The 144,179-nt window shown below is 45.5% G+C and overlaps 1 protein-coding gene across 1 annotated transcript; it reads right to left on the reverse strand.

The window, feature by feature from the left end:
- Nucleotides 1–60,343: 60,343 nt before the first annotated feature.
- GYPC (glycophorin C (Gerbich blood group)) lies at nucleotides 60,344–104,395 on the reverse strand. Its single transcript, XM_061199154.1, has 3 exons — nucleotides 104,168–104,395; nucleotides 63,183–63,233; nucleotides 60,344–61,091 (listed from the first exon to the last, which is right to left on the reverse strand). Exons 1-3 carry the CDS (start codon nucleotides 104,208–104,210, stop codon nucleotides 60,895–60,897), a joined length of 291 nt encoding a protein of 96 aa, XP_061055137.1. The 5' UTR covers nucleotides 104,211–104,395; the 3' UTR covers nucleotides 60,344–60,894.
- Between the last annotated feature and the right edge of the window lie 39,784 nt (nucleotides 104,396–144,179).

Consider the following 144,179-nt stretch of genomic DNA (forward strand, 5'->3'; position numbering starts at 1 on the left):
CAGAAATGTCTGGTGTTGACTCCTGCCTCTGTCACTGACTAGCTGTGGGGCCCTGAGCAAGTCACACAACTGTCCCAAGTCTACTTCCTCATGATGAAGCCCAATAGCATTCAGCTGTTGAAAGGAGTTAAATGAAATTGTGTGTACAGTGGGCCTGGTGAAGGACCTAGCACATGGTGAGTGGGCAATAAATGGCCGCTGTCAGTCATGTTGTAAATGCTTTTTGCAGATGGTGACCCAGAAGGTGAGAAGGGCTTCAAGTTAAAATCACAGGTGTGCAAGTGGTCAAAGCTGCTCTCATAAAGGCCATGCACCAAAATCCAGGCGTTTGAGCTTGGAAAGGCTCTGAAGTTCTCCTTCAAAGCCCAGTCCTTCCTACTTTACACCAAGTCCTAAGAAGTTTCTATTTCTTTCATCCCCAGTTCACAACTGATTAGTAGAAGGCATGATGATGGTGGTGGAGGTCATTATGGGGAGGGGTTTGCCACCCACAGACATTCAGACAACAGTGGGCAACTTTAGCTGAGGGTCAGAAAAAAGGAAACAGCCAAAAAAAAAAAAAAAGAAAACCCCTATGCCCAAGGGCACGGCCATGCCTCCGCTCCTTTGAATATACTCAGCACATCCACATTGGCTGGAGCAGGAAATCTTAAAATGCTGCTGCAGCCCCTTGGCCTCAGGGCATCCCTGGGCTGGCTGTTTGTCTGCCTCAGTGGTTCTCCCAGTGTTTTTGCCCATCAGACTCCATCTTACATCCCACCTGCATTTCCCCACAATCTTGTGTTGTACCAGGCTCTGAATTCACGTTCCTTTTGTACAACACTTTGGGGTTTGCCCTTCAGCTCTACTCACCATAAGTAAGAATCTCCTGGTGCAACCCTACCTCTAGGCTTCCCTGGTTCTCCAGGTAGGGCCAGCTACCAGACAGCCTGCTGAAAAAAGCAACCGTCAGTCATCCCTTTAGCGGATCAAGGGTGCCCCTCACTGGCCCCCCCAAATGTCCAGGAAGAGCACAGCACCATTGTGGTAACCCAGAAAGATGATCCCTAGTCACAACGATGTGTGAAGTTGTGTGTAGGATGCCAAAAGGCAGGGTGGTGTGGGGATATTTCCACCCACAAAAGTAAAAGAGAGAAGAAGTTTTGAATCATCAAGAAATCATTTTTTATTATTTGGCTTCTACTTGGCCATATTTTACTTTACAGAAGGTATTATGATCTCCATTTGCAATAGTAGAACCTGTGGACTTCTTAAGGGTCTGGGACATGCAGGATGTCACAGAGCTGGTCCTCGTGGCTGGAGCCCAGAGCTGGCCCCCAGTCCAGGAAACCATACTGCTGAGCAGAGCCGTCCTCTGACCTGGATCACACTCTGAGTGTGTGTGCACGTGTGTGTATGTGAGGCAGCCGGTCGTTGGGAGTCCCAGTGCTGCAGGGTCCTAGGAACCCAAAGGAGCAAGACCTGGATATCCCAGGAGATGCAACAGAAGATGACAGATGAACACAGGACTGGGGAGGGGTTGGTAAGAAGTCCTTTACGAGCATCAACCCTAGGGCACAGTCTGGGAGGAGACAAGCTGTAAAATACAGAAGCCCAAGGCTCAGTCATTAACCGTATTCAATACCCACTGGCCAAAGGTGAAGTGCATTTTCAGAGAGGTGAACAAGTTCATCAAAGGAGTGGAGTTTTGCTCTGGTGTATCAGAGGGGACACCGTGTCAGTATAAACAGCACTGGCTGGAGGAGATGGGAAGAATTACAAAGGTAGGTGAGCCTTCCCAGGGGCCCCACTCCTAGGAAGCCTCCAGGCATTTGCTGCCTGTGCCCTCTTCAGGCACAGATGCTCTGCTTTTCCACTGTGAGTGGTGTTTGGTGTTACCTGTACTCAGCATGTCTCTGTTACTGAAATACCCACAGCCCAGAGCCAGCACACTCATATGAGGGGGCGCTCCAGCTGGGGTTGGGGCCCCAGACTTTGTATTTTTTGAGGCGACCAGTGAAAAATGGATGGATTGAAAGGATTTCCAACTCTTAATTTTGCCAAATTAAGACTTTTTAAAAAGTTAACTATTTCACATTCTTTTCCCATTTAGATTATTACAGAATATTAAGTAGAGTTCCCCGTGCTATACAGTAGGTCCTTATTTGAAAAAGAATAGATATATGTATATGTATAAGTGAATCACTTTGCTGTACATCTGAAACTAACACAACATTGTAACTCAACTATACTCCAATATAAAATAAAATTTTTAAAAAATTGCCTATTACTAACTATAGCTAATCATTTCTCCAAGGGCATTTTGACACTAAGAGAAAGAAAATAATATTTCAAAATAAAGGACAATCTTTTATGTTAACTAAATAGGCTACATTTATGATATTTTCTTTCTTCCTTTTTTCTCATTTCTCCAAGGGTCAATGGATAGTTCACCATGAAACAGGACAGCTAAGAGGACTTCGGGCTGTCCCAGATTCAAACCCCTAGCCTCAGAGAATGTACCTTCACTGGGCACAGTACTTTCACTGTACTTTACTTCTCTGAGTGCAATAGTCAGGATTCTCCAGAGAAACAGAACCAAAAGTATGTGTGTGTGTGTGTGTGTGTGTGTGTGTGTGTGTGTATTCCAAAGGAAATCGGCTGGCAGAATTCCCTCTTGCTTGGAATTTCGTCTTTGTTCTCTTATGCCCTTCAGCTGATTCACCTGCATTATGGAGGGCAATCTGTGTTACTCAAAATCCACCAATTAAAATGTTAATCACAACCAAAAAACACCTTCACAGAAACACCTAGAATAATGTTTGACCAAATGTCTGTGCACCGTGGCCTAGCTGAGTTGACACATAGCATTAAGCGTCACACTGAGCTCAGTTTTCCTGACTTAAAAGTAAAAATAATAACCCTTTCCATGTAAATTGGTTAAAAGGACTTCATAAAGGCTGCGCCAGAAAGCCTGCCTAGCTTCAGAGGCCTGGCTACATGAGCTGTCCTTCCTCCAGGCTCCGCAGACCCCTGCAGACAGTCAGTGGACCCTAAGCTCCCGAGGATTCTAAGCTCTGAGCTCTTTCTTCCTTCTGATCAACCCTCCAGGGTTTGGCCCCAGGGGCCTCCACAAGGTCTGTTCTTGACTCTTCACAACTCTCCTGTGCTGCGTGACTGGCCTACCTCCCTCGTCCAATGATGCTTATCTTTGCAGCCAGGGTCCAGCACAGACCCTGACACCCAGTACGTATGTGTAGAATGACTTGAGACCTGGATGAATGAGGGGATTTTAGGTGGAATTTTGCTCCTCCATCAGCTGCTTTTGAAAAGCTAGACTTCCTTTGCACCAGCCTCTTTCTTCCTTCTCCTGACCTCACAGTGGGACTTGTGTTCTGTATTCTGAGCAATCACACTTGCCTCTCCCAGGCCCCATCCCACTGGGTCCCACGGAAGCCTCTGTCACTTAAAGGCACCAGGTATATTCCCTGTTTACCTTCTGTAGCACCTCCCAACTTCAGGAGTCCTGTCCAACCCTGCAGAGATGCTAAGGTCCATCTATATGGGGTGCTGTCACTCCTTGGTGCCTCACGGACACACAGCATCCTGATTCATCTTGGAGATCTACCCCCTGCTCCCCAGACCCTCCAGGCACCTCTTCATGATCCAAGATGACCGCTTTGTGTTGGCCAATAACTTGGTTTCCTGCTTTGCTGGGACTTCTGCTTTCTGGCTAGTTTCTCCTGCTGGCACCATAAACTTTCTCACTACCTTCACCAAGTGTTTACAACTCACTGGGAAGATGGAGAGATGATATCACGTCTCTCAATCTCTCTCTTAGGACCCTAAATGTCAGTGAGTGCTTACTGTCTTTTCTCCCTCCCCTCCAACTCGGAACAAGCAATTTAAGGCAATCCCCATGCCCTCCCACCCCACCTGAGCCCTTACTGTCTTGCTGAGCATGATGTGATGAAAAAGAATAGGATAAAGCAAGTTCTCTGGGACTTTGGATGAATTACTTCACCTCTTCGAGCCCCAGAATCCTTGTCTTCCATCCCTACTATGTAGTGGAATCACTGCTAGGAATACATGAGTCACTGGACATTCAGGTGCCTGGCACAGGGCTTGGCACAGAGAAGAGGTACAAGGAAAGACAGTTCCCATCACTAACCATGCCTCCAAAAATGCTTAGTGCCCCTTCCATCCTGCCCCCACTGGTGTGGAAATGAACCTTGGTGCCCAGTTCATGTGCATCTTACCCCCTACCTGCCATACAGGCTGAGCATGGGACGGAGCTGCCCTCCTTCTCCCAAAGCGGGGCAAGGTTGGGATGGGATTGTGGTGGTGTGGAGAACAATGGTCTTGTCTTTCCCTCGGGAGTGGTGTTGGTGGAAGGATGCCGGCCCGGCGCCCGGCCCCCACCCCTGCTCCTCTGCTCACTGCAGCCGCTGCCCACCCTCCTGATTCCTCTAGCATACTGAGGTGGGACCTTGCTCCCTTGGGGTGAGTTTAGCCTTTGCAGCGGCCTCTCATGACTCACACATGCAACCCTTCCCAAAGGTGGCCTGGTTTTACCCTGTAAACCTCCCAAACCAGCTCTGTTCTTCCAAACCAGCTCTGTTCTTCCACGTGAGGTTCTGTGCTGCTGGCTGAGGTGCGTATTGGCGATGACTCCCCTGGTGGCCATTCGGCTCTGACCTCGTGGCCCAGCAGCAGCTGGCCAGTGGTGGGCAGAGGACTGCACAGAGGACCACCACATCCCTGCCCACCCCCAATGTTCCCATCGTGCACTTTTATTGAGCTATTAAGACTACATTATGAAAGACAACTAATTAGAGGAGAGACAGCCTTGAACAGGGAAAAAATAGAGACAGCCAGAGAGGCAGAGCCAACTTGATTTTGATTATTTAGTCAGTGGTGGAAAGAAAAAAGTGTGCAGTTAAGCATTTACTGGACATTAGGGGCTCACCATTAGAGCTTCTGCTTCAAGCGGAGAGTGTGCTGCAGGCTTTGGGGTATATTAATGCCATCTGCAGAGAAGGCCTGGAGTGCTGGTGGAGAATGGCTACTAGGCCCTCAGAGCCAACAGCCCAAGTCCACCTCATTTCCATGGATGGGAAAATGAGGTCCAGAAGGGGGCGGGGCCCAATGGCTCTGCCTCTGGGGAATCCCACCTTGTCACTGTAGCTTTTGTGCACAGCAGTTGTAAAGCGTATCACATGCAATTGCATTACTTGTCTGCAAGTCTGTGACAGCTTGTGTCCTGGGCGCCCAGCACTTGGCCTGCCATCTAGTAGACCCCCGCTCAGTAGCCATCTTTAAGTTGACAAAGACCATCTTGAGATGGCTGATTGACTTTTGTATCTCCATTTCTTGACTGGCAGCTCTCGGAGGCAGGGACTGAATCATATTCACCCCAATGTTCCAGCCTGGCACATGATTGGGATCCAATAAATTGCTCTTATTATAATGTCTCCATGGCTCTTGTGGGGAGAGAAGACTGAATCCCGCCAGCTATGGAGTAGTCAACCCACAGGTGTGAACTGTTCACATGGAGGCTGGAGGAGCCCGAGGCTCCCTGGGCATCAAGGAGCAGACTGAGATGCAGCTTTTCTGGCAAAACACATGGCAGTTCCCATCTGGGAGTGGGGTGCAAGCTGACACCTGCTAGGGTGGGATGGAGCTCTCATGTTTTTGTTTTTTAATGGAAGTATAGTTGATTTACAATATTATATTAGTTTCAGGTATACAACATAGTGATTCATATTTTTTTATAGATTATACTCAATTTGTAGTTATTATAAAATACTGGTTATGTTCCTTATGCTCTACATTATCTCTTTGTATCTTATTTACTTTATATTTAGTAGTCTGTACCTCTTAATCCCCTTCCTCTCTCTTGCTTTTCCCCCCACAGCTCTCCCCACTGGTAACCACTAGGTTGTTCTCTGTTTCTGTTTTATTTGTTCATTTGTTTTAGTTTATAGTTCCACAGACAAGTGAAAACATACAGTATTTGTCCTTCTCTGTATGACTCACTTCACTAGGCATAATACCCTCCAGGTCCATCCATATTGCTGCAGGTGGCATTACTTCATTCTTCTTCTTCTTTTTTTTAATCGAGGAGTAATATTCCATTGTACACATATACCACATCTTCTTTATCCATTCATTTGTTGATAGACCTTAGATTGCTTGCATATCTTGGTTATTGTAAATAGTGCTGCTAAAAATACCGGGGTACATGTATCTTTTCAAAAATAGGGTTTCTGTTTTCTTCAGCTATATACCCAGAAGTGGAATTGCTAAATCATATAATAGTTTTATTTTTAGTTTTTTGAGGAACCTCCATACTCTTTTCATAGTGGCTGCACCAGTTTGCATTCCCACCAACAGAGTACTAGGGTTCCCTTTTCTCCACATCCTCACCAACATTTGTTATTTGTTGTCTTTCTGACAAGACCATTCTGACAGGTGTGAGGTAATAGTTCATTGTGGTTTTGATTTGCATTGCCTCATGTTTAGTGATGTTGAGTATCTATTCCTGTGCTTGTTTTCTATCTGTATGTCTGCTTTGGAAAAATGTCTTCTGCCCATGTTTTGATTGGGTTGTTTTTTTCATATTGAGTTGTATGAACTCTTTCTATATTTTGGATATTAACCTTTTATCAGACATACCATTTCCAAATATTTTCTCCCATTCAGTAGGTTTTTTCGTTTTGTCAATGGTTTCCTTCACTGTGCAAAAGCTTTTAATTTTACCTAGGTCTCATTTGTTTATTTTTACCTTTATTTTCCTTGCCTGAGGAGACAGATCAAAAAAAAAAATCACTAAGACTTATCTCAAAGGTTGTACTGCCTATGTTTTCTTCTGGGAGTTTTATGGTTTCCAGTCTTACATTTACATCTTTAATCCTTTTTGAGGTTACTTTTGTATGTGGTGTGAGATAATTTTCTAATTTCATTCTTTTACATGTAGCTGTCCAGTTTTCCAAGCACCAATTATTGAAGAGATTACCTTTTCCCCACTGCATATTTCTGACTCCTTTTTCATAGATTAATTGACCATATGTGCCATGGGTTTATTTCTGGGTTCTCTGTTCTGTTCCATTTATCTATGTGTCTGTTTTTGTGCCAGTTACCATACTGTTTTGATTACTCTAGCATTGTGGTATAATCTGAAGTCAGGGAACATGATTCCTCCAGCTCTGTTCTTCTTTCTCAGGATTAATTTGGCTATATGGGGTCTTTTGTGATTCCATACAAATTTTAGGATTATTTGTTCTAGTTCTGTGAAAAATGTCATGGGTATTTTGGTAGGGATTGCATTGAATCTGTAGGTTGCTTTAGGTAGTATGGCCATTTTAACAATATTAATTCTACCAATCCAAGAGAATGGGGTATCTTTCTATTTCCTTGTATCATCTTCAGTTTCCTTCACCAATGCCTTGTTGTTTTCAGAACATAGGTCTTTAACCTCCTTGGTCAACTTTATTCCTAGGTATTTTATTCTTTTTGATGCAACTGTAAATGGGATTGTTTTCTTGCTTTCTCTTTCTGATAGTTCATTATTTTTGTGTATAGAAAATCAAGAGATTTTTGTATTTAGTCTTGTATCCTACAACTTAACTGAATTCGTTTATTAGTTCTAACAGTTTTTTGGTGGAGACTTTAAGGTTTTCTGTATATAGAAAACCCCACGTTACCTGCAAATAGTAACAGTTTTACTTCTTCTCTTTCCATTTGGATGCCTTTTATTTCTTTTTCTTGTCTGATTGCTGTGGCTTGGACTACTAATACTATATTAAATAGAAATGGCAAGAGTGGGCATTTTTGTCTTGTTCCTGATTTTAGAGGAAAAGCTTTCAGCTTTTCACTATTGAGTATGAAGTTAGCTATAGGTTTGTCATTAATGGGCTTTAGTATGTTGAGATATGTTCCCTCTATACCAACTTTATTGAGAGTTTTTATCACGAATGGATACTTTGTCAAATGCTTTTTCTACATCTATTGAGATGATCATGTGATTTTTATCCTTTGTTTTGTTAATGTGGTGTATCACATTGATTGATTTGTGAATATTGAACCATCCTTGCAACTCTGGAATAAATTCCCCTTGATCATGGTGTATGATCTTTTTTGTATATTGCTGAATTTGTTTTGCTAATATTTTGTTGAGGAATTTTGCATCTATATTCACCAGAGATATTGGCCTGCAGTTTCTTTTTTTATTGTCTTTGTCTGGTTTTGGTGTCAGGGTAGTGGTAGCCTTGTAGAATAAATTTGGAAGTGTTCCATCCTCTTTAATTTTTTTGGAGTATCTTGAGAAGTATAGGTAATAGTTATTCTTTGTATGTTTGGTAGAATTTCCTATGAAGCTGACTGGACCTCAACTTTTGTTTGTTGCAAGTTTTTTGATTACTTATTCAAAGGAGGAAAAGTTGATGTCAGGCTATAAAGCAGCAAAGGATAGGCTAACTCTGTTATTTGGTGGCAATGCTTCTGGTAATATGAAGCTGAAGCTTCTCTTAGTTTACCATTCAGAGAACGCAAGAGCCCTTAAACACGTAGCCAAGGACTCTCTTCCTGTTGTGTGGAAGAGTAACCCCAAAGCCTGGGTTACACAGGCCATTTTCCAGGACTGGTTTTTCCACCACTTTATCCCGGAGGTAGAGAAATATTGCTTGGAGAAGAACATCCCATTCAACATTCTTTTGCTGCTTGACAATGGTCTGTGACACCCCCCATTCATGGACGGCTTTCATACCTACGTCAGAGTAGTGCATCTGTCACCGAATACTATGTCACTCATCCAACCTATGGACCAGGGAGTTACAGCTACTTTCAAGAAATATTATTTACTTCACACTTTTTGTCAGGCAGTAAAGGCAAGTGATGAATCAGGAACAAGCCTGTGACAATTTTGGAAGGACTATAACATCTACAAGGCCATAAAAAACATTGACTTCGCTTGGTGTGAGTTTACGGCTGTCACCATGAATGGGGTTTGGAAGAACTTTTGCCTGCAGTTTGTTCATGATTTTTGTGGATTTGAGAAGGTGGATGAGGAGTCCAAAGAGGTCTTCAGCAACTCAGAGGCCCTCAGCAAGAAGCTGGATCTAGATCTGCAAGAGGACGACTTCATTGAACTCCTTGCCGTGCAACACCAGGAGCTTACTAATGAAGACCTGACGGATTTGGAGGCTTAGAGAAAGGACGAAGAGGGACAAGAGGAAGAAGAAGTAACTGAAGAACCAAAGAGATTCACAACACAGGAAATGGCAAGGGGATTTTCTTTATTTGAGGAGGCACTGTTAGTTTTTGAGGCACAGGACCCAAACATAGAACGATACACAAAGGTTGCAGCAGCTGTTCAGAGTGCAATCCAGTGCTACTGTGTCGTCTATGATGAGAAAAAAAAGAGCTACTACCCAGACATCATTGGATCATTTCTTCAAGAGGGTAGATAGAATTGAATCCAGCAAGGAACCAGAACCTGTGCCATCAGCGTCAGGCGTGAGTGAAATTGCAGCTTGCCCTCTGTCTCCTATTGCTGATGACCCTTCAGCTCTACCATCTCCCACCTCCTCTCGCTCCTTCAGTCAGTAACTCTTCTTGCCTGTTCACTTGATTCCAGCCCCTGTATGCCAGCAGTTGTACTGTACTACCACACTTTCCAAGGTACTATACTGTAAGATTAAAAATGTTCTCTTTATTATTATTATATTTCTCTTTATTATTACTTTGTGTTTGTTTGTTTCTTACATATTATTTGTGTGAAAAGTATTATAAACCTATTACAGTACAGTACTATATAGCTGATTGTGTTAGTTGGGTACCTAGGCTAATGTTGTTGGATTTACGAACAAATTGGACTTAAGGACAGGCTCTCAGAAAGGAACTCATTTGTATGTAGGGGACTTACTGTAGAGTAGTCTTGGTTGTAGATGTTTCCCTTTCAGGACTTGAATCTATCATGCCACTCCTTTCTGGCCTGCAATATTTCTGCAGAAAATCAGCTGATAGCCTTATGGGCTTGTATATGACTCTTTGTTTTTCTCTTGCTGCCTTTAGAATTCTCCCTTTAACTTTTGCCACTTGAATTATATGTCTTGCTGTGGGACTCTTGGGTTCATCTTGTTTGGGATCTTTTGTGTTTTCTGTACCTGAGAATCTGTTTCCTTCTTCAGACTTAGGAAATTTTCAGCCATAATTTCATCGAATACATTTTTACCCCTTTCTCTCTCTCTCCACCTTCTGGGACCCCTATAATGTGAATATTAGTACACCTGATGTTGTCCCAGTGGTCCCTTAAACTATCCTTACTTTTTAAAATTTGTTTTTGTTTTTGTTTTCATTGTTCTAAATGGGCAGTTTCCATTATTCTATCTTCCAGATCACTTATGCATTTTTCTGTACCATTTAATCTGCTGTTAATTCCTTCTAGTGTATTTTTCATTTTAGTTATTATATTCTTCATCTCTGTTTTTTAAATTATTCTCTAGTGCTTTATTAAAATTGTCACTGTGTTCATCTATTCTTTTCCCCAGTTCAGTTAGCATTCTTCTTCTTCTTATTACTTTGAGCTCCTTATCAGGTTAATTTTTTATCTCTGTTTTGCTAGGGATTTTTTTTTTCAGGTTTGTTTTCTTGTTCTTTCATTTGAAACGTATTCTTCTGTCTTATTTTGTTTAACTCTCCCTGTCTCTATGAAATCAGGTGAAACAGTTACCTAGCCTGGTCTTGCATGTGTGTCCTTGTGTGGGAGCATCCCTGTGCAATCTGCACGTGACCAGTGGCTTTGAAGGGAGAGCTGGGTCTGAAGTGGGCACAGCCTGTATCTTCCCTTGGGGTGTGCTGGTAGTCACTACCTTGGTGGGAGGTAAGGCTGGAGTTAGAGGGGCTAGAGCCAGATGCAGGTTGCAGCTGGGCTTCTGCTATGCTCAACGGCCGTGATTACCCTATCGGGGGTGGGGTCAGGGCCCAAGGCATTGCGGCAGGAGCCCTGAGGGAGTTGATTTTCTGCTGGGTGTGATGGCAGTCTCTGCCTTGCTTTGGGTTATGGCCAGGGCCTGAGGGCTTGGGGCTGCACTTCTGCGTTGGTTTCACTTTTTTAGTTGGTGTGTGTGCCTTGGTTAGAGGCTGGGTCAGGGCTGGAGAGGTTGGGGCCACACTCTTGAGCTGGTTTCACTCCTGCCAGTGATGTCAGTCTCTGCGCCGGAGCTAGTTTCCTTCCTCCCAGAGGTGGGCAGGGACATGTGCACTGGCGATGGCTGTCTCCACCCTGGTCAGAGGCTGGGGTCCAAGCTGGCTCTGTTCCCTCCAAATGGGCACACTCTCATTGGCAATGGCAGCCTTCGCCCTAGTGGAGAGCAGCTCTGGAGCTAGAGGGGCTGGAACAGGAGCCTGGTATGGGCTGGGGGGTGCACTGGGGTGATCCTGGCAAGCCAGCCAGAGCCCCAGGCAGTTTTCCATCTGCTGCCTCCATGCCGTGACTGGGAGTGAGCAAGTCTATGTGTGTGCTCTTCAAGAGCTGAGTCTCGGTTTCTTACACGTTCTTTTCAAACCAGCTAAGGAGCTTATCTTCCCAGTGTTAACCCCTGGGCTGGGGTGCCTTATATGTGGCTCAAACCCCTCACTCTCCAGGGAGGATCCCAGCACCAGTGGTACCCTCTCCTCTTCTGGGTCCCTCACCAGGGGTATGCTTCTCCTCCCTTCCTACCAGCTTTCATGTGGATCTTTATATATAGGCTTGGTTGTAGAAGAGTTGTCTTGCTAATTTTCATGTTGATTTCAGCGAGAGTTATTTTACATGTAGTTGTATTTTTGATGTGTTTGTGACGGGGTGGTGAGCTCATCTTCCTCCTCCTCCACCACCTTGATTTCTCTGGAGCACTCCTATTTCAAGCCCACAACCCAGCGTGCCACCGCCACTGTGATGCTTATTTGAAAACTCAATACAGTTAAGTCCCCTACGTACGAACGTGTTCTAGTCCAAGAGTGCATTTGTAAGTCCAACAAAGTTAGCCTAGGTACCCAACTAACACAATTGGCTATATAGTACTGTACTGTAATAGGTTTATAATACTTTTCACACAAATAATATGTAAGAAACAAACACAAAAAATAAAGAAAATATTTTTAATCTTACAGTATCTTGAAAAGTACAAGAGTACAGTACAACAGCTGGCATACAGGGGCTGGCACTGGGTAAACAGGCAAGAAGAGTTACTGACTGGAGGAGGGAGAGGAGGTGGGAGATGGTAGAGCTGAAGGGTCATCAGCAATAGGAGACGGAGGGCAAGCTGCAATTTCACTCACGCCTGACATTGATGGAATGCACATTCGCCCCTTTGAAAGTTTGCAACTTGAAGGTTCATATTCAGGGGACTTACTATAGTGTCTTTTTCTAGATGCAGTGGCAGCTGATGGCTAAGCAGGCCACAACACCCTGCTTGTTCCATGTGTGTCTGAATTAGGCATTTCCCCCAGGGATGTCAGTTTTGAATTCTATTTGACCAAACTGAGTCCCCTGGGATGCTAGCTTGGTGGCATCCCCAGTCTTTTTTCACCTTTCTTCTCCCAGGAAGGGTCAGTCTAGGACACTTTTTTTGGACCCAGCTTCTCCTGGAATCCATAATGGATGGCTCATAGGAAGAGAATGAGGCAGCTCACAGGAGCTCCTAGATTATAACTTCTCCTGCCCCTCGACTCTGAAATTGTGATAATGGCTACCTAGATGCTGTGCTTGTATTCACATATCTAAATCTGTTATTTTAGAAGTGAAGAAACCCAGGAACAGAGATGTTGTGTAACTTACCCAAAGTCACACAGCTAGTAAGGGGCAGGGTTGGGTCTGGCTTGAGAGACCAGAGTCTTAACCAGCATCCGTCCTGCCCCATGCTTGTCCCCTGCTGGCAAAATGCCTTGTCAGTCTTCCATTTTTCTTGGGAGGGAAAGTTTAGAAGGCAAGTCCTTCCTGGGGTGGGCTGTCCGACTCTTCCTTCCCGGCTCCTCCATCACCCTCCCAGCTCTCATAGTGCAGGCACTGTGTCCAGGCCCCCCAGGTTCTCTGCTAATGGGCTCTGTGTGTGTTTCTGCCCACCCTGGGGTTGGGGTGGGGGTGGAGGGTTTGGGGCAGCAGTCGAGGATACAGGCATGATTTTGAACATTGCGAGTTCTACGAAAGGTCTCCCCATTGACAGTCTCTGTACTTTTTCACAGATGTCCTGCGGTTCCCCTCTCTGGCTCCTCTTCATCCTGTTGAATCCCGTGGCTCTCAAGGGAAAGAAAACCCTTTACTCAAGAAACTCACCTTAGATCCTTTGTAGAACAAAGCTTTTCTGGCCCTAATGGAAAAAGGGAAGCAAAACCAGCACCCAGGGCAAGGGTTTCTTATTAGCCATGCACTTAATGGGACCTGTTTAGAATCACGCACTGTTTCCAATGTCTGCATTTTCAGAAGTGCCCCCTCCAGATGCCAGTGTATGCTGGGCTTCTAGAACTGGTCCATGCCAGCCACTTTCACTGAGGGTCTGGGCCGTGTGTGTCTTCTGGGCTTCTCAGATGGGTGGGGCTCTGGGGCAGGAGAGTAAACCCTGTTTTGCAGAAGAAAAGATGAGGCAGGAAGGATAGCTGAGGCCAGGGCTGGGCCAGGATGGGAGGATCTGGTGACAGCTGAGGACCCCTCAGCTCCTAGCTCTCTAAGACATGATCTCATCCAACTGACAACACCCTGTTCTGGAAGTGAGAAAAATATTCCTCAGAGAGGTTTAGCAGCTCTCCCAAGGTGGTTTGGCCAGTGAGGAACAGTCTTTCTGACTCCACGGCCAGATGTTCAGGGCTTTGCACGCCAGCTATATCCCGGTGGGTGTTGGCTTTCTCTCCCTGGAGAGTTTTGCTTTTCTCTTCACTGGTGAAAGGTTTTGTATGTGAATTCAAAGAACAAAGTGAGTGTCAGAGGAAGAGGATATTTTCTCTGGAAAAGTCAGAAAACCCCAGCTTGGAGTCAGCAACCAAGAGCTGTCAGTTCTGACAAGACAGTGGCCAAGATTTCCCCTCCGTAGTCCCAGGACCCAGGAGAGGCTTGGCAACGTTACAGGAATAAATGATGGAGAGAACCAATGGCTCTCTCCACCTCTGCTGCTCCTTCCTGCTCCTCAGCCTCATGCCTGCTTTGGGAAAGAAAACAGCACCAGCAGTGACAATAGAGGCGCACACACACACACACACACATGCAGGCATGCACACACATACGCACACAAGCACACGCACATGTGTGCACAAACACACACACACACGCACACAGTGCACACACACAGTTGTACACATATGTACACACATTCTTGCACACACATGTGCACACAGACATGCACACACATACTTTACAGGACATGGAGGATCTTGTGGTTTGGAAACAAAAGAGGAGGAACTGGGAATATCTCAGTGGAGTAGACCCTGAATGCTTGACCTCCAGGAGTTGGTCACCCTTGGTTCCCATCAGACGTTGCTTCTTCCGTAAGCTCATCTTGTGCCCCTAAATATAAGATCCATGAGAGCAGAGACCGCTATTCACTGCTGCATCCATGTGGCCCAGGAGAGGGCTTGACATCATGTGGCATTTTTAGAAAACAAATGTTTTTTTCACTGACCATAGCTGTCTGCAGGGACCTTGTGTGGGAACCAGGACCTGGGGACCGGGTGTCGGGGCTACAGGGTTCTCCTGAGATGAGCTGGCAGAGAGCTGAGATGAGCTATTCGGGCGCACAGAGGCTGCCTCAAGCTCAGAAGCACAAGGGTGGGCAGAACAGAACGGGGTGGCTGCCAGTGGGCCCGGCGGGTTGATGCCCAGGAGGATGGAGAGATTGGAGCAGGGCATGAGGTGTCAGGGGTGGGGGTGAGGTGGGTGTCACCCTCCTGCTGCCCACCCACACCCCCCACTCCTCTCCTCATGCCCCCACCCTTGTTGAATGTACCCAAGGTTTGCAACCCCTTCCTCTTTCTCCTGAACTCTTTGGGCTGCTGGTGGGATGCCTTCCCCCCATTAGAGGTGGGAGAAGCCAGGGAGTTGACCCAGTTCAGCCCCCCTTGAATCCACTGCACTGTAGAGACACTGCCTCCTACCTCCCAACCTCTTCAGCTTTACTTGTTTGCCGGATTTTTTTTGCACCTTATAGTGGAAAATTTTTAAACATTTACAAAAATAGAGAGAAAGTATAATGAACGCCCTATGCCCATCAACGATTTTTTTCATGATTCTTGATATTTGCCAACACTGTTTCATGTCTTTCACATTTTTCCTGGATGGTTGTAAAGCAGACCCCAGACATTAAGTCATTTCACTTGTAAACATGTGAATATGCATCTTTTATTGATAAAGACATTTTCTTTTTAAACATAAGGTCTGTAACCCTACCCTCATCTGGCTGGGAAAGTCTCTTCAAAGCTGGCCACCAACAATCCCTTCTGTTTCTACCCCATTCCTCAGGAGTGTGAAGGCTGGTCCCCATCCCTCGAATCTTGGCCAGGCTTGTGACCTGCTTTAACCAATATAACGTGATGGAAGGGACACCACGTAATGTCCAAACCCAGGTTAACAGGCCTTGTAGTCTCTGCGTTTTCCTTCTTGGGACCCAGTTGCCATGTAGGAAATCTTGGTCTGGAATATAAAGGCTGAGATTCCATGAACAGAGGGAGCCAGATGTCTACAAGAGCCCCAGCCACCTCCGCAGAGGCATCAGACATGTGGATGAAGTCTTCTGGAATGTTCCTGCCCACCTGGGCTCCCAGCTGAGTGGAGCCACATGAATGACCCCAGCCAGCACCACACTCAGTGAAGAACCCCTCAGGTAAGCCAAGCTTCACTTTGCAGAATACATGGTTATCCTGCTTGAAGCTCGACAGTTAGGGTGCGTGGCCCAGCCCCTGATGTGAGCTGCTCACAGCAGCCCCTTCTTTGCTAAGGGAGGGATTCTAAGCTGTGGGGAGGCCATGGTGAGGAGGTAGCAGGACAGGGTCTGGAGAGTGTGAATCTCCCTGGGAGGGATCCCAGGGAGTCCTGACTGGGCCAGGCTGGCTCTGGCTCCTGCAGAGTAGCTGCAGGGTCCTTGCAGCCTGGCCTCCAGGGATGCCTCTGCCAGCACTGGCTGAGTGCTCTTGGGCTGACCACTTCACTACTGTCAATCATAGTTACCTCATCTCCAAAACTGATGAAACACGGCTTGAGTCCTGGGGCTGCAATGAAGATGAGACAAGGACACAGATGGGGGTGTGGCAGTTCCTACCCTGAGTAACCTTTCCATGCTGTGACCTTCTAGGGAGCTGGGATCCAGGAGCCCAACAAACCAGCTGAGATGTGACTTGTGTTCTTACTGAGTCCAAGCTCACTCTACTTGCTGCAGGACAGGTCAGTAAATTGGGAGATGAGGTGTTGAAGCAAGGAATAATGATTTTATTCAGAAAGATGGCAGACGGAGAAGATGGCAGACTAGTGTCCCCAAAAACCATCTTATTGGAGTCTGGATGCCAGTTTCTCTTATAGAACAGAGAGGGAGAGGTGGTGAGGAAGTAAAGTAAAAGGCCATTAGTCTTGTAAGATATCTCCTTTCTTGGCCCGCATGAGGGAGGGGATGTGTTAATTTCTTCTTTTCTGCAGCCATTCATAGGTCGGCAGGGTTCCCTGTGACAGGGGATGTATGCTTACAGCTATAGACAGCATCCTTTTAGTGATTATAATAACAAAAGCAACAAAAAGCAAAGGTTAAAGTAAAAGAAACAGATCCAACATGGAGTCAGATTTCCCTCTTCCCTGTTACAATTCCCCACTGTCAATGTCCATTCCACACCTTGTGGGGAAAAGGGACGATGACCACTCTTGGCTACTTCCTGCTGTGTAGGGGCAATGAGGGGTGATCGTGGAATGGAACTGATCAGCCTTGGGCAGGGGATAATTCTTAGAATTGTTAATGCAAGTTCATGTGCTGGACAGTGAGGCCAAACAAACTGAAACGTCAGAGTTCGGAGCAGAGAAAGGTTTATTGCAAGACCATGCAAGGATACAAAGTGGCTCATGCCTTAAAAAGCCTTGAGCTCCCTGAAGGGTTTCAGCAAAGCATTTTTAAAAGCCAGGTTGAGGGGGTGATCAGATCGTGCACAGTTCTCTGATTGGCTGATGGTAAGGCAGCAGAGTGGTGTCACAGGGGTTAACTTTATCAGTCTTTAGGCTCCAGGAAGCCTGGGGTTATGTGCTCCTGGTCATCAAGTAGTTAACATCTTCCATTTGGTGAGGGGTTTTCACATCTGCAAAACAACTCAGGAAATTTGCATCAAATACTATTATCTATGTACTTCAGAGAGCAGCTAAAGCAGGGGACATGGGGGAAGGTCTGTCCCAGGAAGGCCCCATAGGGTCCTGCTCAGTTACAGAATTTTTAGTAAATAGTACAGCTCTCAATTATTTGAACCTGATGCTCTGTTGTTCAGTAGAACAGGATTAAACAAGTAGATTGACCCATCCTTCTCCAGCTGTAAAGAAATTGCAGTCTCAACACTTACCTTTTTGAAGAGCAACCTTAAGTCTTCTAAAGGTTCACAAACCCACTGCTCTCCAAGCCTCTCAGGAGTTGGGTCATTTTAGAAGATGGTGGTGCAGCTTTAATCCAAGTGTGATGAATCCAAGGCTTTATCCCAGCCAAATGGACAGATGAATGCATGGTGAGTAATACCACGTGTGGTCCTGTCCACCTTGCAGTCAGCTGGTGCCCAGGCCTTTGTTCTCTCCAGGTTTTCAGGAGGACTTGATCTCCGGGTCAGAAAGGATGTAGGGTTACTTCAGTTGGATAGGCAGATCTGCTGTAAGCAAACTCATGAACAGAGGTTAGCATAGTGCCTGAAGCTTTAACATAATTAGCAACAGCTAGGCCTTTCAGAGCATTTACAGATTCCCCTGTCCGGGAAGACACCTGGAATGGCCTGTCATACAATATTTCAAAGGGGCTTAATTTAAGCCTGCTTCTGGGAGCCACTCTGATCCATAGCAGGGCAACTGGCAACGCCTTATCCCAAGTTAAATTAGCTTCTTGCCATGTTTTAACAATGCTCCTTTTCAATGTATGGTTCATTTTCTCACTTTTTCCTGTTGATTGTGGTCTCCAGGATGAATGTGACTTCTAGTCAATTTGCAGCACTTTACACACTTTTGGGGTTATGCTAGAGACAGAAGCAGGTCCATTATCACTCTGAAGGGTGTTAGGTAGTCCAAACTGGGGAATAATTTCCTTAAGGAGGACTTTAACCAGTTTGGAGGCTTTTTCTCTTTGTGTGGGATATGCTTCCACCCATCCTGAAAAAGTGTCCACACACACCAGCAGGTATCTGAAGTTTCCTGCAACTCGAGGCATTTGAGTAAAGTATATTTGCCAGTCCTCGGTGGGGCAGGTCCCTTTGTGCTGGGTCCCCATCTGGGGAGGTCTGACAGCAGTTTTGGGGTTATTTTTAGCACAAATCATGCAATTCCGTGTGACTCACTGGATGGTCTTTTGTAGGTGAGGTCCAAGTATATACTTTTGAATCCATTACAGGCATCTCTCCCGTAATGTGTACTGTCATGAATGTGCTTCAACACAGTGTCCAAGAGGAGCCTCAGGAATCAAAACAGTTCCTTGTGAATTACATTTCCAGCCAAGTGAGTTATGGTCAAGAGTGAAACCCCACTCTTTGGTCCTCTCCTTGTCCTTTTCTGAATACACTGGCTGATATTTTGACAAGTCGATCTGTGGGAGAAGTGACCCAATCATGGCTTGTTAATCACCTTCCTTTGCTGCTTTCTTTGCAGCTTGGTCAGCTAATCAATTGCCTTTTATTATATGAGTCTCGCCCTTCTGGTGGCCTGGGCAGTGCATTACAGCCATTTGTGAGGGCTTATGGACTGCTTCTAAGAGTGACAGGATTTCAGAAGCATGTGTTATGTCTTTATTGTTTGAAGTGAGAAGCCCCATTTCTTTCCAGATCACCCCCTGAGCATGCACCAAAGAGAATGCATAGTGGGAATCTGTGTATATATTTACTCACTTCCCTTTAGCAAGGAGCAGGGCTCTTGTCAGAGCAATGATTTCTGCCTTCTGAGCTGAGCTCCCTGCGGGCAGGGCTTTTGTTTCAACGATCCTTTTAAGTGTTACCACTGCGTACCCGGCATGTCGCCTACCTTGGTCCATGAAGCTGCTTCCATCGGTGAACAATTACATATCTGGCTCAGCCAAGGGTTGGTCCATTTTGTCCGGTCTGCTAGAATACAGTAGCTCGATGATGTATAGGAGTCAGGCTCTGAGGATTGTGCAGCATCAATCGGGAGCAATGTGGCTGGATTTAGGGCTGAGGTGACTTGAAGTCTTATGCTGGGATTGTCCAGGAGAATGGCATGGTACTTTCCCATTCTCCAGGAAGTCAGCTGATAGCCCCCTTTCCGTTCCAGCAAAGAAAGGACACGGTGAGGAACATACACAGTGTTCACAGTGGTGGTTTGCCCCAGGGTAAACTTCTCACCTTCCTGAAGTATATCCCAAGTAGCTGCTACAGCTCGAAGGCAAGGAGGCCACCCCTTAACAGTCTGTTATAGTTGTTTTTTGTTTTTTTAAAAGTTTTATTTATTTATTTATTTATTTATTTATTTATTTATTTATTTATTTATTTATGGCTGTGTTGGGTCTTCGTTTCTGTGCGAGGGCTTTCTCTAATTGTGGCAAGTGGGGGCCACTCTTCATCGCGGTGCGTGGGCCTCTCACCATCGCGGCCTCTCTTGTTGCGGAGCACAGGCTCCAGACGCGCAGGCTCGGTAATTGTGGCTCACGGGCCTAGCTGTTCTACGGCATGTGGGATCTTCCCAGACCAGAGCTCGAACCCGTGTCCCCTGCATTGGCACGCAGATTCTCAACCACTGCGCCACCAGGGAAGCCCTGTTATAGTTGTTTCGAGAAGTAGGCAGTGGGTGGAGGGATATTCCCCAGAGTTTGAATTAACACCCCAAGGCTTATGCCTTGTCTCTCATGGACATACACTTTGAAAGGTTTCTTTAAGTCCGGTAGTCCCAAAGCCAGAGAAGAGACTAACTTCTTTTTTATTGTTTCAAAGGCTGTTTGGCACTCTAGCCTGCAATTGCCTGCTTTCTGTCAGGCAAAAGATCCCGCTATCCTTGGGAGAGGACAAAGCCCAGATAAAAGATTTGCTGTTTGCATATCTGGGTCTTTTTCTGGGGACATTATATCCACAATTAGCTAAATAATTCAGGGTTCTGATGATATTTTGTAGACATTTATCATATGTAGGGCTCGCTACGAGCAAGTCATCCACATAGTGGAGCAAGAGTCCTTCATCCAATATTAAGTTTTTAAGGTCTTTAGCCAACATCTCCCCAAACAAGGTGAGGGAATACTTTTTTTTAATTTTTAAAATTTTTTATTTAGCATCTTTATTGGAGTATAATTGTTTTACAATTTTGTGTTAGTTTCTGCTGTATAAAAAAGTGAATAAGCTATATGTATACATATATATATCCCCATATTCCCTCCCTCTTGTGTCTCCCTCCCACTCTCCCTAACCCACCCCTCTAGGTGGTCACAAAGCACCAAGCTGACCTCTCTGTTCTATGCAGCTGCTTCCCACTAGCTATCTATTTTACATTTGGTAGTGTATATATGTCCATGCCACTCTCTCACTTCGTCCCAGCTTACCCTTCCCCCTCCCTGTGTCCTCAAGCCCATTCTCTACTTCTGCATCTTTATTACTGTCCTGTCCCTGTCCTGCTCCTAGGTTCATTAGAACCTTTTTTTTTTTTTTTCAGATTCCATATATATGTGTTAGCATACGATATTTGTTTTCCTCTTTCTGACTTACTTCACTCTGTATGACAGACTCTAGATCCATCCACCTCACTACCAATAGTTCAATTTCATTTTTTTTATGGCTGAGTAATATTCCATTGTATATATGTGCCACATCTTCTTTATACATTCATCTGCTGATGGACCCTTAGGTTTCTTCCATGTCCTGGCTATTGTAAATAGTGCTGCAATGAACATTGGGGTGCATGTATCATTTTGAATTATGGTTTTCTCAGGGTATATGCCCAGCAGTGAGATTGCTGGGTCATATGGTAGTTCTATTTTTAGTTTTTTAAGGAACCTTCATACTGTTCTCCTTAGTGGCTGTATGAGTTTACATTCCCACCAATACTGCAAGAGGGTTCCCTTTTCTCTACACCCTCTCCAGCATTTATTGTTTGTAGATTTCTTGATGATGGCCATTCTGACCAGTGTGTGGTGATACCTCATTGTAGTTTTGACTTGCATTTCCCTAATGATTAGTGATGTTGACCATCCTTTCATGTGGTTGTTGGCAATCCATATATCTTCTTTGGAGAAATGTCTATTTAGCTCTTCTGCCCATTTTTGGATTGGGTTATTTGTGTTTTTGATATTGAACTGCATGAGCTGCTTGTGTATTTTGGAGATTAATCTGTTGTCAGTTGCTTCATTTGCAAATATTTTCTCCAATTCTGAGGGTTGTCTTTTCATCTTGTTTATGGTTTCCTTTGTTGTGCAACAGCCTTTAAGTTTAATTAGATCCCATTTATTTATTTTTGTTTTTATTTCCATTTCTCTAGGAGGTGGGTCAAACAGGATCTTGCTGTGATTTATGTCAAAGAGTGTTCTTCCTATGTTTTCCTCTAAGAGTTTTAGAATATCTGGCTTTACATTTAGGTCTTTAATCCATTTTGAGTGTATTTTTGTGTATGGTGTTAGGAAGTGTGCACACTTCATTCTATTACATGTAGCTGTCCAGTTTTCCCAGCACCACTTATTGAAGAGGCTGTCTTTTCTCCATTGTATATTTTTGCCTCCTTTATCAAAGATAAGGTGACCATATGTACATGGGTTTATCTCTGGGCTTTCTACCTTGTTCCATTGATCTGTATTTCTGTTTTTCTGCCAGTACCATACTGTCTTGATTACTGTAGCTTTGTAATATAGTCTGAAGTCCAGGAGCCTGATTCCTCCAGCTCCAGTTTTCTTTCTCAAGATTGCTGTAGCTATTCAGGGTCTTTTGTGTTTCCACACAAATTGTGAAATATTTTGTTCTAGTTCTGTGAAAAATGCCATTGGTAGTTTGATAGGGATTGAACTGAATCTGTAGATTGCTTTGTGTAGTATAGTCATTTTCACAATGTTGATTCGTCCAATCCAAGAACATGGTATATCTCTCCATCTATTTGTATCATCTTTAATTTCTTTCATCAGTGTCTTATAGTTTTCTGCATACAGGTCTTTTGTCTCCCTAGGTAGGTTTATTCCTAGGTATTTTATTCTTTTTGTTGCAGTGGTAAATGGGAGTGTCTACTTAATTTCTCTTTCAAATTTTTCATCATTAGTGCATAAGAATGCAAGAGACTTCTGTGCGTTAATTTTGTATCCTGCTACTTTACCAAATTCATTGATTAGCTCTAGTAGTTTTCTGGTAGCATCTTTAGGATTCTCTATGTATAGTATCATGTCATCTGCAAACAGTGACAGGCTTACTTCTTCTTTTCCAATTTGGATTACTTTTATTTCCTTTTCTTCTCTGATTGCTGTGGCTAAAACTTCCAAAACTATGTTGAATAATAGTGGTGAGAGTGGGCAACCTTGTCTTGTTCCTGATCTTAATGGAAATGGTTTCAGTTTTTCACCATTGAGGACGATGTTGGCTGTGGGTTTGTCATATATGGCCTTTATTATGTTGAGGTAAGTTTCTTCTATGCCTACTTTCTGGAGAGTTTTTATCATAAATCAGTGTTGAATTTTGTTGAAAGATTTCTCTGCATCTATTGAGATGATCATATGGTTTTTCTCCTTCAATTTGTTAATATGGTGTATCACATTGATTGATTTGTATATATTGAAGAATTCTTGCATTCCTGGGATAAACCCCACTTGATCATGATGTATGATCCTTTTAATGTGCTGTTGGATTCTGTTTGCTAGTATTTTGTTGAGGATTTTTGCATCTATGTTCATCAGTGATATTGGCCTGTAGTTTTCTTTTTTTGTGACATCTTTTTCTGGTTTTGGTATGAGCGTGATGGTGGCCTCGTCAAATGAGTTTGGGAGTGTTCCTCCCTCTGCTATATTTTGGAAGAGTTTGAGAAGGATAGGTGTTAGCTCTTCTCTAAATGTTTGATAGAATTCGCCTCTGAAGCCATCTGGTCCTGGGCTTTTGTTTGTTGGAAGATTTTTAATCACAGTTTCAATTTCATTACTTGTGATTGGTCTGTTCATATTTTCTATTTCTTCCTGGTTCAGTCTTGGAAGGTTATACCTTTCTAAGAATTTGTCCATTTCTTCCAGGTTGTCCATTTTATTGGCATAGAGTTGCTTGTAGTAGTCTCTTAGGATGCTTTGTATTTCTGCGGTGTTTGTTGTAACTTCTCCTTTTTCATTTCTAATTTTACTGATTTGAGTCCTCTCCCTTTTTCTTGATGAGTCTGGCTAATGGTTTATCAGTTTTGTTTATCTTCTCAAAGAACCAGCTTTTGGCTATATTGATCTTTGCTATCGTTTCCTTCATTTCTTTTTCATTTATTTCTGATCTGATCTCTATGATTTCTTTCCTTCTGCTAACTTTGGGTTTTTTTGTTCTTCTTTCTCTAATTGCTTTAGGTGTAAGTTTAGGTTGTTTATTTGGGATGTTTCTTGTTTCTTAAGGTAGGATTGTATTGCTATTAACTTCCCTCTTAGAACTGCTTTTGCTGCATCCCATAGGTTTTGGGTCATCGTGTTTTCATTGTCATTTGTTTCTAGGTATTTTTTGATTTCCTCTTTGATTTCTTCAGTGATCTCTTCGTTATTAAGTAGTGTATTGTTTAGCCTCCATGTGTTTCTATTTTTTACAGATTTTTTCCTGTAATTGATGTCTTGTCTCATAGCGTTGTGGTCAGAAAAGATACTTGATATGATTTCAATTTTCTTAAATTTACCAAGGCTTGATTTGTGACCTAAAATATGATCTATCCTGGAGAATATTGCATGAGCACTTGAGAAGAAAGTGTATGCTGTTGTTTTTGGACAGAATGTCCTATAAATACCAGTTAAGTCTATCTTGTCTAATGTGTCATTTAAAGCTTGTGTTTCCTTATTTAGTTTCATTTTGGATGAGCTGTCCATTTGTGAATGTGGGTATTAAATTCCCCTACTATTATTGTGTTACTGTCGATTTCCCTTTTATGGCTGTTAGCATTTGCCTTGTGTATTGAGGTGCTCCTATGTTGGGTGCATAAATATTTACAATTTTTATATCTTTTTGGATTGATTCTTTGATCAGTATGTGGTGTCCTTCTTTGTCTCTCCTAACATTCTTTATTTTAAAGTTTATTTTATCTGATGTGAGTATTGCTACTCCAGCTTTCTTTTGATTTCCATTTGCATGGAATATCTTTTTCCATCCCCTCACTGTCAGTCTGTATATGTCTCTATTTCAGGAGTGGGTCTCTTGTAGACAGCATATATATGGGTCTTGTTTTTGCATCCATTCAGCCAGTCTATGTCTTTTGGTTGGAGCATTTAATCCATTTACATTTAAGGTAATTATCGATATGTATGTTCCTATTACCATTTTCTTAATTGTTTTGGGTTTGTTATTGTAGGTTTTTTCCTTCTCCTGTGTTTCCTGCGTAGAGAATTTCCTTTAGCATTTGTTGTAAAGCTGGTTTGGTGGTGCTGAATTCTCTTTCTCTTAACTTTTGCTTGTCTGTAATGTTTTTAATTTCTCTGTCGAATCTGAATGAGATCCTTGCAGGGTAGAGTAATCTTTTTTGCAGGTTTTTTCCTTTCATCACTTTAAATATGTCTTGCCACTCGCTTCTGGCTTGCAGTGTTTCTGCTGAAAGATCAGCTGTTCACCTTATGGGGATTCCCTTGTATGATATTTGTTGCTTTTCCATTGTTGCTTTTAATATTTTTTCTTTGTATTTAATTTTTGATAGTGTGATTAATATGTGTCTTGGCATGTTTCTCCTTGGATTTATCCTTCATGGGACTCTCTGTGTTTACTAGACTTGATTGACTATTGCCTTTCCCATGTTAGGGATTTTTTGAACTATAATCTCTTCAAATATTTTCTCAGATCCTTTCTTTTTCTTTTCTTCTTCTGCGACCCCTATAATTCAAATGTTGGTGCATTTAATGTTGTCCCAGATGTCTCTGAGACTGTCCTTAATTCTTTTCATTCTTTTTTCTTTATTCTGCTCTGTGGTTGTTATTTCCACTATTTTATTTCCAGGTCACTTATCCGTTCTTCACCTCAGTTGTTCTGCCATTGATTCCTTCTAGTGAATTTTTAATTTCATTTATTGCTTTGTTCATCATTGTTTGCTCTTTAGTTCTTCTAAGTCCTTGTTAAACGTTTCTTGTATTTTCTCCATTCTATTTCCAAGATTTTGGATCATCTTTACTATCATTACTCTGAATTCTTTCTCAGGTAGCGTGCCTATTTCCTCTTCATTTGTTTGGTCTGGTGGGTTTTTACCTTGCTCCTTCATCTGCTGCTTAGTTCTCTGTCTTCTCATTTTGCTTAACTTACTGTGTTTGGGGTCTCCTTTGCACAAGCTACAGATTCATAGTTCCCGGTTTTTTTTGGCGTCTGCCCCCAGTGGGTAAGTTTGGTTCAGTGGCTTTTGTAGGCTTCCTGGTGGAGGGGCTGATGCCTGTGTTCTGGTGGGTGGGGCTGGATACTGTCTTTCTGGTGGGCAGGGCCGTGTCCAGTAATGTGTTTTGGGGTGTCTGTGACCTTATTATGATTTTAGGCAGCCTCTCTGCTAATGCGTGGGGTTGTGTTCCTGTCTTGCTAGTTGTTTGGCATGGGTCATACAGCACTGGAGCTTGCTGGCCGTTGGGTGGAGCTGGGTCTTATTGTTGAGACAGAGATCTCTGGGAGAGCTCTCGCTGATTGATATTACCTGGAACCGGGAGGTCTCTGCTTGTCTAATGTCGTGAACTTGGCTCTCTCACTTCAGAGGCTCAGGCCTTACACCAGGCCAGAGCATCAAGACCCTGTCAGCCACACGGCTCCGAAGAAAAGGGAGAAAAAAATAAAGAAATAAAAAAAAAAAATAAATTTAAAAAATTATTTAAAAAATAATAATAATAAAAAAGAGAGCAACGAAACCCATAAACAAATCCACAAATGATCACAAGCTCTAAAAACTATACTAAGGTAAGCATAAAAAGCAGAAACAAATCAGTCACAGGTGGTAAACCCCAAGTCCACCGTGTCAATTTTGGGATGATTCGTTGTCTATTCAAGTATTCCACAGTTGCAGAGTACACCAAGTTGATTGTGGGGATTTAATCCGCTGCTCCTGAGGCTGCTGGGAGAGATTTCCCTTTCTCTTCTTTGTTCGCACAGCTCCTGGGGTTCAGCTTTGGTTTTGGCTCCACCTCTGCATGTAGGTCACCCTCAGGCATCTTTTCCTGCCTAGACAGGACAGGGTTAAAGCATCAGCTTATTAGCTGGCTCTGGCTCACTTATGCGGGGGTGGGGGGGGAGAGAGGCGGTGGGGTGAGAGGGGAATGGTAGTTATAATTGGAATTCAGGCGAGTGTGTGGCGGCAGAGCCCGGCATGATGTTGCAACAGCCTGAGGTGCACCATGTGTTCTCCCAGGGAACTTGTCCCTGGATCATGGGACCCTGGCAGTGGTGGGTTGTACAGGCTCCCGTGGGGTGTGGATAATGACCTGTGCTTGCACACAGGATTCTTGGTGGCTGCAGCAGCAGCGTTAGCGTTTCATGCCCGTCTCTGGGATCCAAGCTGATAGCCGTGGCTCACGCCTGTCTTTGGAGATGTTTAGACAGTGCTCTGTCTTCTGTGGGCAGACAAGGAAGGAATACCCTCCCCTCGTGCATCCCGAAACAACGGTCTTTTGCTTCTTAGGCAGGTCCAGACTTTTTCCTGGACTCTGTCCCAGCTAGATGTGCTGCACTAGCCCCCTTCAGGCTGTGTTCATTCAGCCAACTCCAGTCCTCTCCTGGGATCTGAACTCCAAAGCCCGAGCCTCAGCTCCCAGCCCCCACCTGCCCCGGCGGGTGAGCAGACAAGCCTCTCAAGATGGTGAGTGCTGGTTGGCACTGATCCTCTGTGTGGGAATCTCTCTGCTTTGCCCTCTGCACCTCTGTTGCTGCACTCTCCTCTGTGGCTCTGAAGTTTCCCCCCTGCCACCCCCCACCGTCTCCGCCAGTGAAGGGGCTTCCTAGTGTGTGGAAACTTTTCCTCCTTCACAGCTCCCTCCCAGAGGTGCAGGTCCCTTCCCTATTCTTTTGTCTCTATTTTTTCTTTTTTCTTTTGCCCTACCCAGGTACGTGGAGAGTTTCTTGCCTTTTGGGAAGTCTGAAGTCTTATGCCAGCGTTCATTAGGTGTTCTGTAGGAATTGTTCCACATGTAGATGTATTTTTGATGTATTTGTGGGGAGGAAGGCGATCTCCACATCTTACTCCTCTGCCACCTTGAAGGTCCCTGCTCAAAGTAGGGGAATCCTTAAATCCTTGAGGCAGGACTGTCCAACAATACTGTTGGGCTACCTGTGTTTTTGGGTCCTATCATTCAAAAGCAAAAGTTTGCTGTGATTGTCTGCAGTAGGAATGCAGAAAAAAACATCTTTCAAGTCCAGGACTAAGAACCAGCCATATGTTCCCAGAATAGTTGTGAGCAGAGTGTGTGGATTAGGCACCACAGGGTATAAGTCTTGGATTACTTCATTAATAGCCCTCAAATGTTGGACAAAGTTATACTGTGCTGTTTGACTTTTTGACTGGGAGGATAGGGTTTTTATACGAGGACCTGCAAGGTTTAATCAGTCCTGTTTTCAAAAACTTCTACAGAATTGGCTGAATTCCCTTGCGGGTCTCTTGCCTCAGAGGATATTGTTTTAGATTAGCTGTCCCATGGGATTTGTATTGGTCTTGCATTTTTGGCCCTCCCTGGAGTGCTGTCAGCCCACACTTCTTGCCTTACCTTTTTGTAGACCTCAGGGGGAAAGATCTCTGTCTCCTTTTCTAGGGTTTCCATGAGTGCCATTTGTAGGTTTAAAGCATGCTCCAGTGGGACCCTGATGTCAAGCTGTTCTGGTGAAAATGTTACTTGAGCATTTAATTTACAAAGGAGATCTTATCCCAAAAGGGGGATTGGACACTCTGGCATATATAAGAAGCTATGTTTCAGGGTGAGGTCCCCTAGTTGGCATTCTAGAGATTGTAAGAATGAACGGTTTTGTACTTCTCCAGAAACTCTGGTGCCCAGACTGAGATGTTTTCTGTGCCACCTTGGTTTTTACCAGAGAACATCTGGCACCCGTATCTATTAGAAAGTCAGTCAATTTGTTCCCCACTGTCAAAGTTACCCAGGGCTCCTGTGGGGAAATTAGAGTCCCCGGCCCTCTTCATTCATTATCAGAGTGTTCCTCTCTTTCTACCACATGAGAGGCTTCTGTCTTTCTTCTATTATTCTCCTTGCTATTCTTTAGTGTAGGGCAATCTTTTTTCCAGTGACCTTCCTCCTTGCAGTAAGCACGTTTTTCCTTCCTCAATGGTTGCTTACCTTTCTTTAGGTTACTTGCCTTCTGGGAATTCAATGTTGCTGCCTGAAAAGCTGCCTTCTTTTTTGCATCTTCTTGCTTCTGTCATTGTTCCCTGTTGTTGAATACTTTAAAAGTAACATCTACTAATTGAGAAAGATTCATTTCAAATACACCATATAACTTCTGTAATTTTCTCCTTATATCTAGGGCTCTTTGCCCAAAGAAGGTCATATTTACCATTCTTATGTTCTCAGGGGTCTCAGCGTCTGCATCCATGTAGCATCTATAAACTTGATAAATCCTTTCTAGAAACTCTGATGGATTCTCAGTTGGTTTTTGTTTTATCTCCTGAATTTTGTTTAAGCTCTTTTGTTTATGTACCCCCTTTTGAAGACTCACTAAGACACATCCCTTATAATGTTTTAGAAGTGGAATGCCCCCATTATTAGGAACCCAGTTAGGCTCAGCAATAGGGACTGCCAGATTTGTTTCTGGAGTTTCATTTGCATCCACTAAATGGAGCTGGTGTGCTTCCTCTCTAGCCTTGTCAATGTCCATCCTCCTTTCATTCCCAGTAAGCATTATATTCATAGGAGTGTGAATGTCTGCCCAAGCGGGATGGTGACTGGTAAATATAGAAGTGAAAAGTTCAGTCATATGGAGTGGGTCCTCTTGGTAAGCAGGATTATGGTTTTTCCAGTTAAGCAAATCTGAAGTCAAGAATGGATTGTGCATCCACAGGAACCCAGCTGGCTGGCCATTCACATTAAGGCCTCCTACAGGATATCAGCACAAGGGAAATTGCCCTGCTGTGGAAGTGACTCCCAGTCCAAATTTGGCGTCCTCTTGGGTCTTAGATGGTGATACCAAATCAGGTCCCTGTGCTCTGGGGGTTAACATAGAAACTTCTATTTGATCCCCATGTGTAGGGGAAACAGGAGGCAGTGAAAGGAGTGAACATGTTGGTGGCATGGAGGGGGGCAGTTGGAATAACTGCTGGTACAGCCTGCTCAGCCAATGGGGGAGCTGGATAAGCTGGAAGGGGGGTTAGGTTTTGAAATAACATGTCCCCACTCTCATTTTCTCCCTCTTCCCCTTGAAGAACAGGTTCCCCTTGGGTTTCCTTTCAGACCACTGTACCATAAGGTGGCAGCCCCCTGACTTTGTTTCCACCTGATTCAATAGCATATGTGCTTCAACATATGGAATCTCATATCTTTTCCCTGCTCTTCTGCAAAACACTTCTAATTGAGAGATTATATAATAATCCAGTGAGCCATTCAGGGGCCATCACTCTTCTGATCCTAACATATATTGGGTCCACACCCTATTACAATACTATACCATGTCTTTCTTAGTCATAGGCTCATAGCTATGTTTTGCCCATTTACCTAATATAAGACCCAAAGGGCTCTCTTTCAGGATAGATGGAGTATTTCCCATTTTTATAAGTTTGATAACACCAAAGCACAAAAGACGCAAACAAATTCCAGCACAAACAAATTCCAACATCGATGCACACAGAACCAAAGCGAGTTTGGACTCAGTAACAAATATGTTTCTGGTGTGCACACCAGAGCGACTTACTCTCCAAAATCAAGTCTGTCAACTTGTAGAAGTTTGCTGGTTCCTTGCTTCAACTGCCAAGCACTGGGGCAGCCAGTGCTGCTTCAGGGAATTTTGAAGGGAAGATCCTCAGGACAAATGGTCCCAGCAGCTGCTAAAACCTTGCCCCCAAATTCCCTGACCAGGGCCGTCTAGCCAAGAGCAGAAAGGCTCCTGGCTGGCTCGCCAAATGTTTAACCGAGTCTAAGCTCGCTCTGCTCGCTGCATGACAGGCCAATAAATCAGGAGACGAGGTGTTGAGGCAAAGAATAAAGACTTTCTTTGGAAAGGCAGCAGGCTGAGAAGATGGCGGACTAGTGTCCTAAAAAACCATCTTCTCTGTCTGCTGGCTTTCTGAATAAAGTCATTATTCCTTGCCCCAACACCTTGTCTCATGATTAATTGGCTTGTTGTGTGGTGAGCAGAGTGAGTTTGGACTCGGTAACAGTGTGTCCTCTATGTAATGACTTTTGAAATTGAAACGAGACTTATCTCTATCCCCTCCATATCTGTGTATGTATTTTATTAAAAGGCATTCTCTGTTCCTCTATTACTTTCATTAATTGGCCTTTTCCCCCTGGTCAGGTCACACAACATCCACTGCTCCTAGGGGGCCCCTTGTCATGACTGCTGCTGGGCAGGAAAATGGACATCACCCAGCACGCCCTGCCCCCAGGGGCCCCTCCTTGGAGGGAGGAGGAGGAGAAATGTACACTGTGGGGAGCCCAATTTTGGCCTAGAAGGAATCCCACTTCCCCACTGCCTGAAGCTGGAGCCAAGGACACCCAGGTGGTCTCTACATGATATTTATACCAACACACCAACCACAAGAGAACTAGAAAGGCCTTCTAGTTGGGTCTCCTGCTGCCCTTTAATTTTACTCAGATAAGATCAGCCTTCCCCTGCTGAGCTCATTCATTCCCTTTCTTGTCACTTGCAGGCAATAGTAACCCCTCTGGTCACTTAAGTACAAAGTCTGTAATCAGTAATTAAAAATATCTGGTTCATTATACGACCCCACACTTCAGAATGAAAACTCAGCATCCTCCCTGCCTCCCCAGGCTCTCTGTGCTCTCCCCATCACTAAATCCCCCCATTAACTTTCAACTTCTTAAAAAATGGGGGTGAGATGCTCATGACTCATGTAACTGGTTCTCAGATATTTCCTGGGACCAGTTGCAGTGTGGTGGTCTATCTTACCATCACTAGGCTGCTGGTTTTTACATAACTTGGCAATTCAGACAGACTACCCAGTTCACATCTGCTGCACACACTGCTTCTGAACACTATCCCATGGTATTCTTCCCCCTTCCCTTTGGGGGTCTGAGTTCCTGGTAGGGACAAGAGTCCACTCAGGCCCTGGCTGCTGGGGTTGGACAATGGTGGAACACAGAATCAGATGTGGCTCCATAATCCAGCAGTGAGATCTGAGTCCTGGCTCTCCCTGAGTGGTTTGTCTGGCTCTGGCTGAGCTGCTTAAGCTCCAACTCTTTCAGTTTTCATCTGTACAATGGGCATAGTGCTACTTGGTGGGACTGTTGTAAGTAGTCATCAGAGACTTAGCCCGGGGCTGGCAGGCAGTGAGCCCTGTTGACTGGAAAAAAAAAAAAATGCACAGCCTGAAAGTTGAGAATTATGTTTTATTTGGTGGACAAAACTGAGGACTTAAGCCCAGGATGCAGACTCTCAGATAGCTCTTAGGGACTGTTCTGAAGAGGTAAGGGAGGAGCCAGGATATATAGAAGTTTTGCAACAAAGACCAGGTGGCCGGAACTTCAAAAGATTACTGTAAACTAAAGAAAACCAGACGTCTCAAGTTAAGGAATTTAGTGCTTTTCTATGTATGGGAAGATGCAAGAATCAGGGCTCACTAAAATCATTCCTTTCACCTCACCTATCTGGGGCCAGTATCCTGTGCTTCTCATCCTGAATCACCTCAGGGTACACAGTTGGGGGGTGGCTGCAGAGGCTGACTGCTAGATGGCGGGCATCCTGTTCCATCCTGAGTTCTCTCAGGGCTCACTGATGGCTTGATGGATGCAACATCCTTTGTTTACTGATATGACAGCAACACTTTTTCATTGATAGCCCCCTTCACTGTTAGTGTTGTTATCACCATGCCCGGAGGCACCACCCCTATTTCTCTGAACAGCTCCTTGGAAAATCAGAGTGCAAGTTGCTGATTGGTGCTGACCAGAGACCCCATCCCTGGCCATTCCCTGTTGATTTTGCCAGCCTGGAATAGGCCACCTTCATCCATGCACAGAGGGTCTTGGAGGTCTTTGGGTAAGCGTCATGATGGGGGGGGGGTGGATGTTCAGGAGCTTGTTGCAGGCTCTTCAGTCAGTACCTTCAGTTAAATGAGTACCTGCCTTGGCTGCTTCTTTCCCTACCAGAGCCCTACCCGGTTATGGCCCCTCCAGTTCAGTGGCAGCCTTTCTGCCCTCAGGATAAGAAGCAGTTAATCTGACCTAGTCCTGCTGCAGCCCTGAGCCAGGAGGACATGGAGAGGTTTCCATGGGGACCCCCAAGGCCCATGCAAGCTGCACTTGCCTCCTTACTCAGGCTTCCTCCTAGCAGCTAGGAACTTGACTGCAGTTGCTGCCCCTTGTCATCAAAAAAGAAAAAAATGCAACACTCAGTTTTGCTAAGGTGTGAAGGTTGTGACATGTTAATATCTGGTCAAAAAGGTCTCAAATTCCTAAAAGTGAAACCCCACAACCCAGATTGGGACTTGAACCCACTGTCTTTTAATTGAGATCACACACCTGGTCTCAGGACTTAATGAAGCTCAGGTTCTTTTGTGTCTGTACAGAGAAAGAATTCAGTGAGAGACAAAATGATAGAAGTAGAAGTAGATTTATTTAGAGAGATACACATTCCACAGACAGAATGTGGTCCAGCTCAGAAGACGAGACGGCCCCAGGGCATGGGTTTGTCTAGGAAAGTGAGAGCAGCCAAGGGAGAACCACACTCCACAGACAGAGTGTGGACCATCTCAGAAGGCTAGAGGCACCGAAATATGGGGTGGTTAGTTTTTATGAGTTGGGTAACTTTATAAGCTAATGAGTGACAGGATTATTCCAACTATTTCAGGGAAGGGGCAGGGATTTCCAGGAGTAGGCCACCATCCCACTTTTTGACCATTTATGGTCTGCCTCGGAACTGTCATGGCAACTGTGAGTATGTCATTTAGATGTTAATGTATTACAATAAGTATATAATGAGGCTCAAGGTAGACTAGAAGTTGAATCTTTCGCCATCTTAGACCTAGTTTTTTCTAACCAGTTTATGCCATATCCTCAAGGGCTATGTCATTCTTTTAAAGGTTGTGCCCTGCCCCCTTCCCTCCTGTTTCAAAAGGGCTAGGAGACCAGTCAACTGGAGCCAGAGTGTGGGCCTGCCCTCCCTCCCTCCTTTCTTCCTCTCTTTCCCCTCAAACCTACATAGCATGTCAAGTCTCCAGCAGCCTCTGTATTAATCTATGGGGATTTAAAAGTGAATAAAAACATGTCCCTGCCCTTACATTGTGGGAGACAGACATTTATCTGAACAACAGTCTTCTGAATAATAACGCAGAATGCCTATAGTGGTAGAGTAATTCTCAGTCCTCTGGCAGCACAAAGGCAGGAGTGAGGTGATTTGGGTTGGCCAGGGAAGTTTTCAGGGTGGGAAGGAGCTCCTGCGGGTGTCATAGGAAGAGCAGGTGTCAGGCATGTGGGCCCAGAGAACTGTGATTCCTGGTAGAGGATCCAGCCACACAAAGGCAGTCCCAGGCTCATATCTGTGGTATCAGGTGTTATTATGGTTGGCTTGGAAACCCTAATCCTTCACGACTCATCCCCAGGCTGCCTTTGTGTGAAGTTTCCTGTGATTTCCCTCGAGGCCCCAGAGTACCAGTGCACACATCATGCACAGAATGGAACAAAACCGGAGCTCCCAGGGGAGGTGGCCACTTCCTGTTGACCTCCGAGTTCTCAGCCCACACAGAATGCATTTCCACACGTGGTAGGTTTGCCCTGTAGGGTCAGATTACAGTGAGATCCAATAAGGAGCTCAAGTTTGGGCTTTTTCTTGCGGGAAATAGGGAGTTGCTATAGGAGATTATGTGCAAAAGGGATGTAAGCAGAGAGGGCAGGGGGTCCCTGGAGAAAGAGAACCAAGTATGGCTTCCTTGACATAAGAGAAGCCATTTTGGCCTGAGCCATTTTGGGATCTAAGCCTGGAAACAACATTTGTCCTTGAACAGGTCTCAGTAATCAGTGGTCTTAAGGAAAGTGAGGGAATGAAGGAACAAAGGAAAAGCAGTCAAGAAACAATAGTTCAATGATAAAACAGAGTCCTAGTTCCTCCTCAAGGGATATACATCACAATCTGATACAGTCTTTGAGTTCTGCAGGAACCAAGGTCCCCACCCAGGTGGAGGATGGAAAGATGATGTTGACCCTCCTAACTTCAGTCAACTAAAGCTTAGACTCTGTCGACCTTTGTCCCACTTCTATGCTGAATTCTCCTCTGCTCAAGCCCCTTCATGAACATGCATGTACCCTTAGCTTAAAAGGTCCCCAATTGTACTGTTTGGGGAGACACTGCTTTGGGAAAGATCCCCAGTGCTCTCCTTACTTGCTGCAAGTAATAAATGCTTCCTTCTGATCTTTGGCTTGGCTGTGTCTTTTGGCTCAACACCCACCAAAAGGTTACCCAGTTTTTGGGTTAACAGGGACATTGTCAGATTTTATGTTACAGTGATTTTTTTGGGGGGGGCACATTATGCTGGAGGCTTGGGTCGCTGGGCTGGCTCTTACCTCCTGCTCTGATCTGACACTTCGTGTCCTGAGCCTTTGTGATGGGCAGGAAGGGACAAGTGAGGGATTGGGCCTCATCTCAGGGAGGGAGGAACAGGGAACAAAGGCCAGGAGGATGGATCTGAAGACACATATTAAAAAAAAAAACTCTCAGGATGCTTTGGGCTGAAAGCAAAGAAGCTCCAGCTGCAAATGGCTTTAAGAAGAAGGACTTGTACCATATGCTGAGGCAGAAGCACAGCCACGCGTGGTCTCAGAGTTTGTGCTCTGGCTCCAGACATCCTCGGAGACCCAGGCATATTCCATCGTTCCCCTCAGTCATCCTCTCCCCACCAGGGATGTTTCCCCAGTGGTTGTGTTAGGGGAACCACTGACTGAAACCACCCATCCTGGCCAGGCCCAATAGTAACCTCTTGCAAGAGCTCTCTTACAACAGGAGGTCCTGGTAAGGAATGTGGAACTAACAAGCTACCACCAACCACAAGAATTCGGCAAAGGTCAAAAGGAGAGAGGAGATGCCAGTCCATACATCCTACCAACCTACCAGAATCCTCCTGGCTGGAATCCATCTCAGCTGAATGATGCGTGTGCCACCAGGAAGGAGCCTGAGTCAGCATGATTGGCCAGAGACAACGCAGAAACTAACTCCATTACCATAAAACCTGAGACTGTGAGCCATGTGGCAGAGCAGTTCTCCTGGATTCCCTTACCCTCCTGCTCTCCACCTGGGCTCCCCTTCCCAATAAAGTCTCTTGCTTGGTCAGCACATGTGTCTCCTCGGACAATTCATTTCCGAGTGTTAGACAGAAGCCCACTCTTGGACCCTGGAAGGGGTCCCCCTTCCTGCAACAGTTGAGGGAAGACAGCAGAAGAGAGGGCGCCTTCTCAGCCACTCTTTATAGTAGAGAAAACCTCCTTCCCCAGGAGGCCCCAGCAGAAGTCCCAACATGTTGTCATTGGCCAAGTCTGGCTCCAGCGCCCAGAACTCCGCAGGCAACGTGGGAAGGTGTGGTGTGCCATTCTCCGCCACTGGAGCCAAGTGGGCTGTACATGTGGAGAGCAAGGCGGAGAGGGGTGGCCCTCAGTCACATCCCACACACCAGCGATCCTGCAGGGTTCATTTCTGTGTCTCCCCATTGGGATTCACAATGAAATTCTCACAACAATGGGGAGGACCCTTTTAAAGGAATAGGGGTGCCGAGGAGTCAGCATCCTCCATCACAGCTACACTCCGTGGGTCTCCGGAACAAACCACTGAGTGTCCGGTCCACTGAGACAGAGAAGGCTGCTGATCCTATGGGAGGAAGAAAGGGGGACCCCAGGGTGCTTCCCTGGGATCGTGAGTGAATCAGGGGCTTAATCAGCCATGAGGCAACATTCTCAAGTGGCAGTGCTGAGCCATTAGGCACAACTAATAGCTGCCTGTTTTTGAGAGATGCTAGGAGCCAGGCAGTGAGGGAGTTCTTTGCATGCATTACCGCTAATCCTGATCGTGCACACGTTACCCCTACACCTGACTTGCCAATAAGGACTAAAGGTTTCCTGTCACCTGTTGACCATCAGCCCCTTCTCTGTTCTCTCTAGCCACCACCCCCAGTCTCTCCATGTGACTGAATTTGCACAGGTGCCTGATTTCTCAGGAGGGAGTTGCTCTTATTTTAGGCTCTCCCTGGTCTAGGAGCTCAGCCTGGAGCTGCACAGGTATCCTTGCTGGTGTTTTGCTTTGTTTTTCACTGTTGTTGGTGTTTTCTGTGGGCGTTCGGGTGGTCTTTAGCAGCCAGCCCAGTGCCCGTGGAGTACGGGCCCCCTTATGTGAGGAAGGGGAGGGTGTTAGAACTGCAGTCACTCTGTGGGGGTGCTGTTGAGAATCCCCAGAGGCCAACCTGGCCACCTCTTGTCCCCTTTCTCTGGCATGTGGCCTTGTCTGTTGGTCACCTTTGTTGCCCTCTGGGCACTCTGACCACCGCCCTGACAATTCCCTCCCTGAGCATGGACACAGGCCCCTCCCTTGTGTCCCCAAAGCACAACTAATGCCATGCTGGGGCAGCTTACAAGACTCCTCTGAGGCTTGGGCGTGGCCTGGGAGATGACACACAGAGGAGGGGAGGGGCAAGCTGAGTCTCAGGCACATGCGCAGAATATCTAAGGAAGAACCTCGTTGGGTCCCGCATGGACTAATGGGGGATGAGGTTGAAAGGGAGAGTTGCTTTTTGGTGTAAACTTTCTGAATTTTGCACTTAAAAATTTCAACCATGCATATATATTCCTTTTTCCAGCTCAATCAGTTAAACAACCAATAAACAAACAGGCACTACTGTGTCCAGAAGCCCTTCCCAGGGGTCTTCTTCTATGTCAGCCTGCGACCCTGAGATCCCCTGCTGAGTCTCCAGGGCACCAGCACAATGTCAGGAAGAAAAGCCACAGCACCCTGTCTAGACCTCCTGCCCTGCCTCCTCTCATACATGTCCTGGGTGTCCCCTAAGATGTTTTTGACCCCTGGGCAGATGGCCTCTTACACAGCTATGCAGTATACCTCTCATTGGTTCATCTCTTCTTTTCTAGGAGAGAATTTAGGCTTTATGGGAAAACTGAAAGTTCCACTGAAAAGTCTGCTTCTGTTTGGAGAGGCCCAGTGGCCAAAAGCCAACTGAGAAAGTGCTGGCAGCCCCAAGACTGCAGTTTTTTACATTTCACATGGGGTCCTGGAGCTGAGGGACCCGGGAGGTCTCAGAGTGTAGCCAGCGCACTGTACTGATGAAGACATTGAGGGTCACAGGGAAGATAGGGCTGGAACTTGAATTCCACTCCCCTCCCCACCAGAAAACCCTGGTGGCCCTGTCATGGGCGGGGCTCTGGGCCCTGACATCCCCTGCGCTCTGGTTCCACCTCCAGGCTCCCCTCCGGGGCCGTGTAACTGAGCCTGGAGTGGGCTCCAGGGCGGAGTATTTCCGGGGTGGGTGGGAAGGGATGAGAGATAACCTCTGACCTGGGCAGAGGTTTGACAACTGGAAGGTACTGCATGCAGCCCTGCAGACCTTCCCCACAGGGAAGCTGTGGCGGCGTTTGCGGTGGGTGCCAGCTTTGAGGGGGCAGAAGCAGGAGCTCTTTGAGGTGGGAGCCGGCCGGCCCTACAGGCTCGTCCGCAGCAGCTCTCAGACGGAGGCTGCAGGTCTGCAAGAAACCAGGTTCAGCCAGGGAGTGTGGAAGGCACCCCGGCGGTGCTTGCTGAGGCTGAAACAGCGCACAGTCAGGCATGGGTCCAGGTGACAGTCTGAGAGTCAAGAGTGCTGAGCACCGGGTCTGCATCCTGCCATGTCTTCCCTCTGCTGCCTTTCCGGCCTTTCCATGTTTCTTCAGGGCAGTGCTTCTTAATTATGGGTGATGTCAGAATCACTAGTGGGGTTATTTTCCCCAAAATTGACCTGCCAAAGCCCACTTCAGGGATTCTGATGCTGGAGTCTGAGGTGACAATTTTGAAATTCCCCCTGGGTAATTCAGGTGAATGAGCCCATGGTCCTCAAACTCTGCCTCTTTCACACCAGGGGGGCGGGGTGGGGGAAGGGGGCAGGTCTGAGTGGGCAGAGCACTGGCTCAGGGCTCAGGATGTGAATCTCCACCTTTGTCCCCTTATCTCTGCCTGGAGTGCCAGCTGCTCTCAAGGTCCTACCTGAGCCTGTGCAGTTCACCTGGAACACACTCTGTTCATTTCCGTGTTCACCCCTTTGCTGCCAACATTCTTTCAGCTGCAAAGTCTGATGCTCTTCATCCTTAGGAAACCTCCCTGCTAACTTCCCTCCAACCCCCTGACTTCCTACCACATTCACAAACTACACCCATGGGAGAACATTCACTACGCCCGCTTCACAGTTTAAAGTCAGGAGGCTCTTGCCTCTTATTAGGTCCTGTTTCCATTTCCTAGAACATCTAGCTAAGGGTTATACTTATTGAGCAAATGAAATAAGAAGAAATGAATGTCCATGGGAATGAAATGTAGGTAGAAAGAACAAATGAATCAAGAATGAATAAGTGATTGCAGGCTCTCCCCCACCTCTGCTGAAAATAGTCCAAACCTGGTCACTCTCTCATATTCTTTCCCAAACCTCTTCCCTCTTCGTAAGGTGGTTGAGGTTGGGGATGTCTTAATTTTTTTTTTAAATTTTATTTTATTATTGAAGTATAGTTGATTTACAATGTTGTGTTAGTTTCTGTCATACAGCAAAGTGATTCAGTTATATATATATATATATATTCTTTTCATGTTCTTTTCCATTGTAAGTTATTACAAGATATTGAATATATTTCCCTCTGCTATACAGTAGGTCCTTGATGTTTATCTATTTTATATATGGTAGTGTGCATCTGTTAGTCCCAAACTCCTAATTTATCCCTTCCCCCATCTTTCCCTTTTGGTAACTATGAATTTGTTTTCTATGTCTGTGAGCCTCTTTCTGTTTTGTAAATAAGTTCATTTGTATCATTTTTTAGATTCCACGTATAAGTGATATCATATGATATTTGTCTTTCTCTGTCTGACTTACTTCACTTATGATAATCTCTAGGTCCATCCATGTTGCTGCAAATGACATTGTTTCATTCTTTTTTACGACTGAGAAATATTCCATTATATATATATATATATATATATATATATATATATATATATATATATATATCACATCTTCTTTATCCATTCATCTGTTGATGGACATTTAGGTTGCTTCCATGTCTTGGCTGTTGTAAGTAGTGCTGCTATGAACATTGGGATGCTTTTGGAATTAGAGTTTTTTCTGGATATATGCCTAGGAGTGGTATTGCTGGATCATATGGTAGCTCTATTTTTAGTATTTTAAGGAACCTCCATACTGTTTTCCATAGTGGTGGCACCAATTTACATTCCCACCAACAGTGTAGGAGGGTTACCTTTTCTTCACACCCATTTCACCATTTGTTATTAGTAGACTTTTTGATGATGATTATTTTGACTGGTGTGAAGTGGTACCTCACTGTAGTTTTAATTTGCATTTCTCTGATAATTAGCAATGTTGAGCATCTCTTCACATACCTATTGGCCATCTGTATGTCTTCTTTGGAGAAATGTCTATTTAGGTCTTCTGCCCATTTTTTTTTATTGGGTTGTTTGTTTTTCCTTACTGAGTTGTATGAGCTGTTTGTATATTTTGGAAATTAATCCCTTGTCTGTTGCATTATTTGCAAATATTTTCTCCCAGTACGTAGGTTGTCTTTCTGTTTTGTTTATGGTTTCCTTTGTTGTGCAAACTTACAAGTGTGATTAGGTCCCATTTGCTTATTTTCATTTTTATTTCTATCGCCTTGGGAGACTGACCTAAGAAAACATTGCTATGATTTATGTCAGAGAATGTTTTACCTATGTTCTCTTCTAGGAGCTTTATGGTGTCATGTCTTATATTCAAGTTTTTAAGCCATTTGAGTTTATTGTTGGGTATGGTGTGAGGGTGTGTTCTAACTTTATTGATTTACATGTGACTGTCCAACTTTCCCGACACCACTTGCCGAAAAGACTGTCTTTTCTCCATTGTATATTCTGGTGTTCTTTGTCAAAGATTAATTGACCCTGGGTGTGGGGGGTGGCTTAATTTGATTTGATTTGATCTGCTTAGTACTTACTGACTGAATCTAACCAGCTCAGATAGGCCCCTTGAAGCCCCCCATTTGATCATGTTTGCCCCCTTCTGTTTCTCAGCTGTTGGCCTCGTTATATATCTGGGCATCTTCTGCTCTTAGGGCATTTGGGGTGACATTCTCAGGCCTGAGATTCCACCAGCAGATTGCCAACCTCTTCTGCTTGCTTATTCCGGCCGGCTGTTACCAGTGCTGGCTGAGCTATTTATACTTTGTTGGTCAGCTGCCTTGGAACAATGCACAGTGAGCAGTTTCATCGCTTGGCTGACTTCTCTATACTCTGTGTGACGGAAGGAAGCTGGAGAGGAGGTGGGGTGGATGCAGCCCCAGAGTTGGCACCCAGATCTGTAATGCTGCAGATTGTCCAGTGCCGCACTATCTGGAAAGTCATAGGTTTTTCACACCTAAATGCTGTGTATTCCTTGACCAATACATCCTGAGTCTTTTCAAGTGTACTAAAGGATTGAAGTGGTCACCAAACGCCTTGGAATTGGGGATACTGCTAGGTTACCTCAACGGGGTAGTGACAGGTAGAAACCTGTGGGAGAGAACCAGGTGGCTCTTTCAGCTCAAAGACCTGAGGTTAGATGCAAGAGTCCAAATGTGATGCCATCACCTTTATCCCTTCCATCCCCATCCCCACTGCCTCTCTGCTGCCATCAGACACCACGATCACCACTATCTGAACCCATCCTAACCCCAAGACTCCCACCATCACCACTGCCACCACCATCATGAATACCCCCTCCCAACCCCAAGACTTCCACCATCACCACTGCCACCACCACCATCAACACCCCGTCCCAATCCCAAGACTCCCGCTATCACCACTGCCACCGCCATCATCAACATCCCATCCCAATCCCAAGACTCCCTCCAACACCACTGCCACCACCAACACTCCAACCCAACCCCAATACTCCCACTATCACTATTGCTTCCACCAACATCAATACCCCGTCCCAACTCCAAGAGTCCCACCATCACCATTGCCACCACCATCATCAATACCCCTTTCCAACCCCAAGACTCCCGCCATCACCACTGTCACCACCATCATCAATACCCCCTCCCAGCCCCAAGCTGGGCAAGTCACCACCTTGCCATCATCAGCAGCAGCAACACCCCCTCCAATACCAAGGCTATTGCCACTACCATAACCATCAGCAGCCCTGCCCCCACCTCAACCCCAAGACTATATCATCACCAGAGAAAACCTCTCTCTGCATTTCCTATTTTTCAAATGTCTTCAGCTCAAAATATTCAATATGCCAAAGGGGCATCTTTTGGGGTGGCACGTTCTGAAACTCCTTCAAGGACATAAGAGTGAGACCCTCATAATAGGATGAGTACCCTTATAGGACACCCTCATCCTCTCTAGCTCTCTTGCTCTCTCTCCACTGGGGGATTAACGCCAGAGACCTGGGGTTTGGGTTCTCTAACTGGCAGCACTGACCCTCGAAACTGACATCTTTGGCTTGCTTTGCTAACTCAGTGCTGCTTTGGAGCAAACGTGGTATTATTGGCTGCTGTGCTAATGATCCCTTTGTGGAGGTGACATCAGCAGCTTCTAAGAATACAGGACTTGGAGGAACCGTATCTGACAGTGATGAGTGCTTTGATTGACCAATCTCTGGTGAGGTCTTGTCCACCTTTGCTGGAGCAAAGCCCAGGCTTTCATTCAATCCCAGTTTCCTGGGGTCAATCTCAACATTGAATGGGAAGAGACGCTGTTTCTTGGTCACACATCAAGACTGCAGCTCCTCACCCAGACCTCTGGGTCCTGGTAATGTGCCCCCAGCAGGTTGGTGTCCCAGGGCCTTCCACGTGCCTGGAAAAGGCAAAGGCTGAGGGAGGTGGTGAATGCTGGGACCCGAGCTCCCCAGTTTCTGGGGGAAGAATTCCATGCAGGTTCAGGGCACCCTGGGGAGGGGTAACCTTGTGAGGCTGAGGTTGGGACTCTGCAAACCCCATTTCTGCTTAGCCGGCTACTCCTTGTTAGGATCTGTCCATCTTGGGCACTGCAGTGCAACTGCGTGGCTGGAGGGGGAGAAGGGGCTGCCTCCTTATCTCCTGTGGTCTCCCGGTTCCTGGGAGCATCACTCGGCAATGCTTCTTTGCCAGAGTGGCGACAGTTCCCTCCTGTGGCAGCAGCCACAGCCAGTTTGCAGTTTCCACCCCTTTCAGAACCACCCTAGTCTTGCCTTCAGATTCTACAGCACCATGGAGAGCGGCACCCTCCTTAGGTCCCTGGCAGGAGCCCTCCGGTGGTCTCAGAGACCCCAGCACCAATGGCCAAGATTAGGAAGTCCCGATAAAGATCAAGATGTATGGAAAAGGCATTTTTTATTTCCTCAAAAGTCCAGCTTTTCTCAAACAAGTGCAAAGTTAGTTCTGTCATAAATTAGGTTTCTTGTATGTGTGGGTCTGTTACTTGGTTCCCTCTCCTTTCCATTTGTCTTTTCCCCTCCTCCTGTACCAATACCTCATGGCCTAATTACTGGAGATATAGAATAATTTTTAGTATCCTATGATCAGTTAAGTCTTCTCGCCTAATTTTGCTTCTTCAGGACTATCTTGGTTATTCTTACTCTTTCCACTTCTATGCAAATATTATTGATAGAAACAAATATTAGAAACAAATCAAGTTACACAACCACAAACCCAACAGAACACAACAACAACAACAACAAAACACACATCTCAACCACTTCTGTGTTTTGATTGGAGTGCGTCAAAGACATACATCACTGAGGTTTTTAAATGTCTTTTAATTAAGTTTCTAATTTTGTCCATAGAGGTCATCTACTTCCTCTCTTAGATTTATTCCTATGGACTTCACATTCTCAAGACAATTTTCAATGATACTTGTAAAAGTAAACTTTTTAAACATTTGCTGTTAGTATAAAGAAATGCAATTTTAGGAACTGACCTTTAATTCAGTAATCTTGCTAAACTCTCTTATTAATGCAATGATTCATCTGTAAATTCTTTGGGTTTTCTGTATTATCAGTCATGTTGTCTGCAAGTAATGACTGTTTTGGTTCTTCTTGTCCAATGTTGACAACATTTTCCCCCTTGCCTTTCTCTGCCCTCTGGTACCTCCAGTACTATGTTCAGTGTAGGTGATGATAGTGAGCCTTTCTCTTTCTAATCTTAAGGAAACACTGTTACAAGTTCACATTATCAGGTTGAGTAAATTTCCTTCTATTTCTACCTTGCTAAGAGTTTTTATAATGAATACATGCTAAATTTTATCAAATGCTTTTTCTGCATCTTATAGATAAGCCTATGACTTTTTTTCCTTTGATCTGAATGGATGGCTTTCATTTGTTGACTTTTTAAAGTGTTAAATGAACCTCACACTCCTAGAATAAACCCAATGTGGTCATGATAGATAAGCTTTCATATGTTTTGCTGAATTTAGTTTGCTAATATGTTTTTAGGAATTTCTTACATCTACATTCATGAAAAACAGATTGTCTGTAATTTAATTTTCATATACTTCTGTGGTTGGATTCTGGTATCTGGTTTACACCAGCCTCATAAAATGAGTCTACTGCCTTTTCTCTGGAAGAGTCAATAAATTTAGGATTGTGTATCTCTTGGATACTTGGTGTAGCTCTGGTGGTGTCTCTGTGGGAAGGTTTTAACTGTCGGTTGGGTTTCTGTAATTGTTGTAAGACCACTCAGATTTTCTGTTTTCCTTTTTTCCTCGGTATTGGTAAGTTACATTTTTATGATTTTGCACATTTCATACAAGTTTTTAACTTTATTGGTACAATGTTGCTCATAATGTCCTTGCATTGCCTTTTTAATACCTGCAGCATTTAAAGTTATGTTTTCTATTTTACTCCTAAATTACTTATTCATGCCTTTTCTCATGTTTTTCTTGATTACTTTTGCCTGACGTTTTAAAATTGACCTTTTCAAAAGAACCAGTTTTTGACATTATTTTTCTCTCTATTGTATGTGCTTATTTTTCATTAATTTTTGCTTTTGCCTTTGTATACTCTTCTTTCCACCCTCTTTGGGTATATTTTATTGTTCTTTCAAGTCTGGTGCTTGGTTCATTAAATTATACTTTCTTGTTCCTAATATTAATATTTACTATTTTATCTCTATGTCAAATTAACATTTCATTACATTTTGATATACAGCCTTTTATTATCTTTCAGTTTTAAATGTTTTCTAATATTCATACGATTTCATCTTTGACAGGCGTTATTCAGAAGTATGTTGTTGAATTTACATGTTTGTTATTGATTTCTAACTTAATTACGTTGTGGCCACAGAATGTAGTTTGTAAGATACCAGGATACCAATCATTTAAAAGCAACTGAGATTTTTTCTCCCTCTTTTTTTTGTGTCTTAATATGTGGACAATTTTTGTAAATATACCATGTGCACTTGAAGAAAATGTGCATTTCTCAACTGTTGAATGCTATGAATATTAATTGATTATCTATCTGTCAACTATCTATCATCTCCCTCCACCTACCTACCTAGTTACCTATAACTATCCATCTATCTGTCTATCTATCCATCTATCTGTCTATCTATCTATCTATCTATCTATCTATCTATCTATCTATCTATCTATATTTATCATCTTCTATCTAATCTCTGTTATATCAAGATTGGTGTGTTTTTCAAATCTTTTATACCTCTGTTTTATTAAAAATTTTGTTGCTTATTTAATCTTGCTATTCCCAAAACAGTTGTGTCAATATCTCCTAAAATATTGGGTTGGCCAAAAAGTTTGTTTGGGTTTTTCTGTAAGAATGAACATTTTGGCCAACCCAGTAATTCTGGATTTGTCTATTTCTCCTTGCAGTTCTATTATTGCTTTATATATTTTGAAACTGTATTTTTAGATGCATTCAAGTTTATAAGTGCTGTAGTAGTTTTGGGGGGAATCAATATTTGCATGACTTATTTTTTACTGTTTTACTTTTATCCTCTCTGTCAATATGTTTTAGACTTGTTTCTTGTAAACAACATCCGTTTTACTTTTCTATTTTGACAATATGTTCTTTTAAATGGAGAATGTAATAAATTACATTTATTATAGTTCTGATATAGGGTTTTTTTTTTTTTTTTTGACCATGTAGTTTGTGGGATCTTAGTACCCTGACCAAGGATTGAACCTGTGCCCTCAGCAGTCCTAACCACTGGACCACCAGGGAAGTCCCTATATTTCTGATACAATTGAATTGATTTCCAATAACCTACTTTGTACTTTCTGTCTGATCTTCTCTATGTTTATTTTTCTTGCTTTCTTTTGAATTGACTGAATAATTTTCTCACTTCATTTTTGCCTCTAATTTGTATAATAGAGGCAAAAATAATGTAGAATTTATACATTTTTTCTGTTATTTTACTACTATTTGTGTTTAACTTACCAAAATCAAAATTTAATTAATATTATTGTCATTTTCCTAAACAATACAAAACCCAAGTATATTTTAATTTTAACTCTCCTTTCTAAATATGGTGTTGATGTCCATTATTTCAGTTTTACTCTACTTCTAAGCACATAAGACATTATTATTATTGTTTTATAAATTTAGCTTTTGTTTAGATTTACTTATATATTTACCACATTTTTTGCTTATCATTTCATCTTGCATCTTACACTTTCCATTTGGATTCTTTCCTCTGCCTGATGTATTTTAAAATTTCCTTTAGTGAGAGTTTCCTGTTTGTCTGAAAATTTCTTTCTTTATGTTCTTGAAAGATAGTTTTGATAAGTATATAACTCCAGGTTGACACTTTTCTCTTTCTCATTGAAAATATTATTTCTTTTTTCAAATGGTTTCTTTCTTTTTTCTGTTGAGAAGTTTTTTTTGTCAAAATAATTCTTCATACTTTTAAATTTAATCTATGTTTTCTCTCTCATTGCTTCTGTTTGTCTTCACTGTTAGCAATTTGACTACGATGTGCCTAGGTGTGGGTTCTTTGTATTTATCCTCCTTGGGAATCTTTAGTATTCTTGTACTCTGAAGATTGGTGCCTTTTACTGATTCTGGAAAATTCCCACCTACCTATTGCCTCTTTCCATTTCTCTTCTCCCCTTTTAGAAATCTGATGAAATGTACATTAGATCTCCTTACTCAATCCTCCATTTATCTTTTGTCTCTTGATTTCTCTTTCCATCTTTTTGTTTCTATTTGTCACTTCCTGGATAATTTTTGCTCAGCACATTGTAGATAATTCATTGCCATCTGACTTCCTTTGCTGCTGTTAAGAAGTCAACCACTAGCCCAGTTGTTATCCCTTTGGAGTCAATCTCTCCTTTCTCTGATTTTTCTGTGGTTTTGCTAGGATATGTCAAAATGTGAACTTAATTTTGCTCATGCTTCATGGCGCTCAGAGGGCCAGTGTTCTCCAAAAGTCTTGCTTTCTGAACTCTGGGTCTCCCTTCCCAGGTGAATACCTTTACTTTCTCTTACCTAGCCAGAGCTATTTCCTAGCAAACAAGCCAGTCCCTCTCTGAATCTCTGATTTTTTTCTGACACCACAGAAATGTCTTCCTTGCTTTCTCCCTTTTGTGCTTTATCTCTTATTACCATATGTTTAGAATAGGTTATGCATCTAAAGAGGGAAATTGTACCATCTCAACTGGAGCCATTACTTCTAAAATTATCTATCTAAAAGTATATAAAAATGATATTAAAAATAAAATAAATGAGCTTTCCTATGCTTTGTGAGCTTGGGGCCTGGATTTTCCTTGTCACCTAATCTGAGAAAGGGATGCAGGCTCATGTGCTGTAGGTGTTTTTGTGTTGGTGGGTGCTAAAGTATTAGTAGGTGAGTGTTAAGGAATTACCCAGGGAGATAAGGTGATATACCCAGGGAAGGTATTTGCATGCTGTTAACTCCTTTTCCAGAGATAGTGTATTCTTCTCAATTAGAGACTTTATAAAGTGGTGGGGATTGGCCTGAGGAGGGGGATGATTTTATCTAGTCCATCTCCCCAAATCAGATTAGGCCCATCCCTGCTCAGAATTCTCAAGCGAGTCCCATTGGTGGCAGAGTGAAAAGCACCCTTCATAGCTTGATACTCAAGGCTATTAGTGAGGTTTCTCCTTGCATTCTCCAGGACCCTGGGCATGCCACACCCATTTATGTCTGCTCACCCATCTCTATCTGAAATTTCTTTTTGTTAATTCAGTTAACCAGTAACTCAGTAATTCCTACTTATCTTTTCAGACTGACAAGCAGAATTCTTCCTCCAAGAAGCTTTACTTGACCAACCCGTCTCTTCCTTTCCACCCACGCCACCTTTTCTTTCCCTTTCCTTCTATTTTCTCTTCCTCATCCCACTGGACATGTATGGAAACATCCTGTGGTCCTCTCTCTCTATTTAGCAATATGTTTTGCTTTTGGGTTCCTTTCTGTCAATGTCTCTGTCTGTGTGACCTGCTTGAGAGCAGACCGTCGTCTCTGTAGACCCAGTGTACACACAGGGCCAGGCACATAGGAGGTTCTCTGCACATGCTCTGTGACTTGGAATGAAGGCCATTCTCCTACCATGGTGGCAGGTGGCACTCTGCCCTCTCAGAGCCGCACAGGTCCTGCTTTGCCAAGGCCAATGAACAAAGCTCTCTGACTTGCCTCCTGGGCAATACCATCCCTCAGGGTTTCCCGCTACCCTGAGAACTGAGTGTCTGCATCTAGGTAGGATGTTTCTGGAAGGCAGTACCTTCCCCTCCTCCTTTGCCTCCTCCCATACAAACACCCCTGGGAAAGCAGGGAAACTCTAAAGGAAAAGATGCCTTATGGTGTCTGAGAATGTACTTGCCTGGCCTCTGAGAGTTTACTTGGGAAGTCACTTACGTCAGTCGGAATAAATACCAGCTCAGCAGATAGGAAGGCTGACGTGGCTGCCTTGGGGTGCAGATGAGCTCACTCACCTCATGTTAGACAGGGAAGGTCTCTGGGTACTCTTAGAGCAATTCTCCTGCAAGCCCCAAAATTCCCAGGTTCCCAGAAACTCACTGGAGCTCTTCAATAACAGATCATCAGTTTCTAAAAAACTGTGCAGTGCATGGGCTGAAGCCTGGGTTCCAATCCTGGCTCTGCCACATTATGCTATGCAATCTGGATGAGGTTCCTCATGTGTCTCTGTCTCAGTTTCCTCATCCATAAAGTGGAGAGAAAATAAAACACTTACCTCAAAGGATCGTTGTGAGCATTCAGTGAGTGAATAGGTAATACCTAGTATGTAGTAAGTGCTCATAAACTTAGAAATAGTCGTCACTCACCTTCAGTGCATTGTGTTGTATCAGACAAGCCTTTATCCCAGCTCTCTCGGTCTCCCCACCTGTTCAGTGAGAAACTGGGCTGTGTGACCTCTCATGCTTCTAGCAGCTGGAACTCCCGGTTGTCTCCCATCTCATCAGTCCACACCCAGGTAGCGTCCAAATATGGGTGGTATGTCTTTCAGGCAATGCCGCTGGGCATAGGACTAAATCACTTTCGCCTGGTCTTGATTATAGTTTGGGTGATACTCATGTACCGTTTCTCTGCTTGGTTCTAAAGACCCCTCCTGGGTAGACAATCTTCACTGGGGGAATTCACACAGAGATTCACAGGGAGGGCTCAGCGGGAGGGGTGGGCTGTTAAATACCCTGCATCTATGAAAATGCCACTTCTTGGATGAAGTTCACTTAATTTATGCTGCTTTTTTTTCTGATTATATATTTTTGGTAGAAGACTTGGAAAGTTTATGTGATAGGAGGGAAATATCCAAAAACAGTGATTCCTACCTATTACTGTCTGTGAAGAAGCTCTGCTTCAGAAGCCGAGGTCCTTGCAGAGCTCCGGGATGGAGGGAGATGTCTGGTGTGCAGACTCCCAAGGACCGTATGGGCCTGGCAGTACTGCATGTGGCCCCTTTGACAGCAGGTAGACAGCAAGTGGAGGGGCCCATCCTGAGGGCAAAGAGACAAGAGGCCACAGTGAAGATCCACATTCCAAAGGGAGAGGCGTCTCAGAAGAGCTTCCTTGAGTCCTTTGGAAACTTCTCTCAGTGGTCTTAACCCTGAGCAGTTACTGTTAATATGCAGGTGAGTTTTCCCATCTTTTCTGTGCCTTTTTAGTGTGTTTGTGTTTGCACTGGGTATGTTGTGTATTTTAATGTTTTTCACGTAATGTTACATCACGAACATTTCCCCAACTTATTAAACATTCTCTGCAACACCATTTTATTGCTGCAGAATATCTAATTGCAAGTCTGCATCATAATTATCTTAACATTCCCCTAATGATAAACACTTAAACTGTTCTATTTTTTCCTTACTGTAAATAGAGCTATTATGGACCTTTTTAAACTGAAATCTTGGCCTGTATTTCAGGGTATTTTCTCAGAACAGACTTTTAGAGGTAGAGTTTCTGGGACAAAGAATGTGAACGTTTACAAGATTCTTGGTGCACTGCCAAAGGCACTGCCAGAGAAGTGATGGGCAGGTCTGCACTCACCAGCGTGTGCCCATTGGACGCTTAGTGGCTTTGGGTAAGCTTCTTTTAGATAATCTCTGTCTTAATTAATAAGATAAAATGTGATATATATGCATATATATGTAAACGTGTGTGTATATTATGTATACCTTTGATTAGTAATGCAGGTGCACATTTTTTTTCCCTCTTACAATCATTTTTTAATGGCAGGTGATTAATAGTGGGTAGAATAAACAAGTTAGAGAGCTTACTTTTCCTTCCCTGCGGGGTAGCTGCTGTTAGCTGCCAAGAATTCCAACTCAGCTTGGCTGTTTAAACTCTCCAGCTTGTTTTTTTTTTTTTAATCAAACTTGTCTGTAGGGGGAAAATCCCTCCATATAAGCAATCAAAAATAACTTTGTGATGGCACATTTCAACAGGCTGTTGACAGGGGTGAAAAGACCATGGTAGAGGTTTTCTCTTCATCCTGAGCATCTCCATGTCCCAGGGCACTGGCTCATTCTAACAGTTTCATCAAGAAGGAATGGTAGGACTCTTCATTCCCTTTTAACTAATGAGGAAATCAAGGCTCCAAAAGGGGAGCCTCCTGAATCTCCTCCATGTCATCTCCCAGGGACCAGCTCCTCTTCTTCAGTTAGTAACAATCAACTGAAAGACCCCACGGGTCCCTTCCATTGTCAGACCATGGCTGGATGTAGGGTGCGGGGGAGGGTGGGGAAGCCCAGCCTGGCTTCAGTGGGAGAGTGTCATCCTCAACTGGCAATGCCTGCCAGGGACACAGGGATGGGAGGACTTTCACAAGTACCCAGTGCCGCCTAGATGCCCAGTACCAACCAGGTGCCCAGTGCCACCCAGGTGCCCAGTAGTTGCCCAGGTGCCCAGGGCCGCCCAGGTGCTGATATTTACAACATAGGTGGAGCCTACCCCTCTGGTGTCTCTAGGATCCCATTTCTTCTTCTAAAAGAGAAATTAGAAGGTTGGACATAAGTACCCTTATTGGTTTCTGTGACCTTATCTGGACCATGTCCGGTCATTTTGCCTGACTTCAAGCACAGCCTCTTTTCTGTATCCTAGTCCTATGTGGCCAGGATGGTGTTCTGAACTGAGAAGGGTGTAAGAGCTGAGCCTTTGCAAATTAATGAAATGAGAGACATCTCCCTTCTGTGCCCTGTTGTCTCCACCCTGTCCTCCACTACACAAATATACCTCATCACCTTGTGCTGCTTTCCTGCCTCCAGGCTCTGGTGCCCTGAGTCCTCCACACAGGGAAGAGGGGACGTGTACAGCCTCGCTTTCCCCTGTTTCCCCCATGCCAGCAAGGATGTGTGTGGCAGAGAGCTTTGCAATGTTTCTTCCTAAAGAATAAAAGTTGAATTATGGCATTTCTGACTTCCTTGGGGTTGAAAGTTTGGGTAGAAGGCCTTCCGTGGGCATCTCCAATGCTGTATAGACAGGCTTTAAGAGGTAACCCTTCTGGATCCTTTGTTTTTGTTTCCCCTCTGGGGTTCTAGCCAGGTATCTTTTGTCCCAGCGGAATTGCAAACATGTCTTTAGGAAGCTGAAGACCTTGGTTCATTCTGTGCAGATTTTAGTGACAAAGGTGGATGAAGAGTCTTCATCCATAAACCCAACACATCTCTTTTGAATTTTTGTTCTGGGGTCCACAGTGTTCTGTACACGTGGCAACCTACAAAGCAACGCAGAGCCAGGTAGATTCATAGTTGTGTCCAAAAAGGATTTTGCTTCCATCCTGAGGGATCTGTTATAAGGTGCTTCTCCTTATTCAAGCCTCAACAATTTCTAGGCCATCTTTCTCCCCACAGTACACCTCTAATTCACCTCAACATTGGCCACCAAAGTGACTTGCAAACCAGACCATATCCACACCCTGTTCCCTCCTGTAAGTACCTCCGAGGGCTTTCCACCACCTTTGGGGTAATAACCAGGCTCCACAGTACGGCAGCCAGGCCCCTCATTACCTGGTTCTTTGCAGTCTCTGGGTCCAGCCTCATCCCTGGTCACTTCCACACATGCCTCATGTTCCAAAAATAACAGCTCACTTGAAGTTTCTGGAACTCACCTCTATTTCTCTGCATCTTTCATCCCTGCATTTGGCTGACTCCTTCAGAACCAGGCTCAGAAGTCCTCCTTCAAGAATCCTTCTCTCAGGGACTTCCCTGATGGTCCAGTGGTTAGGACTCTGAGCTTCCACTGCAGGGGGCATGGGTTCAATCCCTTTTGGGGAACTAAGATCATGCAAGCTGCGTGGTGAGCCAAAAAAAAAAAAAAGAATCCTTCTCTGAACTCCCACAGGCCTTTTATTTTCTAATTAAAGTATAGTTGATTTACAATGTTTTGTTAGTTTCAGGTGTACAGCGAAGTGATTTAGTTATATATATATATATATATATATATTCTTTTTCAGATATTCTTCCCTTATAGGTTATTACAAGATACTGAATATAGTTCCCTGTGCTATACAGTAGGTCCTTGCTGTTTATCTATTTTATATATAGTAGTGTGTATATGTTAATCCCAAACTCCTAATTTATCCCATCCCCCCTTTCCCCTTTGGTAACCAGAAGTTTGTTTTCTAGGTCTGTGGGTTTATTTCTTTTGCTAGCCTTCCACTGTGGACCCTTCACAACTTGAACCGATTCAACACGTTTCCTGTGGTGGTGGGTGTCCTCCAGAGCAGTGGAGTCCTGATAGCCTCTAAATCTCTGGCTTTGTGCCTGCAGCGTAGTATAAACTCAGAGAACATTTGTGGAATGAATGAAGGTGTTTCACTCCCTGGACGGTGGGGTCTGGGTGCTCACCATCATTTTGTCCTGACATCTCCACTTGTCACCCTTAGAAGAAAATATCTGATGAACAACAGCTGTGCACTAAATGGTCCTTCCCTGGATGACGGTGTGTTTGCCTCTGAGGCATCGAAGCGGCCCACAGGGTGCATTATCTTGACAGGGTGAATGCAGAACTCTTCCCTAAGTCCTTTCTGACTTAGAGAGAAAAAGAAGAATTCCAGCTAGTTGAAAAATAAGAGTTGGCTGAAGTGTTTGGCTTGAAGTTAGAGACGGGGAGGTCTGTATATCTTAAGCATCCTTGGAGATCTATCATGTTGGCAAGAGAGACCTCTCCATCACAGGACGACCTCAGAAATAGAAGCTGGCAAATTCCATCCAAGCTCATTGCCAGGGCTCTGGATTTATGAATTCACCCATGAACTAAGACTTCCCACAGTGTCGATTTGTGATAGCAAAACAGCAAAAACAATCACACCCGCAGCCATCTTCCTCATACACTAGCAAAGAGGGACAGAAAAGTCTTCTACTTTAAACTCCCTCATGTGTCTCAGGAAGCAGAAGATGCTTTCTGGGAATTCCCTGGTGGTCTGGTGGTTGGGACTCCATCATGCTTTCACTGCTGTGGCCCGGGTTTGATCCCTGGTGGGGGAACTAAGATCCCACCAGCCACGCAGCACGGCCTGGGGGGGGGGGGGGAAAAGAAGCGGAAGTTGCTTTCTGATTTGCTGCTGAGAAGGCAGCGGTCCAGCGGTTATTTAGCTCGTTGCTAGGGGGTCATGGACGCGCACATTTATTCAACAGGGGTTTACTGAGCGCCCTCAGTCCCAGACACGGGGTTAGGCAGTGCTTACCATGTTGAGAGGCAGTTCTCCATGGGTCTCTCTCATTCCTCACATCGTGTCAGTGAGGCACAGGCTGTCCTTTGTTCTGGACCATCTTTGCAAGGATGTTTGTGGAACAAGTGGCCTTGGAGGATGGAGACAGTGCTTCCCTCCAGAGCGGAGGGTGGGCGGAGGGTGGGCGTGCTTACTGCCCATTATAATGGACTCAGCTTCTCCTAACCCAGCACTTGCTTCCGGAACTTAACCCACTCATGTGGACATGCAGCCACCTGGGACCATTCACATTGCCACGTGGGATTTGGGGACAAAGAGAACTGATGAAAAGATGCTGGTATTCATGTCCCGGTTGTGCCATGAGTGATGAAGCCCTCAGTCTCTGAACAAGGACTCCTGTGCCTTCTGTCCACACCCCTGGAAGTGTTACAGCCTGACCTGTTAACTCGAAAGCAGGTAAAATCTCAGCGCCTTCACCGTTCCCGACAAGCTTATTGCCTTATTGAATTTTATATTCAAAACACTGTAAAATTAAAATATTTTTATCTTCACTTTGTTCTTTTGAACTGGAACAGAGAAGTTAAGTAACTCTTCCTGGGTGGCAGAGCGACTTTGTGTCACAGCGGAGATTTTTGTTCAACTCTCTCTGATTCCAGAACCACTCTCTCTCCATAACATGTGGAGCTGTTACACTGCAAACATTAAAGTGCCTGTAGGTTCACTGTGGCCCTGGGCCAGTTAAAATCCTGTTGGTCCCTTAAAGCATCCCTGTTGCCATCATGATAAAAAATACTCAGCGAGGAACGGCAAACAGTTGAGCAACCTCTCCTCCAAAGGAACATAAACAAGATAAAATCATCATGAGTTCCTTCCATTGCAGAAAAAGTTCTCCTCTAATATTTACATAACAATTGGCTCGAAGCCCTGACCTACTGCCCTTTCTTCTGGTGAGAGGATGAGATCCATTTCCCACCGGGCAGGGCAGGATGGGTTGAGTCATGTGAAATTCAGACTAAACAACAGAGTAGCTGGAGTGAAGGGTGTGCTCAGGGTGACAGACGTCTCGGCCCCTGGGCCGCGTCCAGACGTTGATATGCCCTTAGAACCCTTGTACATTTCCACGGTGCATTGCCACATCTTTATGATGGAGACTGACCTGTTCCTTCAGTGGCTCCTTGTTGCCCATGGGACAAAGGCCACGGTCCATCTCTGGTCTACTGTACAACTGACCCAAGCCTTGCTTTCTCTCTGAAGCCTTTCCTAAGTCCATGCCATCCCCCAGGTGGAACTGGCCCCTCCCCACTTGGTGTCCACATTATCTGTATCATTTCTCTTACAGCATCAGTAACACTTTTCCATGTACACTTATGTGCTTATCTCCTCCACAAAGCCACGCACCCTTAGAGTCAGGGCCTGTTATATTCGGCTATGTCACCCTCACACTTAGATAGGTACCTGTTCGTGGGTTGCAGCTAAACACTCTGACACATACAGACATATATGATCCATCTGTTTCTGGGTCTGAAATGTCATCATGAAATATGCTTATTTTTGAATTGAATACTTTTTAAAAGCACAGATCATCCAATAAGGGCGGGTATGAATGACATGATGTCATCTAGTTGGTCATTTTCCTCTTAAGAGTGACCTGGGTGGCAAACTTCGGGGGTGCTTGAGGTGTGGGTGAGGTAGGATGGACCTGAAAACACTTACTGTCTCTATCTTGCTAATCATCCTGCCCAGGGCCAGCTCGCATGGCTTTGAGCTGCCTCTGTCCTTGGCCAGTCCTCAGTGGGAATGGGGATGCTGGCACAGGAGCCCAGGCCATGGCTGGCCGGGCCTGCTGGACGGCAGAGAGCTGGCCTGGGTGCCCTGGCCCCCTGGCATCTCTGAGTCCTGCTGCCGCCTGCTTTGCTCCCAGGAAGAACTCCCGCTGATTCACCTCAGCCTGTGGAGGGCAGGAGGCTCCCTTCCCCAGTCTACTGGCCAGACAGGCCTGCGTTCAGATGCTCCCATGGCCTTTAGAAGCTGTGTGACCTCCAGCAAGTCCTTCCATCTTTCTGAGCCTCAGCTTCTACAGGTTTAAAGGGAGGATACGGCGGCCCTCCTGTGAGGTTATGGTGAGGATGAAGGAGGACCATGTGCAAAGAAGCTGGGGTTCACATAGAGTGTCCCCTCTTCTTCCAGCCCTCCTCCCTTCCATCATGCCTCTCTTCCTTTCCCCTCCACTTCCCTCCTTCTTCCTGAACAGCCCCTGGGGACCTGGGGTGTGCATACTTGCTCTTATTTGTCCCGATTATCATCTGTTGCAGGCCCGCTGCATGGAAGCTCCAGTGCATCGTTGGGGCATGGATCAAAGATAAAGTAAGCATTCTCCCTGCCCAGTGGGAACATTATTTATTTGCACACCCGTGTGTAATTGTTGCTGCATGCACGTGTCCGTGTCCATTCTCTCACTAAGATGCTCTGCTCCTTGGTATGGCAGCCTCGCCTATGCAGTCAGCCTGTGACCTCTCCCTCCTGGGTGGCGTCTGCACTGAGCCTCCTTGGCCAACCCAGCCTTGCAGCTTCCACGTCACTGAAACAGGAGGGAAGGGGGCAGGGCACAACCTCTAAAAGAATGACATAGCCCTTGAGGACACGACATAAACTGGTTAGAACCAATGAGGTCCAAGATGGCAGAAGATTTGACTTCCAGTGGACCTTGAGCCTCACTATAAGCTCATTGTAATACATTAGCTAAATGACACATCCACAGGAGCCATGACAGTTCTGATGCCGACCATAAAAGGCCAAAAAGTGGGTGGTGGCCCAGTTCCTGAAAATCTCCGCCCCTTCTCCAAAATAGTTGGAATAATCCTCCCACTCATTAGCCTATGAAATTACCCAGCTCATAAAAACTAACCACCCCATATTTTGGGGCCTCTCGCCTTCTGAGATGGCCCACATTCTGTATGCATAATGTATATCTCTCTAAATAAATCTACTTCTTACCTATCATTTTGCCTCTCACTGAATTCTTTCTGTGATGAGACATAAAGAACCTGAGCTTCATTAAGTCCTGAGACCAGGTGTGTGATTTCAATGAAAAGACAGTGGGTGTAAGTCCCAATCTGAGCGGTGCAGTTTCATCACTGCTGCATCTTATTCTGGCTGGGCCTGGGACCCGGTGGGCTGGGGAGCAGGCTGTGCTTCCATAAAGTTTTCCAGGACACTGGGTAGGCCAGGGGGATGAGGCTGAGGGGAGGGGAGGGAAGAAGTGAGGTGCCAGGGAGCGCAGCTCCTGTGGGCCAGTTCTCAGACTGCAGTCAGTACAGACGGACGTGGGGCTGTGGCGGGAGGGAGGGAGGGGTGACCAGTATTCCTCTTCCCACACGGGCACCAGCCCTCAGGGAGGCCCAGGGCCTCATCTTCTCCCTGGAGCCTTTTTAAAGGAAGGCACTTCTGAAACTGAGCAGGACCCTGTGGGGCACCTGGGCATGGAAGCCTTTCTGTGTCCCCCATTTCTTGATTGTAGGGAATGGACTCCAGCCTCCATGACCTTCCCTGAGTTCCAGTGGGCAGGTTCAAACAGTTGCTAATCCAGGAAGGGAGGGGATGCAGAGACAAGGGAGGAACAGTCAAGAAACAACAGTGCAGCCTTGGGGCAGGGTCCTGGTTCCGCCTCATGGGATGCACATAACAATATCTTTGAGCTCTTCTGCAGAACTAAAACCCCCAACAAATGGAAGATGTTAACAACTTGATGAAGCATTCTTCATTCCAGAGAGAAGGTCACAGTTCGATATCCTTGAGAACCACAGAAGCTCATCAGGAGACCACCTGAGGCCAGATGAAAGGAGTACAGGTTCTGCACTCACCCTGATCCTTATCAGCAGCCCCGGCCTTGAACCATTGCTATAAAACTCCTCACCAAATCCTGCCCACCCCCCCAGGTTGGGGCACACAAGTTTTGAGGGCACGAGCCCTCTGTGTCCCCCCCTCTGCCTGGCAAAGCAATAAAGCGATTCTTTTCTACTTCACCCAAAACTCTGTCTCCGAGATTTGATTTGGCACCGGTGCACAGAGGCCGAGTTTCCAGCATCACTTCTGTGTGTGGGCTCTGTGTGTCCCTCTGTGCCCACAGCACAGTGATCTGTGTCCAAACTCCTTGCAGACGAGGCCATGTGCACACATATTCTCAAAAACCTAAAGTGACGTCACAACAGAAAGGAATGTCAGAAGTCATTTAGTGTTTCCTAAGTGTGGGGAACTCTTGGCCCACAGCTGGCAACAGGTATTCTGGGTAGAAATGGGGTCTCTGGCCAAATACATTTGGGTAGCGCTGCCTGACTCTCCTTGCCCTGCCATAACACACACTGGGATACCGGAGATGCTGACGAGACTTGGCATTAGTTTAACTTCCCTTAATAGGCCATTTTCCAAACTTATTTGCACATGGAACACCCTTTTGGTTTGGACTGTTTATCGCCACTTTGCCAAGCTGGTGTTCTATAGCATTTTGGGACATGGATACAACCAAACCTTTTATTTTATAGATGAGAAAGTGGAGGGCCAGCAAGCTTGGTCCCCTCACCCCCACCCCAGGGAAAGGCCTCAGCTTCTGACCATGTCTCTTCCATCTCTGCTTCTTTCCTTCCCTCTGCTTCTCTCCCTGTGACTTCCGGCTCCCTTAGTTGGCGGCCATCCCTGCCTGAGCTTGGATCCCATTAGTCCTCTAAGGAGAGTCATAGGAGACCTTTTTGCTGCCTCCTTGTATAGATGGCTCAGCCTCAAGAAACCTGAGCCCTGAGAAGTTCCTGGTCGCCTGGGCTGCAGTCTTTAATCTTGGAACTGCTGGTCTCCAGGTGAGGGATTGCTGAGCTGCTGGGAGTCTTAGAAAGACTCTCATGCAAGAGGATGGTTAGTAAGTTCACTTTAACTCATGGCTACTCTTGAGGAAGCATTTAAAAGTGATGCACTGAGGAAATTTCATTGACTGATACATACCCACTATACATCCAGCACCAGTTACTGACATCCGAAGACAATTAGTGCCAAGCACACGACACATTTGTTCCTGCCATCAACCCTGGGAGTTGGCCAGGGAGGTCAAACGAGTTGCCCAAGATTCCAGGACCAGGACAGGGGGAGCCAGGGCCCAAACCCAGGGAGCAGGGCCCTGCAGTCTGCACTCCAGCCTCTGGGAGCCATTATCACTAATGTTATCATGGGAAGGATGGGGTGATGCTGTGATTCATAAGAAATATATATTTGGTCATTCAGTTGACCAAAATACATTTCTCATATATATTTATTTGGTCTTTGTCCACTGTTCCTGGCTCACAGCTTCCAAAACCCTTGGAATTTCCTAAGTGCTGAGAGTGATAAAGGTGTCTTTTGTTATTTGAATGAGGTGATTTTTGGAAGCCCCTAAGGTTGGGGGCTGGTTGTCAGGGGAACCAACCACCTGACTAGAGGTTTGTAACTTTCAGTCTCACTCCCTTGATTTCCAGGCGGGAGTAGGGCTGGAGGTTGATGGTCAATCATCATTGACCAGTGATTTAGTTAATTATGATTATGTAATGAAGCCTCCATAAAAACCCAAAAGGACAGCTTTTTGGCCCTTTTTCAGAGAGCTTCTTGTTGGGGGAGCCAGAATGTTTCTGTGCCACTGTGCTGGGGCCCTGTTCAGGTCCTCGCCCTACGCTATCGTTACCTGGTTGTAGATTCCTAACGTTTAATAACCTTACATATATATATATATTTTTAATTGAAGTATAGTTGACTTAAAATGTTGTGTTAATTTCTGTTGTACAGCAAAGTGACTCAGTTACACACATATATTCTTTTCCTCAGTTACACACACACATGCTTTTTTGTATGCTTTTACGTTATGGTTTATTGCAGGATACTGAATATAGTTCCCTGTGCTATACAGTAGGACCTTGTTGTTTACCCATTGTATACGTACTAGTCTGCAGTTTGGGGTTCAATAACTTTTGATTATAAATGGGTAATCTGTGAGTAAACTGGTTTTCCTGAGTTCTGCAAGCCCTTCTAGCAAATCAATCGAACCCCCGGAGGGGGTTGTTGGAACCTCCAGTTTGTAGCTGGGGGGTCTGTCACTGACGTCTGTGGTGAGGGTGGTCCTGTAGGACTGAGCCCTCTACCTGTGGAATCTGATTCTGTCTCCGGGGAGACAGTGTCAGCATTGAGTTGAACTGCTTGTTGCTGTAGGGAAGCCTCCTCCGCACATTAGAATTGGGCTTGGGAACACTTTTCCTATGGGGTTCACTCGTATTTTTAACAGGTCCATTCTTTCTAATACCAGGCATTTGGGAACCAATGCTTCAGCTAGTGCTCTGGGGGCTGGGGCAACCTATTTCTAGAGGGACACTGCACTCGTGCATTTGTTTCCTGAAGCTGTGCCCAGGTGGGGAAGACGCATGCTGGTCACTGGGCCCTCCCTCTCTCCCTCCCTGGTGGGGCCCAGGAGCCATCTGTACAGACTGTGTTCTCTGACAACTGCCCCGTGGAGCCCGAAGTGGCCATCCCAGTATCAGCTGGCGGAGTCGATCAGAGAACACAAAATTGCACGGATAACAAGTAAGCCCTGGGCAGCCTTTATCTTTCCCTAAACAATCACAGTCATGTCATTCGACTCTGAATGCTCCATTACGTTTCGGATTTATTTCCAATCATTCAGAGCTGCATCCATGGGAGACAAAGGTGCCTTTGAGCTCCGGCACCTGCTGTTCCCCCCAAATGTCAAGGGCTGACATTTGATGTCTTTATCCGCAGTCGGCGTGATGATGACTCACCCCTTGCTCCCCAGCTCCTAGGCCCACAGCCCCATTCACACCCAGCGAGGACTTCCATGCCCCGCACGCAGGTGGCAACGTGCAGGGCCCAGGAGGAGCCGACCTCCTCCCTCTCTTCCCTCTGGCAGAGCTTGCCTGGGTCCCCGGGAGAGGCCTCTCCAGCTGGGTTCCTCCTTCACTCCCTCCCCCACTGGGCGGCACCCAGTGTCCCAGGCGAGGTGCGTGTCTTGGGGTGCGGGGGGGCGCTCGCGGGCTGCCTGGTACTGCAGGTGGGGGGGTGGGGCTTTCTCTCCTGGACGGGGAGGCGCTGGGGGGAGGTGAGTCCTGGTAAAGTCTTTCAGATAAAGTACTCCTTTCTGCTGCTGTCACTGTTGTCCTGGAGGGACGGGTCGTCCTGCAGGGCCGCGTCGGCGCTCTCGGCAAACTCCGTGCCCTTGGCCTCGTTGGTGTGGTACGTGCCCTTGTGCCGGTACATGTAGTGCAGCATGAGGAGGAGGAGGCAGACCAGCACGAAGGCCACGGCCGCAATCACGCCTGCAGGAGGGGAAGCACAGGGCTCTGTGTTGGGGGGAGAGGCCGGGCTGGGATGGAGGAGGACGCAGGCAGGACCCACAGGTTGTGCTGGGACAGACACACTGCTGGACAGACACCAAGTCCAGACAGGCTGGCTCCTTCCTGCCTCACTCTTGCCCTGCCCAGGGCACTTGCCCCTCACCTGTGCCCATCTAAGCTACCCCTGACCTCCCCTCTCCCTCCGTTCAGCATCCTCAGACTCAGGCTGGAATCTTATCCCAGAACTGACCCTGCTCCGAGGCGCTCCCATTCCACTGAGGAAGGCAGACCTAAGTGCACCAGCCACAGAACGCAACTCGCGGGTGTGCCTAAAACTGATAGGTTCACGGGACTTGGAACGTTCAGGGATTTTTGTTTTTTTTTTTAGAGATAAGTTTAATTCAAAGAATTAGGTATTTTATATATAGCTATTAAAAGGGTAGAAAAATTATTTTATAAAGACACAATCATTTTTTAAAACCTGGCAAATACAGAGAAACATAATGAACGTTAACATGTCCTTAATCCTCCGGCTCAGAAATCACCGCAGTTAACAATTTGATATCTTTCCCTCCCAAGAAGCATTCATGTTTAATCGAAGTTCTCCTTCAATCTTCAAATGAATGGCCCTCTCTAAACCTTTGTAACACTTTAGTATTTAGAACTTGCAATCATTTTCAAACTCTTCTTACTGGCCGATTTACGATTCTCCAAACACTTTTTGACCATTTTTCCATGTCTTTTCACATGTTCTCTCTGCTGAAAATATTTTCCCCTCCCCTTGTCTTCCTGGTAAACTTGGATGCTGCCTTCAGAATCCAGCTTCTACCACCTCCTCTAAGAAGACTCCTTTGCCCTACTGTCCTGGCCCTGCAAAGCAAATCACTCCATCCCTTAGCATTTCTGCTATACTTTGTAAATCTGATAACTCTGAGTTTTAAAAGCAGGACAATCCCAACTGAGGGGTTTCCTGGGCATGGGATTGAAGTGCTAAAACCGGGAAAGTGCCGGGAAGACTGGGCTGAGCCGGCTGCCCTCTGGGAGCCAGGAGCGGGCGGGGGTGAGGGCTGCCCCTGGTGAAGTGTGATGTGTGCTCCTCAGCCCGTGGCTCCCCTGTGCTCCTGGGAGGTGGGTCTGCAGGAGGGGTTGGGAGGTGTGGCTAGAGGGCTGGTCGGAAGCAGCAGGTCACTCAGGCCTTTGGAGTGATGGGGTGAGAGGGCAGGACAAAAGAGTTTGGGTAGGACTAACGGGTGGCACTCTCATGTGGGGAGGTTCAAGTTCAGGTGTTTGTTTGCTTTGAAACCCCAGAACAAACCCTCTGCCTTGACTTAGAAGGTGGGTTTACTGGGGGAGGGACCTTTGGAGAATATGTAGAGGCTACAACCGTTCCCAAGTCCCAGCTTTGTGAGACAATTTCCTCAACTCCCCGCTGCCTTTAGGGGACACTTCTGTCTGCATGATGTTAATGGTATTGTCTAAGGAAAAGAAGGTCCAGCCGTTCAGTGAGTAGGAGAACATCAGGGTGATTGCCTGCTTTTATTTATTTATGTTGAAACGTGAAGTTCCCTGAGCTAGCAATGAGCTAAGGAGAAGTGTGAAGCTCAGAAGGACACCGCAAGCTATAGCTCACAGACTTAGTCTGTCCTGAAACACAGTTTGGGGTCACAGCTGTGACCAGTGTGGGCCACTATGGGGTTCAAAGCAAGGCTAGGGCAGGGTTAGGATGGAGAGACAGGGGCGTGAGACCTAGGACAAGGAGCAGTGTGGCTTGAGGGAGCCGGGAGAGAAGTCAGGGAACCCTGGTCAGCCCTCCAACCCCACCCCTCCCTCACCAGAGCGGCTCTCCCTCCAGCCCCCCTTCCCTGTGGATCTAGGGTCCTAACAGGCCCTGACGCAGGTGCCTTGGCACCTCACCCACCAGGATGCTGTGTTGGACATTTTCTTACAGAGCCAGAGTCCCCCGGTCCACCTTCAAACCACCCTTGAGGGAAGGAAAGCAGGGCCATGGCAGGTCTTCCCCTGAGTGTTTCCTCTGGCCCTCCTGGCTGTTTGAGGGGCCCCCGGACAGCGTACCTGCAATGACGGCGATGTCTATCTCACTCGAGGCCATCCCGGGGTCGGGCTCTGTGGACAGAACAGAAGAACCTGAGGTGAGAGAGGACGGCTGCCCATGCCCTGCAGTGTCTCCGCCGAGCTTGCACCCTCTGCTTGCAGGTGCACTGGCCCAGGGTGCATGGCAAACTGCATGGCACGCAGACAGGCCTCTGGCCGGGGGTGCACAGAGCCGGGCCCAGGCTCTCCATGTCCGCTGACCGTTGCTGGAGCGCATCGTGTCACTCCCAGGGCTATCAGACCCCATTATGGCATCTCCAGGACTGCGCCAGCCATATGTGAGGGACCTCTGCTGCATCCCTGACCCAGAGCCCTGCCTGTACCTGCAGATGCTCACCAGACACCTGCGGGGGTGTGAGGGCAGGCACGACTGTGTTTAGTGCAGTGTCACCTGCCTCTTCAGCCCTCAGCTTTTCTCATGATGATGGTAAAAACAGACCACCTGTGGGGTGTCTACACATGTCAGGTGTTGGTTTAGTTGCCATCCATCTAGTATACCAGGTACATGGTATTATTAACCCATTTCACAGGTGGGACACTGAGGCTCAGAGAGTGATGTGCCCACCGTCACACAGCTGGTCTGGTGGGCGAGCTTGAGGCCGGGACTTAAGGCTGTGCTCTCTGGGGGGCACTTTCTCTCTTCTCACTTGAAGATGCCCCTCCCAGGAGGGCTCCTATCCAGAGATCCCTCCCTAAGACTCTCCGCAGGCCTCTGCATCCTTCTTCTGAGGGAAGGGCCACTCTGTGGTGCTATCCAAGTTATTACGTGCGTTTTTCAGAAGCTCAGTGGTCTAGCCAGAAGGCTACGATGTCCAGGAGAGCAGGGACCTCTCCCCTGGGATATGTGTGAGAGGAAGGCTTTATTAGAGCACGGAAATATCAGTGTTCACATGGAAATCCCATGTTCCCGTTACAAGGGCTCCACGGAAGTGTCAGTGTTCACATGGAAATCCCATGTTCCCGTTACAAGGGCTCCACGGAAGTGTCAGTGTTCACATGGAAATCCCATGTTCCCGTTACAAGGGCTCCACGTATTAAAACAGAGAAGGCTGCTTCGTAATAGTCATTTCCGCTCAGATAATCGCTTTAACTATAGCGTGATGAGGTCATTCTCCCCAGCACAGCTGCCAGATGCCGCTTTCTGATAAGAAGCTGGCTGGTGGTGGAGGGAAGTGGGGGGTCCAGGCTTGCGGCCCGGAGGAGGAGAGCCAGGCTGGGGGCTCTGAGGCCAGCACAGAGCCTAGAGGTGGGGGAGAGGAGAAAACAAGGCCTCAAGTCAGCAAAGAGACAGAACAGGTGTCAGGGCAGGGGTAGGGAAGTACAGACAGGAGAAGGTCAAATGGATGCTGGACTTTGCAATCCAGGGTGGTCAAGTGCAGCCTGGGACTTAGTATCTAGCACATAGTAGGTACTCTAAACATTTACTGAATGCATGATCGAGGGGATAAATGCACACAATAAATGAATGCATGCAGAGGCCAGAGTTCTAGAACTTACTCCATCACTGAGCACCTCCCATTTCAGCAAGAAAGAATAGCCCCTTCCTTAAGTTGGCATGGATGGCTGTAGAAGCTCAAATACCCAGGATTGCTGTTAGGAATTTTCCAGGTGAAAGCAAGCCTTTCTTAAGTCAGTTTGTCCAAGGCAGCCAGGATTAGAAAGGACTGCTATTTCTTCTTTTAAAAACAATTAGCAATTGCTTACCATGTGCCAGGTACTGTTGTTAGCACATAATGTGTTTTAACTCAAATAATCCCTGTGACAATGCCATTCAGTAGCAGTTATTATTGTCCCCTTTTTACAGATTTGGAAGCTGAGTTCCAGGAAAGTGTAATTGATTTCCCTGGGTCAGAATATCTCCTGTTTGAGCCTGAGCAGCCTCAAGATGACATGCCTAACCCTGAAGGGCCCTGCTCAGTGGTGAGCCTGGGTGAGCTGGGTGAGGACCAGAAGTATTTGACTTGGATCACTTGGGGTGAATTTCTTGGTTTGGGCGTAGGAACCAGAGCTGAATTTGTTCAAGTTGCACCATGTGACTGGACTCCAGGGTAGTGACACTTCAGCCTGGCCAGACCTGCCACCTAGGTCAGAACTGGCACAGAGGAGGAAGCTTGGGCATGTCTGGGAAGGTGGGGATGGTATAAGATAGTGGTTGTCAAAGTGTGGTCTCTGGAACAGCAGCATTTCCTGGGAGCCTGTTAGAAATGCACATTCCTGGGCTCCACCCCAGGCCTACTGTACCAGAAACGCTGGGGCTGGGGCCCAGTAATCTGTGGTAACAGGCCTGCAGGTGATTCTGATGCACGCTCAGGGTTGAGAACTGCTGGTGTAAGAGAAGGCTTCCCAGAGAGGGTTTATCAGGATGGGCCCTTGAAGGATGAATAGGAGTTTGTGGCACAAACAAGAGTATAAGCATTTCAGGCAGAGAGCTTAGCCCCTACAACAGCCCCTCACCTCTCTCTAGTTCTCAGTTTTCTCCTCAAATGACTGCTTGCCATCCATGGCACCTAGGGTCCTGAAACCTGGGCTTTGATCTCTTGCTTCTAGAGATGCTGCAGTGAGAGTCCTCACTGGCTACACCACCTCATGCTGTTTCAGCCAGCAGCAATGATATGGGATATTTACAGAAGGCTAGTTGGAGTGAGCTTGGATCCCTCCCAGGAAGTTAATGGGTTACTGTGCGATTGGATTACAAGCCTGGAATGAGAGTTCAGCCCTTGCTGAGTTTCAAGGGTAAGTAGGAGCTTGGGATTAGAATCACTCTGAGCTCAGGAACTGGGGTGGGGGCCGATGAGCAGCTTGAGGGGGGTGGATTTTATGGCAAAGAAAGGTGTTATTTATGGCCAAGTGTGCATCTGAGATCAGAACAGACAACGGTCTACTCCTGAGACTGGACAAGCATGAGTGGCCTCCACCCTTTTTGTAGAGACCCAAGGCGCCCTGCGCATTTCCTTCCTAGCTCTCCTCAAGGTTGCAACGTCCCCGCCGGAGAGAAAGCTCTTCGAGTCCCAGAACCACATCTGTCTTACTCATAGTCCTGCGTGCCTGGCACAGAGTAACCGTTGTTGAGAGTTATTTGAAAGCCTAGTCCTATCTGGGGAACAGAGGATGAAACTGCGCCCTGCACTCTCACATCACTCTGATGGCCCTTGGGTTCCAATCCTGGCTTGACTGACTCAACAGCAGCGTATTCAGTGAAATGCTTAATACCGACTGGCTTTAGTTTCTGTGTGTGTAAACAGGGATAACAAACCCACTTTGTGGTAAGTGTTAGAAATGATACACACACACGTGACAAATATTGTATATGTGTTATATAGACAGTGACTATGTGGTACGTAGCTCAGAATAGGTGTTTTTCAGTGGTAGCCACTGATTTGATTGTGAGTCTTATTATTACTCTGGTTTGCATGGAATTCAATGCCATTCACCTAAGGGACCAGTTCCCAGATGCTGTGGGTCCAGGCAGACGCTGGATGCTGGTCGTGAATTCCCAGCATCGTCCGGCTGACAGTCAGACAGCGCCGGATGCTCAGTGTCTCTCTTTCCCGTATCACTGCAGGGACCAGGAGAGCTTCCAAGAAAAAAAACGTGAGTCTCTGACCTCAGGGGGCTTACAGTTTCCCTGGGTGGTGTGATTGTGATGGATGAATTATTTAGGGCAGTGTTTGTCACACAGGAAGCCCCAAGTCACTGGTGGGTCACAACCAGCTAGAGAGAGAAAGAGGCAAAGAGAGAGAAAAGGAAGGAGAAATAAAGAAAGAAACCAAAACAGGAAAAGAGAGAGGAGACAGAGAAAATAGCTTAGAAACCACCAGGTCCATCATCGGCAGTCGGGATACTGTTTGGGGAGCTCTGATTTCTTTTGTGCACACACACCACAAGCATATGCATCTGAGTCACAGTGTAAAGGGGGTTTCTTACTGAGGGCGGCATTTACCACGACTTTCGGAGACCGTGATTTAGACAACAACACGACAAGAGGGAATACACGAAACCCTTTGTGTCCTACAGTGTCGGGTTCAAGGGTAGCCTGTCTAAGAGATCAAGCAAGGAGCAGGCAGATGGAGAGCAAAGCACAGCCTCATACCAGTGAAGGCTGATGTGGGTGATGGCGGCGGAATGGCCAAACAGCCTGATACCTCTGGGCTTCTGAACACCCCCGTGTGGCCACTCAGCTGCAGGCCTTGCCACAAGGCCAGGGCCAAGGGCAGGGACAACAGATGTTTCCCGTAGCTGTGGATCCAGAGAGGGAGAGGAAGGGAAGGGTTGTTCCTGCCCCCAGCTCACATGCAGGGAAGTCACCACCTCGCATGGAGGCATGGTGGGGAGCGAGGGCAGGGATCAGGGAGGGAGGCTGATGCTCTCCTAGAGGCCTTGGGAAATTTCGTGGGTGGGAAGAATGTTCCAGGACTAGGGAAGTTCTGACACAAGTCCTGGGGGCTCAGCCTCAGGGGGAGAAGGATGGGGAGGGGGACTTACTAGGCAGCAGGCTCTGGGTGAAGTTGCCACTTATGTTCCTCATAGCAAGCGAGCAAAAGGGAAGTGTTTGTCCCCAAAGAGCTTGAGCAAGTGGTCAACATCTCACAGCCAAAAGAGGCAGAGTCTGTGTTGTAACCTGGGATCCCCGGCTCTAAAATGTGTGCTCTCTCCAGAGCGCAAGCTGCCATGGTTGGGAATGGCTTCTCTCCTGTGCCATCTGCAATGTGGCTGCAGCCAGAGCCCTGCTGATTCTCTAGGTCTGCAGGGTGGTCAGCCGCGTGTTTCCTGGTCAAAGGCAGCACCCCTGGGAGGTAGCAGGGTGCAGAGGTGCTGCCCCTCCATGCAGGCGACATTCTCCGCTCCAGCTGGCAGCTTGGGCACAGCTAACAGGGTGCAGCACTTTAGCAGCAGCTGGATCCTCAGGGCTCCAGGGGTGCTTTTCAGACGTCAACAGAGAGCAGTGCTCAGGCACTGGCTCCAGGGACACAAGTCGACCCTCCTGTTGCCACCAAGAGCCTTGCTTTTCTTGCGTTTTCCGATGAAGCTGTGCTGGGAAGTGCTTTTTCCTGCAAGGGTTTGTCTTCAGCACCTCCTGACCCACCTCTAATGGTTTTTCCTATTGCCTCAGGGGTCCTGGAGGAAGCACCCCATTCCTGTTTCCCATCACCCACCTGGTCCAGCCAAGAGGAAGAATTCAGGCACGGGGCAGAAGACTCTGGGAAGAGTAAGATTATTTGAGCCTTAGTAGCACGAAGGGAAACGTTTGTTGACCAAAAGGTTTGTCATCAAGTCCTTGAAGAATTCATGCCATGACAACGGTGTCAATGCCAGCAATTGGCAGACGTGGCAACCACATCTGCTGCTTGATGGTTTGCTCTGTGCTACTTACACTGAGAGCCTTCTTTTTCAGGGGGCTTGGGGGGTGATGGCTTTGCGTGAGGCTGGCTTGGGTTCAGGGGAAGGACAGAAACGTTTGTGGCCCTAGATAGTTCTCCTTGGCTCACACTGGAGTTTTTCCTTCCTTTTCTAGATTCTGGCCTCAAAGGCCTAATGCAAGTGAAGTAGAAATCAGCTGACCATTGACGTTTACTAACTGACTTTCCTTTGTGGTAAGAAAAAGGTCAAAGACATTTACTTTTCTTTGATGGTCTGTTGTTATCTTGCACTGAAAGGGTGTAGCATTCAAGCTACAACAGGGGAAGAATTGGTCTCAGAATATAAGAGCCCCAAGGAAAGAAACGGATAGCTCACTATCCACTGTCCATCTCTCTTGCAAGCCAGCTGAGCAGTTAGCATTTGCCCAGCCCCAGGCTTCACCGGATGCAGAGAGGATGAGGTCTGTCCCCAGAAGGTTTAGGACTTGGTTGAGGAGACACGACACATTCACATGAAAAGTTAGACTCTGTGTGTTTAAGTGTCAAAATGAGCAATAAAGATGTGCCTGGGAAATAGAGTCACAGATGGAGAAACCAAACTTATGGTTACCAAGGGGGAACAGGGGGAGGGATAAATGGGAGATTGGGATTGACATATACACACCACTATATGTAAAATAGATAACTAATAAAGACCTACTGTGTAGCACAGGGAACTCTACTCAATACTCCGTAATGGTGTATATGGGAAAAGAATCTAAAAAAGAGTGGATACATGTATATGCATAACAAATTCACTTTGCCGTACACATGAAACTAACACAACACTGTAACTCAACTATACTCCAATAAAAATTAACTAAAAATAAACTTTCTTTAGCACCTACTACATCCCAGCAACGTGGTGGATAGTTAAGGCAAGGCCCCTGCCTTCAAGGAGCAGACCATATAGCAGAGACAAGGACGTCTGTGGGTAACTTTGGAAAGGGTAGGTTTCTGGGTTCTCACGAAGGCTTCCTGGAGGAGGTGGTCCCCAAGGCTGGCCTGCTGAGATGCTGAGTGGGTGATGCCAGCAGCAGTGGTGAGAGAAGGACGTGGAGGGAAAGCTCACGGTGGGGAGGTGAAGCAGGAGGACCTCCATGTGGGCCTGCCTCCTGGGATGCCTGGTCATCGGGTGTCGGGGTCTGGGCTCCTGGCAGCTGCAGGTTGTATGCTGGGGAGGGGGGTTACCTGCCTGCAGCCTCCAGCAGGTCACCCTTCCTCTCTGTGCAGAGAGCCTATGTCCCCTTCCCTGGGCTTGCAGACCAAATTCTCTGGACAAAGTACCTGGTCAGGCGAGGCCAATGTGGATTTGACCTGCCTTTTGTCGGAATGTGCCTGCCATTCTCAAGGTCAAAACTATTGCCCTCATGGTCCCTGTGTGTCACCGTATAAACAATCTCCCCAACCCCAGGGCTGCCAGAGTGCTGTGCAGTGTTATTACACTGCTCTGAAACCCCATCCAATGATCCAGCCACGCTTTCCTCCTCCTGGCTGTGATCCTGCCTTCCCTGTTGCCCTGGTGCCTGATGCAGTTATATAAAAACAGGCACAGATGTCTGGCGGGTACCGAAGCCTTGCAGGCTGCAACATGCCAGCCACTTCAAAACACTGGTGGGTGAAGCACTGGGGCCTGTGAGGGGGCAAGGAGAGGTAGACTCCCTGCTCTGGAGAACAGAGCCATTCCCGGCATCAGTAAACTGGGGAAGATGCAGCCTGGGGGCAGAGGCAGGAGAGGGGGTCTTCCTGCCTCTGGATCCTCGCTCAGGGAGTTTTCATACTCAAGCAGTGTCGTTTGGGGGATGTGCTCAGGGGAGGGGAACTGAAAGCTGAGGATGCTGTAACTCACAACCCAGAGTGTCCAGGCTTTCCTCCACCTATATTTCCCTGCTATTATCCCTGAGCTTTTTGGTTTTTTTAAACTGAGCCTTATTCCAATACAACGACCAGTCTGCCTCAGTTGAGCTACAGGGTCTAAGTAAAAGGAAATTTTACTGCTTTGTCTCTGTTCCTGGGGCCAGAGTATAAAAAATGGAGCCCCTGTCTCCCCAGCCCAGGATGGTGACAGCAGTGGGAGTCAGCAAGCAGCCCTAAAGGGGGGGGGAGGGCGCATCTAGGGAGACAAGGGTCTGCTGAGCAAGATGAATTCGCCACTGTCCACCTGCGGACGCTCCTCTGAGAGAGGGGACCTTGTCAGCTTGGGCTGTGTGGGGTTTGGGGTTTGTTCAGGAGGCAGCAAATATCCCCCGGGCACAGAGTGAGGAAAGGGAACCACTGTTCCCTCCCCACACCCTGCGCCCACCGCCTCCTGAGGATCTGAGGGTTTCTAAGAAAATGGAATTCAGAAGAGGCAGGAAGAAGGGGAGGAGAAGATCCCAGTCTGGCTGCTGTGCCTGGTCCCGGGGAGGATGCTGGAGCTTGGTCTCCGTCCGCTGCTCAGGCTGGGGTCGGGGGGGCTGGAGAGGCGTCTGGTTCAGCAGGCGTCAACAGAGGCTCAGACCTGAGACAATGCCGAGACCGCCGAAAGGAGCCCAGCAGGTTTGCTCTTCCCGGAGGAGGAGAAAGCCTGCCCCGGAGACAGCTGGTGTGGCTTTAGCTCACTGGGAGAGGAGACCCAACTACTCAACTTCTGATTTGCACCTGTCTGTCCCTTTATCAAGCCCACTGACCTTCACGGTGAAAGGAGCACAAGTTTAAGAGGAAACGGAAGCTGAGGAGGAGAGGAGGCGGATGTCACCCGAGAGTGAGATAGCGTCCCTGCTCTGACCAAGGTCAGGGTCCAGCCTCCGGAGGCCCTCACACCCCTCCGGGAGAGGGGCGCACTGGAGCCCTCCTCTCCGTGTGTGCACAGGACTGCTCTCAGCCTCTGGGGTTTGTGCGATGTCCGGGTCAGTGTGTGGAGCTGGTGTCAAGGCCTTTTATGTTGTGGCCGTTCCCAGCTGACGGCCCTCTCCTTCGTCTTACTCTGTCCGGCTAGGTCGAGCGGCACCTCGGAGGTAGGATTTGTCCTCACGGGCAGTTCTGCAGCTCTGTTCCCGATCCCTACCCAGATCCAGCCCGTTTTCTAAGCCTCAGGCTCCCCAGGCTCGGCTGGGCTCAGAGGTCCCCAGACACAGTCCATTCCCAAGGCCCCATCTTTCTCCATCCTCCCGAGAGGGGCTCTCCCTACTCAGAGCTCACTCCTCGACTCGCCTTCTGGACTCTTACATGTGCTTCAGCAGCTCACACAGGGGTGACTCTCTGACCTCTGACCTCTGATCCCTAGAGGAAAAGAATGCCTGATTCCCAGGGCGGACACACATGGCAAGCCTGCCACGGAACGAGGGTTCAGTATGGCGGGTCCTCCAGGGAAACAACATCCTTCAGGTCTCTGTTTCTCTTTCAGGGCTAAAGGGAGACTGGGAGCCTGGCAGCACTTGGGAGGAATTTGCTGAATTATGGATAAAGAGGGAACAGATGAATTACTCACCATCCACTGAGTACAAAACGCAAGGCCCTAAGGAGGGAAGGAATCAAACACCCTGAGGAGTCCTACCCGTCTTCTCAAATGGCACGTTACCCATCCTTCCCACCTCGAGGTGGGATGACACCTATGGCATAGGGCGGACTTTCACAGGCAAGCTACCCCACGTCCTGGAGCCTCCTTTCCTGTCTCTGTTACACAGAGATAGTAAAACCCCAGCCTAACAGGACTGGCAGCTGAGGCCCTGGTTCTTAAACTTGATTGTGTGTCAGAAGTGCCTGGGGGATGGGATCTGTTACATACAAACTCCCTGGGTCACTGCCCCCGCCGCCCAGATTCTGAGTCAGCAGGTCTGGGTTGCACCCGAGATTCTGCATTTCTCACATGTTCCCAGGCAATGCTGCTGGTTCAGGAGCCTCCCTTTGAGAACCGCTGAGCTCATGACCGTAAGTACTGCTTACAGGGCACGAGGCTCCATTCAAACACTGTTACATACCTCCCTTTGCAAGGGTGTGATATTAGCCTTCAGCAAATAGAACTGGGGGGGCCTGGTACCCCCTCAGCCATGCAAACAAGCAGCCACCGTCACAGCTGATCTGGCCACGGCCTGAGCTCAGCACCCTTTCTTTCAGGACCAGGTGATGCAGCTGGATACCTGGCACAGTAACACACTCTGAGAATTTGTCACCTCTGCCGGCTCCCCTGCCTGGCTGGGCGAGGGAACAGGGACACTGTGGCAGGGTCTGGTAGCTGCCCGCGCCCTCTCATCAATGACCCGTCAGGAGACTGCAGCCTTGTTCTCTGGAAATTCTGAAAGGGCCCTCAGCTGCCCTGGATGCCCATGTGTGCGCTGACTGCGCTGAGACCCAGGGAAGGAAAAAGAGCCACTGCTGATTCAGCGAAGTACACCTGGGCTCCCATGATGTGGCAGGAAAGCGCTTCTCCAAAGGAAGGTGTCTGGGGCACCAAAATGGCAGAGGAAGGAAGTGGATTCTTGGAGATATGAGGCTGGCCAAAAAGTTTGTTCGGGTTTTCCCATAAGATGGTACGGAAAAACCTGAATGACCTTTTTGGCCAACCCAATATTTTGAGGTGCCAGAAAAGGCACTGTGTATCTCAATCAGCATTGTTTGGCTTCCCAGATCCCAGCTCCACCAGAACCGGTGGAAGCTCAGAAGGCTGTGGACATGCTTTTTCCAGCCCCAGCTTCATCTAGATGTGGGAAGACCGAGAGTATCCAGAAAGCTCCCCTCCATACTGGTGAGCTGAGCATGGCAGCCAGGCACAGAGTGGACGGGGGCAGCACGAGGGGCGGTCCTGCAGGGCGACTGAATCCCCCGCCCCACACCTAGACCACCTTGGGAAGTGCCAACCCCAGTCTCCTCATGTGTCCAATGTGATGGCGCGCCTCTGTAGGCTCCTTGTGAGCTAGTACGTGGTGAGCACCTAGGACAGCACCTGGCGTAGACTGGCCATTTGACTGTCACTAATTATCCTTGACCACAGTGTTGACACAGCTTCGGTCAAAGTGGGATTCTCACAAACAGGCAACTTGCATTCTCTCATACGCTCTATGGCCAATGTATCACCCTGAGCGTCAAACACTCCATTTCTAGTCATTGATCCAGAGAAATCATCTGAAACAGGAACAAAAACTCCTGCTTGGCAAAGTGTATTGCCATTGGGTTTAAACTGGAAAATAAAAGAGGACAATCTAAACGCTCCACGTCGAGAAACTCATTCTGTCAATTACGATACACCCACAGGATAGAATGTTCTGCAGTTACTGAAGGCATGGGTGGGAATTCTGAGCGACAGGAGGAAATGCTTACAGTATGATTTAATGGAAAGGAACAGGACTCTAAATATAAACTATGTTAAATATGCAAAAAAATGTCTTAGTAAAAGGAATGAAAGGAAATATACTTTCCCGAGATGGTGGCTTTTGGGTGGTTATGGGTGGGGGCTAGGTTATAGGGGTATTGTTTTCTTCTGATATATAGTTTTCACACACATCCACACCCACATATACATTCATGCACACACATGGCCTCCCGTGACCCGCAGCCCTGCCAGTGACCCCCCAGGCTGACGCAGGGGCTCCTCTAAGGCACGGTCCCCAGCCTTCACTGGTGGGACCGTGAGCATCTCAGGTTGGTGACAGTTATGTCCCAGCCAGGGCCAAGGATGTGGCTGGTGGGTAGGATCCAGGTATGATGGAGAAGACAGTTCTGTAAGGAGAAGCTGTGCCTCCCAGTGAGATTCGGAAGCCCAAGAAATGGGCCAGCAATGCCCTTCCCAGTCCCGATTTCAGGCTGGGGGACCAGCGTGGGGACCAAGAACTTGACCTCTCCAGCTTAGGGAAGAGCAGAGGCCAGGGTTATAAAGCCTCTCCCTGGGGGCACCCTGGACATCTGGCTGCTATGACGCTTTATCTGAAGAGAATGTCACCTCCTCCACACCCCTGTGAAAGCAGGACCAGCCCCCTGCTAGATCTGTGTTTGTGCCTTTGTTTGTTCTCCCATTCACACCCCAAGGCTCCGCCGCTCCCCTGGCCTCCACTTCTCCAGGGACTATATTGCCTGGGGCTCTCTTCCCACTGGAAACCCTCCTTTCTCGATATGGATAATGATGTAATTGCCACCATTTGGGGGCTTGCTTTATAAGTGCATGTATTGGTGCAATTTCTTACAAGAACCTCCTAGGTGGATGCTATAATGCCTATCACTTTACAGTGGAGGAAACTGGAACTTGCCCGAGGTCACACAGTGGTGACAGGGGGGACTGCGATGGGGTCTGTCTGATTCCAAAACTCATTCTAGAATCATCCCTTCAGAGAAGGTTCACTGAGGGTCCGTCATGTTCCCTGTTTTATTTTTATTTTTAATTTTTTTTAAAGTACAATTTTTTTATTATATTAATGTTCCCTGTTTTAGATCCTGAGGGTCTAACAGTGAACAATGCAAAGACCCACCCTCAGGGGGCTTCCATTCTAGGGAAGGAAGCAGACAATAGGGAGTTAAAAATATGGATCCATGCTATAAGGCCAGGGGGCGATAAATCCTGAAGAAATAAAGAAGGGAGAAGGGGAGAGAGAGTGAACAGAAGGGTGATCAGGGAGGCCACCCAGAGGGGGCGGCTTTGGGGCTGTGCTAGACTGAATGCTTGTGTCCCCCCCAGATTCACATGTTGAAACCTAACCCTCAATGTGATGGAGTTAGGCGGCCACTGGGGGTGACTATGTCATGAGGGTGGAGTCCTCATGAATGGGATTAGTGAGTGTCCTTGTAAAAGAGACCCCAGACAGCTCCCTCAGCCCTTCTGCCACGTGAGGACCCAGAGAGAACACGGCCGGCTATGAACCAGGAGGTGGGCCCCCCACCAGACCCCACGTCTGATGGTGCTTTGATCTTGGACTTCCCAGCCTCCAGAACTGTGAGAAATACACATCTGTTGTTTTAGCCCCCAGTCTATGGTATTCATTACATCAGCCAGAATGGACTAATATGGGCTGAAATAAGGGAGCCCTGCAGACATCGGAATGAGGAGTGTCCCAAGCAGACACCAGCCAGGCGATGTGTTCCTGGGTGACCCAGGGACCATGTGGCTGCTGCAGAGTGAGTGAGGGGCAGAGTGTAGAAGGGGCGGTGATGGCACGACAGGCTGGACCCTACGGGCCTCTGCGAGGGATGGGAGGCCAGGGCGGGGGGTCCGGCGGGAGCCGTATGAACTGTGTGTGCTTGAGGCCCGTCACTCTGGCTGCTGTGCTGAGGACAGACCCTGGGTAAGGATGGGAGAGGTTACGGCCATGGTCCAGGCAAGTGCTTGGACCAGAGCCATGGTGGTACAGGTGATGAGGGACAGGGAGATTTTGGGTATATTGGGACTGTGGGGCAACTTGGGCTTGCTGACGGATTAGATGTGGAGTGTGCAAATAAAGAAAAAAAAATAGAAGAGTCAAAGTTTGGGCCTGAGCAGGAAGGATGGAGTTGTGGTTCACTAGGAGGGGGGCCCGGGGGCAAGGTCTGGTGGGGGGCGACATCAGTGCTGGCTGAGGATGTGTTATGCTCAGGGAGCCTGTTAGATGTGAAATGCACAAAGGTTAGTTTCGAAGACTAGTTAATAAATCTGTTTTCTTTTTTTTTGCACAGAAGCTGGTAATCTAGGACCTACGTGTGAACAACTTTATATATGAATATTTTTTGTGCTTCGTTTACTTGGGTTGGTATGATACATTATAGTTAAGTTCCTTGAACACTGTGGATCCCCCTAATGTGTATGAATGACTGAGGCTTTGTAAATCAAAGGACGTTTCCTCCCTTGCTTGCGGAGAGCTCGGGGAGAGGTGAGGGCTGAGGGAGGGGCTGGGGGGGAGGCGGTCTCCAGCATCTTGATGGTACTCACAGACCCCCGCGAGTGTCTGAAGGAGAGGACCCAGAGCTGAGCCCTGGCGCTTGGACACGTGGAGCCCAGGACGAAGCAGGCAGTGAGCCAGGAGGAGCCCAGGGGGAGCGGTACCTGGGAAACAGGGCCACCCACCCCTGCAGTGACTGGGCGGCCCCATCACAGCTCTCCTCCTGCTCTGTCTACAGCTGCCCCGTGCTCCCCGGGGCCTGTGTGTGTACCAGACTCCACGTCCTCACACACTATAAACATCACCGCTGAGACCTCCCCCCTCTCTCCTGCGCCATCAAATCGGCCCCCCCAGCAGATCCCCCCTGACAGCATGCTGTTCTCCAAACTTAAGAAAAGACAAACCTCCCTTCTTCACACCCTGTCTCTCTCCCATTCCTGGCCCCTTTCTCTGCCCTCCTGTACAGCAAAGCTCCTCAAAAGGATTTCTATACCTTCTTTCCATGTTTCAGGTACTTATTTTTTCAGTGAAATAAGCTGCCTTGATAATGTTGGTGCTTGGAGGGGTGAGCGGGGGAAGCAATTGGACAGAGAATTCAGGTTTGGGATTACACCAACAGGCGGGACCAGTCAGTGTGAGGATGTGTGTGTATGTGTGTGTGTGTGTGTGTGTGTGTGTGTGTGTGTGTGAGAGAGAGAGCGGGGTGTGCTCCCAGCCATGGTCAGCTGTTTGAATTCAGGTACACAGGAGGGGGAAGAGCTGTATTTATTGATCCAAGCCTGGGCCAGTAGGAGAAAAGGTTAAGAGAGTTCATTGGGCATTCAACAGAAAGCATCTGGGGATACAGCAGTAAACAAAATAGCTAAAAGTTCTTGTCTCTCTGGAGTTTACATTCAAGGAAAAGGATACAGACAAGAAAAAAGAGAAATAAACAAACTATGGAGTATGCTAGATAGTGCAAAGACAGAAAACAAAGCAGAAGAGAGGAGGGGGCTGTGAGTGGGAGTCGCAAATTTAAATACTGTGGCCAGGGAAGGTGGCATTTGATTTAGCCCTGAAGGGGGTGAGGAAGGGAATATCTGAAGAAGAGTGTCTCCCACAGCGGGAACAGCAGGTGCAAAGGCCCTGGGGTGGGAGCAGCCCCAGTGTATTTAAGGACCAGCCAGCAGGCCAGTGTGGTCGGAGTGAAGTGAGCCCGGGGTGAGCTGTAGAAAATGCAGTCAGAGACTTAAAAGTGGCTGGATGATGGGCCTTGAGAGCACTGGACGAGCTTCAGCTCTTATTCTAAAATAGACGGGGGCCATGGAAGGATTTTGAGCAGAAGAGTGACATGAAGTGACCGTCATGCTGTCAGGTGCTCTAGCCGCTGTGCAGGGGAAGGGGACCAGCTGGGGGCCATGGTACCATCCAGAGGAGAGAGGATGGTGGCTCGGACTTCCGTGGGAGAAGCTAGAGGTGGTGGCTTTGGAATGTCTTTCCTAGGGACTCTGATGACGGGCTGTGGAGTCTAAGATGCTCAGGGGAAGAAGTGAGGCGATGGAGGGTGGTGGACGGCAGGAAGTGGTCAGGTACTGGATTCGCGGTGCCCACGCGGCTGAGGAATTGCCAGAGTGGAGATGTGAAGTCAGCAGGGGCCCGAGCTAGAAATGCCAGGAGCTGTCGGGGAGCAGGATACTCGTTCTGGTCACGACTGCAGGAGCAGGAGCTGATGCCAAGAGTGGGGAATTGAGGTAAGTGGTGTGTGTATTGGGGGGTGGGATGCTGGAGGTGGTATCTGAGAGAGATGGCGGATGATTGACTGGAGATGGAGAGCATGATATGTGCATCAGGGAGAAAGGAATAACAGTTGTCTCCAAGTGGCCCATCTCCACGCTGCGCCTGGTGGTAAAGAGTGGGAGGGAAATGGTCACCACCTAAGGGGGTCAGCAGTGTCCTGAGGACCCAGGCGTCTGCTGCAGGAGAGGGAAGCTGTGCTCAGTGGGGCTGGGGTGGGAAGCTGGTGGTGCAGCCTGTGGTCCCCGTGGGCTGAGATGTCAGGGAGATGGCAGGTCTGGGGATGGGGGTGACCGAAAGGCCTGGGAGGTCCAGGCATCCTTGGCATCTGTGTGCCCTTCTCCCTTCCCTGTAGCTTTTCTCTTCCACATCATTCAGTCCCCAGGACGGACCCTCTGGGGATTCAAGGGCTAATATCACTGGCGTCAAGTCCATGGGGCCTGAGAATCTGAGTTGTCTGTCCCTTCCCATTGCCTCGGTGTTGGGGACCAGCCAGCCACATCGAATCCACGTCCCACTGACCAACATTTCAGAATCTCTGGACTCTCCCAGCCCTGATTTCAGGTAAAAATCCTCTAAATTTGTCTTTTATTGTTGTTTCTTGTGTGTGGTGAGCCAGCTGACCAGAAGGAAGCTCCTGAGAGGTGGAGATGCTGCACCATGCTATAGATGTTCCTGCTCAGTCATGGAGTTCAGGTCACGTCACCTCCTCTGAGAAGCCTTCCCGGATTTCTGCATGGGGCTTGTGTGCTCCTTCCTCTGTTCCTGCAGGGGCAGCAATCTTTCTCATATATGTTTTAGGCTTTGCAGCCCACATATGGTCTCTGTTCCACATCCTTCTTTGTTTTATCGGTTCGTTTGTTTGTCTGGTTTTTTTTACAACCCTTTAAAAATGTTCAAACCCTTCTTAGCTAGTTGACTGTACTGAAATAGGCCACAGGCTGGGTTTAGCCCACAGGCTGTAGTTTGCTGAACAACTCGTTCAAATCATCATTAAAGTGCTTTGCGGTCGTCTGTCTTTGCACTAATTTTTGAGCTACTAGAGGGCAAGGATTGTATTTGACCCCTCACCATCTGACACAATGCTAGGTGAATGAATAAGTGATGTTGCATAAAATATCCTCTGACATTTCCCAACTGACTCTTTTATCATTATTTTTTCTACATACCTGCCTCTCACATGTTAAATAAATAACCTCCCTAAGAGTCTCCAAGTCAGCTATTAAACAGTCACTCCACAGATGTACACAAAGCTCCCAGTGATATTAATGGCTGTCATTTATTAAGTTCTTTGTTGGCAGCAGACTGTTGCAGAGGTGAAGCCAACATTGTGTGTGTGTGTGCACGCGTGCGAGCATGCGTGCCCGTGCATGTGTGCATATGCACACGTGCTCACCCATGTGATTCAAGTACAGACCACTCGGCCTCTGTGCATCCCATGGTCACACTGACGTGCCCTCCACGGTCCCAGCTCTCCAGCTGCATCAAGTACGCTAATCCTTACCACTTCTCCAAGCACTTAATTCACTTAAAAAATCATATAATTGCATTTTCAGCATAATTAGGTACCTAATTACATGACTAAATGTCCTCAATCAGGCTGCATGTGTAAAGAATGAGGACGTAGTTACCCACGTTTTGTTATTAGGTTTCCAGGAGGCTCATCAGTTAGTGAACAGGAGGCAAAAAATGTTTTTCTCTTCCCTTCGTGGGGTTTGACAGGCAGGAGAATGAGCGGGACAGTGAGGGTGGTGGGAGGTGGCTGGGGACTTGTGCTGCCCGGGGATCTCGGTTAAAGCCTCAGGAGAGCCTGTCAGATGAGGGCATGGAGTGCTTGCGGTCTACAGACAGACGCTAGCACTCCCCTCCAGGATGTGCTAACGGGAGGCCAGAGCGACCTAGAGACACAGGACCTTCAGTTCATGGGCCCAAAAGGTGAAGATGGAGCAAAGGATCCTCAACGGAAGGAAAGCGTGTTCCTCCTCCACTCCCTGGAATGCTTCTCCTCCCCTCAAGCCAGGGTAGGCGCTGCACTAAGAGTTGCTGCCTTCTCCCCACTCTGGGTGGAAGGGTCCTGAGCCTCACCGTTCCTACGTGTGCAGCGGGGCCATGAGTGAGCCTGCCTCTGGGGGCGGTTGTGAGGATGACGTGAGATGATGTGTATGATGGTGTGGGATGAGTCTGTGAGCAATACACATTAGCTGATACTGAGTGATGCCACTGTGATTTGTTTTTTCTGCTGAAATAGTGTTTGAAAAGGGTGCTAGGAAAGAGAGGGTGCATTCTGATCTAAATACTGGGAGCGTGTTGCTTGGGGTGGTGGTAAAGAGAAGGGCAAATGTACATCAGCAAACTGCTCTTTATAAAAATTGTCTGAAAGTGCTTCAAGGGGGCATCTTGTTGTGGGTGAAGGGAGCATGGGTTGCAATGGCAGAGAGATATGGCTGTGAGTCCAGGCTCCTCCACTATGATGTGTGACCCTGTTGCATGTGACCCTCTCCAACCCTCAGCTCACTGATCTGTAGAGAAGGACGCACCTGCCTGGCTGCCAGGGGGTTGGTACCCAACACATGACAGTTCTTCTTATTATCCACATTTATTTGAGAATAGCTCCTTCTCACACACACCCACACAAATACACATACACACACACTTGGCCTCTGGATGCAGGGTCCCTAGGGGGGAAGCACAGGGGACCAGTTCCTGTGGCTTGGGGGTCAGGGAGTGCTTGTTTATCTCCTGGAAGAGTTGGGCTTCCTGAGTACTTCCTCTGTGCTGTTAGCCCTCTTCTGTCCTCTGGCTATCAGGGCAGGAAATGGGCTTCAGGAAGTCACCAGTTCACCTCATTTTGCATCAGGCAATGGAGCTAGGAAGTTGCTCACCCCTGGCTCAAGCCCCTGGGCTGTCTCGGTGCTCAGGGAGGAAAAGCCATTTCTCTTCACTGCTCCTGCCCCACCACCCCTCTGTCCCATCCTCCCACGGTTTTCCTGGCTGATGAAGATACTCTATAATATGTCTCAATCCATCACCCTGGAACACTCCTGCTCCATTTTCCCAGCATCTCTCTCCCCTAAAGGTCTTGTGATTTATGTTTCGCCTACAGTAATCTTTTAAAAGCAAAGAAGCCATAAACACACACATAACTCTTCCTCCTGTCAGTTGAAATCCCATGACACAAATGCAATGCCATCTAAATTAAATGTTTCTTTCATAGAAAGTGATAAATGCCCTGGAGACTAATCAAAGAAAGCCAACAAACTTAGAGTTTGTTTCACTTCGGAATTTTGTAGGTGGTTTGTTTAAAGTCCGACAACTGGTTAACGTCTAATGACTGATGGGAATGGTGAGTTGCACCCTCCTGCTGTTTTAATGCAGCCAATATAAACAGGATTCATTGCCCATCTTGCCCCATCAGGGATCTTGGCACCTCAAAATTGGGTTTGAAATCTAACACATATTATGGGGAGAAGGGTAAGTGCAAACACAATTTACTATTCTATTGGACTGGTGTACTAATTTCTTAAACAAGCTAAGTAAGAGAGCAAAAACAGTTACCAAAAAAGACATTAGCCAGTTACAGGGTTGGATCTATTTGAGTGATCAGGACTAGGGAGGGACTCCAAGAGAAGCCAGATGGTCTAAGACAATATAGATTTCAACTAACTTTATCCTTATTACTATGGATGATTTTACATGGAAACAAATGTGATTTTTAATTTTACACCTTTCAAGTAACTATTTGGAATAGAAGAAGGAAGGAAAAATATGAATGACTAAATTCAGTACATGTCTTGAGTTTATTTTCCTCTCCTCCTTTTCCTTGTCTTATTACTTCTTCTACCATCACTATCCCATTCAATATCATTAATAAACTTTATCATTCATCTGCTTGGTGAGTAATGAGCAATGAACAGTCTTAAAGGTCAGGTTAGAGAAGGTGAGCCTTCTCTTGTAGGCAATGAGCAGGTGAGAGATTATAGAAAAAGGGAATCTCTAGAAATTTTGTAGCACAGGGATGGAGAGGAGGAGAGCTTTCTCTCTTCTAAGTTTAGAAGAGTCATTGGGAGCTATCAAGAAAGGATCAGCATGACACAATGGGAGATCAACAGGGCTGACAGTAGTGGACATGGAGAAGGTGGTATGGGTATGAGGTGGGGGCTCCAGGAAGGCACACCTGACAAGGCTGGGAGTCTTGAGGGTTAGAGAGTTTGAGGTTCTGGAAGGAGTGTGGTTAGCAGTTAATGAAGGAGACATCAGTGTGTTGGAGCATTAGGAATAAGGATTTATTGTTTTGTATTTAAATATATCCAATTATTGAATCGTTTCTACAATTACATCATTTAAAGCATTAAAAAATTAAGATGGGTTTCAGATTTTCACATTTACACAAAAAATAAGTTTTTCACTACTGTGGGTGGCATCCATGAGATAAATGGAAAGGATAAATAAAGAGGAAATCTCAAAAGGTTCCCCGAAGGTGTTTTTAAGACTGGAAATGCTCCATCTACTACAAGTCTTTGTAGTTAGGGACCTGGCCAGGGGCTCGAAATGGTGGGCTTGCTCACAGCAGTAGGAGCCTCTGACTCATGGTCCTCAACTCTGGCTGGACATTAGCATCTCATGGGACCCTTTACAAAACACCCATGTCCAGGCCCTGTCCTCCTGGGGTTGCCAGAAAAAACACAGGATGCCAGTTAAATTTGAGTTTTGGATAAATAACAACACAATTTTTAGTGTAAGTATGTCCCAAATAGTGCATGCCACTTCCACAGACTATTCAGTTCTTTTGTCAACTTCACAGATGTGCTGTGAGTTTCCTAGTAGGGATTCACCCAGAGGAGAACACTGGGAGCTCCCGGGCCTGAGCCCAGAGCCACAGCCTCAAGCAGTCGGAATTCCCGCATTGTCGTCTCACACGTTCACAACCTGCCTGTCCCTTGTCAGCCCCTTGGAGGTCACACGGACTCCAGTTCTATTTTACACCCTTGTCAGCCCCTTGGAGGTCACACGGACTCCAGTTCTATTTTACACCCTTGTCAGCCCCTTGGAGGTCACACGGACTCCAGTTCTATTTTACACCCTTGTCAGCCCCTTGGAGGTCACACGGACTCCAGTTCTATTTTACACCCTTGTCAGCCCCTTGGAGGTCACACGGACTCCAGTTCCCCCGGGTACTGGCTCATGCTGTGCCTTCTGTCTGGAATGTCCACTCCACCTGGCTTATCTGGTGAGTGTCCACACGTCAATCCACTCCGGGCCAACTCCACCCATGGAGGGTGTCTGTTCTGACCTTCCAGGAGGAAGTGACCTCCTGTTTCTATGGACAAACTCATCAAACACATCAAAATAACTCTGGGGTACAGGGAGGGCTGTGGCATCTTCCTATTGGTGTCTGGCATTTTGCAAGGTGACCGGCACATAGAAGGTGGTCATCGAAAGCTTACTAAGTAAAAGCTCCTCGCAGCAGTCCAGTGAAATGCAGCAGTAAAAATCATCCAGACGAGTAGTTACAAAAGCAGGAGTGCGCAGTGATTGCTAAACCAACCAAACTGAACTGAGCACCTACTAGGTGTCAGGTGCTAAGCCCATCTCTTGCTTTTATCTCCCCACCCTGCAGAGAACATTTACACATGCTGGTCCTCTGGTTCTCATGATTACCCATTGATGCTTTGACTGATTTCAGGAGAGAGATTTGAGGGGCCCCGCTGCTTCCCCAGACACCAGCTCACGTGAGCAGCCAACCTGGCTGGCCCTCCTGCCCTGCTCCTCAGCCTGCCCTTTCTCTGGCCTTCAGCGTTTGTCAGCCCTGCTGTCTGGGAAGGCTGGTTTTTCGATACTTCACCTCTAATCTCAGGCCTCCAGCTCAGTGTGCATCTCAGGGCCGACCACCCACACGGTCCTGCTTTAGGGACTAAAAAGGCAGGAGCTGCTCCTCCCAGCAATGCCGCCAATCCTTTCCATGACGTTTGCTTTGACAGCACTCCTGCAAATCATCTGAAGGCAGCTGCACCCCTCTGCACCTATCCTGCAGGCCCCCTCGGTGGCTGCACCTCCAGTCACTGGCCCATGGTGCCAGGTGGCCCTGCCTGACCACCCTGCATGGAACGCTACTGTCTCCACCGGGTCTTGGAGGGACCTTTAGCCCTGTATGCATCCATGTGCATAAGGGCCTGGAGCAGAGGGCAGCCAGGAGATCGGCTGGGCTCCTGCCACTGCTTTTTATGGGTCTTCTCTCTGCTGGGGCTTCACTCACGTCATCTCACACTCAAGATGCTTCTCACTCAAAACCCGCTCTCATGGGACAGCCACAAATCACAAGTACCTCTCATGAGCTGAACTCCCCCGAACAACCTTGCTAGCCGTGCATTTCCATCCTTGCTTTAAATATGAAAAGACTGAAGCTCAGAGACAGCAGCCAAGGACAGAGCCAGGATTCAAACCCAGACTAAGGCTCTACTGCTGACCCTGCTGCCAGGCCCTGGCCCTGCCTTCCAATGTAGGGTGGACCCTGGCGGCCAGTCGCGGCGAGATGCCCTCCACCTGTGAAATCCTGGGTGCTCCCAGCAGGGCACTGGACACAGGGATGACCAGCCCATTTTATACATGGGACAACTAAGGTCAGAAAGGCCAAGTCACTTTTCACAAAACAGTCAGCTAGCCCAATCTGTCCTACTCTAAGGACAAGGAAGTTTAACAGGGACCCAAGCTTAAAGGAAAAGAAGTTAACGTTTGAAGGTAGAATTTCTGTCTTCCAGGGGTGTGTGTGGAGGGTCGGGGGAGGGATGAGCTCCTTGATCTCCTTCAAATCAGAGTTTCCAGAAGCAGGGTGGGCAGCCTGAGCTTTGGGGGCTGCAAACCTGCTTCAAACCCGATCACACCACATTAGACCAAATGCCTTAACACCCCTCGCTCCCCCTTTCCTAGTCTCAGTGTCTTATCCAGGAATTGGGAGCAGTAGTGCCTCACAGGGAAGGGCTCAAACCACACACTTGATCCCGATACGCCCCTGGGAGGACCCGGCTCCCACTGCCTTGTCCGGAGCCCTAAGGCCTCCTGAGGCCCTTTCCCCCCATCAGCCTGCACGCCAAAACTTTGTCCCTATTTGCTCCCCATCAGGTCCTGTGGCCTGTGGTCACTGGAAGTCAGCTCCCATGTCTAAGAAAGCAAAGAAGCTTCCTGGGTCTCACTGCCCCCACTTCTGATGGGTTGGGCCCTGGGGGCAGGTTGAGAAAGCATCTGGTGAGCGCTGGGCCCAGGACCGCTTTATCAGCACCAAGCCCGCCCAGTGCTGGCACCAGATCCCCTGCTGCTGCCTGATAAGAAGCTCAGCTCTGCTTTCTTGAAACCCCCTGGAGCCTTATCAGAGGCAGACCTTGGGTGAAGGAGCCATTTCCATCAGTGTGAATAAAGGGAAGGAAAAAAAAAAGCCGGAAGAAAAACAACGCCTTTGCACGCAGACACAGCCAAGCTATGTGAGCTGCTGGTACATGGCAGCACCACAGGCGACCCCGCTCAGGAGCGAGGCGGGACCTGAGCTGAAAGCAAAGAGGTGGGCTCCCTGAGGGTGCTGCCGGCCAGGTCTCCCCACCTGTGTGTGTTGCAGGGGGGCAGGCCATGCTTAAGCGTGAAGCATTTATCCCCTTAGATTTTATTTTTTTATTGAAGCAGAGTTGATTTACAATGTTGGGTTGGTTTCAGGTGTATAGAACAGCGATTCAGTTATTATATGTGTGTATATATATATGTATGTATATATATAAATTCTTTTCCAGATTCTTTTCCCTTATAGGTTATTACAAAATGTTGAGTAGAGTTCCCTGTGCTATACAGTAGGTCCTTGTTGATTACCTATTTTATATATAGGAGTGTATATATGTTAATCCCAGACTCCTAATTTATCCCTCCCCCCTTTCCCATTTGGTAACCATAAGTTTGTTTTCTGTCTGTGGGTCTATTTCTGTTTTGTAAATAAGTTCACTTGCATTTTTTTTTTTTTTTTAGATTCCACATATAAGCAATATCATATGATATTTGTCTTTCTATGTCTGACTTCACTTAGTGTGATAATCTCTAGGTCCGTCCGTGTTGCTGCAAATGGCAGTATTTCATTCCTTTTTAGGGCTGGGTACAAAAGCCCCTTAGGTTTGTAGCACATAAAGCACACGGCATCATGGGGGGAGGCTACTGCCTGCCTGTAGGTGAGCCTGCCAGGTGCAGAGTTTGGAATCGAATGACACCGGGATGTGGGCCTGCCTCTGCCATTTGCTGTTGGTGTGGCCTCGGGACCGTCACTTTATCCCCTTTCCAGGAACACTCAGGACACCGAGTTGTGTGATACCCCGACCCCTCTTTTAAGCGGTGTATAAGAGCACTCCCCTCCCCAGTGGGCACATGGACAGCCCGCCCTGGCACCTTGGCTTAGAGAGACTCAGGAGATGCTGACACCCTCTCCACGCCCTCCGGCCTGTGTCAGGCTGCGGTGAGGACCTGGCGAGATAAGAAATGTGCTCGTGCCTTGGTATGTGCGAGCAGTTCCGAGTACAAACGGGTGCCCGGTGGCCCGACTTCCAGCAGGGCTGTTCGTGGAGCTGAGAAGCCAGTCACTTGAGTAGCACCTGGATTCTCGTGCTGGGATCACGTTATCCGAGGACAGGAAGTGTCCCGGATGAGCTCCTGGGTCGTGTTTACGCGGCCCTGGTCACTTACCTGGACGGCTCCCGGGGCTGCTCAGCAGACTAAACACAGCAGTGTGTAAATATAAAGCAGATGAGAATAACCCCTCAACCTCCGTTCCTGCCTTATGAACCTGGCTGCTGGAGGGACCTGCCTCTGCAGAGAGTTGTATTAATTTGTGCCTCTGACATAGGGGTTGCAGAGAGACTGAGGCGGTAGAGTCCCAGCTTCCAACCTGAGCTGTAGGAGCCTGTGCTGGCCACCTCTCCGATCTCAGGGAGAAGGAGCCTGTGTTTCTAGGCTGTTCTTTCATCCCGCTGGGGATGCAGGCACACGTGTGCACACACGGACAGAGGCCGGCTTTCAGAAGCCTCTCTGGGATTGCCGGTTGTGTCTTCTGGGTGAGGCTGAGGGGTCTGTGGGGACCTCCTTCCCCAGGCAGGTGGCAGCATGGGCCCCAGGAGCCTCGGGCTCTAGACCACCCTTGTCCACAGCCTTTCCTGGTTCTCTTCTCCACCCCTGCTGGGCCAGACCCTCCACCCCTGGGGGCTGCTCCGTGCCCTCTGCTGGGCTGCGTCCCCGGGGCTTGCGTGGACTCAGAGCTGCAGGGGAGGGACCAACGCATCCCCCCCTCTGGCCCTGGGTGGGGCTCTGTCCCATCTCTTCACGCTCCCAGCTGGTCCCCAAGGGTCCGGAGTGCCTGTGATGGCAGGTACTGGGGACCCCACATCCACACTCATTCTCTGTAGAGCCCGGCACGGTCCTGCGGAAAAGCTCTACATGAAAGATGCAACTAGCAGTTTCAGAGAGGCTCTGAAAGCCGGCTTCTGTGTGTGTGTATGTGCGTGTGTGCACACATGTGCCTGCATCTGAGGCGTCTTTCAGGGCAGCTGAGAGCAAACGGGGCACTTGGTGAAGTCCCCCCATCTCCCCCTGCATCTCAGGCACCGCTTGGGAGTTCTCTGCCATCCTCTTCCCTCCCTCTCAGCTCCTACCCCGTGTCACGGCTCACTCAGGGACTTGCTAGAGTGTCAGCGGAGATGCTGAAGGGCTCCTCTCTCGGGGTTAGAAGCCTTCTGGCAGGGGAGACTCAGGAAGGTGCTCCAGAGGGTACTGGGACACAGTCCCATCGTCCCTCTGCCGCCTTACCTGTCTGACTTCATCTCCTAGTTACCACTTTCCACTCTCCTCTCCTCAGGGCACTGGCCTCCGTCAGTTCCTTGATCAGGCCAAGCCTGCTCCTACCGCAGGGCCTTTGCATGTGCTGTGCTCTCTGCCTCTCGTGCCTCCTCTCAGATATTCCCGTGTTTGGCTCCCTGGCTTCCTTTAGGTCTTTCCTAAACGTCACCTTCCCCAGTGAAGATTCTCTTTAAAATGGCACCCCCTCTCGTCCCTCCGCCCTCTCTCCTTTCCTGGCTTGATCACCCTCCCTGCACTCAGCACCATCTGACCTCCTGAGCATTCTACCCACGTGTCTTGTGTCCATCTGTCCATCCGCACTAGGACATAAGCTCCCTTTTGGGATGACTGTTGGTTTGTCCACTGTCACATCCCCAGGGCCTGACACACAGTTGGTGCTCAAAACAGGCTCATGCACTGTGAGTACTGGGCTAAGAGCTTGCTGGTGCTGGTGGCAGAGGCAAAGAGCGTGGGTGTAGACTCAGGGAGACTATGGTTGAACTCAGGAGCCACTGCTTTATAACTGGTGAGGTGTGGACACACTTTTCCCCCCTGAGATGCCATATACTATCTGCAAAGAGGGATAATAACCTCCTGAGATGTGGAGAGATGTCAGTAAGTTTGATAAAGAAGATGTGGTACATATATACAGTGGAATATTAGCCATAAAGAAGAATGAAATAATGCCATTTGCAGCAATCCCACTCCTGGGCATATACCCAGAAAAGACAAAAATCTCTAATTTGAAAAGATACATGCACCCCAAAGTTCATAGCAGCACTTTGCACAATAGCCAAGACATGGAAACAACCTAAATGTCCATCGACAGAGGAATGAATAAAGAAGATGTGATACACACACACACACACACACACACACACACACGAATACTACTCAGCCATAAAAAGAATGAAATAATGCCATTTGCAGCAACGTGGATGGACATGGAGATTATTATACTGAGCGAAGTAAGTCAGAGAAAGACAAATATCATATGATATCGCTTATATGAGGAATCTAAAAAAAAAAATCTTACAAATGAACCTATTTACAAAGCAGAAACAGACTCACAGACTTAGAGAATGAACTTACGGTTACCAGGAGGGAAGGGCTGGGGGAGGGATAGTTAGGGAGTTTTGGATTGACATGTACACACTGCTATATTTAAAACGGATAACCAACAGGGGCCTACTGTATAGTACAGGGAACTTTGCTCAATATTATGTAACAACCTAAATGGGAAAAGAATTTGAAAAAGAAGAGATACATGTATAACTGAAGCACTCTGCTGTACACCTAAAACTAACACAACCTTGTTAATCAACTATACTCCAATATAAAATAAAAAGTTAAAAAAAAAAAAAAAAGTTCAGGACAATGCTCCTGGCCCAACACCAGTCTGGGTCCTAGTGAGAAGCCCTGTTTTCTGAATGAGCGGGGAGAGCTGGCTGGTCCCGGGAGAGCCTGTCTGGTGTGTGGCCCTTTTTCCTACACCTGCCTAGTTGGGGTGAGGATTTTCTGCAGGGCAGCAGGAGAGCCCCGGCTGCCTGTGTCTACAGAGGGGGTGACAAGAGGGCAAGAGAAGGTGAAGGCCAGGAGAGGGATCCTCCCTTTGGCAGCCTGGGTGGATCAGGTCAGGGGAATGAGACACTCCGTCTGCACCCAGGTGAGAGCTGGGCCTGGCCTGATGGGCCTCCCTGGCTGCTGCCTGGTCCCTGGCCTCGGCTGCAGGTCTTTCTTCCGTGGCTTCTCATCCACCCATGAGGCTATGGTTTCCCCAGAGAGAGGTGCAGTGGGGCCAGGTAGGCTCTAGGCCTAGAAGTCGAGCCATTGGAGATGCTCCTATTGGTTCAAGACAGAGGTCAGAAAATTTTTAAAATAAAGGGCCACATAGTAAATAGTTTAGGCTTTGTGGGCCATGTGGTCTCTGCTACAACTCTGCCATTGTCCCATGAAAGCAGTCATGGACACGTGCAAACAAATGGGTGCAGCTGTGTTGCAATACAACTTTACTTATAAAAACAGGTGGCAAGTGGATTTAGCCTGTGGGCCTTTGTTTGCAGACCCTTGGCTTAAGTCTCTGTGTCACTGAGTCTCTCTCTTCCCTCTCAGGCTAACATTTGCATTGTGCTTGCCCCCTGCTAGGCCTGGGCCTTTACCTACATCTTCTCATTTAAGGTGCCCACAGGGATGGAGCCGTTGAGTGGCTGACCTGCACCTTGAACCCAGGTTTGTCACACTCGCAGCCTATACTTTCAACCTGTGTGATCATTAGCTGTTAGAACGCAGGCCACTGTCCACTACTGAGGCCACTTTATATAGATTCCAGAGTCTGGCCACACCCAGGGCTCACTGCATCTTGAACACCCCATGCGTTTGAGAGGATGCAGGCACCAGGGCAGTGGAAGCCAAAGAGGGTGAAGTCACCATCCCAAGTTCACCTGCACTGGTTAGTGGTGGGGTTAAGACAGTGGTTGGCGAGGTGGCATCGCCTTTAATCCTTGCACGGGGTTGAGGCCATCTCTGCTGGTGAGGGTTGTGGCCTGGGCCTCTCTGACTGGGCCCTGGGTACCTCCCCTGGCTGACTGCACTGACTGGCAAGGCCCCGTCATAGAGAGTCTCTCCAGGGAATCCTGAGCCCTGAGATGTCAGGTCCCAGAACAAGACAAATGGCCTTTCCAAGTGGTCACAGCCTGGCTACATCAAGGGCTTGCTCCAGGGAGGCCAGAGGAGGTCTGGGCAGCGTCCTGCTGCGGTACAAGGGTCCCTGAGTGGAGCTAGTTGGCTCAGGAGACGTCAGAAACCGAGTCAGAGGAGAACTCCCACCCTCTGCTCATTTCTCCTCAGGGAGGGCCCCACTCAAGGGAGCTCAAAGGAGAACCATGGGGCCCCTGGGCAGGAGGCAGGGCAGTGAGAGGTCAGCCTTTTATCTGTGTAGACAGTCAGGCCTCTGTTCCCAGAGCCCCAGGGCAAGGAGGGCAGGAACTCAGATAATTGTGCCTTCAGGGCAGTGTGACCCCATGGCTTTTACCAAAAGCACAGAGGATGGTGAAGATTTGGCCACAGGCCAGAGGCTCAGGAAATAAACAGCCCTGAAGTGCCCTTGTGTGGGAAACACAGCCTTCCAGGGTGTCTGAACTTGGAAGGGAAACCATGGATTTCATCTGCCTTTGACTGCATTGTCCTCAAAGATGTATTCTGACTTTCTCTAGCATTGTTTGCTTTCTCAGTGAGTGAACAAACATCATTTCACTCAATTGAGTTCTTTAAAAATAGCATGTTCCAGAAGATCTTTTCAGAAGCTCCAAGATTCTTAAATAGGAAATGACCTAGGGGTGGTGACCAAAGCCTGATATAAATAAGTGTAGTTTAAAATTGCGTTGGAACCAACTTTCTTTCACTCCTGTGAAAGAGAATTTTGTTCCCCTTTGAAACTCCCCATTTCCAACACATACAAATGGTGGCGGTGAGCAGGGCTTAAAAGACAGCCTCAGGGTTGGAGCATCTGGGTTCAAATAACAGCCCTGCCACTCACAGCCTATCCTGCATCTGGAAGATGGAGGCGCCATCCACAGACCCAACTCACAGTGAGGGATGAGGATGACAAGGAACGAACACTTCGAACCAACATTTGCTCAGCATGTATGACACACCAGACCATCCATGCTCACAGCAGGTACCCCGTATACTTGCAGTACTTTTTGTATTTTTACATCCTTGCAACTTGTCTTGACTTAAGTCATTCCCCAGAGTTAGAACGTTCTCAACAATCAGCATTGGTCTGTGAACTAAATATTGCCTGTCGTATCAGTAAACAGAGGATGCTGCAGCCATCAAGCCATCACATTACAACCTCCCAGACGGTGAGCCCTGAGAGAACTCAGGATGGAACAGGAAGCCCACCATCCAGCAGTCAGCCACTGCAGCCACCCCTTGACGACGGTGCACCCTGAGGAGACTCGGGATGAGAAAGCACAGGATACCGGCCCCAGATAGCTGAGGTGCATATCAAAGGAATGATTTCAATGAGCCCAGACTCTTGCATCTTCCCATACATAGAAAAGCACTAAATTCATTAACATGAGATGTCTGGTTTTCTTTGATTCACAGTAATCTTTTGATGTTCTGACTACCTGGTCTTTTGTTGCGAAAACTCCTATATATCTTGGCTCCCCACCTTGCCTCTTTGGAAAAGTTTCTCAGAATTATCTGGAATGCTGTGTCCTGGGCTTAAGTCCTCAGGTTTGTCCACTGAATAAAACATAACTCTCAACTTTTAGGTTGTGCATTTTTTTAAATTTTATTTTTTTAATAAATTTATTTATTTTATTTTATTTATTTTTTTGGCTGCATTGGGTCTTCGTTGCTATGCATGGGCTTTCTCTAGTTATGGCGAGCAGGGGTTACTCTTTGTTGTGGTGCGTGGGCTTCTCATCATGGTGGCCTCTCTTGTTGCAGAGCACAGGCTCTAGGCCTGTGGGCTTCAGTAGCTGTGGCATGCGGGCTCAGTAGTTGTGGCTCGCGGGCTCTAGAGCACAGGCTCAGTAGTTGTGGTGCACAGGCTTAGTTGCTCCACGGCATGTGGGATCTTCCTGGACCAGGGCTCGAACCCGTGTCCCCTGCATTAGCAGGTGGATTCTTAACCACTGTGCCGCCAGGGAAGTCCCGGTTGTGCATTATTTTCAGTTGACAGGTCACTGACAACTTCTTCAAGCACAAAGTCTTAATTCAATAAGATAAACCTATATCTGGTTAAGGAGAAATTCACCATAATTTAATATCAGCTGTCAATATTAGCTAATTTTAGATAGCAATTTATATTTGAGAAGTTATCTTACTTTAAGTTATTCTTTAAATATCTAGATATCTTCTTTAAATATCAAGAAGACACAGGCAATTCGATCTGAAACCTGAATTCCTGTGATAAGAAATTTCTCACTAGGAGGATGGGATGCTTTTTATTCCTGTCATGATGTGTGTCTTGCTGCCCCAAGAAGCCCAACGATGCTTTGAGGGCAGGGATCTTGTCTTAGACTTTCTTTGTCTCCTCCTGCATCCCTAGGGCAGATGACAGGACGGACACATCATAAGCCTACGAGTTTCTGTTGATGAACCACGGATGTACACGGTGGTTAGTAAACATTTGTGGATAAATTGTTTCCCTAATGAAATTATCCATCTAGTTTCTAACTTTTCAGATTTTCTTCATGGACTCTTGAAGTTTGATAAGAACCTTTCTCAGGGAATTAATTGGTAAAGTGATTGACAGCTGGGTGTACACTGCAGTCTAGGTGGAGGCAGATAATTGAACCAGTGAAGGCATTTTACGGCTTCATGTGATGGAAATGTCTAATACGGAAGGATCCTCTGAGATGCAAGCCCCAAAGCATCATCACTGACAACGAATAGTGACCGGACATCAGGTGACCGTCCAGGGAGGCACCAGCTAGGAGGCTGCAAACTGGGTTACATGAAGCCCTCAGTGTCCAGCGATGACTTGAGAGTGACCATCACAAGGGGGCCCTGGAGTGAGGTCACCAGGCCTCTTCTCCCCCACTCCACTGTAACAGATGGGTTTTTATTGCTTTCATATTTCCAGACTTCATCTAAGAACTTATTTTGTAGAAATGTCATTTCTCCTGAAAAGAATTGCAGTGGAGATTGTAGCTGTGACATCATTTTTTAATATGTGTGTTTTTCGGGGTGGGGACCCCAGGTGGGAAGCCACTGATTTTGGAGATTCAGGGATGGGTGGCTTTCATTCCTTTTGGTGACTCTGCAGTCCCAGCATTAGCTCCTCCACATCACCCCATCCTGTCCCCACTTAAGAACCTGATGAGTGAGTTTCCATGGCAGAAACAGTGCACCCACAAGGGAAGCAGAGACCCGCACTCCATGTACTAGAGCTGGCTGTGTAAACTCTCCTAACTTCTCTGAGCTTTGCTTTATTCACCTATCAGAGAAGGCGAGTAGTGCCTCTTTTTTTTTTATTTTATTTTTTATTGAAGTAAAGTTGATTTACAATGTTGTGTTAATTACTGCTGTATAGGAAAGTGATTCAGTTATACATATATATATATATATATATATATATATATATATATATATATTCCTTTTCTAATATTCTTTTCCATTATGGTTTACCATAGGATATTGAATATAGTTCTCTGTGGTATACAGTAGGAGAACAGACTGGTGGTTGCCAAGGGGGAGGGGGTTGGGGGAGGGACGGACTGGGGGTTGGGGTGAGCCGATGTAAGCTTGTATATACAGAATGGATAAAGAGCCAGTAGTGACTCTTGAATGAAGAAAGGAACTAGATTTGAAAGTGCCTAGCAGAGGAAAACACACAGTGCAGGAACGGTCCTGTGACTGGTGATACTTCAACAAAAGACAACTCTGCCAGCCCAGGGGTGGGTCTGTGGTGGAGGCATCCCAGAAATTGGCCAGGAATTGGTGGAGGCGTTACTCTCTCCTGGTGCCCTGGCAGTGACCCTGAGAGGCAGCTGCCTGCTGCCTCCCCGGGGAAGAGTGGGAACTGTGTGTGGGTTGGCCTCAGCTGGCTGCACTTGCCCGGTCACAGCCCAGCCCTTGTGGGCCACGAGGAGCATTTCATCAGCAGCTGCTGGGCCGCCAGGTGGGGGCCAGCAGAGGAGAGGGGAGCCAGCACAAGTGGCCCGGGGTGGGGTGGATAAAGAATGCCTTTTCTTCTGAGGCAGGAGAGTGACCTGAGGGCCGCGTGGAGCTGAGCAGAGGGGCAGGGGGTCATGGGCAAACCCCTCCCAGCCCGGTGGGCTGACACATCCCAGAGGCAGAAGGACACACCTGGCTCGAGGCTGGACAGTGCCAGTGAAGCCCAGTGAGGCCCTGAGGGAATAACCTCTTTGAACCCCAGTTTTCATATTTCCATGGAGTTAATAATATCTATTTCTGGAGTTAATAATAGCTACATCCAGGTAACATCTTCCGGTTGAACAAGGTACCATGTGTATCCTCCCCGGGCGTGGCCAAGAGCACTCCCCACACCGCCTCTGCACCTGTGCTGAGACCCACCATCCAGAGAGATCAGTGCGGCCTCGGCAGGCGCTTCGTGGCTCCCCCCGGGCCCCTTGCTGTGTGGCCTCTGTACACTGAGGTCCTCCGTCTTTATCTCTGCCTGGGTCTCTTTCTGAACTGCCTTCCAGCTGTCACCTGGCTATCCCACGGGTACCTGAAAGTCACCTCTGCTCTAGAGAGAATCTTCCTATATCCCTCTTCTTGGTCTTGCATATATAATTGTACAGTGGACAGGAATTGCTTCTTTCATAATGAAACAGGGCAAAGGAAACTTACTTTTAAACTTTGAAGTGAAGAATAGCCTAACTTCCTTGCTTAAAAAAGCAAGAGGATAAGAGAAATACAGAGATAGACATAGAGATAGAGACAGAGATAGAGATAGAGATAGAGATAGAGACAGAGATAGAGATAGGAAATCCCCGGTGGTCCAGTGGTTAAGACTCTGCGCTTCCACTGCAGGGGGCACAGGTTCGATCCCTGGTTGGAGAACTAAGATCCTGCATGCTGCGTGACCAAGAAAAAGAGAGAGAGAGAGAGAGAAAGAGTCCTGAGTATCCTCAAGCATTTCCTTTGGATTCTCACAATCTCCTGCGGGTAAAGGCAAAGATCAGGCACGGGGCAGACACTGCAGCTGCCCAGCCCAGGGGCCCTGCCGTGGTCGGGCTGGGCAGCACTGCTGGGGGTGGGGGGGGTGTGAGGATTCGAGATGGAAGCCACGCAGAGGAGGGTCAGGGCTCTGGGCGCTGGGCAGGAAGGGCGGCCGGGCCGTGCAGGGACCAGTGGGCACCCAGCCCCGGGGGCTGGATGGGCTGAGCCAGGGCCACAGGATGGCCTTCGTGGGCCTAGGTGCTCTGCCTTCCTGGTCCCTTCTCCCCCCAGATATTAACAATTGTATTTTAGAGGGGCATTGATATAAAGACAAATGCAAGGTTTAGTCTTAAAAGTTCATTTTTCCCGTTTGATTTTAAAAGAACCAAAGCTTTTTTGTGGTTCTCTAAAAGCTCTAAGTGTTGTGCCTGATGTGTGAGGTGGCCCTGGCTAAGCCCCTCCTAGAAACACCTGCTGTGCACGAGTGAGGGGTCTCGGCTGTCGGCAACGCACGTTGCCTCTTGAGTTTCTGTATCATCACATGCAAAATGGAGATAAAAATACCTGCCGTAGGGCTGCTAGAGGGTGAAATGAGATGACTTAAGCAGAGCGCAGCCGACTTTCTACGCTTTGAGTCAGGGAGACAGTCGGTCAGGATACTTTACAGAATTTGTAGAAAAGAAAAAAAAAAGAGACTGTAAAATTAAAAAAAAAAATGACAGCTTGGGATTTTCAGCCAAAGCTGAAATGAATTCATTAAAATGAGAACTTTGGCAGAAGCTGAAGGAGGGCTATTCAAATGACAAGTCAGTCCCACGGCACGGTCAAAGAAGAGAAGGCCCAGCTTCCTCACAGGAGTTCAAGCACGGGGAAGAGGCTGGAAAGGGAGAGAAGGGGCCCCTCCCAGGAGAGAGGGGAGGCCCAGCTCTGCACCCATCCAATGGCAGCATCAAGGGAAAGAGAAAAACGCTGGTGAGAGAAGACACTGAAAGATGGAGCGTCTGCGGGCCAGATGGGAGGGAAGGGGCCCCATGTGCACACAGGTTGGGGTGCACAAGGCATGCCAGGTGGGGAAAGGTCAGTGGGCTGAGCCAGAGGCCACTGTGGGCCACCGAGGGGGCAGGGCTTACACAGGATTGGGAGAGGACGCAGGTGAATATGGGACCGACAGCACTCTCTGTGTAGACCAGGTTTGTCTATACTGCTTGGACCTTCACATCCCTCCATCCCTCCCTCCCTCCATCCATCCATCCATCCATCCATCCTTCCATCCATCCCTCCCTCCCTCCCTCCCTCCCTCTGTCCCTCCCTCCATCCATCCCTCCATCTATCCATCCATTCATTGTTTTTTTTAACATTATTGCCGTATAATTGCTTTACAATGGTGTGTTAGTTTCTGCTTTATAACAAAGTGAATCAGCTATACATATACATATATCTCCATATCCCCTCCCTCTTGCATCTCCCTCCCACCCTCCCTATCCCACCCCTCTAGGTGGTCACAAAGCACCGAGCTGATCCATAAATGTTTTGAAGGAGGCTACTCTTCCCCAAGACAGCTGAGACCCCTATTGTTAAGGGGCTGGCGTTCAGGTGAGGCTAAGGGAGCAAGTGTGGTCCTCCTCGGGTACTAGGTAAGGAAACTGAACTGCAGAGGGTAAAAGGTTTGCTCAAAGTCACATAGCTGGCGGGAGAGGACACATGCTCTCCGCTGCTCTCCGACCACCTTGCCCACTCTGATAAATGCAGGAAGGAGCAGATGCCTTGGAGGCAGCTGTCCTAGCTCAGAAGGGAACAGCATCCCAGGGCTATTGCAAAGGCAGCTCCCCTGCTGGGTCTGATGGCCTTGCCCACCTGGAACCCAAGGATCAGGGCAGACTGTGCCTCCTTTCCTTGGTATTATTTTCAGTGGCAAATGAGTAAACAGGGACAGGAGCAGGGCATGCGGAGGGAGCTGGGCAGTGGGGAGTGAGCCAGAACTCACTGAGGACACCCTCAAGCACTCAGGCGGGGGCAGTGGTGAACTCGGACCATGCACTATACTAGGAGTTTTATCTGTGAGCTGAGATGCCAAGGGGCTGTCGCCATGTTCAAGGCCACGGCCAGGTCAGAGCTGGTCCACATTCAAACCTAAATCCTGAGCTCTAAAGCTGGTATTCTAACCTCCTCATCACTAGCCAACTGAGGCCAAGTGTATTTGTACTAAATGTCTTCAAAAAGTACAGCAGGGGGAACTGAGCTCGAAGCCCCCGCTTGCTAAAGGCTGTGTGTATTGTGTACGGTTCCAGTGAGAGTGCTTGGTGAGCATCTCCAGCGAAAGGGCCTTTCATAGCCAGTGGACTTTGCTGCCTGGTGAACACAGAGGTCACAGACCGGAATCCAACACAGAAGGCAGGCAGGCAGGATTGTTTACCTGGGTTTGATCTGGCGAACCACAATTCCCTTCACTTTAAGACACTGCTGAGAATACATGTGCCCATAGCTATGGGTAAAATAGGACGACTCTCCATTCCAGGGTCCAAGGGGGGAGTGCTGGGGCCCAGGGTCAGCTGGCAGCCGCACACTTGAACCCTCATAAAAGTGGGCGTTGTATGAAGGAGAAGGAGGGTGGGAGGTCCCAGCTGTGCTCCCTGCAAGTGGCATGTCAGTCCGTCCATCACAGTGGAGATAAAATGCCTCCATCAGGGGTGGTGGGTGCAGTGAGATGATGGGGCAAACTTGCCGAGAGTGTGTCCCTCCCAAGGGCCCCCAAATGCGAGCCTCCTTCCCTCAGAGACCTGGCAGGGGTCACAGGTGTATCCGCTGAGCCCCAGACAGTATGCCGACCGCAATGTTTTGGCAATGAGAGAAGGGATATGTGGCAGATACAGGACAGGGGCTATAATAAAAGCATCATAAAGTGTTATTCATCCCAGTTGTTTTAAACTCCCAGTCTGATAATTCCCACATCTCTGCCATGTCTGGTTCTGGTTCTGACTCTGTCTCTTCAAACCGTGTGTTTTGCCTCCTAGTATGTCTTGTAATTTTTCTTGGCAGCCAGATGTCATATACTGGGTAAAAGGACCTACTGTAATGGGGTGGCAAGGTGTGGGGGAGGGGAAGCACCCTATGGTCCTAGGATGAGATCTGTAGCCCATCCCTCTGGAGCGTGAACTTCACAAGTGTTCCTCCGTGTTTTTCTCTCCTTGCAGGTGGGCCCAGATGGCTACAGTGAGCTGGAGTTGGGTATTTTCCTTCCCCCAGGTCAGTTATGCTCTGATAGTATCCCATCGGGTTCGGCTCTGGTTAACTAGCTTCCCTGAGGCCAGGCTTTGTTAAGAACAGGTGCACTGGTCCCCTCCTTCCTGCCGGAAACTCAAGAAGACTTTACTCCGATATTTACCGTGGGTACCTGCTCAAACTCCGGGAGGAGGATCTCACAGTATTGCGGGGGGCTCCTAATGACTAGGTCCCCCTGGAGTTTTTAACTCTCAGAGAAGTCCAAGCTGAGTCTCCAGCAATTCATCAGTCCTAAAGAGTCATGAATGAGAGCTGCAGAAGATGTCGGGCCAGGAGGAAGGGCAGGGCTGCAGAGTCAGGCAGGTGGGCAGCCAATGATGCTCTGACACCAATCACCAGGCGAGGCAGGTGGGTGGCTGTCTGTGAGCTCAGGGAACCAGAACACAGGTTCTCTGGTGGCTGGAGGGAGGGTCGGGGGAAGCTGTGTGAGGCTGGGTCTGTGAAGGAACCTAGCATCTTGGGCTCAGGCTCTCGCTGGGGTGAGAGAGAACTGGCCCCTGACAGTATCTGCCGCTGGCTAAGATGCTGCACACTAACGTTCGTTCTGAAAGGAGGTACCCAAATTAAAATTTATAATGACTAAGGGCAGGAAGTGGTGTTCCTGCAGAGGTTCAGATTACACAATGATCTGAAGGAAGCCCTAAGCAAAGATGGGGGAGGGCGGGAGGGGGAGGGGATGGGGGGTAAGGAGGGAGAAGATGAAATACCCAATCAGTGCTGAGCGGGAAGGGGAGCTAGGCGGTGATGGCTGGGGTCCATCAGTATGTTCTGAGAATCTGTTTTGGTTTGACTCTTTGGTCCATTTCAATTTATTTTATACTGCCCTCCAAGTTCTGGATTAGGAGCTATTGAGCAGATGATTTTTAAAAGGGGCCTTTGGCCTTTGGAGCGGACATGGGCCTGGAAGTGTTGGCCTTTGGGTTGTCTGTGCAGCCACCTGTTCGTGTCCAAGTTGCTGGCTGAGCACCTCTCTGAGCTAGGCCCCAGTGGCGGGAGCACAGGTGGGGTCACAGAGCTTCTTGGAAGTCAGAATTCCTGGAAGGTGACAGACTCAGAAATCTGTCAGGGCTGCAAAGTGTCCCCAGGGCCAGGGTGGGTGGTTTTCTAGTGTCAGGAGGGCCCAGGGAGGCCTTAACTGACCAGTAGGTGTATGTGTGCAGGGGGCGGTACCCAGAGAGCCCAGGGGCCTGAAGCAGGCAGGCGTGAGGGTGAAGCTGGAGGGACAGGGCCATCCAGGCACAGAGAGGGGCCCTAGGGATGTCAACCTGAGCGAGCTGTGGAAGGCAGGGTGGAGGGCAGCAGCTGGCCCAGTGTGGGTCAGGCCCGACCACAGAGATGGGAGTGATGGTGGGCAGCCATGGGCCGAGGTTAGACCACAGGCCTGGCTGAAAATCTGTGGAGTCGTTAGCAGGTTCTGAGTGTCTGTGCAAAGCCATAGCCATGATTTCCTTGGCACAGTGCTCACGGTGTGTGGGCAGCAGAAGGCCCCACCTGGCACACAGGGTCAGCAGGCCCACATGCACCCTAACGCCCCCCTTAGCTTGGCCTCTGTTGGCTCTGGGGTCTCACAGCCTGTGTCCACAGGCTGGCTGTGCCCTCGGGACCTGGGAGCCCTGGGGAAGGTCATCATCCTCCAGCCTCCAGGGCTTCATCTACAAAACAGGGAAGAATATGCCTGTGAGACCAGGCTGTAGAGGAGTGACCCATGCAAGGTTGGACCACAGGCCTTGGCATAGAGGTACTGACGTTGTTCTTACATTATCAAAAGGAAACCCAGCTGCCGTCTGCTAGGGAGACTCTGGAGATGACTAGCACCTGCAGGACAGGATTGCTTTGATTAGTTCTGTTAACAACAGCCGCAAATAACACTATCACTGGGCGCGGTGCCAGGTCCTTAGTCTCTCGTTCATCATGTGACTCCTGCCAAGTCGCTGTTATCCTTCCCACTTACAGATGAGAAAACCGAGGCATCGAGGTATTGTGCACCTCCCCAAAGCCAGTAAGTGTCGGGGATGAGATCACATCTGGTCTGACTCCACAGCACAGCCCAGTGTGGGGCTCTGGTCCACCCTCTTACTCATCATGAGAGAAGGGACACATCATTTAACTTCTGGGGCGTGTTTCCTCACTGGTTACGGACCTGGTAGGAAGTGGGCAAAGGCCATACAAGGTATTTCCCAGCAAAACAAATACAATATCTTACAGAGGTACAAAAACACGTGTAATTACAGGGGTGCACTCAAAGGTGACAACATGGTTTTCTCATCAGATTGGCCAAGATAAAAACCACACAGTGTGAATGAGGATGTGGGGAAATAACGATTTTCATGGGCTACTGGTAAGTGTTAGAAATTCATGTGACCTTTTAGAGGGTAATTTTTCAGTATCTACTAACATTGTAAATGTACATACTCTTGGTCCCAGAAATTAAATTCTGGGGGAATTTATCCTAAAGGTATACAAACGCATGCAAAACCCTACTTACAAGGGTTGTCATGGCAGCACTGTGGTTAAAAAAAGAAATCAAAGACTGTACACAACCCAAATGTCCATTTGTGGAGGAATTGGTTAAATAAAATAACCAATTCATTTATAATATTCATGTTGTGCAGCCCCAGAAGGATGTCCATATATGGTGATAAGGTATAATCTGTAGGATATAGTCTTATGAACAAAAAAGATGAAGTCGAATATGTGTTTCATTTTGCCAATGAAAAATTAATTGTATATACATATAATACTTCTAGAAGCAGTCTCATAAATGAATAAAGTTACTGCCCTGGAGGTGGGAAGAAAGTTATTCTTTTCAATTATGAACTCTTCACGCATTGTTTAACTTTGTTTGGTTTGTAGCTGTGCTTACTGGGCCTGTTGTGTTTGCTCACTCTTTGAAAGGTGTTTTGGTTGGTGTCTCCGAAGGGCATTTGAGGGACTATATATCTGCCACCCAAAGAGGCAAACTGATTTTACTTGCCAGCCTCTCTGTGCTAGTGAAGGGCCTCTCTGTGCTAGTGAAGGGCCTCTCTCTCTCTCCCCATAATGGATGGGCGGGTGCGCTCCCACTGCAAACACAGAACACCTCTTACCCCTCACTCCTGTTTCCCAGAGGGCACTGCAAGTACCCAGAAATAACTGTGCAACTCTGGGCACCCTTGGAAGGTCCAGCTGCTGGCTGTGCCGAGGCCATGTGACTCGCAAAGCCACGGATATCTGGAGGGGTTGCGCAATGGCTGTGATGGAATGTCATCTGGCACTGAACGAAACCCTCCCGGCTTTTCCCAGAGGTGGCACATTCTATATAAAGCTGCCAGACCTGGCCATCTCCTTGCTGAGCCTGACCCCTTCCTTCCAAGGGCAAGGCAATGGATTTCTGCACAGGACTCCTCCACAATAACTGTGGCCTTTGGGCTTATGGGAGTTGGCTGAACCCATAAGCCCAAAGGCTAGGCTAGGGGAGGCCTGGCCGGGAGGGAACAGAGGGTCCTCTCTGTTCTAACGTCTGGTTCTGAGGGGCAGTGATGTAAACTGAGACAGGATATAGACACATCCTGCCTGAGTCAGCAGCGTGAAATAGGGCCCTGTGGTCCTTCCACGGCAGAGATCCTGCCAGAAAGTAAATCCTAAGGGTAATCTGGAATGGTATGCAAGTAAGGGCTGCATCCCCATCAGTTCCGGAAGGGAAGTGTTTGCAGTCATTGGTCAAGGTCTGAAACTTGAATCCTGGAGAATTGCTGCAGGGGGAGGAGGGGGCGGGGGCGTGCGTTCGGGGGCAGGACAAGGCTCCCTGAGCAAGCCTGTCCTCTCCAGACAGGAATGGCTGTAGGCCTGCACTTCCTCGGTGCCTGAACTGGAATAATTAAGGTGCCTTGTCCCCTTAACCCTGGTCCCGACACACACACACACACACACTCACTCACTAGTGTCTGACTCACCCTCACAGACACATACACACGCGTAAACACTAACTCACACAAGCTCACGGATCCACAGTATGATGTAAAATGAAAATAAGGATGCCTGACATTTATCAAGCACTTAACATGTGTTCATCTCTGCGCTGAGCCACTGACATGCACTTAATTCTCACAACCCAAAGAGGCACACTATCCTGTTATTCCCACTTTGTGGATGATGAAACTGTAGCTAAGAGAGGTGGGCTTGCCTCAGGTCCTTGTAGCAAGAGGTCCCAATGCAGGCAGCAAGGCCCTGACTCCCCAAGGTGCTCTGTGCACTCCCCGAGGGCGCCGAGGGCCCTCACCCACCCGTACACACGTGGCCATGTACACACAGAGGCGCAGAGCAAGCCGCGCTCACCCAGGCTCAAGTTTGCCGCCTAAGGCCACACAACCTTGTTTTTTTTTTTAAAGACGTATAAACCCATATCATGATCATGTTAATTACGTAACGTGATTACATTATAGACTCAGAATGTCTCCTCTCTGACAGTTTCATACGATCAGACCTAACCAGGGAGGGATCAACATTCTTTTTTTTAAATAAAATTTTACTTCTTTATTGCAAAAGCCCAGTGGCGGGGGAGGCCCAGCAGTGTTTCCGAACATTGCTTTTGAGATTCACAGAGAATCTCACGGCGGTTTCCTTTCCGCAAGAAAGCATGTGCTGGTTTTAGAAAGAAAGAAAACAGGCTCTGAAGAACTGCAACCGCCCGAACGGTCAAGGCGAGCGGATCCCTGCAACATGGGCGTGGGCGTGTGGCTGGTTCCCGCCCCGCGAGAGAGTCGGGAAGTTGGCGGAGTTAACTCAGAGTTTCTGCGGACGCGCCTCCACCGTCCTGCCCGGGCAGCTCCGGCAAACAACTTGTGCTTTCTCTCTGCGCTGCTTACCGATCTGCCTCTCCGCCCTTTATTCTCTTAGGGGAAAAGTTCTGGCCACAGGCGCGTCCCCAACAGCACACAAAGAAACAGAAAGCCAGCGGATGGCCGCGGGGGCGGTGGTGGCCTCTCCAGGCCCAGGGCGCGCGGAGCCCGCGCACCAGGCTCGGGGCTCCGGACCGGGACCCAGCGATGCCCGGGGCGCTGTGATGTCCGGGACCCCGCGATGCCCGGGGACGCGGCCGGGCGGGCCCCTAGTCCCCCAGGAGGCCGGGCGCGGCCGGAACCCCGGGGCTCCTTGCCCCCCCGCCCCGGCTCGGCCCCCGCGGACCCGTCCCCCGGCGAGTACTCACCTTGGCGGGGCGGGGGCGGCGGTGTGACCTGGGGGCTGCTCATCGCCGACCGGTGCGGGGCGCGGCCCGGGGGACGGTGGTTGGCCCTCAGCAGCCGGGAGGAAGCGGCACCTGTGTCACACTCCTCGGCGCGGCCCGAGGGGAGGGGCTCCGGCCCCGAGATAGGCAGACTTCATTTAGTTTTTTCTGCAGACTTGGCTGGTGGGGTTCCCACCCTTTTTTTTTTTTTTTTTTTTTTTTTAACACAGACACCCGCCCACTTCTGAACTCTTCTGTGCTCCGACTTCCCTGCGCAAGAATCACATTTTTCTAACTAGTTTCTGTTTCCATCTGCAGCTACCACATACAGAGGTTGTGGTTGAGAATTACCCCCCACGTGTGGGCTGAAAAACTCCCAGATGTGACATGATTGCCTGCCCCGCCACCATCCGGGACGGTGACCAAATACGGCCAGACCTGCGTTTCAGTCTTGGCTGGTCCTTAGGAGGCCTCTCAGATCCGCGGGGCTTTTGTGGCCTGGGAAGAGTTCCTGGCTGGCTGGCCCCTTCCGGCCCACCGTCCCAATCCATGGGCTAATGTCTGAGAAAGAGTCTTAGGGAAAAAGGATTGCTGGACAAAGGCCTGTGACTTATTTGGATCACCTTTGTTTGAGGCTTCCAGACAGAGTGGAGTTTGTGGAGGATTCACTTTATTAGGCAATTAAAAACTCGACATGGATTTTGACACTCTGGTTAGTTAAATGCAGTCTACCCATCTCAGCCAAAAAGAATGGTGTGTGATACGCAGCCTTAAGTTCTCCTCACCCCGCAGAGAGAAAGGCAGGGAGCTTGAGAACATGTCACCCTTGTTTTAAGTCCCAGTCCCAGGAAACACCCTGTCCTTCTCCGGTCTCGTGTCTGATCTTCCCCGTGGTGCTTTTCATTGCTGTTTACCTGACAGTCCTCGCCTCTGCTGCAATCCCAGGGCACCATTCCAGCTGTCTGTACAATGTGTGTGCTGTTGGGAGTACCCTCCCGATTGAACACAACTCAAGGCTGCCCCCTGGAGGTGTGCGATGCAGGTGCTCTGCCCAGTTCCTCCCAGGCTGGACCACTCCAGGCATCTTTATTAGAGCTGCCTGTTTGACACAGTGGGAAACTGTTCCTAATTCTCTTAAGTTAGATATTGCTTATAGATCTTTAATCAGACTTCCATGCTCAACATGTCCATGTTGACGTGAAGTGAACTATTCGCAGAATGTCTTTGGCCAGGTGTGGAAATTTTGAGTCTCAGTTTCCTCATCTGTAAAATGGAGACAAGAACACCTACATTCCAGAGTTTTAGAGAGACAATATCTATAAAATAACAGTGGGGCAGAAGAGGCATTTAGTAGAAGCTGGCAGTGATTACTGTAACCATGTAACATTTTGTTTTGTAATAGATATAGGTCCATGTTGGATAATAGTATCTGCTGTGTTCAGAGTTCATAAATAAAACAACTTCAATTATCTGAAATGCAGCTGGGGAGCTGAAAGGAAGCCAAAGACCCGCCAGGTAACTGAAGAATGAGTCCCTAGGTCATCCCACCTCACTTATGGGAGAACTTCTCAGAGGCTCACTTACAGTTAACTGGCCTTTAGACATAAGCATAAGAGGTTTGTTTAATTAATTTCTTGGGGTAGGACAGGTTAAAAGCACCAAAAAGTAACAAGAATTCCTTATAGACAGGAAGCCAAAAACTAAGTAACTAACTAAACGACTGAACAGCAAAGGTAGAAATCCAGACAAACTATAGAGTTCAGATACAAGAACAAAGTAGCATTTGTTATACAACTAAAACATCTTCGCTCCGTCCTTAAGTGGAGGATGTGACTTCACCGTGGGGTACCAAGGAGCTAAGGCTTTGGGACTCTATCTGGGTTTGAGTCTTTACTGCCTTCCAGCTGAGTAGCCATCAGCATTTTACTTAACTTCTCTGAGCCTCACTTTTCTCGTCTGTGAAACTGAAGCAATCTGCAAAGTTGTTGTGAGTGATACATTAGACAATTAACCATTAATGGGATAGTACGATGTCTTACTCAGCACATAGAAGTTAAAGATATCGATCCCCGTCCCCTTCACAGGAACACTTGGTTTATGTTAAGGACCCCAGGCCATTCTGAAAAGAAGGTAAGTAGTATTTAATAGTGAGTAGTTCAGCTGGCAGGGACACGCTTGGTATATTTTAGAAGATTTAACCATGGAAGTGTCTAATTTTAAAGAAATGAGGGCTATTTTAAAAAGGTAAAATAATTATATGAAACATTAGATTATATGGCAAGAGTCTGACGTTACATCGCAGAAACACATTACTAGCGTGTCTTCATGTGTAGGATGTTTATTAATGGAGTAAAGAACTCAGCTATATCTTGTAACAATAAAACCGTTCTTATCTCACTTAATTCCCATAAATACCTTCAAAGAAGATATTGCCAAGAGCTCACTTTTAAGGTGAGAAAACTGAGGTTGGGAGCAGTGACAAGAACTTGTCCAAGGCAGTGGAGCCAGGACTGAGACAGTATAGTACCTTGAAAAGTACAGTAGTACAGCACAACAGCTGGCATCCAGGGGCTGGCATCGAGTGAACAGGCAAGAAGAGTTACTGACTGGAGGAGGGAGAGGAGGTGGGAGATGGTAGAGCTGAAGGCTCGTCAGCAATAGGAGACGGAGGGCAAGCTGCAATTGCACTCACGCCTGACGTTGATGGCACAGGTTCTGGCTCCTTGCTGGATTCAATTCTATCCACCCTCTTGAAAAAATGATCCAGTGATGTCTGAGTAGTAGCTCTTTTCTTCTCATCATAGATGACGCGGTAGCAATGGATTGCCTTTTGAACAGCTGCTGCAACCTTCATGTACCATTCTAGGTTCGGGTCCTGTGCCTGAAAAACTAACAGTTCCTCCTCAAGTAAAGAAAATCCCCTTGCCATTTCCTGTGTCGTGAATCTCTTTGATTCTTCAGTTACTTCTTCCTCTTATCTCTCTTCATCCTTTCTCTGGGCACGTTTGCATCTTTGAAAGTTTGCGACTTGAAGGTTCCTATGTAGGGGACTTACTGTATTGCAAATACAGTAAGTATTTTTTCCCTTTGGGTCTTTTTCTGGTTCTTTCTCACTGGCACAGAAATAGTTTGACTTATCTGATTGGCAAGTTGGCAGCTTTTAAGAAAACTAGACTGCGGCTCAGTATATTTTAAGAGGAGTGGAGGGAAGAAACAGGGATTTGGTTCAGTAATGCGTTCACAAACTGTGAGTAATGAGTGTGGGGAGCGGAGTGGAGAAGGTGGGGTGCAGAGAAGCACAGAGAGACCTAGGGTGGCAGGATCTGAAGTCCCCCAGGAAACTCTCCCCTTTCCCAGCAGCACACAGGTCTTTCTGAGGAGAATCCTTCAGTGAGACAGTGTGAAAGCTGAGAGGGAGGAGACCTAATGATGGTCGCTAACACTGAGCTGCTAGCCCCCTTTGGTCTAGACCTTGCTAAACGCTGGCTCTCAGTTTGCCAGGCAGAGCCCCATGTTCAAAGTCGGTGAGGCTGCAAGACCCCGAGCTATAGCCCATGCCCCTACCTTACAGGGCGCCTCATCCAAGGGCAGATCTTTACGCATCCATAATGGCCTGTCTCTGGAAGTTTCCAAACCATACCTAGAGAAGAGGAGCAGCATAGAAACCGAGCAGGAATACCAGGTGGTCTGGGATAGTTTGAAGTGACCCTAGGCAAAATCTCATCCATCAGGGACATATCTAAAGGCAACCTGTTATGGGCTAGGATTGAGATGCTAGGAAGCTTCAGGCTGGGAACCAAAGCAAACAAACAAACAAAAAAACCAACAGAAAGAAAGAGGACAGAGAAATGTGGGAGTGAGGGGCTGGCTTGAATCTTAGAAGAGTCCGTGAAAAGGGCACAGCCTGGAGGTCAGCCTGGGTGATTCCCACACTGTAGGGAATGGTGTGAATTTCCAGGGAAACATATCCCAGCGGGCATAGGGACAGATAGGGACAATTTCCTGAGCACCTAGAAAGTGCCAGTCCTGATGCTACGTGAGGACCTCTCACATGTGATTATCGCTAATGTCACAGTGTCCTTACAGGGCAGGTGGTGCTTTGTTTTTGTTTGTTTTTCCTTTTCCATCTTCTTCATTTTACAGGAGAGGAAACTGGAGACCAGAGAGGTGAAGAAACTGCACATGCTCACACAGCTACTCAGGGACGGCTCTGCTGTGGTGGAAGGGCTGCCAGGTCACCCTCCTCAGCGCCCTTCCTGCTCAACCCTGTGTCCTGGTGACTCCCTGGTTTCCTGCTCAGCTTGATGGGGCTCTTCATATCGGAGGCCCCAAGACACAAGTAAAGAGGAAGAGAGTTGCTGGACAAGTTTCCAGTGGGTCCCATCAGAACATAGGGAAATAGAATCTTCCAGCACTTAGTGAATTACAAACTTCCAGGGAGCCCTGTTTGGGTCACAGCCCTTTCCCTCCGGATATAAGTTGTTGGTATGAAACTGAACTAAAAAATGGCTTCTCCAGTTGCTCCCAGTAGAGCTCTTGGACCCAATAAGGGAAGAGACAGCTTCCTCCTTTGACTTTTTGTTGTGGCTTTTATTGTCTTGGGCCAAGAGGAAGGAGGAATTCTGGGCATGGAGCTCTGTGACTGGGAAGAGGGAACTGGAGTGGTGACGCTATTTGGCAAATGTTTGCTGTGAACTCTGTGTAGTTTACCTCATTTAATCCCCAGAGCAATCTCACGAGCAAGGAAGGACCAGGACTGGGAATGTGGCGACATGACTTCTCATTTGTGGCTCACCACTTGCCACTTTGCTAAGGGTCTGTGCCTCCAAATTTTCTCATGTGCAAAATGGGGCTAGTGATGCTTACATCTGGTGCGCTTCTAGGGAGTTGGTGCAGATCCCCTTTGGAAGCTCACACATTCATTAAGATAATAAAGACAAAGGACTGTAGAAAAACATTTTAAATATCATGTGAAGTAAACACACACATAGACATAAATGTGCCATGATGACCGCTAGATATAATTGGTCCACCTCCAGATGGGAATGGTCATGGCAAGGCCCTGCAAACATGGGTAACTATTTATCTATTTCTCCCCTTTATGAGTTTCTTCAGGTGGATGGCTCAAGACAACAAATTTAGCATATTTTATACTCTTTCACTTTTGATAGCCCATTACAATTATGTGAAAGGAATAATAAAAGAAATTAGCTTCCTTGCAAACTATTCTATATAGAATGGATAAACAACAAGGCCCTAATGTATAGCACAGGGAACTATATGCGTTATTCTGTAATAAACTATAATGTAAAAAGAATATGAAAAAGAATATATATATGTATAACTGAATCACTTTACTGCACAGCAGAAACTAACACAACATTGTAAACCAACTATACTCCAAAAGAAAAAAAGAAATTAGCTTCCAAAGTGAAGAGGCTTTAAGGGGGTCCTTCAGCATGTATGAGATTTCAAGAATCCCGGGAAGTTGGATGGGGTGTGAAGCATGTTGAGGGGAGGAAATAGGGAGATGGAAGCTGCAGCCCAGAGAAGCTAAGGGGGAGGCAGGGGGCTTGGCCATGGTGGGGTGGGTGGGATGGAGAGGGTGTGTCTAAGTCTTCCAGAGACACAGAGGTTTAGGCTCAGAGTCAGCAGGCTGGAGGGTGGGAGTTAGAAGTGGGGGTGGAGACAAGGAGATTTGTGGAAGGTCTATTTGAGGTGGAGGAAGCTGCTCCCTCCTCCTGACCTCAATCCCCCCACAGAACTTTGGCCCAGGGACAAAAAACATGTGGCTGTATTTAGGAATATTAAGAAACCATGTAAGTGAACCAAGGCTGCTAGTGTGGGAAGGAGTTTTTTTTTCAGTAAAACCCTCCTCTTTCTGGGATTTGGGGGCCCATAGCCTGTCAGGAAGCTCCTTTTCCACACACCCTAAAACAGAGACCACATAATTCAGAATCACAGATCTCACAGCCAGATTTTTCCACCCCAAAGAAAAGCTGATCAGGAAGCAGATAGATTCGGCAACAGAAGAGGAAGTTCTTAACACCCCTTTGGAATAATCAGCCTGGTCTTTCATTTTTAAATGTTGATAGACAACTGTATATGACAACCAAGTCACATACAAGAACCAGAACGTGGAAGAAAAAGGCTAAGTTGAAAAAAAGAAAAAACTAAGCTCAGCTAAAGAAACAGAAATAAATAAGAAAATAATTTGAAACAAAGGAACAAGGCAGAATCTTAATATGTTCAGAGATTTGGGAAAATATTAAAACCATAAAATAAGAGTAGTGTGCTATGAAAAGGAAAAACAAATAATAAGCAAGAATTCTCAAAAATTAACAGTATAATGGCCGAAGTGAAAATTCAGTTAAAGAATTGAAAGTTAAAGCTAACGAAATTCTCCTAGACTCAGGGCAAAACAAGAGAGAAAAGATGAGCCATGACTTAGGAGGTCCAACTAGTGTGAATTTCTCAAAGAGAGAACAAGGAAGATGGAAGGGAGAAAATTACATGTAAATTACATGAAGGAGACAAAGAAGGAGGAAACAGTCCAGAGCTAAAAAAGGAATATAGGCCTTCAGACTGGAAGGGCTGAATTTAAAAAATGCATATATCTCTATTTTATATAATTTCAGAGCAACAATGATGAAGAGAACATTTTTAAAAGCTTTCAGGGACCAGTGGGTGTGGGGTGAGCAACAGGGGCACCTTCTACAGAAGAGTAAAATCATACTGGCATCAGAACTCACATCAATAGTACAGGATGCTAAAAGACAACAAAGCAGTGCTTTCAAAGTTCAGGGGGTGGAGATGCCCTTGAACCTTTAATCTTACTCCGGGCTGAAAGAGCAATTGACTGTGAGAGAAGAATAAAGACATCTCTGGATACGTACAGGCTCAAAACATTTAGTTCTTAAAAACAGAAGAAAGCTCTTGGAAGATAAAATTTGCCAGAAAAAGGAGAACGCCACGACAGAGGAGCCCTAGGATCCAGGTGACGGTGGGTGTGGCTGGAGGGCAGGGAGGTTCCAGGCTTTCCTTTCCTTCTGGGGGTTCATGAACTTCAGGAGGGGTAACGCAGTAGGAGAAAAGACGCCTGAATAGCTGGATACACCTGAAAATGTCATGAAAATGCATGCATAGCTTCTCCACAAGGAAAAAAAATGTTGGCTGAAACCCCAGGGAAACAAACAAAAATCTGTACAAATAAGTCATGGTCCAACTATGAAGCCAACTAAAATATGTCATCATTTGGGGCCATTTATGGAAGATGAGAAAAGATCATTCATTTTGCCACAAGTCTGGGGACATTCTCTTGAAAAATGCTGGGACCAAGATGTTGGACCCCAAGAACAGGAGGCATAAACCATCCACACCATAGGGCTCTGCAGTGGAAATGATTCTGTGGCTACCACACGAAGGCACTGTTAATTGGTATTCAGGTTCAGAATAAGGCTATAGGAAAAAAAACCATAGAAAACAATTGGGGTCAGGGTACAGACCGCACTTTTTGATAACATTTTGCAAGTGCATGTCAATTGGTGATGGAGGTAGAGGGGAAGGATGCTGGTATTTTTGATTGACACAGAGGGCATGGGGGTGTGGATGGCATTTGATGACACAGGAGTGCACCCTACACATTTCCTTAAAAGTTGCAAAGACAATCAACCAAGAGAAAACCAAACATAATGATACAACTATTCGATTTTTGGAGAAAGAAGGGAAAGGAAATGGGGGTGGTGCCACAGTGCTAATCTACCATTGTTCTCAGGACCCTGGAGTGACAATGATGAAAGGCATGGGCTCACAGAGAATTTTGAGCGTGGACTGGGTTAAGGGCCTCACTCCACCTGCCTCATGTGGGTGCCTTCTTTGGCTGAACCTAAATGTACACTCTGCTGATAAGCCCTTACAAGCAGTGCCCTTCCTCTGGGCATGAGTAAGGGGAGGATGGATCTGGGGTGGGCGTAAATGAAGAGTAAATGGCATGAAAAGTCAATATGCGTTGTCTGAAGTTGGCGAGTTAAAAACTGAGATAATTAGTATTTTATCTAGGAAAATGAACTAACCCACTGGAGACCTCCTATTAGTGATGGTGAAAGAGCCTTTTGAGAGCAGGCCTGTGGGTGGGGGAGTATGTGATGGGAGAGGGCTGCTTTTCAAACAAAAGCCCTCTGTAGTAGTATTTGAATTATTATTTTATTTTTTTAAAATTTTTGAAGAACACTTGGGAAAACCTAAAATATCAAAAAAACTTCAGCTGGCTGAGAAAATGGGCTTGACTTAGCAAGATGAAATTTAGCAGCAATTAATCTGAGTCTCTGAACTTGTTTCAATAAAATGCACAAGGAGGCATAACTTAGCTCAGTCTCCCAGCTTCTCCTCTGCATGATTTAAGGGGAGGGGTCACCGGGGGGGTCACTGGGGGAGGGGGGAGTGCCATGGGGGTGGGTCTCAATCTCTGTGATCTCCTTGAAGGACTGATCCTGAGCCTCCACACCCCCCAAGCAATTCCAGGTGAGGCTCTAAGTAGAAATGGTAACCCACCTTCTCCCAATGGACCATCCAGATGAATACCATTGTGCCTTCCTGCTTTACTTGAGTCATCACCCAAAGTTCAAGCTTCCCAGTGTCTTCATCCCATCCAGCTCTTAATGCTTAATGTGACTCTGTTGCCCATTCCTCCTGATTCTCCAAAACCTTCCACCAGTGCTCAAAAACTCACAGTCCTACCAGCCAATTTCCCTGTATTCTGTAAATGTCTGTTAAATGTTATCTTTATGTTCTTGCTCCTTCAGGATCCAGCCTTTCTTTAAGGACATTTCTCCCTCTTTAGTCCTCTCAAGTCAAGATTTTTTTTTAATATTGTTTGCTTATATATCTACGTGTATGTCTATGCCTATATCTGTATCTATATCATCTACATCTATATCTCTATAGATCGCATCTATACTTGGGAAGATTGCTTTCCAAAGTGCCCATTTCCATTGTCACTAGCAGCGTGTGGAGTTCTTGACACTCTACATCTTTAACACTTGGTATTTTGAATCTTTTAAATTTAGTTTTCCAGTTTGGTGTGTAGGACTGTTTCATTGTGGTCTTCATTGGCATCAGTCAATCAATCAATCAATCAATCAGATAAGATGATCAATAAAACTGAGCATCCTAAGAAGCTGGAAAGGGCTCGTGGACAATTAGATGGGCTGCTGGAACTGGGCTTGCCATCTATCTCTGGCATGGACTTAGTGACATTGGATTAGATACTTCCTCTCTTTGATCTGTAGCTTTCTCATATGTAATGTGGGCATAACAACTCCTACCTGACATATCTGTAGTGAGAATTAAAAACAATACATATATATATATAAAGTGGCAGGGACATACTAAGTACTCAATAAATAAGGATGCTTTTTCTTATTATCTTTACTCATTGGGTGGTAAAAGCCACCAAAACATAAAAAAGCAGGCAGAGTTCCAGGGGACTGTGAGAAGGCAGCAGGGGCCTTGAGAGTTAAGTTTTGAATGACCCCCTGTGATAGCTTGTACTATTATCCAACAAATATTTACTTTTCCCTTCCCCAGCATGAACCCAGCGTACTGCCCTGCCCTATGGGTATTGGGCTTGCTGTGAGGTTTGTTTTGGCCAGTGGAATGTAAGTGGACATGACCTCAGCCAAATCCCAGCAGAGGCTTGGAATGTGTCTACATAGTTTGACTTGGCCTCTGGTCCTCCAGCCCTCCACCATGGGTGAGCATGCCCCAGGCAGCTGCTGCTTCTTCAGTCTGAGCCATGCTTCTGGAAGTCTCACTGGCTCTTCCTATGCAGTTTTGACACCTTGATTCAGCTGTGTATGATTGTTGAGAATTGCTGGCAGTGATGGCAGTCTGAAATGTATCAGGACTTCATTGTCTATGGCGATAATAAGAAATAATAAACAGAATAGATTTTCTTTACAGATAGAAATTAATATGACAGTGGACAAATAATGTTCCTTGATAAGTATATTTATCCTCGAAGCTGTTAGTGCTTGTTTTCTCAGAAACACAAAATAATAGGTAAAAAAGATCTGTCTGTTTTGAGAAGAGAAAAAGCAGCTAAAGTAAATGGCACCGTTTTAGTTGTAGTTTTCTCTGTAGCGGTGAAGCTTAAAGAGTAGAAATAAATTCCACAAAACTGGAATCTTAAAGGGTGGAAATAAGCAAGATGAGAATATAGAAGTATTTGTAGAACAGTAAACTTTAGACATCATCTAGTGCCACCTTCTCAAATACATATAATAAGGAAAGGGTTAATACTAGACCCTGCCATCCACCCATCTACTTGCCTATTCATCTATCCATCCATGGGTCCAACAATTCATATATTCAACAGCCATTCACTGACTATCCATTGTGTGCCAGACACTGATAGGTGTGGAGGATACAGAGATGAATCAGATAAAGAGGGGTCTCGAAGAAAAACAGAGACAAACAGTGGAGAGAAACACTTGACTGGAAATTCCCACGTGGTGCTCTAGATTCTGCCTAGATATCTGGGCAGAGCTTTCTTTAGGAGGCTGGAGCAGAGTGGACAATATTTCTACACTATGTCCAGACTCTTTGAGACTAAGTCTTGTAGTTCTTCCCCAAGCCCCACAGCAGTTGGCACTGTGGAGCCCACAGAGATGGAAGGTGATTGAAGATACTTGGTGTGAATGTAGTGGAATCTTCTCCCATAGGTATCAAATTTTAGGTGACTAGCACAGCCCTGTCGCTTTAGCCACCTGGTTCCATGTTATGACCCTTGACCCACCTGGGCAACACATTCTGATTTATACCTTGTCTCCTTCATTCAGTCATTCTTTTTTAAAAAAAATTTTGCCTCTTCTATGTAACATGTGAGGCAAAACAAGCACTATATTCCTTTTTTTTTTTAAGCTTTAATTTCCTACTTCAACTATCATTCAGACTGGGATATATGATATATCTATTGCCTCTATGTCATTTGGAGAATTATATGAGTTAATACACATAAAGCACAAAGAACAGAAACTTAGCTAATATATCTTTGTGTGCTTTTATGAAAATTTCTGAATGACAGAGTCTTAACCTGGAATTGCTGAATCAAAGAATAAATAAATCTGAAACACAGAGAGAGACCTGCCAATTAACAATTTTCATTCCCAAGTCCTTAGGATATGAAAGTCCCATTTTTGCCATCATAGATCAATGATGTATTAATTTGTAACTTAATACAATGTATAAAAAATATCATTTTATTGCTATTTTAATTTTGCATTTTCTTGACTAAAAACAAGCCTGCACATCTCCAGATATATTCTCGTATTTGTGTTCTCTTTGTGAATTGTCTTTTAGGTCCTTTGTCCATTTTTCCTTGGTGGTGATTCTCTCTATTCTTATTGATTTGTTAGAACTCTTTATATATTGTTAATAATGATTATATCTTGATATGATGGGAATTACATGAGGGTATACACATGTAAACACCCATAGGGATGTACTCTTAAGATTTGTGCACTTTACTGTATGTTAGCTATAATCCAGTTAAAACTTTAAAGATAGAAAATCAGACAATAGAAACAGACACACAGAAAATTCAAGTATTGGGCTAATTAGACATGAACTCTATAATTATATGTTCAAGGAATCAGCTAAAGTGGAGATTTTTATCAGGAAACTATAAAGAAGATTATATGAACATTACAGAAATAAAAATACAACAACCTATATTAAAGAACTCAAGGGATGAGATCCACAGCAAACAGGAAAAACAACAGAATTAGTAAGCTGGCAATCAGGTCAGTAGAAAATGAAGAGACTGAAGCATGGAGAGAAAAAAAGATGCAAAATACAGAAAAAGAATATGAGCCATGTGGAGCATAGTGAAAATATGGAGCACAGAATTATAATTGGAGTCCCAGAGGGAGAAGAGAATTAAATGGTAAAGAAGATATGCTTGAAAAGTCATGGCTGATAATTTTCCCCAAATGACAAAAGACATCAAGTCACAATTTCAAAAAGTGCTATAAACCTTAAGCAAAATAAGTGCTAGAAATAAACCTATGTCTAAACCTATCACAGAAAGACTGGTAAGAACAAAAGACAGAGAATCCTAAAGGCAGCTAGAGGAAAAAGACATGTTACCTTCAAAGGAGCAACAATTAGACTGAAAACTGACATTTTTTTTCTTTTGGCAGTAGGATTAAACTGGATTTTCTTTTTGTCTGTGTACATTTTAAATATCAGCAGAAAATAATGTAAAGCTACTATTTAGGGGAAAATCCAGGTATAGAGGCTAGAACTCTATTTCAGTGATATGGCTCTTCATGGAAATGATTTTCCACATCATCTCAACTTTGCAAATTGTCTGTAGATTAATTTATATGCCACATAAGAAAAACCATTAAAAAGTCTACAAATAGCAAATGCTGGAGAGGGTGTGGAGAAAAGGGAACCCTCCTATACTGTTGGTGGGGATGTAAGTTGGTGCAGCCACTATGGAAACAGTATGGAGGGTCCTTAAAAAACTAAAAATAGAACTACCACATGACTTAGCAATCCCACTCCTGGGCAATATCCAAAGGAAACCACACATTGAAAAGATGCATGTACCCCTGTGTTCATAGCAGCATTATTCACAATCACCAAGACATGGAATCAATCTAAATGTTCATCAAGAGATGAATGGAAAAAAAAAAAAAGAGAGATGAATGGATAAAGAAGATGTGGTACCTATATATAATGGAATATTGCTCTGCCATAAAAAAGAATGAAATAATGCCATTTGTAGTAACATGGATGGATTTAGAGGTTACCATACTAAGTGAAGTAAGGCAGAAAGAGAAAGACAAATACCCTATGATATCACTTATATGTGGAATCTAAAATATGACACAGGAGGACCTTCAAGATGGTAGAGAAGTAAGATGTGGAAATCACTTTCCTCCACAAAAATACATCAAAAATACATCTACATGTGGAACAACTTCTACAGAACACCTACTGAACGCTGGCAGAAGACCTCAGACTTCCCAAAAGGCAGGAAAATCCAAAAGTACCTGGGTAGGGCAAAAGAAAAAAGAAAAAACAGAGACAAAAGAATAGGGATGGGACCTGAACCTCTGGGAGGGAGCTGTGAAGGACGAAAAGTTACCACATACTAGGGAGCCCCTTACTAGCAGAGACGGGGGGTGGGTTGAGGGGAAGCTTCAGAGCCACAGAGGAGAGCGCAGCAACAGGGGTGCAGAGGGCAAAGTGGAGAGATTCCTGCACAGAGGATCGGAGCTGACAAGCACTCACCAGCCTGAGAGGCTTGTCTGCTCACCTGCCGGGGCAAGTGGGGCTGGGAGCTGAGGCTTGGGCTTTGGTGGTCAGATCCCAGGGAGAGGACTGGGGTTGGCTGCATGAACACAGCCTGAAGGGGGCCAGTGCACCATAGCTAGCTGGGACGGAGTCTGGGAAAAAGTCTTGACCTGCCTAAGAGGCAAGAGACCATTGTTTTAGGGTGTGTGAGGAGAGGGGATTCAGAGAACCACCTAAATGAGCTCCAGAGATGGGTGTGAGCTGCAGCTATCAGCTTAGATCACAGAGATGGGCATGAAATGCTAACGCTGCTGCTGCAGCCACCAAGAATCCTGTGTGCAAGCACAGGTCACTATCCACACCCTGTGGGGGCCTGTGCAGCCCTCCACTGCCAGGGTCCCGTGATCCAGGGACAGGTTCCCTGGGAGAACACACGGTGCACCTCAGGCTGTTGCAATGTCACGCTGGCCTCTGCCACCACGTGCTTGCCCTGCATTCCAATTATAACTACTGTACCCCCCCGACCCCGCAATGAATGAGCCAGAACCTGCTAATAAGCTAATGATTTAACCCTGTACTGTCTGGGTAGGAACAGATGCTTGAGGGCAACCTACAAGCAGAGATGGGGCCAAAACCAAAGCCGAACCCCAGGAGCTGTGGGAACAAAGAAGAGAAAGGGAAATTTCTCCGTGCAGCCTCAGGAGCAGCAGATTAAATCCCCACAATCAACTTGACGTACCTGCATCTGTGGAATACCTGGATATACAATGAATCATCCCAAAATTGACGCGGTGGACTTTAGGAGCAACTGTAGACATGGGGTTTGCTGTCTGTGACTGATTTGGTTCTGATTTTTATGTTTGTCTTAGTATAGTTTTTAGCGTTTGTTATCATTTGTTGATTTGTTTACTGGTTTGGTTGCTCTCTTCTTTTTTAATTATTATTATTATTTTCTATTTTTTATTTTAATAACTTTTAAAATGTATTATTGTTCTTTTTTTTCTTTCTGTTTTTCTCCCTCTCCTTCTGAGCCATGTGGCTGACAGGTTGGAGAGGCCTGGTGTCAGGCCTGAGTCTCTGAGGTGTGAGAGCCGAGTTCAGGACACTGGACCACCAGAGACCTCCCGGCCCCACATAATATCAATTGCTGAGAGCTCTCCCAGAGATGTCCATCTCAATGCTAAGACCCAGCTCCACCCCACAGCCAGCAAGCTTCAGTGCTGGACACCCCATGCCAATCAACTAGCAAGACAGGAACACAACACCACCCATTAGCAAAGAGGCTACCTAAAATCATACTAAGTTCACAGACACCCCAAAACACACCACCAGATGCGTCCCTGCCCACCAGAAAGGCAACATCCAGCCCCACCCACCAGAACACAGGCACCAGTCCCCTCCACCAGGAAACCTACACAAGCCACTGAACCAACCTCACCCACTGGGGGCAGACACCAAAAACAACAGGAACTATGAACCTGCAGCCTGTGAAAAGGAGACTCGAAACACAGTCAGTTAAACAAAATAAGAAGACAGAGAAATATGCAGCAGATGAAGGAGCAAAGTAAAAACCAACCAGACCAAACAAATGAAGAGGAAATAGGCAGTCTACCTGAAAAAGAATTCAGAGTAATGATAGTAAAGATGATCCAAAATCTTGGAAGTAGAAGGGAGAAAACACAAGAAACGTTTAACAAGGACCTAGAAAAACTAAAGAGCAAACAAACAAAGATGAATGACACAATAAATGAAATTAAAAATTCTCTAGAAGGAATCAATAGCAGAATAACTGAGGCAGAAGAACGGATAAGTGGCCTGGAAAATAACATAGTGGAAATAACTACTACAGAGCAGAATAAAGAAAAAAGAATCAAAAGAATTGAGGACAGTCTCAGAGACGTGTGGGACAACATTAAATGCACCAACATTCGAGTTACAGGGGTCCCAGAAGAAGAAGAGAAAAAGAAACAGTCTGAGAAAATATTTGAAGAGATGATAGGTGAAATTTCCCTAACAAGGGAAAGGAAATAGTCAATGAATTCCAGGAAGCACAGAGAGTCCTATACAGGATAAATCCAGGAGAAATCCACCAAGACACATATTAATCAAACTATCAAAAATTAAATACAAAGAAAAAATATTAAAAGCAACAAGGGAAAAGCAACAAATAACATAAAAGGGAATCCACATAAGTTTAACAGCTGATCTTTCAGCAGAAACTCTGCAAGCCAGAAGGGAGTGGCAGGACATATTTAAAGTGATAAAAGGGAAAAACCTACAATCAAGATTACTCTACCCAGGAGGATCTCATTCAGATTCGACTGAGAAATTAAAACTTTTACAGATAAGCAAAAGCTATGAGAATTCAGCACCACCAAACCAGCACTACAACAAATGCTAAAGGAACTTCTCTAGGCAGGAGACACAAGAAAAGGAAAAGGCTTACAATAACAAACCCAAAACAATTAAGAAAATGGTAATAGGAGCATACATATCGTTAACTACCTTAAATGTAAATGGATTAAATGCTCCAGCCAAAAGACATAGACTGGCTGAATGGATACAAAAATAAGACCCGTACATATGCTATCTACAAGAGACCCACTTCAGACCTAGGGCCACATACAGACTGAAAGTGAGGGGATGGAAAAAGATATTCCATGCAAATGGAAATCAAAAGAAAGCTGGAGTAGCAATTCTCGTATCAGACAAAATAGACTTTAAAATAAAGACTATTACAAGAGACAAAGAAGGACACTGCATAATGGTCAAGTGATCAATTCAAGAAGAAGATATAACAACTGTAAATATTTATGCACCCAACATAGGAGCACCTCAATACATAAGGCAAATGTTAATAGCCATAAAAGGGGAAATCAACAGTAACACAATCATAGTAGGGGATTTTAACACCCCACTTTCACCAATGGACAGATCATCCAAAATGGAAGTAAATAAGGAAACACAAGCTTTGAATGATACATTAAAAAAGATGGACTTAATTGGTATTTATAGGACATTCCATACAAAAGCAGCAGATTACACTTTCTTCTCAAGTGCTCATGGAACGTTCTCACGGGTAGATCATATCTTGGGTCACAAATCAAGCCTTGGTAAATTTAAGAAAATTGATATTGTATCAAGTATGTTTTCCGACCACAATGCTATGAGACTAGATATCAATGACAGAAAAAAAAAAACTTGTAAAAAATACAAACACATGGAGGCTAAACAATGCACTACTTAATAACCAAGAGATCACTGAAGAAATCAAAAAGGAAATCAAAAAATACCTAGAAACAAATGACAATGAAAACATGACGACCCAAAACCTATGGGATGCAGCAAAAGCAGTTCTAAGAGGGAAGTTTATAGCAATCCAGTTCTACCTCGAGAAACAAGAAACATCTCAAATAAACAATGTAACCTTACACCTAAAGCAATTAGAGAAAGAAGAAGAAGAACAACAAAAAAAACCCCAAAGTTAGCAGAAGGAAAGAAATCACAAAGATCAGATCAGAAATAAATGAAAAAGAAATGAAGGAAGCAATAACAAAGATCAATAAAACTAAAAGCTGGCTCTTTGAGAAGATAAACAAAATTGATAAACCATTAGCCAGACTCATGAAGAAAAAAAGGGAGAAGACTCAAATCAATAGAATTAGAAATGAAAAAGGAGAAATAACAACTGACACTGCAGAGATACAAAGGATCATGAGAGAGTACTACAAGCAACCATATGCCAATAAAATGGACAACCTGGAAGAAATGGACAAATTCTTAGAAAAACACAACCTTTCAAGACTGAACCAGGAAGAAACAGAAAATATAAGCAGGCACTGAAATTGAGACTGTGATTAAAAAATCTTCCAACAAACAAAAGCCCAGGACCAGATGGCTTTACGGGTGAATTCTATCAAACATTTAGAGAAGAGGTAACACCTATTCTTCTCAAACTCTTCCAAAACATAGCAGAGGGAGGAACACTTCCAACTTATTCTATGAGACCACAATCACCCTTATACCAAAACCTGACAAAGATGCCACAAAAAAGAAAACTACAGGCCAATATCACTGATGAACATAGATGCAAAAATCCTCAACAAAATACTAGCAAACAGAATCCAACAACACATTGAAAGGATCATGCACCATGATCAAGTGGGATTTATCCCAGAAATGCAAGGATTCTTCAATAAACACAAATCAATCAATGTGATAAACCATATTAACAAATTGAAGGAGAAAAGCCATATGATCATCTCAATAGATGCATAAAAAGCTTTTGACAAAATTCATCACCCATTTATGATGAAAACCCTCCAGAAAGTAGGCATAGAGGGAACTTACCTCAACATAATAAAGGCCATATATGACAAACCCAAAGCCAACATCGTTCTGAATGGTGAAAAACTGAAACCATTTCCTCTAAGATCAGGAACAAGACAAGGTTGCCCACTCTCACTAGTATTATTCAACATAATTTTGGAAGTTTTAGCTATAGCAATTGAGAAGAAAAAGAAATAAAAGGAATCCAAATTGGAAAAGAAGAAGTAAAACTGTCACTGTTTGCAGATGACATGATACTATTCATAGAGAATCCTAAAGCTACTACCAGAAAACTACTAGAGCTAATCAATGAATTTGGTAAAGTAGCAGGATACAAAATTAATGCACAGAAATCTCTTGCATTCCTATACACTAATGATGAAAAATCTGAAAGAGAAATTAAGGACACATTCCCATTTACCATTGCAACAAAAAGTGTAAAATACCTAGGAATAAACCTACCTAAGGAGACAAAAGACCTGTATGCAGAAAACTATAAGACACTGATGAAAGAAATTAAAGATGATACAGCTGGAGATATATACCATGTTCTTGGATTGGAAAAATCAACACTGGGAAAATGACTATACTACCCAAAGCAATCTACAGATTCAATGCAATCCCTATCAAACTACCAAGGGCATTTTTCACAGAGCTAGAACAAAAAATTTCACAATTTGTATGGAATCATAAAAGACCCCAAATAGACAAAGCAATCTTGAGAAAGAAAAACGGAGCTGGAGGAATCAGGCTCCCTGACTTCAGACTATACTACAAAGCTACAGTAATCAAGACAGTATGGTACTGGCAGAAAAACAGAAATACAGATCAATGGAACAGGATAGAAAGCCCAGAGATAAACCCACATACATATGGTCACCTTATCTTTGATAAAGGAGGCAAGAATATACAATGGAGAAAAGACAGCCTCTTCAATAAGAGGTGCTGGGAAAACTGGACAGCTACATGTAAAAGAATGAAATTAGAACACTCCCTAACACCATACACAAATTAAACTGAAATTGGATTAAAGACCTAAATGTAAGTCCAGACACTATAAAACTCTTAGAGGAAAACATAGGCAGAACACACTATGACATAAATCACAGCAAGATCCTGTTTGACCCACCTCCTAGAGAAATGGAAATAAAAACACAAATAAACAAATGGGATCTAATGAAACTTAAAAGGTTTTGCACAGCAAAGGAAACCATAAACAAGATGAAAAGACAACCCTCAGAATTGGAGAAAATATTTGCAAATGAAGCAACTGACAAAGGATTAATCTCCAAAATATATAACCAGCTCATGCAGCTCAATATCTAAAAAACAAACAACCCAATCCAAAAACGGGCAGAAGACCTAAATAGACATTTCTCCAAAGAAGATATACAGATTGCCAACAGACACATGAAAGGATGCTCAACATCACTAATCATTAGAGAAATGCAAATCAAAACTGCAATGAGGTATCACCTCACACCGGTCAGAATGGTCATCATCAAAAAATCTACAAACAATAAATGCTGGAGAGGGTGTGGAGAAAAGGGAACCCTCTTGCACTATTGGTAGGAATGTAAATTGATACACCCACTATGGAGAACAGTATGAAGGTTCCTTAGAAAACTAACAATAGACCTACCATATGACCCAGCAATCTCACTGCTGGGCATATACCCTCAGAAAACCATAATTCAAAATGATATATGCACCCCATGTTCATTGCAGCACTACTTACAATAGCCAGGACATAGAAGCAACCTAAGGGTCCATCAGCAGATGAATGGAAAAAGAAGATGTGGCACATATATACAATGGAATATTACTCAGCCATAAAAAAGAAATGAAATTGAACTATTGGTATATTGGTAGTGAGGTGTATGGACCTAGAGGCTGTCATGCAGAGTGAAGTAAGTCAGAAAGAGAAAAACAAATATCGTATGCTAACAGATATATATGGAATCTGAAAAAAAAAAAAAAGGTTCTGATGAACCTTGGAGCAGGACAGGGGCTGGACAGTAATAAAGATGCAGAAGTAGAGAATGGACTTGAGGACACAGGGAGGGGGAAGGGTAAGCTGGGACGAAGTGAGAGCGTGGCATGGACATATATACACTACCAAATGTAAAATAGATAGCTAGTAGGAAGAAGCTGCATAGCACAGGGAGATCTGCTTGGTGCTTTGTGACCATCTAGAGGTGTAGGATAGGGAGGGTGGGAGGGAGACGCAAGAGGGAGAGGATACGGAGATATAGATATATACATAAAGCTGATTTACTTTGTTATACAGCAGAAACTAATACAACACTGTAAAGCAATTATACTCCAATAAAGATGTTAAAATAAAAATATTGCACAAATGAACATACCTACGAAATAGAACCAGACTCACATAGAGAGCAGACTTATGGTTGCCAAGGAGGGAGGGTGGTGGTGGAGGGTTGAATTGGGAGTTTGGGGATAGCAGATGCAAACTACTTTATATATAATGGATAAACAACAAGGTCCTACTGTGTAGCACAGGGAGCTATATTTAATCTCCTGGTATTAAAGCAGAATGGAAAAGAATATGAAAAAGAATATTTATATATATGTATAACTGAATCACTTTGCTGTACAGCAGAAATTAACACATTATAAATCAACTATACTTCAATAATCAAATTAATTTAAAAATAAGTTCCAAATGGCCTCCAAGACATTAAATTGAATAGGGACATTCAAAACTTCAAAAAAATATTAAAAAAAGGAAAATCAGGCCTCCTGTTTGTTTTAAAAAGCAAATATATCTAATCAGCCATGCTAGTTTTGATTCAGAAGAACTGGTGGCTGATCCTCTTCCAGGAAGAGTGAAAGACACCTGTAAGTCTGATAGCAGCTCAAGGGAACACAGCAGCTCAAGGGAATAAGCGCTGAGCTTCAAAGGTAACTATTTTGAAGGAAAAAATAACGTATTTGGACATATATGTTATAACGTGAGATAACTTATTTTAAAAAACTAAGACTTTGTTTTTTAGTGCAGTTATACATTTACAGAAAAATTAAGCTGATAGTACAGAGTTCTATAAACACTTCCCCCTACACACAGTTTCCCCTATTATTCACCTCTTGCATTAGTGTCGTACATTTATTACAATCGAACAAATATTGATACATTTTTATTAACTAAAGTCCATAGTTTAAGTAAGGGTTCACTCTTTGTGTTGTACAGTTCTATGGGTTTTGACAAATGAATAATGTTACTTATCAATCATTACATTATCACAGAGAAAAGTTTCACTGCTCTAAAAATGCCCTGTTGTCGACCCATTCATCATCCATGAACCCCTGACAGCTACTCATCTTTTTTGTCTCAGTAGTTTTGCCTTGTACAGAATGTCATGTGGTTGGAATCACACAGCAGGTAGCCCTTCCAGATTGGCTTATTTCTCTTAGCAATATGCATTTAAGCTTCCATCCTGTCTTTTCATGGCTTGAGAGGTCATATCTTCTTGTTGTTGAATAATATTTTATTGTGTGGATGTGCCAGAATATCCATTCACCTATTGAAGAATATCTTAGTTACTTCCAGTTTTCAGAAATTAAGAATAAAATTGCTATAAACATTTGTGTGCAGAGTTTGTGTGGTTATGAGTGTTCAGCTCAAATGGCAAATACCTAGCAGAGCTAGATGATATGGTTAGACTGTATTTAGTTCTGTAAGAAACTGCTAAACTGTCTTCCATACTGCCTGTATGATTTTGCATCCCCAGAAACAGTGGATGAGAATGCCTTTGCTCCACTTTTTTAAAAGCATTTGGTGCTTGTCAATTTTTTTTTAATTTTAGTAATCTTGAAAGGTGTGTAGTAATATTCCACTGTTGTTTTAATTTACAATTCACTAGTGACATATGATGTCGAGCATCTTTTCATATGCATATTTGCTACCTCTATATTTTCATTGATGAGATGTCATCAGCTTGTTTGCTCAGTTTTTAACTGAGTTGTTTCTTTTATTATTGTTGAGTTTTAAGAGTTCTTTGTATTTTGGATTCAAGTCCTTTGTCAGACATGTTTTGCAAAGATTTTTCTCCCAGTCTGTGGCTTATCTTTTTGTTCCTAGTGTCTTTCACAGAGCCTAAGTTTTTAATTTTAATGAAGTCCAACTTAGCAATTTTTTCCTTCATGAGTCATGACTTTGCTGTTGTATCTAAAAACTCATCGCCAAAACAAGGAAACTGAAATTCTCCTATGTTATCTTCTAGAAGTTTTATGGTTTTGTGTTTTAAATACATGATATGTTTTAAATAGGTCTATGATCATTTTGAGGGTTTTTTTTTTTTTTTGCATATGGATGTCCAATGGTTCCAGCACCACTTGTTGAATAGACTATCTTTTCTCCACTGAATTGTCTTTGCTCTTTTGTCAAAGATCAATGACTATATTTGCGTGGTTCTATTTCTCTGCTCTTTATTCTGTTCCATTGATCAATCTGTCTATTTTTCACCAATGCACAGTCTTGCTTACTGTATCGCTATTGTTAAGTCTTGAAGTTGGGCAGTGTCAGTTCTTCAGTTTGTTCTTTTCCTTCAGTATTGTGTTGGCTATTCTGGGTCTTTTGTCTCTCCTTAGAAATTTTAGAATCATTTGGTCAATATCTACAAAATAACTTGCTGGGATTTTTATTGGGACCGCATTGAATTTATGGATCAAGTTGGGAAGAATTAGCATTCTAACAATATCAAGTCTTCTTATCCATGGACATAAAATATCTTTCCGTTTATGTAGATTTTCTTTGATTTCTTTCATCAGAGTTTTGTAGTTTTCCTCATAAAGATTGTGTACATTTTTTTACATGTATACCTAAATATGTTACTTTCAGAGGTTAATATAAATGGTATTGTGTTTTTAATTTCAAATTCCAACTGTTCAATACCCATATATAGGAAAGAAATTGACTTTTGTGTATTGACCATGTATCTGCAAACTTACTATCTTCCCTTAGTTTTGGGAGTTTTTGGTTGATTTGGGGGATTTTCTACATAAGAAAGATGGAAAAAAATTGGAACCTTGTAGACACCTCTGAGATGGCCAATTAATCCTGAAACTTATCCTATCAATGGACTTCCTGTTTTATAAGCTAATAAGTTTCTTTACTCAATAAGCTATTTTATTGGGTTTTCCCATTACTTAGCAGCAATAGTATAATCACTGATATTAGTCAAAGAGAGTAGTTTTCATTCTATGTGACCATTTTATTTAGTAAAAGCATTTTTTCTTTCAGATATTTAGAGGGGAGACTTCCTTTATCCTGAGAAACCACTTTGAGCTGTCTTTGAAGAGAAGGTAAGGGCAGGGATTTCAACTGGCCACTTGAGCTTTGAGTCCTGACATCTTGACCCTTATTTGGGCCTTTCCTCATTTCTGCCTTCTCCATCCTGTGAAATTCTCCTCCTTTCTCAGATCCTCAGTCAGGTTCCTCGCCCCGTAAAGTTTTTCCTTATGACTCCAGGGGCCAACAAACTGTTCTTATGAAGTCACTGGCAGAATTATTGTTACAGTAGACAAGATAACCTCGATAAATAAATAAACTAACTAAATAAATAAATAAACGTGGACATCATTTTCTCATGGTTTCACGCATATTTTTCCGTTTTCAGGGTTGGATACACTTCAAATGCTCTCAGCTGTAATTAACATAATACACAACTAAGTCATATAGAGGTTTCCTGTTTATTTAAGAAGTCTGGAGGCAGTCAAGTGACAGTAAACCTCTCAATAATGATATGAAAGAGCCAAGCCCTTTCTTTTCTTTTTGCTCCACCATCCTTTGCATATTTGCTTTTTTGTTTTTATTTATTTTTTTAAATTAATTTTTATTGGAGTATAGTTGATTTACTATGTTGTATTAGTTTCTGCTGTACAGCGAAAATGAAGTCAGTTATCCATATACATATATCCACTCTTTTTTAGATTCTTTTCCCATATAGGCCATTACAGAGTATTGAGTAGAGTTCCTTGTGCTATACAGTAGCTTATTATTAGTTATCTATTTTATATATAGTAGTGTGTATATGTCAATCCCAATCTCTCAGTTTATCCCTCCCTACCCTTGCTTTTTGTTTTCATGCTTGTTGCCTCATGGCAAGATGACAACGGCTGCTCTGGTTAACCTCTGTACTTCCTTTATTAGAAGTCTAGAAGAAAGGTGGTTCTGGGTTGGGTGATGTCATCACAAACGCAAGTTATGCTCTACTATCTGCTCTGCCCTTTCAGCATGTTGGCCTTTGACCTTAAGCTTGTCCCCTCATGGTTGAAAGATGGCTACAGCAGCTCCAAGTTTCTCAGGTCACATACCAGAAATGTTCAAAAGCCAGAGAAAAGAATGCTCCTCCCAAATATCCATTTTGGAATATGAAACATTTTCCTAGAAGCTCTATATAAGGCATTTCTTGGTATATCATTGTCTAGAAATTCTTAACTAATCACTGACAAGAGGAATGGATTTGTATGGACTGAATCAGATTAATAAAATATCACTCCTTTTTGCTGGAAAGAGACCTCGCTTTCCTTGAAGTATATGGTCACCTGTTAGTAAAAGTAATAAGGAGAGGAATAGGCAAAAAAAAAAAAAAAAAAAATCCACCATAGAAAACTTTCCTTATCCTAGGAAATATTGAGCAATGAGGGGCAATGAAGATGCACAGGCCTGATTTTGTAAAGTTTTTTTAAAATGAAAATATTCAAACAAATATTGAAATACAGTAAATACCTGCATATTCACCATATAGAAATCAATCTATCTTTAACATTTTATTATACTTGTGTTAGGATTTTCTACATAAACATGTTGTCTATAAATAAGGGCAGTTTTACTATTTTCTTTCCAATTAAATGGCTCATTTCTTTTTATTGCCTTATGGTACCGGCTAGGATCTTCAGTAAAGTGTTAAATGATATAATGAGAACTAACATCTTTGCTTTCTTCCTGATGTTAGGCAGAAAGCATTGAGTCCTTTGCAGTTGAGTATGATGTTAGCTGTTGGTTTTTAGAAGTTCTTAAAGTTGGAAGTTCTCCTTTCGTTAGTCATAGTTTTTTGAGTTTTCCTCAGCAATGGAAGTTGAGTTTGGTCAATTTTTTTCTGCACCTATTGAAATAAGCATACGGATCTTCCCCCTTTATTCCACTACTCTTATGTCCATGGTAATTTGGGTCTCAGGTGTCTCCAGATTCCTGCTCACAGGAAGGGAAACCAATACAGGAGAGGGTGCTTGCAATGAAGTGGCAAACACCCACTTCTGTTGGTGAGCCCCTGATCATATGCTCACACTCAGCTACCTGGGAGCCTGGGAAAAGTGGTCCCTTGCTAGATAGCCATATTCCCAGCTGTAACTCAATTAGTACACAAGAAGGGAGAGCAGAATCTGGTAGATATGAGGCAAGAAGCCATCTAGCTTCTGTTTGAACCTCTCTAGTGATGGGAAACTTACTAATGAAGAAAGCAGCCAACTTCCTCCCAACAAAATTCTGAAAATGAAATTTGCCCTTTGGGTAGGTCCAAATCTGTCTGCTTATAGCCCTCCCTCCCCCCAATTCTTCTACGTGTAGCACCACAGATAGAAGAAGGCTTATGTTATTTACATTGAATAGGCTCTATATCATTTCATTTTAAAACAAGTGAAGATATATGCACCCCAATGTTTATAGCAGCACTATTTACAATGGCAAGACATGGAAGCAACCTAAATGTGCAGCGACAGATGAATGGATAAAAAAATGTGGTATATATACACAATGGAATACTACTCAGCCATAAAAACAAATGAAATAATGCCATTTGCAGCAACATGGATGAACCTAGACGTTATCATACTAAGTGAAGTAAGCCAGAAAGAGAAAGACAAATATCATATGATATTGCTTACATGTGGAATCTAAAAAAAATATGTAAATGAACTTATTTACAGAACAGAAATAGACCCACAGACACAGAAAGCAAACTTATGGTTACCAAAGGGAAAGGAGGAGAGGGATAAATTAAGAGTTTGGGATTAACATATATATACTACTATATATGAAATAGATAGCCAACAAGGACCTACTTTATAACACAGGAAACTATACTCAGTATTTTGTAATAACTATAAGGGAAAAGAATCTGAAAGAGAATATATATATATATATATATATATATATATATATATATATATATATATTTATCGCTGTGTTATATACCTGAAACTAACACAACATTGTAAATCAACTAAAATAAAAATAAAAAAAGAGAAGACAAAATAGCATAAAACAAGTGATGATGTGAGGTCTCCACTCACAAGACCTCAAGAGCCCTCTGTTGCCTGTCTAAATTAGCCCAAACTCTTCGGCCTTGTGGGTGTGGTCTCCATATCAGAAAGAGAAGAATCCACAGAGCAAGACACCCTGTGACACTGTGTTATCATCCCAAGAGCAGGTGTAGCAGTGAACTTGACTACTGACCAGGGTCTAGGTCCTGAGGTTTACACCTGTCTTGGGAAGTTCTGCCTTCTTCAATCACATCAGCTTTGTCCTCTGGCTGATTTCCACTGGATCCTATGATGGATGCAGCAGTTCCAGGACAAATATACAGGATACCCTCCACTCCGCAATATCCCTTTGCCATTTTGCTATGTTTCCTGAAATGCCAGCCTTCAGCTTTCATTCCTTTGGGTTAAGGTGTGGCTTCTTAACATGCAAATCAAAATTTAGATTGGACTAATACATTTTCATATTGATTAATTAGCTGGAGAAATTACAGACAAGCACGGTAATATTAAGTAATTTTCAGTAATTATAACCTCAGTATGATTCATTTTCTTTAAATGAGGAAAGTGTAGTTTAGAGAAGTTAAGTGCTTTGACTAATGCCACTTGGCAATTTGATAACAGAGCTGCGCAATCAGTGCTTCTTAACTTTAAGTACTGTGTGTGTATGTGCATATTCGTTCATTTGTATTTTCCTTTAGGTGTGTGTTTAATTTCACAGCTTGAAAAAGTGTTAAAATCAGGCCATGCAAACATATTTTTGTTGGATGCAGGGAATGCCCTGTGGCTAAAACAGTGACCTCCTAAAGTTTGCTTCTGAAGCTCTGAGGTCAGATAGACCTCAAGTTCATAATCCTGCTTCCTTTATTTACTGATCTTTGGGAAGCGATTTAGTCTCTCTCAGCCTGTTTCCCCATCTGGAAAACAAGGATACTTTGTAAGCCAGGTTCCCTCAATCTCGACATTACTGACATTTTGGACTGGATCGTTCTTTGTTGGGGAGGTGGCGGTGGAGGCCATCCTGTGTATGATGTTTAGCAGCATCTCTGGTCTCTACCTATTAAATACTGGTGGCACACAACCCCACAATTTGTCACCCCAAATTGTGACAACCAAATATTGCCAGGCATTGCCAGCTGGCCCCGGGGGTGTAAAATCATCTCAGTTGAGAAAGACCGCAGCAAGCGTCAACTAACACGTGTTCCAAGTCCTCATGCGGTGCCTGGTTCAGGGCAACTGTTCAATGGTGTCAACACTGTTACCTTCCTGACCCCCATGCCCTTCACCTTCAGGACCAATTCCATCTACCATCACTCCTCCATGACAAGGAGAACCTCTGTACTCATGTCTGTGGAAAGATAGATTTGCTGGGTTTGGAACAGACAATGGATCAGCTTCCGGATTCTGCTTCTTAGTCACCCAAATGGGTTTAAATTGGAAAGCAAAACTGATGGTATCATTCTCAAAGCTGCCTCAAACACTGCCTTTTCCTTCACATTTTCAATGAACTTGTTCTCAAATTGTAGGCTCAGCTAAAAAATAACATGTATTATGCTTTATAGCTGTGGTTTTATTTGTGGGGGAAGGCACTGATTTTTTTTAACTCAGAAGCAAATGTATGTTTAAAATGTGGGTTTTGGGTGCGACCAGCAGATTTGGGATATATTGCAGAGCAAATCAGACCAGTAAAGGGCCACTGACTGCTGAGTGTGGAACAAAAAGGGCCCAGTGAAAATGGGCGGCAGACCTAAATAGACATTTCTCCAAAGAAGACTTACAGATGGCCAACAAACACATGAAAAGATGCTCAACATCACTAATTATTAGAGAAATGCAAATGAAAACTACAATGACGTATCACCTCACACTGGTCAGAATAGCCATCATCAAAAAATTCACAAGCAATAAATGCTAGGGAGGGTGTGGAGAAAAGGGAACCCTCCTACACTGTTGGTGGGAATGTAAATTGGTACAGCTGCTATGGAGAACAGTATGGAGGTTCCTTAAAAAACTAAAAATAGAACTACCATATGACCCAGCAATCCCACTCCAGGGCATATACCTGGAGAAAACCATAATTCAAAAAGATACATACACCCCAATGTTCATTGCAGTGCTATTTACAATAGCCAGGACATGGAAGCCAGCTAAATGTCCATCAACAGAAGAATGGATAAAGAAGATGTGGTACACATATACAATGGAATATTACTCAGCCATAAAAAGGAATGAAACTGTGCAATTTGCAAAGACATGGGTACACCTAGAGACTGTCACACAGAGTGAAGTCAGAAGGAGAAAAACAAATATCGTATAATACCGCTTATATGTGGAATCTAGAAAAATGATACAGATGAACTTATTTGCAAAGCAGAAATAGAGACACAGACATAGAGAACAGACTTATGGATACCAAGGTGGGAAGGGGGGGGGTGGGATGAATTGTGAGAATGGGATTGACATATATACACTACTATGTATAAAATAAATAACTAATGAGAACCAACTCTATAGCACAGGGAACTCCACTCAGTGCTCTGTGGTGACCTAAATGGGAAGGAAATCCAAAAATGAGGGGATATATGTACATGTACAGCTGATTCACTTTGCTGTACAGCAGAAACTAATAAAACATTGTAAAACAACTATACTCCAATAAAAATTAATTAAAAAAAAAAGACGAGAAAGAGCCCAGTGTGGAAGGATTTCAGATCCGCTGCTAACAATGCAACTCCTGAGAAGTGAGGAAAATGAAAGATAAACATTCACATGCAGGCACTGGTTTTGGTTTTTAATGGTGGGGTGGGAGAAAGGCCCATCCTCAGGAGTGACGGAATGGATGCGCCTCCCAGAAGTGAGTGGTGCAGGTGGTCGGAGCTATCATGGTTCAGTGGGGCTCTCAGGGCTTGAGACGACCAGGCCAGCCTGCCTGGAAAATGGGTCCAGGGCCTGGGCAAGCATCTGGCTCTGGTCCTCAAAGCAGAGGCATAGCTCCAGGCTCATCCAGCACATTCCACCCAGGCAAAGGCAGATCCAGGGTGTGATTTAGAAACCATGGCTGTGAGGTTAAAACTAGAAGCCATTTGGGAGGAAAAGCCCCACACAGCAGGTGCTTGGTTCTAGTGTGGACAGCTGTGTTTTTCTTAAGCTTTCCTGGAGACTCTGATGGGTGCTCTCTTTAGCTGCATGTGAATCTCAGAAGCATCATTAACTTGGGAGGTCTTTGTAGTAAACACATACTGGGCGCTGGATTCAGCCAGCAGAAACCTTTGGTGTCAACTACACCATCATGCTTCAAATATGTAATTCTAGCCTTTTTTTTAAAGGTTAACATTTTAAAATTTTATTTTTATTAAAGTATAGATGATTTACAATGTGTCAGTTTCAGGTGTACAACACAGTGATTCAGATATATATATATATATATATATATATATATATATATATATATATATATATATATATATTCTTCTTCAGATTCTTTTCTCTTATAGGTTATTACAACATAGTGAGTATACTTCCCTGTGCTATACAGTAGGGCCTTGTTGATTATCTATTTTATATATAATCGTGTGTACGTGTTAATCCCAACCTCCTAATTTATCCCATCCCCCCTTTCCCCTTTGGTAACCATAAGTTTGTTTTCTATTTCTGTTGTTCTATTTCTGTTTTGTAATTCCATCCTTAAAATGCCGAGGAGGTAGATATTTTTGTACTCATATTACAGACAAGAAAACTGAATATCAGAAAGGTCAATGGTCATAAGCTATAAATAGTGGATTCAAACTCAGTTCTGTTTGACTCCAAAATCTATGCTTTTTTCCCTCCACCCTGCAAAGGCTGTGATCAGGCTGTCTGTTCTGGTGAGTACGCCCAGATATAACTAGATTTCAGGGAGGGAATGGTCTGTTCCACATGGGTAACAGAAGTAGGACATAGACACACCCACAGCCCCAGTGCCTCTCCATTCTGATCCTGCTGAGAGCCCCCTCAGAGGGTCCTCTGAGAATCCTCAAAGCCCCAGCTTACACTTTAAGTATCAGCCATAATAAATTCCTGCAACTCCCAAACCTCAGCGCTGGCTGGCTGCACGCAAATTACCTGGTGAGCCTGTTAAAATGGAGATGCTAGGACCCTACCCTGGAGTGTTTGCCCCAGTGTGGGCATGCGGACAGGGCACCTCTGGACAACCATATCTAGGAAGAGCTCTCGGATAGCTCTGATGTGCCGCCAGCTCCCACTTGCTACCTTTTCCCTCTGTCCGGGACTCCTTCCAGCACTCGCAGCTGATTCCTTCTCATCCTCAGGACAGTCACCCCTCCAGCTGACTCACCATATTGAGCTCAGTGTCCTTACCCTGTGATTTCTCAGGCCACCACCTCAAATTCCAGTTTCCATCTCAGCAGGTGATGAACTGGACATTGAAATCATCTGTCACTGTGTCAATCTCTGCTACTTTCTAGGACAGCAGTTCTTCCCTGGGAGTGATTCTGCCCCTCATGGGACATTTGACAATTTCTGGAGACATTTGGTTGTCACAGCTGGGAAAGGTGTGCTACTGGCATCCAGTGGGTGCAGGCCAGGGGTGCTGCAGAACCTCCTACAATGCACAGGACAGCCCTTCAACAGAGAACGATCTGGACCCAAATGCCAATGGTGCTTAGGTGGAGAAGCTCTGTGATCAAATCTCTCCTCTCTATTGAATAGCTGTGCATCCCAAGCAAGTTTCTTACATTCTTCTCTGTGGCTGGCTTCTTCTTCTGTGACATGGATTCTTAGAGAGCCCCGACTTCATGGCGGTGGGAAGGAAATGAGTTAATACAAGCAAAGTGCTTAGAACAATGCCTGGCAGGCAGGGTGTCAGTGACAGTTTGCTGGACCCACAGTGCAGGCCTCAGGTGGAGCTTAAAGCCTTCAAGTCCCTCCATGCAGCATCCACTCTGCTGGGCTCCAGTCTTGCTGCCCGGCTCCGTACCACCCACCAAGGATCCTCTTTCCTCTGCCCCGCACATTTGCATTTCAAACCCACTGGCCAGATGGACTTGGCCTTCTGTGGGTTTAACCTTGACCCACTGGTTAGGTCCCCTCTAGAAAGCCTGCCCGATGGGGGCGAGGCAGGAAGGTGCTCCATCACTTCAGAGCCTCAGAGGGTTATTTAGGTGATCTGAGCACCTCCTCCCCACCCCAGGCCTGCTTGGAGGCAGTGTTTCTGAAACACCCTGGGTGCCGTGGGTACCCTCAAGGCTCTTCAATTATGCCCTGAGGCCTTCCTGCTCAGTCCCTTTGCTATACCTGTAACGGAGCAGGACCCTAGGAGGTCTTCCCAGAATAGACCCCATCCATGTCCTCCGCCTGTTTTTTGTCTGTAGAAAAACCTTAGTCAAAGAATACATTTAATCAGAGAAGTGAGAAAATGCAGAAAGAAAGGAAAACAGTCAAGCAAGACAAAATAATAATACTTTAGGCATTAAACAAAGTCAAGGACCTTTAGTTCTTCCTCAAGGACTATGGATAATATTCTGAGCCATGTCCTTTGAGATGTTTTGCAGATACTGAAATCCTCACCAGGTGGGAGAAGTTAACCGCATGCTGCCCACAAGCACGCAGACCCCGGACCAGTTGGAACCAGAGGTTGATGATGTTGACTCCCAGTTACCTCACCACCAGCCAATCAGAAGAATGTCCACGTGCTGAGCAGGCCCTCCTGCTCCTTGAACCATTATTATAAGACTCCTTCCTGTTCCCTCCAAGGTGGGACACACAGTCTTGAGGGCACTAGCCCGCTGTGGCCCCATTTGCCTGGCAAAGCAATAAAGCTATTTCTTTCTACTTCACCCAAAACTCTGTCTCCGAGATTTAATCTGGCAACGGTGTACAGAGGCCAAATTTCGGCAACATACCCTGGAGATACAAGGCCAAAGAAGACATACCTGATGTTTGCCCACAGGAAACTCACAGACAAGATGAACACATTGGTCAAACAGGAGGCCTCCTCAGCTGGTCAAACATCTAGGATCTGGTCCTGCAATTCTGGGGCCGAAGGTTTGGCTGGGCAGGAGGTTGCCATCTCATGGGCACTGCTACAGTCGTGGGCATAGCACCAGACTTCCACACAAATACCTCACTCATGACAACCCCGGTGATGGTTACTGTTGTCCCCCTGAGTTTTCCCACTGGGAAGCTGAGGCTCGGGGAGGTCAAGTACCTTGCCCAAGGAAGTGGAACCCAGCAGAGCCTGGCTCTTTGTACATGTGACATTAATCAGTGCCCTTCCCCCCACCCCCCCCACTGCCATCCCCTTTCTGGCTCTTGTGCTTGGGCACCGTGGTGCCCTCCCAAGGAGGAAATGATCCTGGCTCTTCCCAGATCCTGCCTGTCCTTCTCTGTGCCTAGTGATAACCTGGAGGCCATCCATCTGTGTATAAACAAGACATCTGCCCCCATCCGGCCAGCCTCAACCACGCCAGCCTGCTCGCTTTGCTTGGAAGGAGGTCTGGCCCTCATCTCCAGATTGATTCCCTCCACCCACCAACGTTGTTGACTGACTGGTTTATACACTGCTCCCCACCTTGCAAATCATTGCCTGGCATTGTCCTCAGTGCTGTCAAAACTGCTTATCCGACTAGGAAGGCTGGAGGAGCCAGGCCATAAAATTAAACGAAATTACCACAGAAACTAAGGTGTTCGTGACAATGAGGTGGCATTATAACTGGGAGGATGGCAAGGGAGGTTTATGATGCCCCCATGCCTGCCTGCAAAGTCATTATTCAAAAAGCTCTTGTTTGCCCTGATGTCCAGGCTTCACATCGTCCTTGACAACTTAGGAGGGCTTGCTGGCCTCCATGCTGTTTTTCTCAGGTTAACAGAATTGGAACATTGGAAGGGTCTCTGGTTCAGCTGGTTCAACCCTCTCATTTGTTGGGTGGGGAAGTTGAGGCTCAGAGAGGCATTGGGGTCTCAGAATACGTTAGTGATGGAACCAGTATTCAAACTCAGATCCCTTGGCTCATAGCCGGCTGCCCCCTTTCCTATAATTTTGGAATACTTTTTGATATAAAAAATTGTATCCATACATCACTGTGAATTAGTATTTAAACACAAAGTTAGGTGTCCAGACACATGGACACCAGCCAACACCTCCAGGCTTTTCTCGTCTCTCCTGTGGAAAGGCATTGGTTAACAAGTGGGCAATTTTCAGGCAATGTCACAGATAGTTTGGAAAATGGTTAGGCCATTCCACTGCAGGAAATAAAAAGAAAACCAAAACCCCAAACGGAAAACCTAATCACTCTCCTAATTTTGAGGGCACATTTGCCGTTGGGACCTGAGATGGACGTTCTTATTCCCTTGCCCACTTCTCCTCTACCTTCAAGAAACCCCTTTCATGTTCATCGGTTCCCCACCCCCTCCAGGGACTCTACTAATCATTCTTTGAACCTGTCTTCCAGGGTTTTGTGGTGTCAAGAGGGAGACAGACAAGTGTGATATGAGCTGTGACAGAAGGAGGCACAAGGCAGGGTCACCTCCTCCCTTTCCTTCTATGACTGTACTTCAGAGACAGGCTCAGCACCATTGAAACAACTAGAGAATTATTAAATTATTCATTTGAGCACCTTGGAGATGCCTTTCTGTGAACTTCTGACCCAGTTTTTCAGGCAAAAAATAGTACCACAGACAGGTGGTGACCACATGAGTGAGGATAAACTACATGCCCCAAATATAGAAGCTCCTTTGCCTCAAAGGCTCACATAACACAGGTGCCCTGGTCTCACAGAACTTGTCTTTACAAGGGTTTTTTTTCAGATTTTAGAAAACCTCTAAAATCACCAGGTTTTCATTGCTGCAGTTATGACTATGAATAGCTTAAAAAAAAACTTTTAGGAGAGAAAGAGAATCATAGCTTTTCTCTTAAGAATGGTTGTGTTTTGGAGAAGGAATAATTCTTTTTAGAGTTACATTATGTGAATGGCAGTCCCTATTCTTCCTCCTACTATCTGAGAAAACTAGACATGTTTGAACTTTTCCGGGCTTCACACTCCACTTATATGAATGAGAATATTTTCCACTCAGCCATGTATCACAGAGATTTTCCTATATCAATACATTGGTGGTGGTGGGATGAATTGGGAGATTGGGATTGACATATATACACTAATATGTATAAAATAGATAACTAATAAGAACCTGCTGCATAAAAAATAAATAAATTTCAAAAAAATACATTATCTACTTTATTCATTTTAATGACTATGTACTATATTTTCAATGATTGATGCACCATAATTTACTTAACAATTCTCATATTGATAATTTTTTCTTATCCAAAACAATTCTGTAATAAAGTAGCTTGTCTATAAATTTATGTAAAGTTTAGAGAGAAGTTTTCTGGAATAGATTTGAAGTCATTGAGTTGGGGGTTAAATGGCAGGCACATTTCATATTTTAATAGTTTCTACAAATTGTCCACCCCAAATGCTGTATCTAATTTACATTTCTTCTGCTTATTTAATTCCCCCACAGCGTTGCAAGTTATATATTACCAAGTCCATTTTAAAGATGAGGAGCTGGGGTCAGAGAGCGTAAGTCAATTTCCTGGTGGATTATTGTTAAATAATCCAATGGAGATTTGACCGAGGTCAGCTTGTGTTTGTTTCACTATCCACACCATATCGGCTTCTCTCTGGGTCCATCAGCCTTCATGACCCATGGAAAGAAGGGTTCATTCATGATGGAAAGAGAGAAAACATCAGAGATCCTTCAAAAAGCACATTAGGATTGGAAGAGTAACATCTCGGGGTACATGGAGGGCCACAACCAGACAAGTCTTTTTTCTTTTATTAAATATTAGATACAAAATAATATTTGTGAAATATGTATAATAAATAAAAAAAAATAAAATAAATGCCAGTAAATCCAAACACAGTATAAGAAAGAGAACATCACCAGGATCTTTGAAGCCCAGTGAGTACCCCTCCCTCATCCTATCTTTTCTTCCGCAGAGGTAACCCCTATACAGAATTCATGTTTATCATTGTCTTGCATTTCTTCACAGTTTTAACAACTCTGGCTGAATCTATCACAAGGCTGCTCTATAACACTTCAGAGAATACGCAAGTATCTGAGCATGTCTGCTGAAGTGGGACAATGCAGGCCAGCATTGCTCTGACTCGCAGCCCCAAGAACATAGTGCTTAGTGTTGCGAATTATAAACTTTATTTAATGGAATTGTACCATATGCACTCGTCTGCAACTTGCTTTAGGCTGCTCAACACACTCTTTTCAGAGTGAGTCACCATATACTCCTGGCTATAGTTCATTTATTTTCACTCCTGAACAGGATTGTGCGGGACCGATGGACCAGTCTCTATGCATTTGCCTACCTTCAGGCATTTGGCTTGTTTCTGAAGTTTTGCTATTATAGAATGCTGCTGTGAATATTTTGTAGATATTCCCTGGAGCACACGTGCACAAGTGCTTCCAATGCAATCCTACGAAAGGAATGTCTGTATCTTGGAAATGTACAACTTCAGTTTTACTAGATAATGCCAGATTGTTACCCGACAGCAGTAGATGGATTTTTTGGAAGACGTTTGCCCAAACTTGATTTTGTTAGACTTTAAAAAATTCTACCATTCTGACTGAGTGTAAAATAGCATCTCATCGTGGCTTTGAATTTTCCTGATTAATGATGGGTTGAGCATCTTTTCATATTTTTAATAGCCATGGATGTGTTTTGGTGAAGTATTCCCTCAAGTCTTTCTACATTTCTCTTTTGAATCATCTCTTTTTTCTATTGATTTATAGTAGTTCCTTAAGTAGTTTGTATTCTAATTCTTTGTCAGTTATATATGTTGCAAATATGCTTTCCCAACTTGTGGTTTATGTTCATTTTTTACAATGAATTCTTATGGCAAAGAGAAGTTCCTAGTTTTACTGTGTCTACATTGTTTTTTCCTTATGATTTGCCTTTTTTAATCTTAAGAAATTTGTTCATATCTTGCAGTCATAAAGATATTCTTCCATATGATATTCTAAAATGTTTACAGTCTCATGTTACACATTTAAATCTTTAGAACATCTGAAATTAATTTTTATGTATTGCATGAGGTAATACTCCAATTTCTTTCTTTTTTTTTCTCCTCAGTTGTGTAATTAACTGTCTCAGGACAGATTATTGCAAAGCTCATGCTTTCTCCTTTGCTATACAGCTTATTTCTCTTGTTTAGAAGCCTGTGTGTGGACTCCCTGTTCTGCCTTGTCAGTTCACTCATGCCATACTCTCTTAGTTATTACAGCTTAAAAATTATTTATTTATTTATTTTAATTGAAGTAAAGTTGATTTACAATGTTATATTATTTCAGGTGTACAACACAATTTGATATTTTTATAGATTACACTCCATTTAAATTTATAAAATATTAGCTCTATTCCCTGTGCTGTACAATGTATTCTTGTATCTTACTCATTTTATACACAGTAGTTTGTACCTCTTACTCCCCTGCCCCTCTCTTGTCCCTCCCCCCCTTCCCTCTCCCCACTGGAGTTTGTTCTCCATATCTATGAGTCTGTTTCTGTTTTGTTATGCTTGTTTGTTTCATTTTTTAGATTCCACATATAGGTAATAACATACAGTATTTGTTTTTCTTTGCTGAGAAGGACTCCCTACCTGGTTTCTTCTTCAGGAGTATCTTGGCTATCTTTGCTCCTTAAGGCTTCCGTATACATTTTAGAAGTTGCTTGTCAAGTACCACATAATAGCTTTGAGGATATGGGTTGGATTTGCACTGAAGTGTGTATCATTTTGAAAATAACTGATGTCTTTAAGTTGTTTAGTCTTCTGATCCATAAATATGATATATTCCTTCATTTATTTGGATCTTTATATATTTTAGTATAGTTTTAGAATTTTCTTTACAAAAAGCTTAAAATCTTGTGCTACATTTATTCCTAGGTACTTTATAATTTCAAGGCATTTAAATAGTATCTTTAATTATATTTTAAAAATGTTTGCTGCTGTTTTATATAAATAATTTTAAAATCAGACTACTTTGCTAAATATATTTTTAAATTCTAATGATTTATATGTCTACTTTAACAATCACATTATTTATTTATTTCCTCCTTCTCTCCCTGCTTTCCTTCTTTCTTTCGTGTTTTTATACTTTTTATTCTATATATTTTTTTATTATATGGTAAATCACTAGTAAATGTTGACTAGAAATGGTCATAACAGGCATCCTTCCTTTTCCTATTCATAAAGGAAATGCTGAAAGCATTTTTCTATTTATTATGATGTGTGTTTTAAGGTGTTTGTAGATTTTTTTTTACCAGTTTAAGAAAGTCCACCTCTACTTTTAACTTGCTAAGAATTTTTTAAACATGAATGGAATTTTCTTTTCTTCAAGCAAAAATTCTTTGATCTCTTTTAAACTGTTAATGTAGAACTTATTTAAAATGATTTCTAATATTCAATTATCTACATCCCTATTGGCAGAATGTATTATCTTTTCCATATATTATGGATTCAGTTGGCTAACATTTATTTGATTTTCTTTTGCATTTAAGTTCATGAGATGGCCTTATAATTTTGTTTTCTCATAAAATGAGTTGCAGAGTATTTCCACTGTTTTATCCTCTATACTGTTTGTTTAAGATTGGAATTATTTGTCTCCTGTTAGAACTAATAGGGAAAACCACCTGAGACATATGTAATATTTTCTTTGTAGAAAGATTTCTAAATGTTGATTTCTTTTAATATTAGTGGCATTATTTACGTTTTCTATTTCTTCTGTGTTGATATTTATGTTATATTTTAAAGTAATTTGTCCATTTGATGTAAGTTTTCAAATTTATTGCTATAACGTTATTCATGAAATATTTTTACTTTGTGAAGCATCTGAAATTACACCCATTTATTGTTTCTAATACTGATTATTTCTTTTCATTAGTCTTACAAAGGATTTTTCAGTTTTTATTGGACTACCCTCTGCTCTATATTTCCTTCCTTTCATTTTTGTAGTGACCTCTCAAGTTACATTTTATGCTCATTAAATTTAATCCTTTTAGTCTTCTAACAAATTGCTAGGCTATGCATTTTCCTCTAAATGCTGCTTTAAATAAATTCCGTAATTTTGTTAAACTGTTGTTTCGTTATTGCTCAACACTATGTATTTTAACATAATTATGACTTATTTGATTCTTAAATTATTTAAACTGTGACATCACCTCACACCAGTCAAAATGACTATCATCAAAAATTATACAAACAATAAATGCTGGAGAGGATGTAGAGAAAAGGGAACCCTCTTACACTGTTGGTGTGAATGTAAATTGGTACAGCCACTATGGAGAATAGTATGGAGGTTCCTTAAAAAACTAGAAATAGAACTACCATATGATCCAGCAATGACACTCCTGGGCATATATCTGAGAAAATAATTGTTCAAAAGGGTACATGCACCCCAATGTTTGTTACAGTGCTGTTTACAGTAACCAAGACATGGAAGCAACTTAAATGTCTATTGACAGAGGAATGGATAAAGAAGATGTGGCACATATATACAGTAGAATATTACTCAGTCACTAAAAAGAATGAAATAATGCCACTTGCAGCAACATGGATGGAACTGGAGATCATCATACTAAGTGAAGTAAGTCAGAGGGAGAAAGAGAAATATCATATGATATCACTTATAAGTGGAATCTAAAAAGAAATGGTACAAATGAACTTACAAAACAGAAACAGACTCACAGACTTAGAGAACAAAGTTATGGTTACCAGGGAGAAGTGTGGGGGGAAGGGATAGTTAGGGAGTTTGGGACAGACATGTACACACTACTATATTTAAAATGGATAACCAACAAGGACCTCCTCTATAGCTCAGGGAACTCTGTTCAATATTATGTAACAACCTAAATGGGAAAAGAATTTAAATAAGAATAGATATATGTATATGTATAACTGAATCACTTTGCTGTACACCTGAAACTATCACAACATTGTTAATCAACTATACTCCAATATAAAATAAAAAGTTAAAAAAAAAAACACTAAAAAAGAAAACAAGAAAGAATGAAATAATGTCATTTGCAGTAACATGGATTGACCTGGAGATTATCATACTAAGTGAAATAAGTCAGACAAAGACAAATATCATATGATATAGCTTATATGTGGAATCTAAAAAAAATGATAAAAATGAACTTATTTACAAAACAGAAACAGACTCACAGACTTAGAGAGCAAACTAATGATTACCAGTGGGGAAAGGTAGGAGGCAGGGATAGATTGAGAGTTTGGGATTGACATGTACACACTGCTATATTTAAAATAGATAACCAACAAGGACTTACTGTATAGCACAGGGAACTCTGCTCAATATTCTATGATAACCTAAATGGAAAAGAATTTTTAAAAGAATAGATATTAATTCACATATATGTATAACTGAATCACTTTGCTGTACACCTGAAAGTAACACATTGTTAATCAACTATATAACTGATTCACTTTGTTATAAAGCAATTATACGCCAATAAAGATGTTAAAAAAACACCAAAAAACTATACTCCAATATAAAATAAAAATTACAAAAAAAGAACCCATTCTTTGAATATCTTTCTTTAGCTTATAAGACACTTAAAACATTTTAATTTGTTTTCTTGATAAATTCTGAAGTGTATATCTGGTGATAAACTCAAAGATTATTATTATTATTGTTAAACATCTTTATTAGAGTATAATTGCTTTACAATGGTGTGCTAGTGTCTGTTGTATAACAAAGTGAATCAGCTATACATATACATATATCCCCATATCTCCTCCCTCTTGTGTCTCCCTCCCACCCTCCCTATCCCACCCCTCTAGTTGGTCACAAAGCACCGATCTGATCTCCCTGTGCTATGCAGCTGCTTCCCACTAACTATTTATTTTACATTTGGTAGTGTATATATGTCCATGTCTCTCTCTCATTTTGTCGCAGCTTACCCTTCCCACTCCCCTTGTCCTCAAGTCCATTCTCCATGTTTGCATCTTTATTCCTGTCCTGCTCCTAGGTTCTTCAGAACCATATTTTTTTT

The sequence above is a fragment of the Eubalaena glacialis genome, chromosome 1, assembly GCF_028564815.1.
Source record: "Eubalaena glacialis isolate mEubGla1 chromosome 1, mEubGla1.1.hap2.+ XY, whole genome shotgun sequence".
NCBI classification, from domain to species: Eukaryota; Metazoa; Chordata; class Mammalia; order Artiodactyla; family Balaenidae; genus Eubalaena; species Eubalaena glacialis.

Excerpts from the sequence above, each read along its gene's own strand:
- GYPC (XM_061199154.1), bottom strand. The coding sequence starts at position 104,210 with ATGAGCAGCCCCCAGGTCACACCGCCGCCCCCGCCCCGCCAAG. Across the intron at positions 63,234-104,167 it reads GCCGCCCCCGCCCCGCCAAG|AGCCCGACCCCGGGATGGCC; the intron begins GTGAGTACTCGC and ends TTCTGTCCACAG. Across the intron at positions 61,092-63,182 it reads AGACATCGCCGTCATTGCAG|GCGTGATTGCGGCCGTGGCC; the intron begins GTACGCTGTCCG and ends CCCCTCCTGCAG.